The following is a 144,179-nucleotide window of genomic DNA, read 5'->3' as shown; positions in this document are numbered from 1 at the left end:
CAGTTGGATAAACACACAGGGAATAACTTTGATCTTGTCAACTAGAAACCACTTGCGACTTTTCATTAACAAATTAAAAAGAATGCTATTAAATAAATTTGTATATTATATAACAAGATCAGAAGGGCAGGGAAAAAGATTGGAAATTCAAGCGAGTTCGAACTAAGGATTGTCCTGCAAGAGCCATCTCATCTCCGAGTGCTTAATGGTGACGAACTATTATGCTATTCTGATCCTCCAACAGAGAATATGCAAAGTAAGTCAAACAAAATATAAAACGTGCAGCTCGAGACCATCCGGAACTTCTACCAACAAAAATATTGCGTAAATGAACTGAAAGCTTCTTCCAGTGTCATAAATTTCCTGCCCGAATTGAATTTTCTTAAAGAAACCAGATGGAAAAGGGAGGAGACGTAACTAATCTCCAAATTTAGTATCACACGAAGATCTGTTTGAAATTTGCGGAGGGTATGCTCTTCTGGGTGAGAGATTGCTATTATCTAGCTCATATCTGAAGAATGTAGTAGGCCTAATGCTTTTTTACTGGAAAAAAAGTAATAGTTGCTTTTGTTTTCATAGTGTCTGATAACATTGTGTTCTTTTTTGTTTTGATTTTGTACCAGTGTTTGCTTAAAAATAACACAGTGACAACACAGTAGTACATTGTTTTTGTTTTGATTGGACGCGGTGGTCCAGTGCCTTGGCCACCCAGATCACCCGACCTCACCCATTAGATTTTTACCTTTGGGGTCACTTGAAGGCTGTCGTCTTTGCAACATGTGAATGATACAGAAGAGCTATTGCAACGTGTTGAAAATGAATGCCAATTGATCCGTGATGACAACATGGTGTTTGAGTGAACTCGCCAGTTGTATGTACGTCGTGCTCAGGCATGTGTAAACAACGGAGGGGAACACATTGAGCACCTTTTGTAAACGTTAAATGACAAGTTTCCAAACATATACTTGTGACATAACAAAAAAACAAAAACAAAAATAAGTATTATCATTTCTCCAATAAATGAGCATTTTCCGTCAAATTTTCATATAACGAATTGTTCTTATTTTTTATCCAGGAGCACGCTCACGCGTTTTCCGAACATACTTATAACTCACCCTATACAATAGTACCTGCTCCAACGATAAAGGAGAAAGCCAATGTCTACCTACTCAGATTTAACACGCGGAGCGAGTCCCTTGCATTAGGCAAGCACCAATGGTTTGATATAGTAGGTTCGAATTCCACGTTAACCACCGACAAATAATTGAATGATTTAGCGACAATTGAAATTTAATACGTGAAAATCCAGGAGTATTATGGACAGTAAAAATAGATCATAAGAGAATGGATATTTAAGAATTATTAATTCTAGTACTGGCCCTAGCGTGTTCAAATCGGCATCTTAGACTAGTGTTCCATCTAGCGTCTTTAAATCGGCATCTTATGTTATATCCAGTGTTGGATCTAGCGTATTCAAATCAGCATCTTGGCTATATCTAGTGTTAGATATAGCTTGTTCAAATAGCCATCATAGGATATATATGTATATTTTTGGATCTAGCTTGTTCAAATCGGAATCCTTGCTATATCTGTTGTAGGGTCTAGCTTGTTCAAATCGGTATCCTTGCTATATCTGATGTAGGGTCTAGCTTGTTCAAATCGGAATCCTTGACATATGTGTTGTAGGGTCTAGCTTGTTCAAATCGGAATCCTTGCTATATCTGATGTAAGGGTCTAGCTTGTTAAAATCGGAATCCTTGCTATATCTGATGTAGGGTCTAGCTTGTTCAAATCGGAATCCTTGCTATATCTGATGTCGGGTTTAGCTTGTTCAAATCGGAATCCTTGCTATATCTGATTTTGGATCTAGCTTGTTCAAATCGGAATCCTTGCTATATCTGAGGTAGAGTCTAGCTTGTTCAAATCGGAATCCTTGCCATATCTGATGTAAAGTCTAGCTTGTTCAAATCGGAATCCTTGCTATATCTGATGTAGGGTCTAGCTTGTTCAAATCGGAATCCTTGCTATGTCTGATGTAGGGTCTAGCTTGTTCAAATCGGAATCCTTGCTTTATCTGATGTTGGATCTAGCTTGTTCAAATCGGAATTCTTGCTATATCTGATGTAGGGTCTAGCTTATTCAAATCGGAATTCTTGCTATATCTGATGTAAGGTCTAGCTTATTCAAATCGGAATCCTTGCTATATGATGTAGGGTCTAGCTTGTTCAAATCGGAATCCTTGCCATATCTGATGTAGGGTCTAGCTTGTTCAAATCGGAATCCATGCTATATCTGATGTTGGATCTAGCTTGTTCAAATCGGCATCGTGCATCTGTAATTCTTTTCATGCGACTTAGTTCATGGAAGTCGCGGCTTTAGCCGCCCAGAAGAGGAGCCATTCACGCTTAAACAACGATGCCTAGTTTTAATGTCATGGCTCAGTCGCTGTTAGTTATGGTAAGTTAAATTGACATGCTACTAGACAAAATTTTGTAGCCATGAAAAAGATGAGACGCATGAACTGAGTCCTGTGAAAAGCATTATAGTGTTGGATATTCCTTGCTACATTATTTAAACAACAACCTAAATAAAATTTTGAACTGTGTTGCAGTTTCTATGCAGTTATTTATTATAATTATCGCAGAAGTTTTTGTTTTGTTAGTGTTAAATTTTAAAAATAATTTATTACTAAAATGTACAGTAATGGCAAAAAAAAAAAAAAAAACCGGACCGACCCATGTAGCTGAAAGCCTTGTTCGCTCAGAGCACGATAAACTGGTAACTAAGATTTTCGTGGTTCGAATCCTGCCTGGGAAGGAATTTTATTGTCCATTATTCAAATTTATTCCCAATACTTTTCTATTGCAGGAATATTTTACTACTTAATTAAATTATTATTCCCAGAACATGAATTTTACAAGCAGTCGAAAAGTATTGGCATAAATTTGAATAAGGAACAAAAAAAGTTTCCTTCGCAGGCAAGATTCGAATACGAAAGTCTTAGTTACCACTCTATCGTGCTCTGGAGTGAACAAGGCTCTGAAATCAGCTACAATGGTCGGTCTGTTTTTTTTTTTGCCACTACTGTACATTCGTTGAAAAACTGATTGAATAATTCGTTCATTATCAGCTCATATCATGTTTTGTTGATATTGTGACAGCGACGTGAGATTCGAACTCACGACCAGCGTCCCGCAAGAAAGCAGATCGCGCGGGCTTCACGGAGCACTAAGGAACGGCGCGTGGCGGAGAAAGGGGAAAGGGCCCACGCGACGAGGGGAGATCGCGCGCGCAGCTGCTTACGGAGGGAAGGGGGAACGGTCCTTCCCGACTCTTCGAGAAGTCCGCCGAAGTGGAGATATCCAGATAATTCTCTGCACAGCTGTAGAAATTTCTCGCAACTATGATTTCGCTATAAAAGAAGAAACGGCAGCGAACTCGAGTAGTTTTCAGTTTTCCAGTTGATTAATCAGCCAGTCAGTGACTAAGCCAGAGCAAGCAAGCCAGTCTTGTGTACCGGAGTTCGACTCGAGTGTGCGTCCGCAACTGTTGTCAGCATCCGAGGGACCTGAGTTCGAGTGCAGTGGACCGCAGTTGGAGGGACCTGAGTTCGAGTACAGTGAACTGTCTCTGAAGGTCTGTGGTTCGAGATTCTGTGAACTCGAGTGACTGAGCTAGAAGAACTGTGAATTGAGAACTGACAGTTCTGATTTGTAAATAGTGCTTTGTAAATATTGGTTAAGATTAACAGTTCATTGTTGTTCGTACTAGTCCAAGTAAATTGTCATTGTCGTCAGTGGAGTGCTATAACGAATACTGTGTTGAGTGAAAATCCAATTGTTGACGAGAGCGTTCAAGGCGAATTGTAGAAAGGAATTATTGCTGGAAGAATAAAATCCTATTGTTAAGTTGAAATAAATTTACAATATGTTCACCATTAACTGTCCACATTAACATTTCTTGATAAGATATGAGTACGACAAAATACTATGTAAGTAATATACACACCTTACACATTATCTAACTAATAAGTAGTCTGAACTTTTATTAATTGTCCACATTACATCGATACATGTAAAAGAAACTGACAATAGTGTACATTACATTGAATACTATATTGATTAAAATGTAATTATTTTTCGTCTGAATTGCGAGTGGACATTAGTGCACAAAGCACTGAAGTAAAGTAAGAAACATACTTCTCGATAATAAAATTATACATTTTCCCAGTACATCTTGAATTTTGTTATCTGCAAGGACTACTTTGTCGTCGCCTTATTGAAAGACAAATCACATGTTAAGCAAGATAGAATTCCTTGGTCGATATTGTTTGTTGATGTAGGTGGTTCTCATTGTTATCTTAAAATTTAAAATTAACAAAACATATTTTATCACTTACAATAATTATAGATTAAACATTATCTGAGAATGTGATACAATATCATGATATTGGTACAGTGATTTTCAGATTATATTCTATCAATATGATTAGTAAAAGTAGCTGAAGTATCCTTATAAGCTGTAATTTTAGTGGTATATCGTACAAGCTATATAAATTGAGATGATTCAATTTTCTAAGATACTGTCGTCTATCAGCAGTATGAAGACATTTGTGGCTTTGGCACTTCTGGTAACCTTCGGCCTTATGGTAAGGAATACTGAGTCATTCTGATTTCTTAAAAAAATAATTAGTGAACTGTATTTTGCATTTTAAATAGTACCAATTAGATTTATTGTATTTGTGAATTAAAGAAGTATCGCACCTTCAAATTGTGTGTCCCGGTCATAGAGCAATAAAAAAGACTGTAACTCAATACATTTTATTTCTTTATGAAACATTGTGTAAATATCGCCTACTTCGTAAATTTGCTCCAAGATAAACTCCATAAATTCGTCATTTTTAAGATCTCATATACCGATAACTTGAATCTGATCTGATGTTTCAACAGGCCGAAGCCCGACTCTACCCAGGATTACTTAAGGGAATCAAACCAGGTAAGTTGATATCGTAGCTTCAGTTTTCAGAATCGCTAACTTAATTGTAAGAATATTCTGAAGATCATTTTTACTTCTTCCTCTTTGTTTCAAATTCAGTTGGTAAAGTGCACGGACGTGACGCAAGTTCTAGAATCACTAATGGTCAGATAGCAAACCGTGGCCAGTTCCCATTTCAGGCTGGTCTCTTTGTTGACAACTCCTGGTTCTGTGGAGGATCTATCATCTCAAACAACTGGATCCTTACTGCAGGGCATTGCATGTGAGTACAGACAGCCATCAATTTTGAAATCAGTTTTGATTATTCATATTGTAACTGCATATTCAAACATGGAATAATCACTTATCACATCAAGAAAATTTTACATATTCAATTTCATATCCTAAATAATATTTATATTTATTTCTGAAATAAAATATAGTAGTTCTCAGGTAAAGTAAGGGGGAAAGAAAGGTTGGGAATATTTACGCATATAAGGTTATCCGTTATCTCGTGAAACCAAATGTATGCGTGCGCTACTGCTCATAGCAAGAATCTTATGGTGGAGTAATTGCGGATCTTTTTTGCAAATCAAATTTCCCGAAATTCATAATTTCCTATTTCCAGTCTACCGTATACGAAGGAAGTTTTTCGGAAGTGCAATAAATCCGAATTTATTTTAACTGCATTTTATTAACTGATATATTTTATAGAGTTTCTACAAATCGGCAAAAGCTGAATTACATTTCAACAGTAACTGATAAAAAAATTGCAGGTTGAAATTGTGTCCTAATTGGCGAAGGTACTACGATCGAAGTCCTTGTTCCCTATAAGCTGGATATGCAAAAGGAATTTTTTTTATCATTTTCTGAACTGTGAGCGTCTTCTTTCGCGGCGTTTCTTCGATTCTTCGTACCAGTCCGAATTTATACATCATGAGTCATGACTTCCGAATCACTCTGTTCTTCCTGTAATTCTGGCAGCGGAATAAATATCCGGATGACGTCTTTTCAATACTAATTGAAATCTATTCTGGAACCATTCTCTTATGTTATTAGTTCTATGCTTATTGCGTAAGGTTCCCTAATACTGCTTCCATAACGATGGGGGAACTACACGTCTTCTACTTCCAGCTGCTTTGAATGTATCATAATATAATTTCTGTTAAAATAGTCCATAACTGTTAACATCTCATCGGAAGCCTATTCATGTAGCTCTTCAAACGCGTCTGACACATCTCCAGATGGAACAAAGGCAAGTGCGAGCATCATATTATGTGTCTGTATCATCAGATCTCAGTTCTCATAATACTGTTATATTGTTCCTGCAAACACTCTTTCTGGATTATTCTATACACTGACTGCCCAAGTTGGAAAACATAGTAGATTCGGAAGAGTACATCCACAATAACGGTTTCGAAAAAGTGGATTCGGAAGAATGGGCTTCGGAATAAGAGTACATTCGGGAAAATGTCTCTTTGGAAAAATAGATTCAAAGAATTTGATTCGAAAAAATGGGCGGCATATGTGAGCTACAAGTAGAAGCGCAAGTAGGTTTCACGAGATAACGAATGGCCTATATATGTGACCACTGAGTGAAATATTATCTTGCGGTATCATAACACAAGATAATGCACTAAAATTATTTTAAAACTGCATGAATTATTTAATAAAATTCCATGACGGGCTAAATATCTCGATTGTGCAATTGAACATCTGAATTGACAAATATAGTAAGTCCAATATTTACCGAATTAGACTTTTTACCTGAAATATATTGTGTTTTGCATAGGCTATCATCCTGTAAAAAAGAATATCCCAGTCCGACTCTAAACCTGTGTTTTTTAATCATACAAATATTTATTTCAATACTCTCATATGACAAGCTATTTAGTTCTTATGCTCTCCTGGAAATTTACTGCAACTGACTTGGGATATTTGTTAATTCAGATCTTCAATTTTATTACGAACTAGCCGCACCCGTGCGCTCCGCTGCACACGTTAGAAATAAATATAAAGTAATTACATAATTAAAATAGGACGTTTGATGCAGGGAACATTCGTGTTTGATAGAAGGATAAATCGTTTAATATGTTACTTAATTTAAATTGCATCCAAATAATTAAAATACGATTATTTTGGTCCAGAGACACTCATTTGGTGCAATGGCAATTCCTTTAACATGTTTCTTAATTTTTATTATATGCAACCATAGTTTAATGAAGATTGACATCATTTAGATTTAATGTGTATATTTTATTTAACTTCTTACAGGTTTCCATTGAATTATGGTAATAACTTAATTTTAACCATGACAATTCCTTTAACATGTTTCTTAATTTTTATTACATGCAACCATAGTTTATTGAAGATTGACATCATTTAGATTTAATGTGCATATTTTATTTTACTTGTTATAGGTTTCCATTGAATTATGGTAATAACTTAATTTTAACCCTTGTTTTCTACGTATTCAGTAAATGGCGCTTGGCCCACTATGGTTCTGAACCCTTCAAATAACTTAAATTATATTATATAATATTACATATTATATTATGTTATATTATGTTATATTATATTATATTGCATTGTATTATATTATATTATATTATATTATATTATATTATATTATATTATATTATATTATATTATATTATATTATATTATATTATATTATATTATATTATATTATATTATATTATATTACATTATATTATATCAGAAGTTACTGTAATAACATTATAGCATTATGTCCATCTAGAGAAACTACACTTTCCAATGGTGAAATAATAATTAATTATACAAATGAATTAATTTAGCTTCCGATATTACTTCATACAAACACAGAAACATTCTCTGTAGGCTATCTTTTATAGCTTTCGATTGTTGTTGTCCAAGTCCCCTTATAGACGAAGTCATTTGTTTTTTAATTCATTACACGGCCTTAGATGGCAGTTATTTTAATTTTAAAAACTCATTTATCTCATTAAATATCAGTCCTATCAAAGTTTTTCATGGAATAAAAATTATCGCAAATTCGTTTTAAAGAAACTTTGTTTATGTAACATTTTTCACAAAAATCAATAATAAGCGCGATATTTCGATTTATTTAATTCAGGCCCCCTTATAACCCCCCTTTTAAATAATGTATTTTGAATGCCATATAGCCTAAAATCTAAGTTACAACGAACTTAATTTATATTCCAATTTTCATCGAAATCCGTTCATCCATTATCGCGTGAAAAGGTAACAAACATACATACAGACAGACAGACAGACACAGACAGACATACAAAAAAAAATTCAAAAAAGCGATTTTCGGTTTCAGGGTGGTTAATTATATATGTTAGGACCAATTATTTTTTTAGAAAATCGAAAATTACCAGAAAAATTTCGGCTACAGATTTATTATTACTATAGATATATATTCAGAGAGCAGACAGAAATTTTTCTCTCCCACATAAGAAAGATCCTCCTGACGAAGAAATTTTAAGTTCACCGGTACATCTAGCTTCATTAAAATGATATTCATGAAAAAGTAAAACAGTTGTAACAGAAGTACGCCTGGAAAGAGGTTTTGCTTAGTACGGCACGGGCAATTAACAGTCCACTTATCGGTGATTCAGTCACACCTTCTGCAAATAAAATCTCGTTCCTTTTACATTACACTACAGACGTAATTTATTGGATTACCTTATAAATGCTGGAACTGTCGAGTAAACTCTCTAATGCACATTTTTAAATATTGCCGAGACACGCTGGATTTCGCCTCTCTCGATAGAATAGAATCTTAGGCACATTGTCCGTTTCATTCAATTTATAAACTGCCGTTGTCTTGGTAAGGTTTTAAATTTAACAATTTTGTTGCTTTCCAAGCCTGTTAAACTAACTTTCTTAACGATTTCGTGGTAGACTGTCCTAGCATATAGCCTATGTCATAAAACTTTTCTTAATTTAGAACACTAATTTATGGGTCATCTTTATTATTTGAAAATTATACAGTTTGTGTCACTTTTTTTCATTATATTCTAGATCACTGAATCGCAATATAGTTGTTGAACGTCAGGATATTTCCGCAAAATACAGTATATAATGTACGATTTTTTCGTAATGTATGTAGGGCCATCATACATGAAAATTCGTTGTTCTAATATATACTGCATTGCCAGAAACTAAACTGAACTGCAATAGGTGGAAGTTAGCTGTATGCTAATTATTTGACGTTGCGTTCTTTGAGCTTGTGGTATCTGTCCACACTACGCAAAACATAACTTTCCCACTTCCGATCTACACTAATAAATAGTACATGACAGTCTCGTTCGATATGTAACGGTAAAAGGTCGATGGCGTTTACGTAACCAAACTTTGCTTCCTGGCAAATGCTCTCTGTACCTTACAAATTTTTTCTTCGTTACGTAACGTACAAAAATATAACAATGCAATTTAAATTACAACCTATAGGAAACACAGAGCAATTGAAACTTCACTCTTTGAAAAGTGCTTTTGGAAATGACTTTTAGCAATTAAGCTATGTTACACCAAGTACGGTATTTCAAGTTATAATATTTAGACACAAATTTTTATTTTGGGTTATATTATCAATATGTGGAAATTCAATATTTTAAATAGGCTGCAGCACTAACACAACGATCTAACGAAATAATTTTATTACAGTGTTCCACATAGAAGGAAATAAACCATAAACAGTAACTTTCTTCATAAAACTTGTTGAATCCGTAATTACTATTTCAATGTGTTATTTAGCATAACTTTTCATACACGTAAAAATAGTCTTGTGAATATTTGTGTCCTCTTCTGCACAATAAAATTAATCTAAAACTTGGACTAGCCCCCCACCCACTCGATTGGCGTTCGTCTCCTCCCCCATGGGCGAATTTGTGTGGAGATACACAGTATAATATTATGTAAGGTTCTTTACTCTGAATAAAATCAATGAGAAGAATAAAAAGTGTTATCTCCGAACCATGTTTAACACTGAACCGTCTATTGCAATGGGGGCTTTCCCCTGTTATAGACATAAATAAAAATAAATAAATAAAAATAAATAAACAAAAAATAAAAAATATAAATAAATAAATATAAAAAAATAAAAAATAAAATAAATAAATAGATAAATAAAATAAAATAAATTTAAATAAATGAAATAAATTTAAGTAAATAAAATAAATTTAAATAAATAAAATAAATTTAAATACATAATATAAATTTAAATAAATAACATAAATTTAAGTAAATAATATAAATTTAAATAAATAAAATAAAATTTAAATGAATTAAATTAAATTAAATAAATAAAATGAAATGAAATGAATTTAAATGAAATAAAATTAAATGAAATAAAAGTAAATGAAATAAATTAAATGAAATAAAAAATAAAAAAATAAATGAAAAATAAATATATAAACAATTTAAAAATAAATAAAAAATAAATAAAATAAATAAAAACGAAATAAATAAGTTAAATAAATAAGAGAAATGAATTATATAAAATAAATTAAATATATAAAATAAAATAAATTAAATTTGAATTAATAAATAAAATAAAATAAATAAAATAAATTAAATTAAATTAAGTAAACAAAATAAAATAAATAAAATGAAATAAATTAAATAAAGTGAATCAATAAAATAAAATAAATGAATAAATAAAGACATAAATAAATAAACAAACAAACAAAAGGCGAATAAACAAATAAATGAATAATTAATTAAATACGTAAATACGTATATACATAAATAAATAAATAAATAAATAAATAAATAAATAAATAAATAAATAAATAAATAAATAAATAAACACATGTGCAGTATATTCTCGCCTTGTTTTTAATACAGCTGCAATCGAAATTAACTATACACATTTCTTCCTTGTGAAATATAATATTCTTCAAGAAATTCGGCCATGAAACTAAACTACCACGATTCTCCTGCTTAAAAGTATTCGGAACACAGATATCGTTATCTTCTCTGATAAATTTATTGTAATAAAGAAACTAAACATTGTCCGCTATTGTTTCAGTGGTTCTTCATATCAAGTGACTGTGGGAGCTAATAATGTCTATAACCCTGAAACTGGTACAGTAGTTATCACTACTAGAAGCAGTATCAGACATGAGAATTACAACAGCGACACTCTTGCTAATGACATCGGTCTAGTGAGAATTCCTTCTGTGAGCTACAGCAGTAAGTATTTTAATTCTTACCTTATAACACACAAAGAACGCAAACAAATTTAAATAAATAAGTTGTGAAATGAAGATCATGGCTAAAAAATCAACGAGAATAAAACAGGTAATGAATATAGCCTATCAGAAGAAAACATTTCAGGGAGGAAGTAGTTTAATTGGACAGTCTAAAAGCATAAATATATTTGGAAATGCTAACATTACAATTAATTAAAACAAACATGAAATTAATACAAGATTAAAACCAGTATCAAATTTGTTCAAGCAACTAAGATTGTATTACTGATTAGAATTCCAGATTGTTTTCATACTATGATTATCGAATTTGTTTATTACGTTCGACAAAATCACATTATCGGTATTCTTGAATTACACAGTGTAGCTTCGGGTGAAATAGGGTTTTTCATGCTAGATATACAATAAATAGTAATGAACAGAGAGGAGAAGTGGAATTAATATGAAGCCACTTTTCCTCTTTCCTGAAATGAAATTTAAAGAGCATATTATGTAGCCTTCAGAATGTCCTAAATAATATCTTTATAATCTTTCCAGCTTACATCAGCCCTGTAAGTCTGTCCTCACGCTCCGATCAAGGCAACTCTTATGCTGGTGAAACTGTTATAGTCACTGGATGGGGACAAAATTCTGACAGTGAGTATAATAGCTTATGGTGTTACTATTTCAATTTAAAATACTATATAACGCTCATATATATAGCCGAACAACGGAATATTGCACCAATAAAAATAACATTTACCCTTCCCAGTAAAACATTCATTTTATGTTCAAGAAATTAAGGACAATCCCTTTTGAAAAAAAAAGTACTAACACTGCACCTAGGACGACCTCTACAGCAACTTCCAATAGGTTTCAACTACCTATATAGTAGTCTGAAGGTATTAAATCCAACTATAATTCTAATCTTACATTTGGGCTACAAAATCTTGATTTAATGCGCAGTATACCATATATTCTCTCGTTATTCCAACAAGAATTGAAGTTTAACATGTGTACTAGTATTCTGTTTCTATCATTCATCTGCTATTTGATATTTGCTTTCGAAATCCATTTCTTAATATAGAACAACTTGTAACATAAACGTACGGTAAATCTTTAATATCCAAAACTGTACTTTCCATTTTTTAACCTTTTTTCTTTATTCCTAGATTACAATTGACAGATTCAAGATACAGCATGTTATTGTAGATTGTAAATATTTATTTATTTTTTATGTATTTGTGTATTGATTTATTGATTAATTTATCGATTTATCTATTTATCGATTTATTGATTAATTATTTATCGATTTATCGATTTATCTATTTATCTATTTATCTATTTACCTATTTACCACCTCGTTTTAATCGTGACAACGTTTTTTAGTTCTTTTAAGCATTCTGATTATTGTATTATGTCTGTTCTGTAAAGAATTTTAGATAAGGGCGCAATTAGCCATAGATGCTGACGCTCCCTTTTTAAACCCCACTAACTAACCTACTTACTTACTTACTGACTGACTGACTGACTGACTTACTTACTTATTTATTTATTTATTTATCCTAGTAGAGATAAGGCCATCAAGTTTCTCTTCCACTCTGCCAGGAGATCACAACTACAATATTAAGAAAACAATTACAATTATAATTACAATTAATATTAAATTTACAAATACAATAAAAAGTACCAAGTACTAAAAGATTAACTTATTAATAAAAGCTAGACAGTTTTTTGTAGAAGCTAAGAAGTACGATTTTTTTTTTTGATTAAGTAAAAATTAAACCTACTCTACGCAGTAAGAAAATGCTTAATAAATTTGTTTTTGAACACTGCTATATTCTGACAGTTTGTCACGTCACTGGGTAGGATATTTCACAAGCACGATAGCGAGATTGTGTATGATGATGAATACGATGATGTCTTATGTGTTGGTATGGCTAGTATGCGGCTATTTTGCGTGTGTGTGTGAAGAGACTATGATATGATGACAGGTAACTGAAGCGGGAGGCAAGGTAGGTAGGTAGGTATAGAGGTGTGAAGGACTTGGAAAAGGAGAACAAGGGAATGAAAATTTCTACGTTCGTTAAGCCGTAGCCTGTTTAGAGTTTGGAAGGATGGGGTAATGTGGTAAGAGCGACGGACATCGGAGACGAAGCGATCATAAGAATTATGAAGACGTTGTAATCTTTGCGACTATATGTATATATATGTATGTATATATATATATATATATATATATATATATAGTGTTAGCGGGAGAAATTTTCTAAGGGATGTAGTATCAGTATTAAAAATAAGACACGACGTCCAAAAAATAATATTGGTTGCAACAGCAACGTTATTAATTAATTTATAGCTCTTATAAGCTCCCAAAAGCATGATGAGTAATTGCATTGATCTGTGAAATACTACCACTGAGGAGCATCAGTTGACTATAGCTAACCTGTATTTTGCAAACTTAAATAGAAATTCAACAGCATATTACAGTATGTTCAATAGTGGTAATAGCCTACCCAAAAAGAGATTGTTCTTCATTTACGAATAAAATATCTTAATATGATATATATTTCAAGCTTCATCTAACATATGAAATACGTACTTAGCTAACCCCTCTACACCTTTATACAAGCTTAACCCTAGTATTATAAGCCATTTCTCTGTATAAAATAGAAGTAAAGCTCGAGTCTTTTAATCAATATCAATATCCAAGTTATTTGGGCCCATACTACATTTTCTCTAATATGAAATATGGACAATTCCATAAGTGGGTCCACATCTGTGGAGTAACGGTCAGCGCGTCTGGCCGCGAAACCAGGTGGCCCGGGTTCGAATCCCGGTCGGGGCAAGTTACCTGGTTGAGGTTTTTTCTGGGGGTTTCCCTCAACCCAATGCGAGCAAATGCTGGGTAACTTTCGGTGCTGGACCCCGGACTCATTTCACCGGCATTATCACCTTCATTTCATTCAGACGCTAAATAACCTAGATGTTGGTACAGCGTCGTAAAATAACCCAATAAAATAAAATAAATCTTACTTACTTACAAATGGCTTTTAAGGAACCCGAAGGTTCATTGTCGCCCTCACATAAGCCCGCCATCGGTCCCTATCCTGTGCAAGATTAATCCAGTCTCTATCATCATATCCCACCTCCCTCAAATCCATTTTAATATTATAATCCCATCTACGTCTCGGCCTCCCCAAAGGTCGTTTTCCCTCCGGTCTCCCAACTAACACTCTATATGCATTTCTGGAATAGCCCATACGTGCTACATGCCCTGCCCATCTCAAACGTCTGGAATTAATGTTCCTAATTATGTCAGGTGAACAATAAAATGCGTGCAGTTCTGTGTTGTGTAACTTTCTCCATTCTACTGTAACTTCATCCCGCTTAGCCCCAAATATTTTCCTAAGCACCTTATTCTCAAACACCCTTAACCTATGTTCCTCTCTCAGAGTGAGAGTCCAAGTTTCACAACCATACAGAAGAACCGGTAATATAACTGTTTTATAAATTCTAACTTTCAGATTTTTTGACAGCAGACTAGATGATAAAAGCTTCTCAACCGAATAATAACACGCATTTCCCATATTTATTCTGCGTTTAATTTCCTCCCGAGTGTCATTTATATTTGTTACTGTTGCTCCAAGATATTTGAATTTTTCCACCCCTTCAAAGGATAAATCTACAATTTTTATATTTCCATTTCGTACAATATTCTGGTCACGAGACATAATCATATACTTTGTCTTTTCGGGATTTACTTCCTAACCGATCGCTTTACTTGCTTCCAGTAAAATTCCCGTGTTTTCCCTAATCGTGTCTGGATTTTCTCCTAACATAAATGAATCTACAATTGGATAATATTTCAACAATTAACTGTTATTAAATACAGTTGTTTCAGACATTAAAATGCACTGACGGTGATATAATTTGTTGCATATTTCAGGCGGAACAGGTATCATTGATCTGCTTCGGTATTGGAATCTCACGGTCATTACAAACCAAGAATGCAGTTCAATTTATGGCATGATGATATCTTCTGGCATGCTCTGTGCCTCGTCTCCTGATGGCAAGAGTGCTTGCATTGTAAGTAAATAGGCCTATATTCAAGCTTTAGTTCAGATTTACATTAGCAGCTAGCAATTAGTTAAAATATTATATTAGGAGCTATACATTAGCATCTAGTAAGCTTATTTGGATAAAAATAGTGATTTAGTGTTCTGCCCGAGGCATGTCTTTCGCTGCAAACCCTGCTTTCTCCAATCTTTCCTATTTATCAGGTAACATTTATGTTAGAAATATTAGGAGCTATACATTAGCTGTTAGTATTTGCACAAAATAATATTATCGGGTAGCATTTGGATAGAAATATTACATTATCAGCATTTGGATAGAAATATTACATTAGCAACCAGCATTTGAATGTAAATATTACATTATCAGGTAGAATTTAGTTAGAAATATTAGGAGCTATACATCAGCATCTAGTATTATGTTGGTGCATAATTCCGTAGCGATTTTTCGTAAGTTTATTAAACACATCAGATACACATAAGAGAGAGTTAATCATCAGCAATATAATATTTTCCTTCATTATTTGCAACACCGCTGGAGTATATATATATTTTTTTTGATCCCACGCCTGTAGAAATCGATGGTTTTGAGTTAAAGAAATCGTCAAGCCATTTTCGGAGCGCATTTTCATCCGGAAAAGAAGTTCCTTGAAGGTTGTTCGATAGAGAGCGGAAAAGGTGAAAATCTGAAAGCGCAAGCTCAGGTGAATAAGGTGGATGCGGAATGACTTCCCAACCCAACTGCTGGATAGTGTTTTGTGTGAGGTTAGCATAGTGCGGACGAGCGTTATCGTGAAGTAGCATCACTTCACGCAGTCTTGTTGGTCGTTTTTCTTGTATTGCGTGTGAAAGACGTCTCGGTTGGTGGCAATGCTGGCCTTTGTACGGAGAGTTGCTTTTTGTGTTCGGCCGCAACCATTCCTTTCTTCTCCTTATGTTAGCATAAAGATACCATTTCTGGTCACCAGTAACGATATTGGATAAGAATGTTCGATGTTGTTCACGAGCCAATCGATGACGACCAAGCAAAGATGTAGCCTACACACGGCCACTCGCTGGTTTTTTTTTTTCGTAGTTTTGGCTTACAGCATGCGGTATCGGGGACACCTGATTTTTTAAACTTGCCCATTGAATGCAAATGCCGCACGATGGTGGAATGGTCACAGTTCATCACATTTGTCAGTTCTCGGGTACACTAACATGGATCATTGTGGATTAATGTGTTTAAACGGTCTTCATCAATCCCCGAAGGTCTTCCTGAACGTGAAGTGTCACTAATATCAAAACGACCCTCCTTAAAACGAGAAAGTTATTTTCTTGCCGTGTTCTTTCCGATAACATTGTCCCATACACTGCGCAAATGTTTCTGGCCGCCTTTCTACTTTCGCCCCTCTATTGAACTCAAAAAGAAGAATATGTCGGAAATGTTCCACTATCTCTACCTGACACTCCATTTTCTAGCGTCCAAGGCTCTACTATCTCCAAAAATGAAAACTTCAATATCTAAAACCAAGCACAACAATTGAAATCCAAATAAAAAACAACAATCGATAAATAAACCCATAGCAACCGCAGTACCAACCCGCCAAACAAAAACGCTACGAACTTGTGCACCAACCCAATATTTTGATAGAAATACAGAATTATTTGTATATGTGCATTGAATAGAAAGATGTCTACATTTGAAATAACGCGTATTTTTGTAATTAACCTGTATTTCTCTGAACTAGAAATTTTCATCTGCACATAAGTGTAGATATAGATAAATATTAATGCTTATTTTGAAACCATTTACAGTAAATATCTTCTCTGTTGCAGGGTGACAGCGGCGGCCCTCTTATCCATTCCGAAAATGGTGGTTACGTTCAAATTGGTATTGTGACATTTGGTGCTGCTGTTGGATGTGAAGCAGGCTACCCTGCTCTTTTTACCAGAGTCACCAGCTATTTGGACTGGCTTGAATCCAACACTGGCATTATCATTAACTAAATGACAGTACACTGACAACTACAATCCAAATACAGGGTATAACTACATTCAATACCCAAACTTCTAGTGATGATAGATGACACCAAAACAAACTTTTTTTGTTACATGACAATGGGTCTGAAACTAATTATTGAATGACAAAGCCAGAAACTCTACTATATTGTAAGGAATAAGGACTACAGTTTTAACGTTACTTATGACACTCATGCTTCAAAACCATCAATATTTACATTAATCAGTAAACACGCCATGACGTCAGAGTGCAATATTTTGCTGTGACCACGCAGTACGTTATTGTTCATTGAGAGTAGAGAAATGGAACAGTTCACTTGGGCTGAGTTTATGGTGCATTTGAACCACAGATTCGGTGAGCAGTGGATTGGTCGCGGTGAGCCCGTTGGATGGCCTGCTCGTTATCCTGACGTCACCGCACTTGACTAAATTTATGTCGGTATATTTAATGTTAAAAATTAAACATATGATAATACAAAAATTCGGTGAAATTTATATCGGCATAAAACGCAAGGCGTAAAATTATTATTTTTTTTTTTTACAAAATAACATTTTTTTAACCTAAGTACATCACAATTTTTAATCCTTTTTATATGTATTTCAATCCATGTAATTTTAACAGAAACTTTTGTAACTATGTATACCAATATGCATATTCACTTATGTAACCTTTTGTACACACTATGTATATGTCACTTAGCATATTTATGCAATTTGTTCATATCACATTTATATTCTTTTTATTTGTCTCAAATGACATCTTGGCTATATCTAGTGTTGGATCTAGCTTATTTAAATCTGCATGTTAGGGTATATCTAGTGTTGGATCTAACGTGTTCAAATCGGAATCCTCGCTATATCTGATGTTGGATCTTGCTTATTGAAATCTGCATGTTAGGGTATATCTAGTGTTGGATATAACGTGTTCGTTCGGAATGCTTGCTATATTTGATGTTGGATCTTGCTTATTGAAATCGGTATACTCTTATTCATACGACTTAAGGCCAGTTTTTCCAAGTAATGTTTAATTTGGCTTAACAAGTTTTAAATTAACAGCTGGTTTATTTTTAACGTTTTGTTAAGATGATTTCCATTTTTCCAACACAATTTTGTTTAAAATAACCAACACTTAACTTTAACTGTCGTTAATACTATTCTAACTACTCAACAGCAGTTGGTAATGATTTTGCATATGTAAGACAACTTCTTATTGGCTGATATTATTATTATTATTTAAATTGTGTACTGTATAAAATCGTAACCTGTTACAGTAGCCATGATTCATACAGTACAGAGAGTTGATAAATGAAAGTTGCATTGACTACTATTGAATAATAATAATAATTATTATTATAAGTATGCTTATATTTTATAATTCTAAATATGAATTTCTGTTTAGAAAAATCTCAGCATTATGACCACTAGGTGACAATAATTACACGAATGTGTATGTAGTCAACTGTACACAAAACCCCGAAGAGAATTCCGTATCATATAAAATTCTATAATTCAGGTCCATGTGTAAATTATATGTAATTTCGTCCTAAAGAAGCAATTGCTGCTGAAACATTTTATTATTTACTCACTGCGTATTTTGAAGCACTATTGACATCGGCTATAGTTGAAGAGCCAGTAACATAGAATCTAGAGTTAATAGTAGCTGGTGAATTGGAACAAGTGGCCTATTTCTGTTTGTAGGATATTCAAATCTGACTTAAATTTCTTGCCAAGTTGAGATCGCACATTTCCTCAATATTAAATGGGTAATAGCTCAGCATCGAAATAAGCGTCAGTATGATAATCAGTTGACTTATAAAGATTATCTTCCCTACATTAATATTCCAAAATATCTTTTAAATTATATATTACCAGTCTTATGGCCGGTTTCACAAAGCTTCATTAAGGTTTTAATGATTCATTGATGTATTTACTGGTTCATTAAATCATTTTTATATCTTACCAAGCATCTTTAGCCTCACGAACCAGTAAAACTATCATTAAATTTAGTGATAGAAATTTCCTTCTTTAAATTTTTAATTATTCATTAGTTGTAATATAAAATGGCGGAACGTTTCGACACAGAATTGTTATATCTGGAACTGCTAAAAAATTAAGAGTCAAATGGAGATAATTTTAACCATTTAAAAACCGATCATTTTGAAAATTTGAATAACACAAAAATTCACAAAAAATACCGCGTCACGAAGATCGTGGTACCGGTACTCAAAATTTTAGAAGAAACTGATCATAGGTTAGAATATCATAAAAACGGCTGAGACAAAGCTGAAACTAGTCAACTAGGTAACATACAACTGAGTTTTATTTTAAGACATGAAAGTGATTATTATAACTACATACCGGTACCTAAGAAATATTAGTAAATTAATACATAATGTGCATTTGAAACATAACAAAACTTAATTGGTATATTAACTTTCATTTATTAGAATTATATTATAGCTAGCGATAAGATATGTTTGCACTGGCTTTAAAACAGAAGCGAAAGAGCTGGATTCTTGGAATTTATAATCGTTTTCTTTCCAATGGAAATTTAATTTTCCAGCAGGATAATCACCCCGCGCACACCGCCATAAACGTTCAAAGACGGTTCACGGAAAAGCATGAAAAAAAAAGAGGAGGATTGACAAATATCGAGACATCCCACCTCAAAATCCAGATCAGGTCTGGGATCAAGTTCTGGCTACCTGGGAAGATTTCGCTAAGGACCAGAACTGTTTCCGCGATCTGGTGGACTCAATGCCCCGAAAATGCAAGGCAGTGATAGACGCCGGTGGCATGTGGACAATGTATTAGATCCATATGTGTATTTCTTTTATTTTTCTTTAATTTGTTTGTTTATCTTAGTTTTATTTCGGGAAGAAAATTGATCTCCCAAGAGCTTTTTAAATTCTCCTAATGGAGCCAGAGTTGCGAAATAATTCGTTCCACTACACAAAATTAAAAAAATGAAGAAAGGTAACATGTATAAAAATTAGTTACGTTAATAAAAAAAAATTGTTCCCGCCGAGAATCGAACACGGGCCCCTGGATTTGCGAGCCAACTCGCTACTGACTGCTCCACCGGAGAGTCATGACATAACTAGCGCGACGAGGGACATATAGCTGTTGGGCTTGAAGTCTACGGAGACGGCGCACATAATATAAATGTATTCGTGTAAATATTTTAATGTTCAGTACTAGTTAATGTTTCATTTGGACTGATTTACTGAAGCTTCGTGAAACCGGCCCTTACTCTAAACATTCCTCAAAGAGAAACATAACAAGTTATTTTCACAACTTTTGTCTGAACAGCTGTGGTGTTATCCGCCATATTTAACTGTGTGTTAAATGAGTTAACGGCCTGAAATCCTACATTTAAAGTTAACAAACGGTTAAGAACCTGTTAAGCCAAACTGGTGTTGAACAAATGGAAAAACTGTATTTAACAAACTGTTGAAGGTTTAACAGTCGTTAAGTGTCCTAACAATACTTGGACAAACCGGCCATTAGTTTATGATAGTCGCGGCTTTTAGCCTCCTAGAAAAGGAGCCATTCACGCTTAAACAACGTTGCCTAGTTTTAATGTCATGACATTGTCGCTGTTAGTTACGGGAAGTTAAATACCACATACTATTAGACAAAATATTGTAACCACGATGAAGCTGAGATGTATCAACAAAGTCCTGTGAAAAGCATTATACAATATTGTTGGACATTGTTTGATGCATTAGTAAAACAACAACCTAAATAAAAATTTGAACTGTGTTGCAGTTTCTATGCTGTTATTATTTATTAGAATTATCGTAATAGTTCTTGTTCTGTTAGTGTTACATTTTAACACGAATTTAGTACTGAAATGTACATTCGTTGCAAAACTGATTGGATATTTCGGGTAATTGACAGTTCACATCATAATTTATTTATATTTTTACCGTTAACTATCCACATTAATAGTTCACAAGAAGATATCAGTACGTCAAAATACTATGCAACTAATATACGAACCTTACATATTATCTAACTAATAAATAGTCTGAACCTCTATTACTTGTCCACACTATATCGATATATATTGTAAATTTTTAATACTGAACAACAATGTAATTTTATTATCTCAACAATAACTGTCCACTTTCTACAATTTAATTTCACTCCCGTCAACAATGGGATTTGCTCTCCGCACAGCAACACAGAGTTCGTTATTGCACTCCACAAACGACAATGACAATTTACTTGGAATATTGAGAACAACAATGAACTGAATTTTAACTAATGTTCACAAAGCACTATTTACAAATCAGAACTGTCAGTTCTCAGTTCACAGTTCTTCTAGCTCAGTCACTCGAGTTCACAGTATCTCGAACCACAGACCTTCAGAGACAGTACACTGTACTCGAACTCAGGTCCCTCCAACTGCGGTCCACTGCACTCGAACTCAGGCCTTCTAATGCTCACACAGTTGCGGACGCACACTCAAGTCGAACTCCGGTACACAAGACTGGCTGGCTTACTCTGTTCACTGGCTTACTGACTAAACTAATCATGAATGAATCTGTCGTTCATTCGCGTTTCTTCTTTTATAACCACAGCGACGTAACCGAGAAAGTTCGAGTTCGCGATTTTTCCACTTCGACGGACTTCTCGGCCTCTCTCGGCAAGCAGAAGATGCGCGCGCAACCTCCCCTCGCCGCGTCGCCCTTTCCCCTCTCTTCTCTCCGCCATAGTACATGTCCCAGGAAGCAGATGCCTCTCCTCCGTCGGTCGTGAGATCGAATCTCACGTGGCCGTCACAATATAAAAGAAACTGACAATAGTGTATATTTACATTGAATACTATATTAATTATGACGTATTTGTTTTTCGTCTGAATTGTAACTGGACATTAGTGCACAAAGCACTGAAATAAGGTAAGAAACGTACTTCTCGATAATAAAATTATACATTTCCCAAGTACGTCTTGAATTTTGTTATCTGCAATGACTACTTTGTCGTCGTGTTATTGAAAGTTAAATCACATGTATAAGAAGATACAATTCCTTGGTCGATCTTGTTCGTTGATTTAGGTGCTTGTCATTGCTATCTTAAAATTTAAAATGTACTAAATATATTTGTCACATATAATTACAGATTAAGCAATATCTGAGAATGTGATAGAATATCAAAATATTGATACAGTGATTTTCAGATTATTTTCTATCAAGTTGACCTAGTAAAAGTAGCTGAAGTGCTCTGATAAGGTGTGTTTTTAAGTGTTACATTGCATTGAATTAATGACTACAAGCTATATAAATTGAGATGATTCAATTATCTAAGACACTGTCATTTATAAGCAGCATGAAGACATTTGTGGCTTTGACACTTCTGGTAACCTTCGGCCTTATGGTAAGGAGTAGCCTACTAAGTCATTTTGATTTCTTAAAAAATAATTAGTGAACTATATTTTGGATTTTAACTTGTAGCAATTACACTTAACTTATTTAATTTGTGAATTAAAGAAGTATCGCATCTTCAGATTTTGTGTCCCAGCCTTGAAGCAATAAAAAGAATATAATCTGCAATTCATTTATTTCCTTACGAAACTTTACATATTCCTAAACAAATCACACATAAGGGTATTAGATCACAAACTTTAGGCATTTTTCTTATTTATGTGTTTACACATTAATATTTTTACAATCTAACGTTTATTAACAAGCAGCTATAGATAGGCTATGTGATAATTATCGTGTTATATCGGATAGATAATTCGCACTCCCAGTAAAGATATTTATTTTATGAATTGCCTAGATTTTAGCCTTCATGCTGTATCAATAATGTTAATTAATTTCGTGTTATAATTTCCATGACCTCGTGAAAGTCGATGTTGAATACAACAGACAATAACAAAAAAAAAGCAGTTAACTATAGAAGATTGCACTTTAGTATTAAACATGAATGTTTGACCGTAATTATTTTAATTTTTTTATTATTTAACTAATTTAACGTCCATTTGCAGAATTTTAATGTAACCTATGTTTTTCTCCTGGTTATGAAGGTTAAATGTGCAAACTTTGGCACATATCGGTCAAAGCGTGTAGATTTGTATAGAGAACATACATGCATACATACATACATACATACATACATACATACATACATACATACATACATACCCACATTCACACATACATTCACTTTTATATATTAGATTATGATGCAGCCCTCTCTGCAGTTTTTAAACCCACCCCTTTTCCCAACCCTCTCTTTGTTGAACTTTGTAGTAGTACCGTATGGTTAACACAACAGCGTATGGGTGTTGTGATTAAATTAATACGTCTTGAAATAAAAAAGAAATAAACAATTTATAGTAGCAATGGAAAATTTCTATTTTTAGATATGCATTGGTCATACATTTTTTTTTTCCATTCTTTTGTAGTAAAGACATAGAAAAATGATGCATGATGTTTTTCTAAATATACCACTGGTCTTGCAAAAAAAAAAATCAAACTTTTACTAAAAAATTGAGAGACACATTTCATTTTGAAGTAAGCAAATTTTTTAGAATATTTTTGTTAATAACTCAGAAACTGACTCAGAGAAATGAAACTTCATCACATCATTATCTATTGCACTGTGATTATATTACAAAAATCAAGGATGTAGCTTAAAAAGATGTAGAAAATAGAAACTTAATCCATCACCCACCTTAATCCTACAATTACACATTAAAGCATAAAATAATCTGACAAGCTGAGAACTTACTCAGAAAATATTTTACGTCATTTATTATTTTTGCTTCTGAAATAAAACAAAACTGTTCTCATTCTCATAGGAAAAGTAACGCAGAAGGAGGTCGGGTTATTTACACGATCAATCAATGAAGTTTCATCTTCGGTATTTTAACACAAGATACCAAAATTACTTTAAAACTGTATCAATTATTTCAACAAATTTTTTTGGGCTAAAAATTTTGATTGTGTAGTTTTATTTTACAGGTCTTGCGATAACACACACAGTGTCTACACCTGTGGAGTAACGGTTAGTGCGTCTAGACGTGAAACCAGGTGGACAGGGTTCAATCCCGGTTAGGGAAAGTTACTTGGTTGAAGTTTTTTTTCGGGATTTTCCCCTCAACCTAATATGAGCAAATGCTGAGTAACTATCGGTACTGGACCCCGAACTCATTTCACAGGCATTATCACCTTCATCTCATTCAAACGCTAAATAACCTAATATGTTGACAAAGCGTCGTAAAATAACCTACTTAAAAATGACAGAAATTTCCTTTCTTCCCCAGGAAGAAAATCTAAATTTAGCGGTACATGCAATTTTATTAGGCGGCCGGATAGCTCATTTGGTAGAGCAGCTGGTTACGGACTGGAAGGTCAGGGGTTCGATCCCAGGTGGTGACAGGATTTTTTCTCGTTGCCAAACTTTCAGAACGGCCCCGAGGTTCACTCAGCCTCCTATAAAATTGAATACCGGGTCTTTCCCGGGGGTAAAAGGCGGTCAGAGCGTGGTGCCGACCACACCACCTCATTCTAGTGCCGAGGTCATGGAAAGCATGGGGCTCTACCTCCATGCCCCCCAAGTGCCGTCATGGCATGTTACGGGGATACCTTTACCTTTTACATGCAATTTTATTACCACGACATTACTGAAAAAGTAAAAACGTTGTAACGGATGTACGCTTTGAAACAGGTTTTGCTTAGAACGATGCTGTTTAAAAAGTGACATGGAGAAGTAACAGGCGGCTTAGAGATGAATCAGCGAGTCAGCATTCGTGAATAAATTCTCGTTGTTTATACAGTACATTACAGATATAACTTATTGGAGTAACTTATAATATGTGTTGGAACTATCGCCTAACAACTGTAATGCACATTTCACATCTTCTTAAAATATTTCTACACACACGCTAGATCCTCTGATTGAGGTTCTGGCTGATACGTACATTATTATCAGGCAGTACATCTCACTTGACCATGTGTGACAGAGGAAGAACAATTGTTTGTATGCATCTGAAGTCTGATTAGTGTACTGACAAACACCAATGCTGTTATTGTTTCAGTGGTAATTCATATCAAGTGCTTTTGGGAGCTAATTCTGTGAATAACCCTGAATCTGGTGCAGTAGTCGTCACTTCATCAACCAGTATCCAACATGAGGATTACGCTAACGACCATGACATTGGTCTAGTGAAAGTCAGTGTGTCTTACAGCAGTAAGTATTTTAATTCTTAGATTATAATACACGTAGAACGCAAACTAATCGAAATAAATAAATTCTGATTTAAAACGCAACGAGGGTAAAAGTGATACTGAATGTATCAGAAGAAATGCATTTCAGAGGCGAAAGTAATTTCACTGAAGGAACTAGAAACATGAATTTGGAAAAACCAGCATTGCAATATTAATGAAAACAAACTTAAAATTAATAGATACATGAATTAAGACCAGTACTAACGCTATTTAAGCAACGAAGAGTGTATTGTTGATCACAATTAGAATAGAAAGATGTAGAAAGGGCACATCGAACAAAAAAATTACGGTTTCTTTCCCCAATTACATAATAGATATTTAGCTCTATCAAATTGTGTAAAATGTATACAGATAACTCCACCAGAATCTGTTTAAAACTTATGTGAAATTTCTTACAAAATGCAGAATGGTCACATCTACTGTAAAGGGTTGTTTCCGATCTCTGATAACGTTTTTTGAATGGCGTCATATGCGTCAGCAGTCACACGACAACTGAATTGTGGTCAGAGGTGACAGACCAATAGTGATTTCATAGTCAGAGTAGACGGCGTCTCACAGCACCAATACCCAAGAAAATCGAGCCTTTTCGGGAGGAGTACATTAAAAACCTTTGCGATGCCAAGTATCGTTAAATGAAAACCATAGGAGCCTGCAAGAAACGTGGTTTTTCTATTTCCAAGAAAGACATCTTCTGTGCACTTAATACGACTGGCAAGCTCGAATGAGATTAATTCCAGAGGGGGGAAAAGCAAGAAAATGCACCCCTTGTCGTAAGCCGCACAGCCCCAGAAGATGATACAAATTAATCTCATCCGAGCTTTACCAGTCTTATTAAGTACAAGAAGATGTCTTTCTTGGAAATAACGAAACCACTTTTTTTTTTTGCAGGCTTCTATTAGGCCTATTTTCAATTAACTATACTTGGCATCGAATATGTTCCCAAAAAGGCTCGATTTTCTTGGGCATTGGTACTGTGAGAAACCGTGCACTCTGACTACGAAATCACTAACTACTGGTCTGTCACCTCTGACCACAGTTCAGTTGTCGTGTGACTGCTGACGCACATGACGTCACTCAAAAATCGTTATCAGAGATCGGAAACAACCCTGTAGATATACTCTTTATGTAAAGTAGGGATACTTCATAATGAAGTTGTTCATGTGTGCATCTTTCTATTCAATTATATTCTAGATTTATTTCTTAGTGTTCTTATGGAATTTGTTTATTGCACTCACTTAAAGCACCTATCTTTATCTTTTAGTGCAGAAATTGATTGGATATGTACAGTAGAAAGAATGGATAAATAAAGAAATTGATAAAAGGTTTATGGAAGGAAAATTATTAGCTGGTAGGAAGAGAAGGAGCCTAAGCTTAGATGGAATGATGATTAGACAATTGGGAGTGAAAAAATGGTGGAATAAGACTTTGGACTGGTGAGAATGGGCATCTGTCATCAGGGAAGCTGAAGCAAGATTCACAAGTCCATGGAGCTGCAGAAGGAGGAGGAGGATGATAATGATGATGATGATGATGATGATGATGATGATGATGATGATAGAATTTGACCCAACTGCAAGAAGAGCAAGAAACTGTTCAATTTAGGTATACCGCAATTACACTGTTAATAAGGTACACATTTCAAAATCAGCCATTATGAAAATTGGTATTGATATGCTGATTACCAAGTTAAGTCATGTACTTAACATTTCCTGTAGGAGTTAGTATGAAAGTTTTGCGTTTCTTAGTTAGTACACCATATAATAAATCCACCTCATCGTTGTCAGGAAGGACCCCAGGATTTTTTTTACCACATCGACTACACTTAACAGTTCCATAAATACACGGGGACTAACTTTGATTTTGTCAACTAGAAACCACATGTGACTTTTCATTAAAAACTAAAAAAATATATATATTAAATTAATTTCTATACTATAAAACGAGATCAGGAGGGCATGGGAAAATGATTGGAAAGCGAGTTCGAACTAAGGATTGTCCTGCAAGAGCCATCACATCTCCGAGTGCTTAATTGTGACGAACTATTATGCTATTCTCATCCTCCAACAGAGAATATGCAAAGTAAGTAAAACAAAATATAAAACGTGCAGCTCGAGACCATCCGGAACTTCTACCAACAAAAATATTGCGTAAATGGACTGAAAGCTTCTTCCAGTGTCATAAATTTTCTGCCCGAATTGGTTTTTCTTTAAGAAACCAGATGGAAAAGGGAGGAGACGTGACTAATCTCCAAATTTAGTACCACACGAAGATCTGTTTGAAATTTGCGAAGGGTATGCTCTTCAGGGTGAGAGATTGCTATTATCTAGCTCATATCTAGAGGATTGTACTAATGCTTTTTTACTGAAAGAAAGTAATAGTTGCTTTTGTTTTCATATTATCTGATAATTTTGTGTTCTTTTTTTTTTGTTTTGATTTTGTACCAGTGTTTGCTTACAAATAACACAGTGACAAGACAGTAGTACATTGTTTTTGTTTTGATTGGACGCGGTGGTCCAGTGCCTTGGCCACCCTGATCATCCGACCTCACCCCATTAGATTTTTACCTTTGGGATCAGTTGAAGGCTCTCGTCTTTGCAACACGTGAATGATACAGAAGTGCTATTGCATCGTGTTGAATATGCATGCCAATTGATACGTGATGAAAACATGGTGTTTGAGCGAACTGGCCAGTCGTGTGTACGTCGTGCTCAGGCATGTGTAAACAAAGGAGGGGGACACATTGAGCACCTTTTGTAAAAGTTAAATGAAAAGTTTCGAAACATATACTCGTGACACAACAAAAAAGAACAAAAATAAAGTATGACCATAAATAAGCATTTTCCGTCAAATTTCATATAATAAATTGTTCTTACTTTTAACCAGGAGCACGTTCATACGTTTTCCAAACACACTTACGTCTCACCCTGTATGATAGTACCTGCTCCATCGACAAAGGAGAAAGCCAATGTCTACCTACTTAGATATAACACGCGGAGCGAGTCCCTTGCATTAGGCAAGCATCAATGGTTAGATATAGTAGGTTCGAATTCCACGTTAACTACAGGAAAATAATTGATTTAGCGACAATTGAAATTTAATATAACGTGAAAATGCAGGAGTAGCTATTATGGACAGTAATAATAGATAATAAGGGAATGGATATTTAAGAATTATTAATTCTAGTATTGGCTCTAGCATGTTCAAATTAGCATCTTAGACTAGTGCTCGATCTAGCGTCTTTAAATTGGCATCATATGCTATATCTAGTGTTGGATTTAGCGTATTAAAATCGGAATCTTGGCTATATCTAGTGTTGGATATAGCTTGTTCAAATCGCCATTTTATGTTAAGTTATGTATGTATATTTTTGGATCTAGCTTGTACAAATCGGAATCCTTGCTATATCTTATGTAGGGTGTAGCTTGTTCAAATTGGAATCCTTGCTAATCTGATGTAGGGTGTAGCTTGTTCAAATCGGAATCCTTGCTATATCTAATGCAGGGACCAGCTTGTTCAAATCGGAACCCTTGCTATATCTAATGTAGGGTGTAGCTTGCTCAAATTGGAATCCTTGCTATATCTGATGTAGGGTGTAGCTTGTTCAAATCGGAATCCTTGCTATATCTAGTGTAGGGTGTAGCTTGTTCAAATCGGAATCCTTGCTATATCTGGTGTAGGTTCTAGCTTGTTCAAATCGGAATCCTTGCTATATCTAACGTAGGGTCTAGCTTGTTCAAATCGGAATCCTTGCTATATCTGATGTAGGGTGTAGCTTGTTCAAATCGGAATCCTTGCTATATTTGGTGTAGGGTGTAGCTTGTTCAAATTGGAATCCTTGCTAATCTGATGTAGGGTCTAGCTTGTTCAAATCGGAATCCTTGCTATATCTAATGTAGGGACTAGCTTGTTCAAATCGGAACCCTTGCTATATCTAATGTAGGGTATAGCTTGCTCAAATCGGAATCCTTGCTATATCTGATGTAGGGTCTAGCTTGTTCAAATCGGAATTCTTGCTATATCTAATGTAGAGTCTAGCTTGTTCAAATCGGAATCTTTGCTATATCTAATGTAGGGTATAGCTTGTTCAAATCGGAATCCTTGCTATATCTAATGTAGGGTCTAGCTTGTTCAAATCGGAATCCTTGCTATATCTGGTGCTGGATCTAGCTTGTTCAAATCGACATCGTGCATCTGTACTTCTTTTCATGCGACTTAGTTCATGGAAGTCGCGGCTTTAGCCGCCCAGAAGAGGAGTCATTCACGCTTAAACAACGTTGCCTAGTTTTAATGTCACAGCTCAGTCGCTGTTAGTTATGGTAAGTTAAACATCACATACCACTAGACAAAATATTGCAGGCACAATGAATTTGACACGTATAAACTGAGACCTGTGAAAAGCATTATAGTGTTGGATATTGCTTGCTACATTATTTAAACAACAACCTAAATGAAATTTTGAACTGTGTTGCAGTTTCTATGCAGTTATTTATTATAATTAGCGTAATAGATTTTGTTCTGTTAGTGTTAAATTTAAAAGTAATTTTTTATTAAAATGTACAGTAGTGGCAAAAGAAACCGGACCGACCCTTGTAGCTGATTTCAGAGTCTTGTTCACTCAGAGCACGATAGACTGGTAACTAAGACTTTCGTGGTTCGAATCCTGCCTGAGAAGGATTTTTTTTGTCCCTTATTCAAATTTATTCCCTATACTTTTCGATTGCAGGGATATTTGACTACTTAATTAAATTATTATTCCCAGAACATGAAGTTTACCAGCAATCGGAAAGTATTGGGAATAAATTTGAATAAGGAACAAAAAAGTTTCCTTCGCAGGCAGGATTCGAACCACGAAAGTCTTAGTTACCAGTCTATCGTGCTTTGGAGTAAACAAGGCTCTGAAATCAGCTACAAGGGTCGGTCTGATTTTTTTTTTGCCACTACTGTACATTCGTTGAAAAACTGATTGAATAATTCGTTTATTATCAGCTCATATCATGTTTTGTTTATTTTTCACCATTAACTTCCAGATTAACAGTTCATGATAAAATATTAGTACGTAAAAATACAATGCAACTAATATACGCAGCTTACACATTATCTAACTAATAAGTAGTCTAAATCTCTATTAATTGTTCTCATTATATAAATTTATGTAAAAGAAACTGACAACAGTGTACATTTACATTGAATACTATATTAATTAAAATGTAATTGTTTTCCGCCTTAATTATTGTGACTGGACATTAGTGCACGAACACTGAAGTAAGGTAAGAAACGTACTTCTCGATAATAAAGTTATACACTTCCCAAGTACATCTTGAATTCTGTTATCTGCAAGGACTACTTTGTCTTCCCCTTATTGAGAGATAAATCACATGTTAAGCAAGATAGAATTCCTTGGTCGATATTGTTTGTTGATTTAGGTGGTTCTCGTTGTTATCTTAAAATTTAAAATTAACAAAACATATTTCGTCACTTACAATAATTATAGATTAAGCATTATCTGAGAAAGTGACACAATATCATGATATTAGTACAGTGATTTTCAGATTGTATTCCATCAGTATGATTTAGTAAAAGTAGCTGAAGTGCCCTGATAAGCTGTAATTTTAGTGTTATTTCGTACAAGCTATATAAATTGAGAAGATTAAATTTTTTAAGACACTGTCGTCTATCAGCAGCATGAAGACATTTGTGGCTTTGGCACTTCTGGTAACCTTCGGCCTTATGGTAAGGAATAGCCTACTAAGTCATTCTGATTTCTTAAAAAAAAATAATAATTAGTGAACTGTATTTTGCATTTTAAATTGTAGCAATTAGATTTATTTAATTTATGAATTAAATAAGTATCGCACCTTCAAATTCTGTGTCCCGTCCGTAGAGCAATAAAAAAAGACTGTAACTCAATACATTTATTTCCTTATGAAACATTGTGTAAATATCGCCTACTTGGTAAATTTGCTCCAAGATAAAATCCATAAAATCGTTATTTTTAAGATTTCATACACCGATAATATGAATCTGATGTGATGTTTCAACAGGCCGAAGCTCGACTCTATCCAGGATTACTGAAGGGAATTAAACCAGGTAAGTTGATATCATGGCTTCAGTTTTCAGAATCATTAACTTAATTGTAAGAATATTCTGAAGATTATTAAGTATAGCATTCCAGTCATTAATTTTTACTTCTCCTCCTCGTTTCAAATTCAGTTGGCAAAGTGCACGTACGCGACGCAAGTTCTAGAATCACTCATGGTCAGACAGCAAGCCGTGGACAGTTCCCCTATCAGGCAGGTCTCATTGTTGACAACTCCTGGTTCTGCGGAGGATCTCTCATCTCAAACAACTGGATACTTACTGCAGCCCATTGCATGTGAGCACAGACAGCCATCAAATTTTGAAATCATTGTTTTGATTATTCATCTTGTATAGTAGCGTGCAAATTAATGCGAACAACGTAATTACTTATGCAAAACCACTCAAACGGGATAAAAAAAGGATCTAAGACATACCTCAGTAATCTATGTGGCCTCCCTTGTTCCTAATAACAGCTCTGAGACGATTTGGCATGGATTCCACTAATTTCCCACAAATATTCTTCATTTCTTCATCGCGAAACCATACACCAACGAGGGAAGAAATCATCTTCTCCTTTGTAGAACAATCCATTTTTTGCATTCTTCTTTTGCAAATTGACCACAAGTTCTCAATGGGGTTGATGTCGGGTGAGTTGGCTGCACAGGGGAGTACCTGAATATTCTTCTTGTTGAAGAATTCTGTAGTTTTTCGAGACGTATGACATGGTGCCAGGTCTTGTTGGAACACACCTCTGCCATCCGGAAATGATTTTTGCAGCTGGGGTACGATTGTGGTTTCCAATAAGTGAATATATTTGTCAGAATTCATCATTCCCTTGATAGGTATTAATGCTCCAGGCCCTTCATGTGTAAAACAACCCCAAAACATTACTTTAGGGGGGTATTTGGGTGCTTGTTGGAGATGAGCTGCTGTTACTTTTTCGGATCCTTTCCGCACCTAAGAAACACGGTGGCCGTGGACCTCAAAATGAGACTCATCGGAAAAAAGTACATACTTCCAGTCATTCACTGTCCAGTGTTGATGTAATTTTGCCCACATTAAGCGTTTTTTGCACATAACAGGGGTTAGCAGTTGCTTCTTAATAGGCTTACGAGCCCTTCGTCCAGCTTCCAAAAGCCTACGCCGCACTGTTGTGACGTGAATATTCGCCCCAGTGGTAGCCATTAACTCGCGGGTTAAGTCGACAGCAGTTAGTCTAGGATTTAATTTACTTTTCCTGACAATTAAACGATCATCTGCAGGTGAAGTCTTCCTTTTCCGGCCACAGTTTCCTTTTTTCTGGGGTGTGATGGATCCAGTCTCCATGTATCGTTTTATGATCGAATTAACAGTAGCCAAACCGATGTGACATTCTGCAGCAATTTGCCTATGTCATAGAAGAATGCTCTGCTAATATTATAATTTTAGACCGTTTTCGTGGAGTTGTATCCATTTGTGAAGACGACAGAATGTACACAGGATTGCAGTATCAAGTCTTCAACACAACTGAAATTGTTATAAGTACAAAACGACAGGCAAAATGTCACATATTATAAACAAATAATGACAGACCTTCAACAATGGAATTACACGTACTACAGATGTCAATTAAAGCGGTATGAGCAGCTGTGAGGCCAACAATAACAGAAAATGTAAAAATATATCGTGTTCGGATTAATTTGCATGCTACTGTAATTGCATATTCAAACATGGAATAGTCACTTATCACATAAAGAAAGCTTTACATATTATTCAATTTCATATCCTAAATAATATTTATATCTATTTCTGAAATAAAATATAGCAGTTCTCAGGTAAAGTAAGGGGGAAAGAAAGGTTGGGAATATTTACGCATATAAGGTTATCCGTTATCTCGTGAAACCAAATGTATGCGTGCGCTAATGTACATAGCAAGAATCTTACAGTGGAGTAATTGTGGGTCTTTTTTGAAAATATAATTTCCCGAAATTCATAATTTCCTATTTCTATTTTGCCGTATACGAAGGAAGTTTTTCCGAAGTGCAATAAATCCGAATTTATTTTAACTGGATTTTATTCACTGATATATTTTGTAGAGCAAAAGCTGAATTACATGTCAATAGTCAGTGATAAAAAGCATTACAGCGGCGTTGCTTCGATTCTTCGTACCAATCGGAATTTATATATCATGACTGCCGAATCACACTGCTCTTCCTGTAATTCTGGCAGCGGAATAAATGTCCGTATGACGTCTTTTCAATATTAATTGAAATCTATTATGGAACCATTCTCTTATGTTCTTAGTTCTTATTGCGTAAGGTTCCCTAATACTGCTTCCATAACGATGGGGGAACTGCACGTCTTCTAATCCCAGCTGCTTTGAATGTAATATAATTTCTGTTAAAATAGTCCATAACGGTTAACATCTATGAAATCAGCATCGGCATGGGGAACTATTAATAATGGAATTCCTCAAGGATCAATATTAGGTCCCCTACTTTTTCTAGTGTTTATAAATGATCTTTCCCCCCTAATAAAAGATGTAGATCATCCCATATTATTTGCAGATGACACAAGTATAGTAATTACAGCCAATATCTCCAGCACATTCCAATCTTCAACTGAGGAAATTCTCTTCAAAATGTGTGACTGTTTCTCAGTCAATAAATTGGTATTAAATTGTAACAAAACTAACATAATTCAATTTAAATCCTGTGCAAATTCAACGTCGCAAATTTCTAGCGCAATAATTAACAATAGATCCCTATTAGAAACAAAACGACAACCAAATTTCTTGGCTTAAAAATCGATAATGTGTTAAATTGGAAAAATCATATTAAAGAAATTACCCCCAAACTAAATTCAGCTTGTTTTGCTATTAGATTTATGCAAAAGATAGTAAATATAAATACCTTAAAAACAATATACTTTGCATACTTCCACTCGATAATGAGATTTGGAATAATATTCTGGGGGAATTCCACTGATAGTAGCAGTATATTTCTATTACAAAAAAGAGTAATTAGAATAATGGTAGGTGCCAAATCTAGGGAATAGTGTAGGACTATTTTCAAAAAACTACAAATAATGCCCATGGCTTGTCAGTATATCTTTTCATTAATAATCTTCCTCGTATGTAATTGTGAAAACTTTGTAACTAATTCAACAATTCATAGCATAAATACACGCCAAAAATGACTTTCATACTCCATCTGTAAGTCTATCATGCTATAAAAATGGAGTGCGTTATATGGCAGTAAAAATGTTTAATAGCCTCCCTATCGATATAAAAAATGAAACTCAAAACATAAGATTATTTAGGGCCAAATTAAAGAAGTACCTAATTTCTCACGCCTTCTATTCTGTAGGTGAATTCATGACATTCAATAACACTTCATGAATTGATACTAAAACTTTGTGTTGCACTAGTAGACTATATTGTAAATCTCATCTGTATATATTTCATCTAGACTGTGACTATAAATTAAGACTTTATAATAGTATTAAGTTTTTTGACTTGTTCCATATTCTAGCTGTAAAGCAATGTATGAATACCATGGAATGTTAATAAATACAAAACAATACAATACAATCTCATTGGAAGCCAGTTCAAATAGCTCTTCAAATGCGTCTGACACATCTTCATATGGGACAAAGGCAAGTGGAATGTGTCTGTATCTTAAGATCTCAGATCTCATAATTGCTATATTGTTCCTGAAAACACTCTGTCTGGAATCTTCTATACACTGATTGCCCAAGGTGGAGAAAACAGAAGATTCTGTAAAAGAATACACTCAGAATAACTACTTCGGAAAAGTGGATTCGGTAGAATGGGCTTCGGAATAAGGGTACATTAGGAAAAATAGATTCAAAAAATTTGATTGGAAAAAAATCCGCAATGGGTGGGCTACAAGTGGATGCGCAAGTAGGTTTCACGAGATAACGAATGCCTATATACGACTATTGAGTGAAGTAGGCTATTACCTTGCCGTATCTTAACACAAGATACTAAGATTACTTTAAATGCTGCATGTTGACTAAATATTTCGGTTGTGCAATTTGGAGATCTGAATTGACAAACGTCCCAAGTCCAATATTTACAGAATTTGATATTTTACCTGAAATATGCTGTGTTTTGCATAGGCTAGCATCTTGTGAATAGGTATGTCCCAAGCTCAACTCTAAGCCTGTGTTTTTTAATCATACAAATATTTATTTCATTACTCTCATGCGACAACCCTATTCAATTTTTATGCTCTCCTGAAAATTTACTTCAATTGACTTTGGATGTTTGTCAATTCAGGTCTTCGATTTTATTATGCATATTTTCAGATAACTGACACAAATTTCTCTCCCCCAAATAAGAAAGACCTTTCTCAGGAACAAATTTTAGATTTTCGGTACATCTAGCTTTATTAAGATGGTATTTATGAAAAAGTAAAATAACTTAGTTATAAGAGATGTACGCCTGGGAACAGGTTTTGCTTAGCATGGCGCTGTGACATGGCAAATAACAGCCCGCTTAGCTGTGACTCAGAGTCGCACCTTCCGCAAATAAAATTTGGTTCCTTATATAGCCTATTACATTACAGACATAATTTATCATCTTACCTTATAAATGCTTGAACAGTCAAATCTCCCGAATGCACATTTTTGATATTTTATAAATATTTCTGAGACACGCTGGATTACACCTCTGTTGATATAACACAATCTTAGACACATTGTCCGTTTCATTCAATTTATGAACGATCGTTGCCGTGGTAAGGTTTTATATTTAATGATTTTGTTGTTTTGCAAGCTTGTTGAAATAAAATCCATAACGATTTCGTGGGAGACTGTTTTAATACGTAACCTATGTTATCGAGATTTTCTTAATTTAGAACACGATTTATGTGCCATCATCATTATTATTGAAAATTACACAGTTTCTGTCACTTTTTTCATTACATTCTTGATTACTGAATCACATGGTTGTTGAACGTCAGGATATTTCCATAGAAATACAGTATAATATACTGTATTTATTATACTGCATTTGTACGGAAATCATGATATTATCATGGTCCTTTTTATAAGATTTTTTCGTAATGTATGTAAACCATCATAAATAAAAACTCGTTGTTCTAATATATACTGCATTGTCACAAACTAAACTGAACTGCAATTGATGGAAGTCATCTGTATGCTAATTATCTAACGTTGCGTCTTTTGAGGCTGTAGTATCTGTCCTTACTACGCAAGATATAAGTTAACCTTCCTACATCCGATCCAGGGGAAATGTACACACTAATTGCAGTCGCGTTCGATCTGTAACAGTAGTAGGACATTGGCGTTTATGTATCCAAAACCTGTTTCCTAGCAAATGCTCTGTGTACGTCACAATTTTTTTTCCCTTACGTGACGTATACATATATTACAAGCAATTTCAATCACAATCTATGTTCTTTCAGGATGAAACTCAAAGCAGTTGAAATTTCACTACTTGAAATGTGCTTTTGGAAGTGACTTTAGCAATTAGGGTATGTCACACTAAGTACGGTATTTCATGTTACGATATTTAGACACACATTTTTATTTTGGATATATTATCAATATGTGGAAATTCAATATTTCAAATAGGCTACAGCACTAACAAAACAATCTAACGAAATTTTATTACAGTGGCCCAACATAGAAGGAAATAACCCATAAATAGTAACTTTCTTCATAAAACTTGTTGAATCCGTAATTACTTTTTCAATGCGTTATTTAGCATAACTTTTCATACACGTAAAAATAGTCTTGTGAATAGTTTGTGTCTTCTTCTGAATAATAAAATAATCTAAAAATTGGCCTAGCCCCCTCCCACTCGATTGGCGTTCGTCCCCTCCCCCATGGGAGAAATTTGTGTGGAGATACACAGTATAATATTATGTAAGGTTCTTTACTCTAAATAAAATCGTAATGAGAAGAATAAAAAGTGTAATCTCCGAATCATGTTTAACACTGTACTGTCTATTGTAATTGGGGCGCTCCCCTGTTATAGACATAAATAAAAAAAATAAATAAATAAATAAAAATAAATAAGTAAAATAAATAAATAAATAATAAAAAATAAATAAATAAAATAAAATAAATGATAAATAAAAAATAAAATAAAAGTAAATAAATAAAATAAAATAAATAAAATAAATTTAAATAAAATAAATAGATAAATAAAATAAATAAAATGAATAAAATAAATTTAAGTAAATAAAATAAATATAAGTAAATAAAATAAATTTAAATAAATAAAATAAATTTAAATAAATTAAATAAAATTAAATAAATACAATTAAATGAAATAAACTTAAATGGAATAAAATTAAATGAACTAAATTAAAATGAAATAAATTGAAATAAAAAAATTAATAAAAAAATAAAAATAAATAAACAAATAAAATAGATAAAAATAAAATAAATAAATTAAGTAAATTAATTAAATAAATAAAGTAAATGAATTCAATAAAATGAATTAAATAAAATGAATAAAATACAATAAATTAAATAAATTAAATTAAAAAAGTAAAATATAATAAATTAAATGAAATAAATTAAATTAAATTACAATAAAATAAAATAAATAAATAAATAATAAATTCAGACATAAATAAATAAAGACACAAACAATCAAAGAAAGCGAATAAACAAATAAACGTATAAACAATTAAATAATTAAATAATTAAATACGTAAATAAATAAATACGTAAATATATAAATAAATAAATAAATAAATAAATAAATAAATAAATAAATAAATAAATAAATAAATAAATAAATAAATAAATAAACACCTTTGCAGTATAATCTCGCTTGTTTTTAATATGGCTACAATCGAAATTAACAATACATATTTCTTCCTGTGAAATATAATATTCTTCAAGAAATTCGGCCATGAAACTAAACTACCACGATTTTCCTGCTTAAAAGTATTCGGAACACAAACATCGTTATCTTCTCTAATAAATTTATTGTAATAAAGAAATTAAACACCATTGCTGCTATTGTTTCAGTGGTTCTACATATCAAGTGATTCTGGGAGCTAATAATGTCAATAACCCTGAATCTGGTACAGTAGTAATCAGTTCATCAAGCAGCATCATACATTCGGGTTACAACAGTAACACTCTTGCTAATGACATCGGTCTGGTGAGAATTCCTTCTGTGAGCTACAGCAGTAAGTATTTTAATTCTTACCCTGTAACACACGCAGAACGCAAATAAATTTAAATAAATAAGTTCTGAAATGAAGATCATGGTTTAAAAATCAACGAGAATAAAACTGGTAATGGATATAGCAGAAGAAATACATTTCAGGGATGAAGTAGTTTAATTGGGCAGTCTAAAAGCATAAATATATTTGGAAATACTAACATTACATTTAATTAAAACAAACATAAAATTAATACACGAATTAAAACTAGTATCAACTTTGTTCAAATAACGAAGGTTGTATTATTGATTAGAATCCCAGATTGATTTCTTACTATGATTATCGAATTTGTTTATTACGGTCGATAAAAATCACATTATCGATATTCTTGAACTATACCAGGACTGGGCATCGGGAGCGGAACCAGTCTCTGAATGGGGATGCTTAATATTCATCCGTCACTAAATCAACGCTGCGCGGTGTCCGGCGGGGAAGAAAGGGGATGAAGAGAAATCATAAGGCTCCCCGTGAGAGAGTAGTATCCGCTCTTGCTGCCCAGCCCTGAACTATACAGTGTACCTTCGGGTGAAATAGAGTTCTCCATGCTGGATATACAATAAATAATAATGAACAGAAAGGAGAAGTGGAATTAATCATTTTGTTGATCATGATGTCACTTTTCTTCTTTCCTGAAATGTAATTTAAAGTGTATATTATGTACAGAATGTCCTAAATAATATCTTTATAATCTTTCCAGCTTACATCAGCCCTATTAGTCTGCCCTCACGGTCCGATCAAGGCAACTCTTATGTTGGTGAAAGTGTTATAGTCACTGGATGGGGATTAAATTCTGGTAGTGAGTATAATATCTTATGGTGCTACAATTTTAATTTAAAATATTATATCACGCTGATATAGGGTGCGGCAATGGGATATGACGGTTTTCATATCCCTGTTGTGGGACACTGAAGACGAATTAAAATAAAACACATGTACTCGAAGTAATGTAGTACAATGCAATTTATTAATGTCTGATTATTTTCTACATTTCGTAAGTAGCCTCCAAAGCAACGATTATATTCCTGCAATTTGCTATGAAAGTTCTGTATAGCTTGTCCCAACAAAACAGGTTCGATGGCACTAGGTTCGTTCCAACAACAGTCAGGAACCGTCCGTAACCATCGTGAGCATGCGCAGTACAGAAAAAGCCTTACAACACAATCCGAACCAGTCCTGAACCGGAAACATGTTCCAACAAACTTTTGACACGAGTCCGGAACGGTCAGACATAGTCCGCGGATTGAGGCATGTACGGAAGAGTACGCAAGACACGCATGCGCATAAGCTCACAAAGACTCCTGGATACTGAAGAAAGACATGATCGACTGTTCACATCATTGAGGTTAAAGATGAAAAGTGACAGTGCAGACGAATAATAAAACTAGAGATTTAATTTAAATTTTCGCCAAAAAGAAAGGGAATGGAAATTATTTGGGTATTGGAATAGTTAATTACAATTTCAACATGCAGCTTTGATTAAAGTTATAATAAATAACGTACATACATTAATACTTAAAGAAAAAGAACTATTTTTAGATGAGAGTCCCCCAGTACACGACATTGAATTAGCGGAATTCTTGCCTTCCATATTTTTTGTCATCTTTTTATAGAAAATGATCGAAATTCTATTTTCTGCAATTAGAATTAGCTTCGAAACGATAATAATTCAGCATCCCGTTCTTAGCAAAGATGATGACAGTTATAGCATCTCTGGATTTAGTACAAAACGATCCGCGAAAGCGTTCCAACAGCGTCCAGTCCAGTTTCAATCCCATAGCAGATGCTCAACTAGCGCATGCGCATAAGATGGTACAGGAACCGTACATGAACTGATCCATGAATCGCTTGTTGGAACGAACCTACTAATTTCGTTCCTTATGTTTTGTTTCAGCTGGATGATGGTACGGGGCTTGTTGCGATACATCCTACTTTTAAAATAACCCCATAGGAAGTAATCAGTGCACACTGCTCATGGTTCAATGAACTGTCTGCGAAACATGTTTCCAAGACGAAAAATTTCACGATTTGGAGATAGTGCCTGGCCACCAAGATCTCCTGACCTGAATGCAGCTGATTACTTCCTATAGGATTATCTCAAAAGTAGGGTGTATCGCAACAAGCCTCGCACCATCATCCAGCTGAAACAAAACATAAGGAACGAAATTAGTGCCATCGAACCTGTTTTGTTGGGGTGAGTTATTCAGAACTCTCATAGCAGATTGCAGGAATACAGCGTGAGTATAAATGACTTCCTTGATTACGAAATGTATTTGTGGACAAAGAATGAAACTTCAACGTGCTCATAATTTGTGTGTACGTTTTGTAAGCAATGTTCGTAAATATGATCATATTACCCCATCCCTGGAAGCAATAGGTTGGCTTAAAGTAGATAAGAAAAGAAACTTACATTCACTTCTCTTTCTCTTCGAAATCTTGAACTCTTCTATTTCTTCGTACCTGTCGTCTCGCTTCACTTACCTTTCTTCCCACCACAATCTAAACACACGCTCTCGCCATGAAACAATACTAACAATACAATCCCATCGCACCTCCTCATACACATCTTCTTTCACAATTGCCCTGCCAAGACTCTGGAATTCGCTACCTGCTAGCATTAGGGACTGTCGAAATAAAATGGAATTCAAACGCAAACTTACTAGGCACTTGGTCAGTAATTGATTTCTTGTAAATAATTTCCTTAATCTATCACAAAATATTTCAATATCCAGTAATTTAATCGCTATACAATTTTGTTATTTTAGATTTTATTTGTAATTCAGTAAATATAAAATATTCTTTGTTTCTCTATGATAAATTATCTTACTTACTTACAAATGGCTTTTAAGGAACACGAAGGTTCATTGCCGCCCTCACATAAGCCCGTCATCGGTCCCTATCCTGTGCAAGATTAATCCAGTCTCTATCATCATATCCCACCTCCCTCAAATCCATTTTAATATTATCCTCCCATCTACGTATGATAAATTATCTAGCTTTAATTAGTCAGGTAATCTTTTCGTACTTTGATTTCATTGTAATTGTAATTGTAAATTTAATACTAATTGTAATGTTATTTGTAATTGTAATTATAAATTTAATAGTAATTGTAATTTTATTGTTCATATTATAGTTGGAATCTCCTGGTAGAGGGGCAGAGAAGGCCTGACGGCCTTATATCTACCAGGTTAAATAAATAAATACTACTACTAATACTACTAATTGAACGCAGAAATTGTTTAAATATAGGCCTACGAGTGTATGGAGAAACTCTTAAAGTTTTTAACATATCTTATAGCAGCTCGATATGGGCTCCCCTTGTGACCCTGCAGACATCAAGCCAGTAGTCCAATTCGTCCCACACACGGCTAAGTGTATCCATATCGAATGCAACGATGGCGTTGATGATGCGGGCGCGTAGCTCAGGCAGATTTTCCGGTAATGGAGATACAAAAACAGAGTCTTTAACATACCCCCACAGGTAGAAGTCACACGTGTTAAGTCAGGGGAACGTGGAGGCCAGGACAAGAGCTGTATGTCGTCTCTCCCCGCGCTACTAATACATTTGTTTGGCAATCGGTCGTTTAGGAATGTCCGGACATCGTTGTGAAAGTGAGGTGGAGCGCGGCGAGTTTATTTCTGTGGACTACACTGGAAGCTTGTCCGTACTCGATCAACTGTTTCTTGTGGGACGCGTGGCCGACCTGGAGATTTTCCTTTACACAGGCATCCTGTGGTCACTAATTGATTGTACCATCGTCTGGTGGATCATTATTGAATCTCGCTCGAAAATTTCGCTGCACAGTTATGTCGGATTTTGTGGAATGAAATTTCTATGCTAGAAATGCACGCTCAGCACCAGTCGCCATTTCTGTAAACTCAAGTCCTCTACCGGTAGGAGGTGGAACTACGCAGTGCAGATAATTTAAAATAAAACTTTGAGAGATATTCTATTTGGTAACATCAGCACCATTGTTGTATTATTCACGGTTTGTCTACAAAAAAGTCGCCTAACTAGGGAAATCATTTACACTCGCGCTGTATATTCGTTGCCGTGGATTACAAAATGTAGTTTTTAGAAAGTAATCGGACATTAATAAATTGCATTGTACTAGATTACTTGCAGTATATGTGTTTTCTTTTAATTCGTCCTGAGTATCTCACAACAGGGCTATAAAAACCGTCATATTCCACTGCTGCACTCTATATATGAACCGTTCAGAGCAGAAGTGGTGTAAGTCGATTTTGACTTACACCACTTTTGCTCTGAACGGCTCAAATAAATAATATACAAAATACAATTCCTACTTTCTCTTTGTTTTTTTTTCTCTCTCTCAATCTCTCTGTTCTTCGTATATACATTTACAGGCAAAATATATATTCATGTCATTTAAATTTGTATAATAACGACCGAATCATTAGCCTAGTTTATATGAGCCGTTCAGAGCAAAAGTGGTGTAAGTCACTTTTGACTTACACCACTTCTGCTCAGAACGGCACATATATAGCCGAACAACTGAATATTGCACCAATAAAAATAACATTTACCCTTTCCAGTTAAACATTCATTTTATGTTCACAAAATTAAGCACAATCCCTTAAAAAAGGAGTACTAATACTGCACCTAGAACGATCTCTACAGCGCCTTCCAATAGGTTTCAACTATCTATATAGTAATCTAAGTATTATTTCCAACTACAATCCTAATGTTACATTTGGGATACCAAATCTTGATTTTATGCTCAGTATACCATATATTCTCTAGTGATTCCAACGAGAGCTGAGGTTTAACATAGTACTAGTATTCTGTTTCTATCATTCAACATTCATCTGCTATTTGACTATATCTGTTTCGAAATCCATTCCTCTTTAATACAGAACAACTTGTAACGTAAACGTACGGCAAATCTTTAATATCTAAAACTGTGCTTCACACTTTTTAATCTATTTTCTTTATTCCTAGATTACAATAGTTGTCAGATTCAAGATACAGCACGTTATTGTAGATTGCAGATATCAGCATTAAGAATAAGAGACAACGTCCAAAAAATTATAACGGTTGCAATAGCAACGTAATTAATTACTTTATAGCTCTTGTAGCTAAGTTAACGAAAGTATGATGAGTAACTTGCATTGATCTGTGAAATACTACATCATTAAGAAGCATCCGTAGACTATAGCAACCTGTATTTTGCAAACTTAAATAGAAATTCAACAACATATTATGTTCAATCGTGGCAATAGCCTACCTAAAAAAAGACTGTTCTTCGTTTACGAATAAAATATCATAACAGGATATATATTTTAAGCATTATCTAACATTTGAAATACGTACTTACAGGAATTCCAAATATTAGCTAACCTATTTACAATCTTATACAAGCTTAATCTCTAGTATTATAATCCATTTCTATGTATAAGTATAGAACTAAAGCTCGAGTCTTGTAATCAATATCAACACCCACGTTATTTGGGTCCATACTACATTTTCTCTAATATGAATTATGGAAAAAATCTATAATTGGATAATATTACAACAATTAAAATTTTATTAAATACAGTTGTTTTAGATATTAAAATGGTGATATAATTTGTTGCATATTTCAGGCGGAACAGGTATCACTGGTCAGCTTCAGTATTGGAATCTCACAGTCATTACAAACCAAGAATGCAATTTAGTTTATGGCATCATCCTTTCTAGCATAATCTGTGCTTTGACTCCTGATGGTGAGAGTACTTGCATTGTAAGTAAATATATTCAAGCTTTACTTCAGATTTACATTAGCAGCTAGCATTTAGTTAGATATATTATATAAGAAGCTATACATTAGCAGCTAGTATTTAGTTAGATATATTATATTAGAAGCTATACATTAACAGCTAGTATTTAGTTAGATATATTATATTAGAAGCTATACATTAACAGCTAGTATTTAGTTAGATATATTATATTAGAAGCTATACATTAGCAGCTAGCATTTAGTTAGATATATTATATTAGAAGCTATACATTAGGAGCTAGTATTTAGATATAAATATTACATGATCAGGTATCAGAAGCTATACTTTAGCAGCTAGCATTTAGTTAGATATATTATATTAGAAGCTATACATTAGCAGCTAGTATTTGGATATAAATATTACATGATCAGGTATCAGGAGCTATACATTAGCAGCTAGTATTTGGACAGAAATATTACACGATGTGGGTTTAGTGTGAAATATCAGTGCCTGAAAGTTCCACGACGGTCGACTATTGAAAGGTTTGTGAATAAAATTTAAGGAGCAGATTCCCGCCTTTGATAACAAAAACAGTTCAAAGTCCATTAGAACATCTGAAAAAGATAGCATTTGCAAAGTAAGCGCTTATTTGGAGCGTTGGGAAATCTGTTATATCTGTCGCAACAACTCGGTTTAGTGGGGTTTGAAAAGAGCGCGTCAGCTACTATGGCTATTTCCGCCTTTATCTAAAAATTGTTCAAAAATAAAGAAAAGGAAAAATGCAATAAGCGGATTGCTAAAAAGAACTAAGAAACGTTGTCACAGTGAAAACGAGATATACAAATGCAGTATCAACAAGATGATTCACAAAATTCAACTCGGTGTAAAACAATCATCTACTTTCAAAGATATTGGAGAATAAGTGCAAGTTTTTCCTACATTTCAATTGGGGCAAGCAATAACTAGAAATAACAAACAAATTCACCGTCTTTTGTGAACCGTATACTCAGTTTGTGTAGGAAAATCCTTCAGCAATCCATTAAACTTGGTTTTCTGATAAGGCTAATAAATTTTCATCTGAACAGTTACGTTAATGAATAGGATATGCTTCAATGTCTGGGGCTCTGAGAATCCATATTCATTCATTACATCCTCAAAAATGTGTAGAGTGTTGTGCTGCTAATTTATCAGCTGGGGTTGGTGAATAATTATTCTTAAACGACACAATTCCTGCACCGCGATATATTGATGAATTCATTCCAACACTTCGTCCTTGATTACCTGAATGAACATTTCCATGAGAGAGTACTCTTCAATAGTTACCCTTAACGATTTGATGGACGTGGCACAAACCTAGTCACCATACTGTCTGGATTTAAATAATTGCCTTTATTGCCTCTAAAGTTTCCCGAAGAAAACGCGTACAGAAATAAGTCACATCCGATTGAAGACCTAAAACAATTTTTTATTTTATTTTATGGAGGATATCTCTGAACAAACACTAGCTCCAGTAATAAACATATTTGGCAAACGTTTGTAAAGGCTGTTGGATTCTGAAGTATCACATATTGAAAATACTGTGATTTAATCTCCCCTCAAATCTATATTAACGTTGCATATTATCAGAATTATTTGTATATGTGCATTGGATAGAAAGATATCTACATTTGAAATATCGCGGATTTTTGTAATGAACCTCTATTTATCTTAACTAGAAGTTTTCATCTGCACACAAGTGTAGATACAGATAAATATTAATGCTTATTTTGAAATCATTCACAGTAAATATCTTCTATGTTACAGGGTGACAGCGGCGGCCCTCTTATCCATTCCGAAAATGGTGGTTACGTTCAAATTGGTATTATGTCATTTATTTCTCCTTCCGCTTGTGAATCGGGCTTGCCTGTTGGTTTTACCAGAGTGACCAGCTATTTGGAATGGATGCAATCCAACACTGGCATTGTCATTAACTAAATGACAGTACACTGTCAACTACGATGCAAATACAGGATGTAACTACATTCAATACCCAAACTTCTGGTGATGATGGATGAGACCAAAACAAACTTTTTTTGTTAAATGACCATGGTTCTGAAACTAATTATTGAATGAAAGAACCAGAAAGTCTACTATACTGTAAGGAATAAGGACTACAGTTTTAACGTTACTCATGACACCATGCTTCAAAATCATCAATATTTACATTAATCAGTAAACACGCCATGACGTCAGAGTTCAATGTTTTGCTGTGACCACGCAGTACGTTATTGTTCATTGAGAGTAGAGAAATGGAACAGTTCACTTGGGCCGAGTTTATTGTGCATTTGAACCGCAGATACGGTGAACAGTGGATTGGTCGCGGTGGGCCCATTGGATGGCCTGCTCGTTCTCCTGACGTCACCGCACTTGACCAAATTTATGTCGGTATATTCAATGTTAAAAATTAAACATAAGGTAATACAAAAAATTCGGTGAAATTTATATCAGCATAAAACGCAAGGCGTAAAATATTTTTTTTTTACAAAATAACATTGTTTTAACCTAAGTACATCATAATTTTTAATCTCTTTTATATGTATTTCAATTCATGTAATTTTAACAGTAACTTTTGTAACTATGTACACTAATATGTATATTCACTTATGTAACCTTTTGTACACACTATGTAAATATCACTTAGTATATTTATGCAATTTGTTCATATGATATTTGTATTATTTTCATTTCTCTCAAATCGGCATCTTGGCTATATGTAGTATGTGAATCTGCATGTTAGGCTATATCTAATGTTGGTTCTAGCGTGTTCAAATCGGAATCCTTCCTATATCTAGTATTGGATCTAGCGTGTTCAAGTCGGAATCTTTCTTATATCTAGTGTTGGATCTAACGTGTTGAAATCGGAATCCTTACTATATCTGATGTTGGATCTAGCGTGTTCAAATCGGAATCCTTGCTATATCTAGTGTTGGATCTAGCGTGTTCAAATCGGAATCCTTGCTATATCTGATGTTGGATCTAGCGTGTTCAAATCGAAATCCTTGCTATATCTAGTGTTGGATCTAGCTTATTAAAATCAGTATACTCCTATTCATACGACTAAGTTTATGATAGTCGCGGCTTTTAGCCTCCCAGAAAAGGAACCATCCACGCTTAAACAACATTGCCTAGTTTTAATGTAATGGCTCTGTCGTTGTTAGTTACGGGAAGTTAAATATCACATACTATTAGACAAAATATTGTAGCCACGATAAAGCTGAGATGTATAAACAAAGTTATGTGAAAAGCATTATACAACAGTGTTGGACATTGCTTGCTGCATTAGTAAAACAGCAACCTAAATAAAAATTTCAACTGTGTTGCAGTTTCTATGCTGTTATTATTCATTAGAATTATCGTAATAGTTTTTGTTCTGTTAGTGTTAAATTTTGAAACGAATTTAGTAATGAAATGTACATTCGTTGAGAAACTGATTGGATATTTCGTTCATTGTCAGTTCATATTATAATTTATTTATATTTACCGTTAACTGTCCAAATTAACAGTTCACAAGATATCAGTACGCCAAAATACTATGCAACTTATATACGCAACTTACACATTATCTAACTAATAAATAGTCTGAACCTCCATTACTTGTTCACATTATATCGATGTATGCAAAAGAAACTGACAATAGTGTAGGGTAAACATTGGTAATTTCGTGTGATAATTTCATGAAAATTAATTTAAAATGCAAATGTCTAAATATATCCTTATTCCGATTTTTTCATCTAAAAGATGATAATTTGCTGTACAAATCTGGAGACGTAAAAGATTGGACACGTTCTTCAACAAGTGCCAAAAACCACTTTTACAACTTAAGCTAAAAGGTTGGTTATTTCGTGATAACCTTGGTAATTTCGTGATATTACATTGATAATTTCGTGAGAGGTAGAAGAATTGTGGAAAAATTCATTAAAGTGAAATGAAATTCTCATTTATTGTTTCAAGACTTCAAACATAGGAATTCCGTCTAATATTCATAGCAAGAGAACATAGAAATACATATCAACACATAATAAGAATTAAATCAAAGTAAAAATTGAAATTGAAAAGGGATCTTCTTTGCCCTGAAAGGGTGAACACTTTTATTACGGATTTTACTATAGCCTATATTACTAGGGTAACTCCAAAAGTAATGCATAACATTTGTTTAAAAATTATATTTTTATCCTACAGCTTTGCTATTTTCACAGAATGTAGATGCATCCTTTAGTAACAAAATGTCAATCTTCCACATAATCCCCGTCCTTTTCAACTGCCTTATATAACCTAGGAACGAGGGCCTGTTGACCAGCACGGTAAAAGTCTGGACCAACACGTCTGAGCCACTTTTTAGCAGCATGCACAAGGGAGTCATTTTCTAACCTCGTTCCGCGAAGGGATCCTTCAGTGTACGAAAGAGATGGTAACTGCATGGTGCCAGTTCAGGACTGTAAGGCGGGTGTTTCAGTGTTGTCTATCCGAATTTTCTCATCTGGTCTGTGGTCTTGTGACTGACATATGGCTGTGCGTTGTCGTGCAATAGCAGAACATCCTGCTTTTTCCGATGTCGTCGAACACGACTCAATCGAGCATGAAGTTCCTTGAGAGTTGCAACATAGGCTACGCGTCAGAATTAATGGTGGTTCCGTGTGGCATGATGTCCACAAGCAAGAGTCCTTCTGAATCGAAAAACACAATTTTCATAACTTTTCCCGCCGAAGGTGTATTTTGAATGTCTATTTCTTTGGTGAATTTGCATGATGCCACTCCATTGTCTGCCTCTGTCTCCGGTCCAAAATGGTGGAGCCATGTTTCATCTTCTGTCACAATTCTTGCAAGTAAGTCATCTAGCACTTTTCATTGACAATGAGCACGATAAGAAATCAAACAGAAGCTACACTGAACCCATTGCGCCCCCTTTTCTTTTTTATCATCACATCTTATCTTCAGATTTCTAAAATTCGTATTGTAATACAATTTTAAAATAGTATAAAATGTAATGCTTAATGCTCAACAAAATTTCACCTCAAACAGCTAAGATTTCTATCAGTAAAGCTAAGCCTATATGGCGACTACAGCTATATCTAAAATTCCAAAAACATTTCTTAAAATTTCATGACGATACAATAAATCTTCGTACCAAATATCATATGCTTACCTTTAGTAATAAGCCTGTAATGTAATTACAAACATCTACAAAATTTGTTCGCCTGAGAAGTCGACGCTAACTTGCTCTCTCCAAACATAAAAGCTCACTGAAGCAGCTACAATAGTCACACAAAGCGTAGCCATATGTTTTTGGAAACCGAACAACATATGCAATCCCTTGGCGGAAATTTGAATCTCGTAACACCATTGGTTAATTCACGAAAGAGCAAAGAAAAAGTATCACGAAATAACCACTGCGACGAAATTACCAATGTTTACCCTATATTTACATTGAATACTATATTAATTATAATGTACTCGTTTTTCGTCTGAATTGTGACTGGACATTAGTGCACAAAGCACTGAAATAAGGTAAGAAACGTACTTCTCGATAATAAAATTATACATTTCCCAAGTACGTCTTGAATTTTGTTATCTGCAATGACTACTTTGTCGTCGTGTTATTGAAAGTTAAATCAGATGTATAAAAAGACACAATTCCTTGGTCGATCTTGTTTGTTGATTTAGGTGCTTGTCATTGCTATCTTAAAATTTAAAATGGACAAAACATATTTGTCACATATAACTACAGATTAAGCATATCTGAGAATGTGATAGAATATCATAATATTGATACAGTGATTTTCAGATTATTTTCTATCAAGTTGACCTAGTAAAAGTAGCTGAAGTGTTCTGATAAGGTGTGTTTTTAATTGTTACAATGTATTGAATTAATGACTACAAGCTATATAAATTGAGATGATTCAATTATCTAAGACACTGTCATTTATAAGCAGCATGAAGACATTTGTGGCTTTGACACTTCTGATAATCTTCGGCCTTATGGTAAGGAATACTAAGTCATTTTGATTTCTTAAAAAAATTAATTAGTGAACTGTATTTTTCATTTTAACTTGTAGTAATTACACTTATTTCATTTGTGAATTAAAGAAGAATTGCACCTTCAAATTATGTGTCCCAGCCTTAAAGCAATAAAAAGAATATAATCTACAATTCATTTATTTCTTACGAAACTTTACATATTCCTAAACAAATCACACATAAGGGTATTAGATCACAAACTTTAGGCATTTTTCTTATTGATGTATTTACACATTTATGTTTTTACAATCTAACGTTTATTAACAAGCAGCTATAGATAGGCAATGTGATAATTATCGTGTTATATCGGATAGACAATTCGCACTCCCAGTAAAACAGTGTCGTAACTCAAAATTGTTATAATTATGTAAAGGTATGCTATTTCCTAGCAAAATGCTGCTGTAAGAATGTATGAATAAATAGGTGCCAGAACCTTTCATAATCTAATATTTTATTATAATTTCATACCTCTAATTAGTAAAACATCGTTGTAAATAATTTACGAAAGTAACATGTGATTTTCGACATACGACAGTATTTTTCCTGGGGGTGAGAATTTCACTTCTGACCAGAAAGCAGCAACTTAGGCTTTCAGAAAGCACGCTGTCACACGCTGATTAAGAGAGAGTTCAGTATTATTTATTTGACCCACCATGAAGTACTTATGCAAATATTATTAGATATAAGCATAAAAATTCCTAGGGACTGTAATGTATAATGAAAGATTAATTAAGATTCTAGGGCAATTCATTTGAAACCACATAAAGTTTTGTTTTAGTAAATATATAGGGATAATAACAGGTGTGCATAAAAAGACTTCATGTATGAGCACAAAAGATTTTTCAAAATGTATAAATATTGACCTTAGTTTGCAAGTACATTCTTACCCTGATGATGTTTTATATTAAGGCACTTATAATACTATTAAAAACATTCATAAACGACATAAATAAAATCTCGATCTACACTCTGTTAGTCTTAGCTGTTATAAAGATTTTTCTTCATTGGTACGTTTCTGGCAGAAGTATATTTTCTGAAAATGCGCAAGACAAATGAGCCGTTCAGAGAAATAATTGTGTAAGGCAAAATTGAGTAATGAGGTTTAAAGTAAAAATTCTGTAAATACAGCGCAAAGTAGCAATTAATATGTCCTTCTTGCTATCCACTGACTACAAATAGTTTAAATAAATTGAGTATTAACTGCTACTTTGCGCTGTATTTTACAGAATATTTACTTTAACCCTCATTACCCATTTTTGACTTACACCACTTCTGCTCTGAACGGCTCAAGTTTTGAAAGTTTGCTCATTTGTGAATATTCATACCTTCTTCTCAACTGATGAATTATTGTTTATGCTTGTAAATTGAATTACTCTACTTGCTATGTATTGTATATTTTTGTAAAGCCACTAGCGTAGCTCAGTCGGCAGACTCGCTTGTTTGCTTGCTTGTTGATCCGGAGCTGCACTCGGGTATGATTCAATTCCCGCTTGGGGTCATTATCTGGTTGAGTTTTCGCAAGGTTTCTCCCAACCATAACACAAATATCAGACAATCCATTGTGAATTTTAGGCTTCAACTCATCTCGCCAAAAACTTAAAACTTCAATGCTAAAGTGGATCTATGAGTGCAATAAATTAAATACAATGAAAACATTCATGACGGTGTAGGCTTATTGACCATAATCTAGTTCTGTTATCGACAGAGGCTTGGTTTTATTTCCGTGAGTATGGAAACACCGAAACAACATTTACCGGTACTGCAGCTCCGAAAACTCAACCCTCTGCGATGAGAAAATAGTATGCTACATTATGAGCAGTAAGAGGGTAATACCCCAATTTTTTAACTCTTACAACATCCTAAGGTATTTGGAAATGATTTTGCGCCATTTTTTGTGAGTTAAAGGGAGAGGATTATACTTTAATGGTTTTCAACAATATCTTGCAGCAGCATAGAGGAGTATTCAATGGATGGAATTATAGAATTATCTACAGGAATGTGTGGCCTCCTGAATCCTCCGCGCTAAACCTCTCCACCCCAGAGACTTTTCGGAGTTCCCGATTCCCTCCTAAATGTAGCCCGATTCTGTCTTATCTGAAATCAAATTCACGGATACCATGCACCAGTTCTCTTCGGATTTAAATTGTAAACACTGGTAATTGGTAACCCTGTTCCTTTCGTCCAATGGAAATATAATTCTCTGTCCTACTTGCAGATTGCGGATTGACTTCAATTAAAATTTCATACCTACATAACATACGAAACATAGCTACATATTATACATACTGTTCTGCCCAAGGACAGGTCTTTCACTTCAAACCCGCTTTTCTTCTATTTTTCCTATTTTCTGCATTCCTTTTAGTCTCCGCATATGATACATAGAATATATCTTAATGTCGTGTATCATCAGATATTTTCTGCCCCGAACTATTCACCCGTTCACCATTCCTTCCAGTGCATCCTTCAGTAGACAGTTTCTTCTCAGTCACTGACCCAACCAATGTCTCTTTCTCTTCCTGATCAGTTTCAGCATCATTCTCTTTCCAAAACAGTTTCATTTCTTATTCTGTCTGTCCATCTTACACGTTCCATTCTTCTGCATATCCACATTTCATATGCTTCTAGTCGCTTCTCTTCACTTCCTCGTAACGTCCATGTTTCTTCCACATACAATGTCACACTCCTCACAAATCACTTCACTAGTCTTTTCCTTAGTTCTTTCTCCAGAGGTCAGCAGAAGATGAACCTTTTTCTACTAAAAGCTTCCTTTGCCATTGCTATCCTCCTTTTGACTTCCTAGGATCAGCTCATGTTACTGCTTACTGTACACCTCTACTGCTGTCTCCTTTAGCATTCGAAATTTATCTTGTTTATGAATTAATGTTACGAATTTTTCTAGTATAGGAGAGAGTCGGGCAGTATCGGACATCGGGTAATATCGGACAGTGAGTTTCTTTCATCTACCACACGATGATAGTACCTGATTGACATGGTTACATTTCTGTGATGTCGCATAGAAAAACGTAACCATGTCATGCAGGTACTACCATATGGTGGTAGATGAAAGAAATGCACTGTCCGATATTACCCGTTGTCCGATACTACCCGACTCTCCCCTATGTCCATCTTCGTATATCACTCTGTAACGTCCTTTTTTTTTTTTTTTTTTTGGAAACTATGTTAAAAACCGTCATTTATATTCAATCATCATTACTTACCTGAATTAGAGTTTTCACTACTTCAACTATGACAGAGACTGCTCCAATGTTGTGAATGATTTGTTGCCCAATTTCGACTTCAAGGTATAAGTTGTACAAGATCGATGACACTGCAACCTTGTGGAAGTTTATTACTATTGAGACGGTGTAGTTTACATCATCTTACATTTTTCCAACCTCGGATCGGAGGACAAAGAAGAAAGAAGTCATTATATTAAGAAACAAAGGAGTACAAGTAACATTTCTAAGAATTTCTAAGAAGATGAATTAAGTGCACCCAGGGCAAGCTAAAACATCTAAAATTTCATTGGCAATGGGATAGCCAATATTTTTAACCACATCACACATACTAAATTTTAAATAAAAAATGTAATGGAATTTACGAAAGCTTAAGTATTTTCAACCACATTTTCTAAAAAATAACTCAAGTGCAATTAAACCCATTGGCTTCTGACTTCCTCAATTAAAGTATAATACCGGTACTTTATGCCAATGTAGATATCACAGACTTCTTGGTGAATATGCTTATGCTTATTCCAAGATAAACTCCATAAAATCGTTACTTTTCATACACCGATAACTTGAATCAGATCTGATGTTCCAACAGGCCGAAGCCCGACTCTACCCAGGATTACTGAAGGGAATCAAACCAGGTAAGTTGATATCATGGCTTCAGTTTTCAGTATTGCTAACTTAATTGTAAGAGTATTGTGAGGACTATAAAGAAGAGCTCTCCATTAATTCATTTCTGTTTCTTTCTCTTTGTTTCAAATCCAGTTGGTAAAGTGCACGTGCGCGACGCAAGTTCTAGAATCACCAATGATCAGACAGTAAGCCCTGGCCAGTTCCCCTGGCAGGCCGCTATCTTTATTGACAACTCCTGGTTCTGTGGAGGAGCGATCATTTCAAACGACTGGGTATTTACTGCAGCGCATTGCATGTGAGTACAGACAGCCATCAATTTTGAAAGCACTGTTTTGATTATGTAATTGCATATTAAATTATGAAATAATTACTTATCACATAAACTAAGTTTTTTACATGTTCAATGACATATCTTTAATAATAATTTTTTTGTTTCTGAAATAAAACAGAACAGTTCTCATTGTTACAGGCAAAATAAGGGAGAAAGAAGGGGGTGAGAATATTTATAAGGCCATTCGTTATCTTGTAAAATCAAATGTATGCGTGCGCTACTGCACATAGCAAGAACCTTATGGTGGGGGTGATTGCGGTTCTTTTTCCGAATCAAATTTTCCGAAAGTTATTTTTTCCAACTTTCAGTTTACCGTTACGAAGGAAGTTTTTCCGAAGTACAGTAAATCCGAATTTATTATAACTGCATTCTATTCACTTAGGCCCAAGCAGTAACATGAGCTGCTGCCAAGAAGTCAAAAGGAGGATATCAATGGCAAAGGAAGTTTTTAATAGAAAAAGGAGCATCTTTTGCGGACCTCTGGAGAAAGAACTAAGGAAGAGACTATTGAAGTGCTTTGTGTGGAGAGTAACATTTTATGGGGTAGAAACATGGGCATTACGACGAAGTGAAGAGAAGCGAATAGATGCATTTGAAATGTAGATATGGAGAAGGATGGAGCGTGTGAAGTGGACGGACAGAGTAAGAAACGAAGCTGTGTTGGAAAGAGTGGATGAAGAAAGAATGATGCTGAAACTGATCAGAAAGAGGAAAAGGAATTAGCTGGGTCACTGTCTACTGAAGGATGCACTGGAAGGAATGGTGAACGGGAGAAGAGTTCGGGACAGAAGAAGATATCAGATGATAGACGACATTAAGATATATGGATCATATGAGAAGACAAAGAGGAAAGCAGAAAATAGGAAAGACTGGAGAATGCTGGTTTGCAGTGAAAGACCTGCCTCTGGGCAGAACATTGTGAATGAATAGTGCACAAAACAAAGAAGTGTAATGAGAAACGTATTTCACATTGTTATATAGGCCATCAGTACTTCTCAAGTACATATTTAAACCTCGAGTTTTCTTATCTGCTAAGACAAATTTGTCATCCCCTTATTCAAAAATATGCCGGTTGTTTTGCAAGATAGAGTTCTTACCCAGATTTTGTTAGCCCAAGTAAGTGGTACTCAAATCATCTTATAATTTAAAATTATCAAAACATATTTATCACATATAATTACAGATTAGGTATTATTTATACAATTAGAGATTAGACCAGATTTTAAAATATTTAGAACTTGAAGCAGTATCACGAATTGGTACAGTGACTTTCAGATTATTCTACGAAGATTACGTGGGAGAAGAAGCTGAAGTGCTCTGATATGGTGGATTTTTTTAGTGTTGAAATGCACTGATGGATAGGCCTACTAGCTATAAATTGGGCCGATTCGGTTTTCTAAGACATTCTGTCGTCTATCAGCAGTATGAAGACATTTGTGGCTTTGGCTCTTCTGGTAACCTTTGGCCTTATGGTAAGGAATGCTAAGTCATTTTGATTTGTAATCTAACAATTATGCGAACAATATTTTACGTTTTCACTATAACAATCACTTTTCCTTTTAATATGTATTAAAGCAGTGACAAATCTTTAAGGGTGCTATGCACAGACATCTCGCTAGCCCGCGCTACGAGCGTGCTAAACTAGCCCCGGCTATCGACTGAGTAGTTGTACAGGATTCATATCATATCATATCGCTAACACTGGTTTATGAATGCGAAAAACGTTAGTTCGCTGATCATCCACCGGAAGCCCGCGCTGAGAATGTCTATGAATATGGCCCTAAATGTTTGGTCCCCGCAAAGAAATAATTTATTAATATCAACTTCTTCTTTAGGGTTTAGAATACAGGCCCTACTCATTTTTATGAAAAATTACTCTGCAAATATCCACCAAGGAACTTAGTGTCAGAGCGCTCTGGGCTTATAAGCCACGGGGCCCGGGTTCAAATCCTGCTCTACCTTGAATTTATAACTTGTGCTGGTCCAAGCAACACGAGTTTTCTCCAGGTGCTCAGTTTACCTGTGACATCCCAACAATTGCACATCGTTGATTACGAGTGTACTGTATTGTATTTATTTACATTCCACGGTATTCGTACATCGCTTCACAGCTAGAATATGGAACGTGTCAAAAACAAAAATCTTAATATTGTTATATAGTCTTAATTATAGTACAGTCTAGTTGAAATATATATAGAAGAGTTTTACAATACAGTCTACTAGTACAACACAAAGTTTTAGTATCAATACTTACGAGCAATACAAGACACAAATATTCATGAAGCGTTGTTGAATGTCAAATTCACCTACAGAATAGAAGGCGTGAGAAATTAGGCGCTTCTTTAATTTGGCCCTAAATAATCTTATGTTTTGAGTTTGATGTTTTATACCGATTAAAATTTTTACTGCTATATAACGCACTCAGTTTTGATAGTACGGTACAGTTACCCATGAAGTATGAAAGTCATTTTTTGACGCGTATTTATGTTATGAACTGTTGAATTAGTTACAAAGTTTACAATTATATACGAGCAAGTTTATTAATGAAAAAATTTACTGACAAGCCATGGGCATTTTTTTTTAAATAGTCCTACACGATTCCCTAGATTTGGCACGTACTATTATTCTAATTACTCTTTTCTGTAGTAGGAATATACTGTAACTATCAGTAGAATTTCCCCAGAATATTATTCCAAAACTCATTACCAAATGGAAGTAGGCAAAGTATATTGTTTTTAAGGCATTGATATTTACTATCTCTTGCATAGATCTAATAGTAAAAAAATGCTGAATTTAGGTTGGGGATAATTTCTTTAAAATGATTTTTCAAATTTAACACATTATCGATTTGTAAGCCAAGAAATTTGATTGTTGTTCCTATTAGAGATATATTGCTAATTATTGCGCTTGAAATTTGCAAGGTTCAATTTGGGCAGGATTAAAATTTATTTATTTTAGTATTGTTACAATTATTTAATACTAATCCATTGGCTTTAATACTAATTTATTGACTTAATACTAATTTATTGGTGTAATGTGGACTCGTCGACTGTGGTGAAGGCTGGACAGTCTCTGATGAACTAAGTGGTCCAAGCTTCTCGGCGCTAGCGACATCTAGGAACCATTCGTATAGTCGGGGAGAATAATGACAAGTTAAGAGTTCTGTCATTGGCCAAAAAAGAACATTATTCTATAAATAAATCACTTTTAGAGGGTTCAGAGAACAAGCTTTTGCTACTTTGTTATTTATAGGCCCTACATTTATATTTTCAAGACCGAACTTTTTAACAAAACGTTATACACATGCTATACTGTGTTATATCGGGTGAGTAATTTATCTCCCGACTGAAAAACGGCAACTTTGGCTATCACCAAGAACGCTTTCAGACGTTGTTTATCTGATAGTTCAGTACTCCTGATTCAACAAACAACAAACTATTAATCTAAAATATTAACTATTAAGTAATATACTGTATAAGCAGTTAAAATGCTATTTAAAATAGAAGGTAAATTATCCACGTTACAGCGCTTATAGGTCAAGAAAGTAACGAAAGGTTAAGGTTATTATTCTAATTGTAAATAATCCAGGACACTGAATGGATCGACAAATAAATACGGGAACAATGATTTTATCAACAGTAATCTCACCAAAATGTTTCGATTTATCTAGAGAAAATCAAAACTTGTGTGGGATTTAATTGACTGTTACACGATTAGAAGAAAGTATATAAAGATTAGAAGAAATAAAGTACTCTAATACATTAAAATATTAATTGACCTACTCAAATTCGACAGGGTGATCCGTTTGAGTATGGATAAAATAAAAACACCGTAAAACGTTTACTACTGAACTTTATTTTTTAAAACTTTGTGCATACAACACTGAAAGATGGGAGATTCCTCAGAGCTCAACATGACCCCCATTGCGCATCCTGCACAACTCATAACGGTGATGCAATTCAGCCCATATTCGTTGTAATATAAGAGAGGTGATTTGTTGTAAAGCTTGAGTAATTTTTACTCTTAGATCACCAATGTTCCTGGGTTTCTGTGAATAGACAATGTCTTTAACAAAACCCTACACGAAGAAGTCAGGAGGGGTTAGATCTGGGGAGTTTGGGGGCCAACCCAAGCGATAGCTGCTTCTCGGGAGTTTGGGGGCCAACCCAAGAGATAGCTGCTTCTCGTACTGGGTTTCGCCTGCGACCTCCTGCATTTTTTAAACACAGAACCTGTTTCTACAAATGTTCGATACCACAACATCATGGAATCGCATTTCCCTTTGAACTCTTTTAACACTCTCAAATTTAGCATACCAAAGAACACATTGTGGCCGCTGTTGATTTGTAGTAGCCATTTTAATCATCTACGATTTTCATTTGTCCTTTCATATTATGTATTGTTGATTGTCATATATGGAAACTCCCATCTTTTAATCAAAATATAACCAGCAAGAAATTTTTCTTACTATCATAGTAGTTTTATAATAATACATTAATATTACCCATACCCAAACGGATCAGACTGTATTTCACCAATGTTAGCTTCACCAAAACGTTTGAACGGAGCCACCATTTTCAGTTGATTGTCGATGCAGCAAACAAATGTCGATCGCAAAGCATGTTTTGTAGTACCTTAAAGAATTAAAAGTACCTTAAAGTTTGAAATGTTGGCATACGAAGAAACAAATGCTAGGGAAGTGATAAAACAAAGACATACTAGGGAAGTGATAAAGTTGTGCGATAAGCAGCCATGTTTTGTTGAGAGACTTCCTTTCGTACCTCTTATTGGTCAAAAGTAGTATGACGTAGTAGAAGTGTAATAGTCAATGTAAAGAAAGGGACACTGACAAAATAAGGAATTGAATATGATTGCAGAAATTTGTTTCCTAGATGAATTGTAATGTTACCAATAATTTTATTCTCGACGGAATATAGATATTATAAACGTTGATCTTAAGAATATAAAAAATTTATACAAGAACTAATGACATTTATTTAAAGAATAATACTAAGTTTATATATGAATTTAAATATCTTCCTTACGTTCATAAATTTGCTTACATCTATTTTAAGATGTTTTTATTATTATAACTAAAGTGGTTATTTTTAAGATTTGATGTAACATAAATCTTATCTATCTGATGTTTCAACAGGCCGAAGCCCGACTCTACCCAGGACTACTCAAGGGAATTCAAGCTCCTAAAGGTAAATTGTTATCGTGACTTCAGTTTTCAATATCGTTGAATTAATTGTGCGAATATTGTGAAGACTATAAAGTAGGGTATTCCATTAACTAACCTGTACTTTTTGTCTTTGTTTCAAATCCAGTTCCTAGAGCGCACATAAAGGACATAAGCTCTAGAATCACTCATGGTGAGACTGCAAGTCGCGGCCAGTTCCCGTATCAGGTTGCTCTCTCAGTTGACAACTCCTGGTTCTGTGGAGGATCTCTCATCTCAAATGATTGGGTCCTGACTGCAGGACATTGCATGTGAGTACAGATCACAATCAATTCAAAACAATTTATTACTAATTAAGGGGGGATGACGGGTGAAATTTGGTTAATTTTCAGTCAAAAATTGCATTTTCGTTTTGTTGTAAAAATGAATCAGCAATCTCTTATTAATATTTTATTTATTTTGCTTTGTTACTTAACGACACTGTATCAACTACGAGGTTATTTAGCGTCGATGGGATTGGTGATAGCGAGATGGTATTTTGGCGATATGAGGCCGAGGATTCGCTGTAGATTACCTGACATTTGCCTTGCGACTGGGGAAAACCTCGGAAAATCCCCAACCAGGTAATCAGCTGAAGCAGGAATCGAACCCGCGCCCGTACGCAACTTCGGATCGGCAGACAAGCGCCTTAGCTGACAGAGCTACCCCGGTGTACTTTTACTAATATATTAAGTAAGTCTGAATGCTGTGCGGCGCTAGAAAACATAAACATTATGCAAAATATAAATCTGCACCCTTGAACTTCAATTTCATGTAAATTTTACAAGCTGTTTGTCACAATTTTTTTTCAACACATTTCGTCAGTTTCCAAGTGTAAAAACTCTTACAATTTTGATGCTAGGAACATGAAACTTTTACTGCGTATTCTATACCCTGTGATTTTAAATTTGACAGATTTGTTGAGTAATATTATACATACAGATTTTATATTATCATATTTTCTCTAAAATCCATGCACGGGTCTTCTGACCGTACGTGCTTTGTACCCAAAACAAGCCCTCCTTTGTAGGTTCCCCCCCACCTATGATTATATCCAACTACTCTCTAAAAGAACACACATATTAAAATGAAAATGGTACAATAAAACACATTATATATAATATATCCTAACCTAAAATACATAAAATTGTACAGTTGGGTAGATACTATTATCCCTTCCTCAGTTCGCGTCGCAAACTTCAACAGCTGAAGTTCTAATCTTTCTCGCCTTCAAGAGGAACAATCCAGTCTTTTGTTTCCATTCTCAATTCCCCATGAGGTCAAGATATGCAAGCGAACTCTTATTCTGACTTAGCATCGAGGGTGGTAAATATTTTCTCCGTACATGTTCCAATTCGACATACTGTAATAAAATATGATTATAGGAGTCCTTTTCTTTGGAAAGCGGACAAAGACGCTCCCCTTCTTCGTTGACAATTTTATTACCCTTCCATGCCCCCAATCTTAGCCACTATAAACCTACTCTGCTGTCTTTGTTACAAGAATTTATGTAGTCACACCTCCCCCAGTTAAGCATGAGATCTGATTGTAAATGTAGTGAGGACTTTTCAGAACATTGGAGCTCAATCTCTTGCCTCTCGATATCAATTAAACGCATCTTCACATTACGCCATACATTCCTCCTGTTATTCTCTCCTTTCTCCCACACCCATCCCATTCCTATAATATACTCGTAGGATATTATACCATATTATGATGCAATCCTCTCTGCAGTTTATAAACCCACCCCTTTTCCTAAACCCTCTCTTTGTTGAAATTTGTAGCAATACCCTGTGGTTAACATAACAGCGTATGGGTGTTGTGGTTAAATTAATACGTCTTGAAATAAAAAAGAAATAAACAATTTATGTTGACAATGGAAAATTTCTATTTTTATATATGCATTGGTCATACATTTTTTTCCCATTCTTTTGTGGTAAAGACATAGAAAAATGATGCGTGTTTTTTTTCTGAATATGCCACTGGTCTTGCAAAAAGAATCAAACTTTTACTAAACAATTGAGAGACACATTTCATTTTGAAATAAGCAAATTTTTTAGAATATTTTTGTTAATAACTCAGAAACTGATTCAGAGAAATGAAACTTCATCTCATCATTATCTATTACACTGTGATTATAAGTACAAAAATCAAGGATGTAGCTTAAAAAAATGTAGAAAATAGAAATTTAATTCATCACCCACCTTAATCCTATAATTGTACATTGAAGCATAAAATATTCTGACAAGCTAAGAACTTACTCAGAAAATATTTTACGTCATTTATTATTTTTGCTTCTGAAATAAAACAAAACTGTCCTCATTCTCATAGGGAAAGTAACGCAGAAGGAGGGCGGGATATTTACACGATCAATGAATGAAGTTTCATCTTCGGTATTTTAACAAAAGATACCAAAATTACTTTAAAACTGTCTCAATTATTTGAACAAATTTTTTTTGGGCTAAAAATTTTGATTGTGTAGTTTTATTTTACAGGTCTTGCCATAACACACACAGTGTCTACACCTGTGGAGTAACGGTTAGTGCGTCTAGACGCGAAACCAGGTGGACTGGTTCCATTTCCGGTTGGGGAAAGTTACCTGGTTGAAGTTTTTTTTGGGCTTTTCCCCTCAACCTAATATGAGCAAATGCTGAGTAACTATCGGTACTGGACCCCGGACTCATTTCACCAGCATTATCACCTTCATCTCATTCAGACGCTAAATAACCTAGGATGTTGATAAAGCGTCGTAAAATAACCTACTTAAAAACAGACGAAAATATCTTTATCTTCCCCAGGAAGAAAATCTAAATTTAGCGGTACATGGAATTTTATTACGATGACATTACTGAAAAAGTAAAAACGTTGTAACGGATGTACGCTTGGAAACAGGTTTTGCTTAGTACGGTGATGTTTAAAAAGTGACATGGGCAAGTAACAGACGGTTTAGAGATGAATTAGCGAGTCAGCATTCGTGAATAAATTCTCGTTATTTATACAGTACATTACAGACATAACTCACTTGACTATCTTATAATATGTGTTGGAACTATCGCCTAACAACTGTAATGCACATTTCACATCTTCTTAAAATATTTCTATACACACGCTAGATCCTCTGATTGAAGTTCTGGCTGATATGTAGATTATTATCAGGCAGTACATCTCACTTGACGATGTGTGTCAGAGGAAGAACAATTGTTTGTATGCATCTGATGTCTGATTAGTGTACTGACAAACACCAATGCTGTTATTGTTTCAGTGGTAATTCATATCAAGTGCTTTTGGGAGCGAATTCTGTGAATAACCCTGAATCTGGTGCAGTAGTCGTCACTTCATCAACCAGTATCCAACATGAGGATTACGCTAACGACCATGACATTGGTCTAGTGAGAGTCAGTGTGTCTTACAGCAGTAAGTATTTTAATTCTTAGATTATAATTGGGCTTCGTATTCCAGCTACCTAAAGACTGAAGTTAAAGACACATTGGGTATATAGTACGCCGAACACAGGTAATGCAACGGATAAAGATATAAACAAACAGGTCGTCGCTGCGTATTCGTGGAGTACAGTCAACTCCCGACAGTCTGAAGCTATACTAGTAAACATATGCTTGAGCCGTGATGGTCAATGTCGTCGTGATTTTTGCAGTGAATGATTTTATATTGCAAGAAATTCTTTCAATAATGTATTACGTTATTGGTGCATGATGTAGTACAAGATATTCCTATTGTCTGACATTTTTTCGTGTTTCATTAGGGTATTGCTTATGGCGCCCATCACGGAAAATCACTAATTTTCGATGTAGGCCTATTTTTCTAGAAATTCCCTGAAATGTAGATTATTTAATTGATTAATTATTGGGATGTTGGCAATGAACATCATGGTAAGCTACACAAATCGATGTCAAACGTCGAGTTAATATCTTCATAATTTTCAGATTTTGATGGTACTGGTTCTTTTGAATTGCGTCCAACACACTTTCTGTGCCTTTTGGTATTTCAGTGTCTTTCAGTGCACTCTTTTTGTCACTTTTACGTTTATTTTACACAATTCATATTTAATGTTGTCTATATTGACAGTGAAAACATACGTTCAAATATCCTCAACTATACCCTGTAATATTGCACGCTTGAGCGTCTTACCTAAGGCATTTCATCTCTGCAATGAACCTTCAATCAGCCCCAAAGCTGTAGTTATTTAAATACTACGATTAGTAAGAGCAGTGATCGATAAGACTACCCACTATGACTGCGTCCCGGTTTTGACTTTCTAGAGGAAGAGAGCAGAGGATGCGTAACTATTTTGTATACGAACGTACCTGTACCTGCGCTGTGACGTCACATATACTTCGAATCAGGCAACTTCATTCCAGCTTATAAGTAGCTGGAATACGAAGCCTAATATTATAATACACGCAGAACGCAAAGTAATCGAAATAAATAAATTCTGATTTAAAACGCAACGAGGCTAAAAGTGATAATGAATGTATCAGAAGAAATACATTTCAGAGACGAAAGTAATTCAACTGGAGAAACAAAAAACATGAATTTGGAAAAACTAGCATTACAATATTAATGAAAACAAATATAAAATTAACACATGAATTAAAACCATTACGCAACGAAGAGAGTATCATTGATCACAATTAGAATAGAAATATGCAGACAGGACACATCGAACAAAAAATTACCGGTACAGTTTCTTTCCCCCCTCCATTACTTAATAGATTTTTAGCTCTATTAAATTGTGTAAAAAGTATACAGATAACTGCACTAGAATCTGTTGAAAACGTATGTGAAAATTCTTGTAAAATGCAAAATGGTCACATCTACTGTAGAAATACTCTTTATGTAATGTAGGGACATTTCATAATGAAGTTGTTCATGTGTACATCATTCTATTCAATTATATTTCAGATTTATTTCTTAGTGTTCTTGTAGAATTTCTTTATTGCACTCATTTAAAGCACCTACCCTTATATTTTAGTGGAGAAATTGTACTTATAATCTTGTTAATCACGAAACACACTTTTTCTGATTGCTGAAATTTTAATTTAAAAATCAGACTAAAAATATATATGTGTAATCTTTCCAGCTTACATCAGCCCTATTGCTCTTCCGTCAAGGTCTGACCAAGGTAATACCTTTGTTGGTCAGACTGCCCGAGCTAGTGGATGGGGATTAACTTCTGATGGTAAGTACTATACCATTTTATGGTACTATTATTTTAATTTAAATACAGTAGAACCACAGTCTAGTGTATACAGTCACGAAGCTCAATACGTAGTAAATATGCATCCATAGATAGTTGCTAACCACTAGGATCGCTACTATCGCCTCATTACAGAAAATGCGAAAAAGTACCTGCACAGTCTATTGTTCCTAGTACCCTCATAAACTCAAGCTTCGTGACTGTATATATTAGACTGTAGTAGAACTCCGATTATCAAGATCAAGTTTCAAAACAGTTTGAAATTGTTTATTCAAAGAAAGTTGCATATGTTTAGGTTTTCTTTATTTCGTGTATTGTCAGAGCTATCTTCAGTTACAAGCCGGAGCATTGGTAGGTTTGGCAACGCTGAGTGGAGGCGGACGGAGGCGAAATAAAGGCATGGCGTTTGACGTTTTAGTGCTTTGATTTCGTTGTCACATTTGCATTTTCGACATTAATTGATACAAAACTAAGTGCATATGATCAAGATTCAGTGTGTTGATGCACGTAATTTATTACGTAATCCGAAATGGTATTTTATTTGAGTTTCAGAATACCGCGTAAGTAATTGCATACAGCCACTTATAACTTAATAAAAATTATAACCATACATGTTTTTTATTGATGATACAAAGAAAAATAAATAAATACTTACAGAAATGTTACTTGTGCAAAAAATAATGTAAATAAAATAACGACGTTCTTTCGCAATACCCTATTCCAATCAATTAACCATTATGTGGCTAGTAAATTGACAATGTTTTTCCGCTTTATGTTGTTTCACTTCTGATGTGAAAGGTCTAGGATATATACATTTTAATTTCATGTGATTATCTGTCGTGCTTTTATATAAATATTTCAGATGCCCAAGAAGCCAGTTTTAGTTTGAACCTCGCCAATCACCATAACAATACTGTTATCCTAAATTATTTGTTATACATTTTTTTAAATATAATTTTAAATAGGTCAAGTATAAAGACCTATGAAAAACTGAAGAAACATACCTTCAACATAATACCACAGTCTAGTATATACAGTCACGAAGCTCAATACGTAGTAAATATGCATCCATAGATAGTTGCTAACCACTAGGATCGCTAATATCGCCTCATTACAGACAATGCGAAATAGCACCTGCACAGTCTATTGTTCCTAGCACCCTCACAACTCAAGCTTCGTGACTATATATACTATACTGTGGTAATACGTAACAAAACACATCATTATCTATTAAGTATGTGCCAATTAGCGTAAACTCAGTGAACTTTAAATCCTGTAAATACGAAGTGAAAAGAAACATGTTTATAATTAATTTGTTGCAAAAGAAATAATGCCAATCACTTTGTCATTAATAATAACCGTAAAAATTGCTAAAGACTGCAGCCATATTTTCATTTAGTGTCTTGTTTTTATCGCTAACACGCAGTTTATAATACATCAACAATTAACGTTTGGTACGACCGCGAACATAATTCCATCGACACACACTTATATTGTAACAGTAATTTACATTGAAAATCGACATTAGCACCAACACATGTTCTGGATAGTAGGCCTCCGTTTGACAGTTAATTACAGTGTTGCCGACGTATGGTTCCGGCTTGTAACTGAAGAAGGCTGTAGTACTGTACTACTATGCATAAGTAAGAGTTCTTATAATTTTAGTCCATTTAAAATTCTATTTTCTTTGAATATGTGTAACTTTGTTCATTATAAGCTGTAGGCCTGCAGTCATTTTGCACTTTTAATACAGGCAGTAGCTTACTATTGATGTTTCTAGACTATTTTCATTTCCGACCCATTATCCGGATTCCTGCATATCCGGATCATACTACCCCCTATTAGTCCGGATAATTGGAGTTCTACTGTACTATATTATGTTCGTTTCTATAGTCGAACTGCACTAATTAAAATAATATTTACTGTTCTCCTATAAAAATACAAGCCTTTAGCATAAATGCGACATGCTCATGTCAGTAGATTTACTGGCATGCGGGACAAAATTCCGGCACACTGGCGACGCTGATATAACCTCGGCAGTTGCGAGCGTCGTTAAATAAACCATATTTATTTTTAGCACAAACTCTTTTAGGAAAATATTTATCCTAATACTATACCGAAAACGATCTCAACAACACTTTTCAATAAAATTCAACTACTAACGTAAACCTAATCGTTTATTAATGATACGCACACCACTCTCTTCTTCGCATCTTGGAAGATCCCAGGAGGTCCCAGCGTGGAGGTTTTTTTAGTGGGTTATTTTAGGACGTATCAACATCTCAGGTTATGAATGAAATGAAGGTGATAATTACGGTGAAATGAGTCCGGGATCCAGCACCGATAGTTACCCAGCATTTGCTCACATTGGGTTGAGGGAAAACCCCGGAAAAAACTCAACCAGATAAAATGCCCGACCTAAATTCGAACTCGGGCCACCTGGTTTCGCACGCTAACCGTTACTCCACAGATATGAACACGTGGAGAAGAAGAGAGTGGATTTGACAAATTAGGCACTCCGGACTTTACCGAAATTCACCTCAAGGTTTAAATAGCAGTTCTATCAGAGTTTCTGACCCGATCAGAGACCGGGAAATTGCAATTGGTCTTTGACTCTTAGGAAGAAAATAAATGTGCATTCAAAATACAGCAAGCAATATAATTAATTTACACGTCTAATAAGTTCCTAGAAATATGAATAATATTTACAGTACATTAATGTTTGAAATAGTAGGCCTATGTCCTGAAATGTTACATCATTAAGTAGCACCAGTTCGAAAGAGCAAACCTATATGTAGAACAATTGAATAGAAAATCAATAACATAATGTACAATTGTGGAAATATACGGAAAAATTATGTCACTAATGTATTATGAATAACACTGCATATCATGATACGAATTTCATGCATTATCTAACATACGACATGTATACTTACAGATGTTCCAAATATTATGTTAGCTTTTATGTGCAGGTTTATACAAGATTAAACTTTTGTATTATAAGCCAGTTCTATATATAAGATAGAAGTAAATCTTCAGTCGCTGAACTGATATCAATACCCATAAGTTATTTACACATTTTCTCTAGTACAAACATGGACAATTCTATTTCTGGATAACGTTCTATGAATAAAGATTTTATTTAAAAGTATTGTTTTAATATTGACTTGCACTGATCTTGGTATTGTGATTTATTACACTTTTCAGGGGCATCAAATATTGCTGACTTGCTTCAGTATGCGGATCTCACCGTCATTACAAACGACGAATGTAATGCAGTATATGGCGGCATCCATTCTGGCATACTCTGTGTGTCAACTCCTGGTGGCAAGGGCACTTGCAGCGTAAGTAATAAGAAATATTTCAGTTTTAGTTGAGATTTACATAAAGAGTTTGCATTTGGATGGAAATATTACATTAGTAGCTAGCGTTAGGATAGAAATACTAGCTAGTACTTGAATAGGAATGTTATATCAGCAGCAGGCATTTGGGTAGATATTAGATATTATATTACATTGACAGCTAGTATTTAGATAGAACAGTTTAATGGCAGCTAGTAAATGGATATAAATATTATAATTATTTGCAGCTAATATTTAGATGTATGTAGTACATTCGCAGCTAGAATTTGGATAGAAATATTACATTTTCAGCTAGCTTTGGACAGAAAAATTACATTTCCATCTTTAATTTAGATGGAAGTAGTATAATAGCAGCTAGCATTTTGACAGAAATATTACACTTGCAGCTAGCATTTGGATAGAAATATTACAATTGCAGTTAGCATTTGGACAGAAATATTACACTTGCAGCTAGCATTCGGTTAAATATATTACACTTGCAGCTAGAATTGGACAGAAATATTACAATTGCAGTTAGCATTTGGACAGAAATATTACACTTGCAGCTAGCATTTGGACAGAAATCCTGCACTTGCAGCTAGCATTTGGTTAAATATATTACACTTGCAGCTAGAATTTGGACAGAAATATTACACTTGCAGCTAGCATTTGGACAGAAATATTACACTTGCAGCTAGCATTTGGACAGAAATATTACACTTGCCGCTAGAATTTGGACAGAAATATTACACTTGCAGCTAGTATTTGGTTAGAAATATTATACTTGCAGGTGGCGATTGGGCAGAAATATTTCACTTGGATTATGGTGGTTTTCTAGTTTGCAGGTTGAATTTCCTTTTGCCAACTTCGTTTCGAATTTCGGTACTGAGAAATACTACAACTGGTAGTGATTTTATAACTGTTATGTTGGTAGCAGTGACACAAGCTGTCAGTAGTTTAAATTCTGAAAATTCAAATTGTTCTAGATTTCTGAGCCCATTACTAGAAGCTAGTGAAATTTGAACATACTAATTAATAGCAGTATTAATATTGTAAATTTTATTAGTAACAACAATGTAATTTATTCGTCACAACAATAATTCCTTTCTACAATTCACCTTAAACGCTCTCGTCAACAATTGGATCTTCACTCAACACAGTATTCGTTATAGCACTCCACCGACGACAATGACAATTTACTTGGACTATTACGCACAACAATGAACTGTTAATCTTAACTAATATTTACAAAGCACTATTTACAAATCAGAACTACCAGTTCTCAGTTCACAGTTCTTCTATCTCAGTCACTCGAGTTCACGGTATCTCGAACCACAGACCTTCAGAGACAGTTCACGGTACTCGAACTCGGGTCCCTCCAACTGCGGTCCACTGCACTCGAACTCAGGTCCCTCCAACTGCGGTCCACTGCACTCGAACTCAGGCCTTCGGATGCTGACGCAGATGCGGACGCACACTCGAGTCGAACTCCGGCTGGCTTGCTTGCTCTGGCTTTCTCACTGACTGAATAACTGAAAACTCTGCTCGAGTTCGCTGGCGCTTCTTCTTTTATAGCAAAATCATAGTTGCGAGAATTTTCTACAGGTGTGTAGAGAATTATCTCGATATCTCCACATCGACAGACTTCTGGAATCGTCGGGAAGGTCGTTCCACATTCACTGCGTTAAGTAGCAGCTGCGCGCGCAGCCTTCCCTCGCGTGTAGGCTCCTTTCCCCTTTCCCCGTGAAGCCCAAGCGATATGCTCTCTCGCGGGACGCTGGTCGTGAGTTCGAATCTCACGTCGCTGTCACAATATGCATACATAATAGCTATTGTATGTGTTGCTTTGTGTTGTGGTTACAATTTCAAGATTAGAGTCAGGTAAGCTATGTGTAAGTAAATATCACATATTTCGTGTGATACATGCCCTTGAGTAATCGATAGAAATATCATTTCACATTTTAATTAATTTCTCTCGTGTTTAGACTTTTATTACAATAACGGAGTAAATATTCTAAAGCATACATTTCAAAGTGGCATTCGTTTTCGGAATTCATACTAAACATTTCACGTGATTAAACAAAATAGATTTTTTAGATTAGGTCTCGTGATTCGTAAACTGTTTAATCAAAGGAAAAAATTTCATGTTGTCAGACAAAATACATTTTAATATTATATAATACACTAATCTACTAACTACTAACATAATGTGCGAAAGGTCCAGAAGAAGAATATACTGTTTCACAAATTACTGAACCTTTTAGAAAACACCTCCTCAACATAAAGTTTAGATGTGGTAAATAAGCAAGACATCGTTATTGTTAATACTATATTATTATTATTATTATTATTATTATTATTATTATTATTATTATTATTATTATTATACATGGCATTGTGTGATTTTATCCTCTTTTGGTGATATCTAGTAAGTTGGCAACACTGAAGAGACGGTCAAATTAGTGTTTTAGGAATTACGCTTACGTGATCCTCACTATAGAAGGTACGAATACAAACACATTTTATTAAACAATGTGTGTCCTGTCTCGCACCTTTATGGCGCTACATTATTTATTCAGTTGTGACTTTGGCAACAGAGAGCGATGAGGGCCAATAGATAGCGGCACCATACGGTGGAATACATTATATTAGCTATCAGGTGCTTTCTGTTTACATCTATTTATAACAGCGGTACAAGAATGGAAGTTGTCATCGGTAAACAGCTGTACACCTTAAACGGCAGATATAGAGACCTCTTAACGATTAATTTAAAGCAATTCCAAAATAAATATCTCCTCTGTTACAGGGTGACAGCGGCGGTCCTCTTGTTCTTGGTGGCATCCAAATTGGTATTGTGTCATTTGGTGCTTCTGCAGGATGTGAAGCGGGACTCCCTGATGGTTTTGCCAGAGTGACCAGCTATTTGGACTGGATTCAGAGTCACACAGGCATTATCATTAATTAAATGACATTACTGACGACTATGACGCAAAAATAACAACTTGTATTTGTACTAAGTGCGTAGGCGCAATGTGAAAATGTACAAAACCCAAGTACTGTGATGTATTAAAATGTTTGACTTAGTAAACTAGTTTCATTTTTTCTCAATGTCATACAATTAAATATGTGCTGTTATTTCTTATTTAGGATCTCTAGAATAACTGCATAGGTAAGACTAAACCTCCAGTCATTCCTAACTAAGTTATTATTCAATTTCAAATTAAAAAAATATATGAGTCGATAGATTTTGTTGAAGGTACATAGATCCGTCAGTAAGCTACAAATTGTTGTTGCCCCTGAAGCTATGACTGCTAGATGGCAATGTTATTCAAGTGTCAAGGTGATCGACGTGAGCATAAATGGAACAAAGAAGCAGCAGTTGCAAAATGGAGGCACTTCTGCATAAATGTACTATTCTGGAGCAGCTCCCCACTGTTTGATTTTTCTGAGTAAAACGTCTGCCAGTATATGCCAAGCATTGTCTGTTATGTCAAGTTGTCCAAAGTTGGGTCCAGATGTTGTCTGAATGTTGGACAAGTATCGAAAACAGAGTCGGTTTGCCTGTAGTCGGAGATTGTCACGGAGGCTTGTGTAACAGGCTAATAACGTAGGTGATTATCCTTGCGTGTTTCATTATCATTCGGAAACGAAGCTTGCATCAATGCTCTGATAAAAACGACCCAATAATACAGTCGTACAGTGATGCCGCTGTCTTGCAACTACTGCTTCTTTGTTTCGTTTCTGCTCATATAGAGACGTTAATGATAATACGTAATAAAGGTTTTTTTAACATAAACAAAAAAAAACAATTTCGAATCTGACTCGCCACTATAATAAAATAACAAACATGAATCTGTAGCCAAGATTACAACAAAGGCAGCCGCATTACTTCCTCCCAAGCGGAAATAGTTCGGTGAAAATTTTGTTTAACTCATAAGTTCTTAGAGTAGGTATCCTGTAAAACCTGGACCCTGATACATCTGATCTAAATGCAAGATCCAGAAGAAGGTTGTTGCAGAGTTTGTTACTTCCAGTTTGCTTGGTAAGCTGCTTAATCTTTCGACTGATACATTCAATTTTTCCTTCAATAAAGGTTGCGAATACTCTGTCGCTGGGTCTGACAGTAACTTTGAGGAGTCCTTCATAGGACGTTTAATCCTTAGTTTTTCTGAACCGACGCATACGAGGTGCGAGATCGGACTATGAGAGAGATAGTGAGTGGTTTCTATAGTTGTGATGTGCGAGGTCAGCGCACCTCGCAGCCATAGAAACCACTCACTATCTCTCGTGCGGTTCGGATTTCTGCGAGGCGGGTCTCGCACCTCACATACGTCGGTTGAGAAAAACCAAGGCTTTACGGTGGTTTCCGCTTCGCTTCGCTCCGCAGGAATAAGTATAATGTACCAGATATTGTAGCATTACAGTACAAGATTGGGAAGGCTGAAATTGATTGGATATGTACAGTAGAAAAAATGGATAAACAAGGAATTGATAAAAGGTTTATGGAAGGAAAATTAGTAGCTGGTAGGAGGAGAAGGAGACCCAAAGTTAGATGGATTGATGACGAGGAGACAACTGGGAGTGAAAAAATGGTGGAATAAGGCTTTGGACTGGTGGGAATGATCATCTGTCATCAGGGAAGCTGAGGCAAGACACAAAGGTCCATAGAGCTATAGGATGATGATGATGATGATGATGATAATGATGTTGATGATAATGATACTGATTTCAAAATCACCTATTATGCAAGTTAGTATTGATATGCTGATTAACCAGTTAAGTAATGCACTTAACATTTCCTGTAATAGTTAGTATCAAAGTTTTGCTTTTGTTAGCTAGTACAGTGTATAATAAATGTTTGGTCTTTTTCACCTCATCGTTCACAGGAAGGACCCTAGGTTTTTTTTTTACCACATCGACTACACTTAACAGTTCCATAAACACACGGGGACTAACCTTGATCTTGTCATCTAGAACCCACTTGTGACTTTTCATTAACAAATTAAGAAGAATGCTATTAAATAAATTTGTATATTATATAACGAGATCAGAAGGGCAGTGAAAAAGATTGGAAAATCAATCGAGTTCGAACTAAGGACTGTCCTACAAGACCCATGACATCTCCGAGTGCTTAACAGTGACGAACTATTATGCTATTCTGATACTCCAACAGAGAATATGCAAAGGAAGTAAAACAAAATATAAAACGTGCAGTTCAAACCATCAGGAACTTCTACCAACAAAAATATTGCGTAAATGAACTGCAAGCTTCTTCCAGTGTCACAAATTCCGTGCCCGAATTCGATTTTTTTTAAGAAACCAGATGGAAAGGGGAGAAGACGTGATTAACCCCCAAATCTAATATGACACGAAGATCTGTTTGAAATTTGCAGAGGCTATGTTCTTCAGGGTGAGAGATTGCTATTATCTAGCTCATATCTAGAGGAATGTAATAATGCTTTTTTACTGGAAAAAAAGTAATAGTTGCTTTTGTTTTCATAGTGTCTGATAATATTAATGTGTTCTTTTTTGTTTTGATTTTTACCAGTGTTTGCTTACAAATAACACAGTGACAAGACAGTAGTAATTACATTGTTTTTGTTTTGATTGGACGCGGTGGTCCAGTGCCTTGGCCACCCAGATCATCCGACCTCACTCCATTAGATTTTTACCTTTGGGATCACTTGAAGGCTGTCGTCTTTGCAACACGTGAATGATACAGAAGAGCTATTGCAACGTGTTTAAAATATATGCCAATTGATACGCGATGACAACATCGTGTTTGAGCGAACTCGCCAGTCGTGTGTACGTCGTGCTCAGGCATGTGTAAACAAAGGAGAGGGACACATTAAGCATCATTTGTAAACATTAAGTAACAAGTTTCCCAACATGTACCTGTGACACAGCAAAAAAAGAACAAAAACAAAGTATGAACATTTCTCCAATAAATAAGCATTTTTCGTCAAATTTTCATGCAATGAATTGTTCTTATTTTTGATCCAGGAGCACGCTCACGCGTTTCATGACTCACTCTGTATAATAGTACCTGCTCCATCGATAAAGGAGAAACCCAATGTCTACTTACTTATATATAACACGCGGAGCGAGTCCCTTGCATTTGGCATGCATCAATTGTTAGATATACTGTAGTAGGTTTGAATTCCACGTTAACTACAGGCAAATAATTGATTTAGCGACAATGAATATTTAATACAACGTGAAAATCCAGGAGTACTATGGACAGTAAACATAGATCATAAGGGAATGAATATTTAAGAATTATTAATTCTAGTATTGGCTCTAGCGTGTTCATATCAGCATCTTAGACTAGTGTTCGATCTAGCGTCTTTACTGTAAATCGGCATGATATGCTATATCCAGTGTTGGATCTAGTGTGTTCAAATCAGCATCTTTGTTATATCTAATGCAGGGTCTAGTTTGTTCAAATCGGAATCCTTGCTATATCTGATGTTGGATCTAGCTTGTTCAAATCGGCATCGTGCATCTATACTTCTTTTCATGCGACTTAGTTCATGGAAGTCGCGGCTTTAGCCGCCCGGAAGAGGAGCCATTCACGCTTAAACAACGTTGCCTAGTTTTAATGTCATGGCTCAGTCGCTGTTAGTTATGGTAAGTTAAATATCACATACTACTAAAAAAAATGTTTCAGCCACAATGAACCTGAGACGTATGAACTGAAAAGCATTATAGTGTTGGATATTGCTTGCTACATTATTTAAACAACAACCTAAATAAAATTTTGAACTGTGATGCAGTTTCTATGCAGTTATTTAGTATAATTATCGTAGAATTTTTTTTTCTGATAGTGTTAAATTTTAAAAATAATTTATTACTCATATGTACAGTAGTGGCAAAACAACCGGACCGACCCTTGTAGCTGATTTCAGAGCCTTGTTCACTCAGAGCACGATAGACTGGTAACTAAGGCTTTCGTGGTTCGAATCCTGCCTGAGAAGTATTTTTTTTGTTCCTTATTCAAATTTATTCCCAATACATTTCGATTGCAGGGATATTTTACTACTTAATTGAATTATTATTCCCAGAACATGAGTTTTACCAGCAATCGGAAAGTATTGGGAATAAATTTGAATAAGGAACAGAAAAAGTTTCCTTCGCAGGCAGGATTCGAACCACGAAAGTCTTAGTTACGAGTCTATCGTGCTCTAGAGTGAACAAGGCTCTGAAATCAGCTACAAGGGTCGGTCCGGTTTTTTTTTGCCACTACTGTACATTAGTTGAATAACTGATTGAACAATTCGTTCATTATCAGCTCATATCATGTTTTGTTTATATTTTCACCATTAACTGTCCAGATTAACATTTCATGATAAAATATCAGTAAGTCAAAATACTATGTAAGTAATATACACACCTTACACATTATCTAACTAATAAGTAGTCTAAACCTCTATTAATTGTCCACATTACATCGATATATGTAAAAGAAACTGATAATAGTGTACATTTACATTGAATACTATATTAATTATAATGTAATTGTTTTTCGCCTGAATTGTGACTGGACATTAGTGCACAAAGCACTGAATTAAGGTGAAAACGTACTTCTCGATAATAAAGTTATACACTTTCCCAGTACATCTTGAATTTTGTTATCTGCAAGGACTACTTTGTCGTCGCCTTATTGAGAGATAAATCACATGTTTAACAAGATAGAATTCCTTGGTCGATATTGTTTGTTGATTTAGGTGGTTCTCATTGTTATCTTAAAATTTAAAATTAACAAAACATATTTTGTCACTTACAATAATTATAGATTAATCATTATCAGAGAATGTGATGCAATTTCATTATATTGGCAGTGATTTTCAGATTACATTCCATCGATATGATTTATTAAAAGTAGCTGAAGTGCCCTGATAAGCTGTAATGTTAGTGTTATTTCATACAAGCTATATAAATTGAGATGATTCAATTTTCTAAGACACTGTCATCTATCAGCAGCATGAGGACATTTGTGGCTTTGGCACTTCTGGTAACCTTCGGCCTTATGGTAAGGAATAGCCTACTAAGTCATTCTGATTTCTTAAAAAAATAATAATTACTGAACTGTATTTTGCATTTTAAATTGTAGCAACTACACTTATTAAATTTGTGAATTAAAGAAGTATCGCACCTTCAAATTCTGTGTCCCGGCCGTAGAGCAGTAAAAAAAGACTGTAACTCAATACATTTATTTCCTTATGAAACATTGTGTAAATATTGCCTACTTAGTAAATTTGCTCCAAGATAAACTCCATAAAATCGTTATTTTTAAGATTTCATAGACCGATAATATGAATCTGATCTGATGTTTCAACAGGCCGAAGCTCGACTTTACCCAGGATTACTGAAGGGAATCAAACCAGGTAAGTTGATATTGTGGCTTCAGTTTTCAGAATCGCTAACTTAATTGTAAGAATATTCTGAAGATTACAAAGTAGAGCATTCCAGTCATTAAATTTTACTACTTCCTCTTTGTTTCAAATTCAGTTGGTAAAGTGCACGTACGCAACGCAAGTTCTAGAATCACTAATGGTCAGACTGCAAGCCGTGGCCAGTTCCCATTTCAGGCTGGTCTCCTTGTTGACAACTCCTGGTTCTGTGGAGGATCTCTCATCTCAAACACCTGGGTACTTACTGCAGGGCATTGCATGTGAGTACAGACAGCCATCAATTTTGAAATCATTGTTTTGATTATTCATCTTGTAATTGCAAATTCAAACATGGAATAATCCCTTATCACATAAAGAAAGTTTTACATTTTCAATTTCATATCCTAAATAATATTTATATTTCTGCAGTACCTGGGAAAGGTGACACAAATCAGTTTCCACAAACCTTTTTTGATAATTTATTGACAACTTACACTGGTTTATGTCGATTTGATTTTTTTCTGTATGAATTATTGTAATGGGAGAAATACCTATGTCTCTTTTTCCAAGCGAGCAGATGTTCAGTAAGTTGTCAATAAATTATCAAAAAAGGTTTGTGGAAACTGACTTATGTCACTTTTCCCTGGCACTGCAGATTTATTTCTGAAATAGCAGTTCTCAGGTAAAGTAAAGGGGAAAGAAAGTTCGGGAATATTTACGCATATAAGATTATCCGTTATCTCGTGAAACCAAATGTATGCGTGCGCTACTGCACATAGCAAGAATCTTGTGGTGGAGTAATTGCGGGTCTTTTTTGCAAATCAAATTTCCCGAAATTCGTAATTTCCTATTTATATAATTTCGAGGGAAAAATTGTTCCGGAGCCGGGTATCGAACCCGAGACCTTTGGTTTAAAGTACCAACGCTCTACCACCGAGCTACTCGGGAACTCTAACCGACACCGATCCAATCTTTCCCTCTACATCCACAGACCTCAAAGTGGGCTGACAACCGTCAAGCAACCAACTTCGAGTGCACACTAACTCCGTGTGACTTAAATTGTGGTTTTCTGTTAACGAACAGTGACGTGTATTATGCAAATCAAGATTTCAGGTATAACTCCCTGTAAAGTTGATTTGAATAATTTCGAGGGAAAAATTGTTCCGGAGCCGGGTATCGAACCCGGGACCTTTGGTTTAACGTACCAACGCTCTACCACCGAGCTACTCGGGAACCCGAGTAGCTCGGTGGTAGAGCGTTGGTACGTTAAACCAAAGGTCCCGGGTTCGATACCCGGCTCCGGAACAATTTTTCCTTCCTATTTATAGTTTACCGTATACGAAGGCAGTTTCTCCGAAGTGCAATAAATCCGAATTCATTTTAACTGCATTTTATTCACTGATATAATTATTTTGTAGAGTTTCTACATATCTGCAAAAGCTGAGTTACACTTCAACAGTCACTGATAAAAAGCATTACAGCTTGAAATTGTGTCCTAATTGGCGAAGGTACTACGATCGACGCCCTTCTTCTTTATAAGTTGGATATGCAAAAGCAATTTTTTTTAATAATTTTCTGAACTGTTAGCGTTCGCGGCGTTGTTACGATTCTTTCCTACCAATCCGAATTTATACATCATGAGTCATGACTTCCGAATCACTCTGTTCTTCCTGTAATTCTGGCAGCGGAATAAATATCCGGATGACGTCTTTTCAATACTAATTGAAATCTATTATGGAACCATTCTCTTATGTTGTTAGTTCTATGCTTATTGCGTAAGGTTCCTTGATATTGCTTCCATAACGATGGGGCAACTGCACGTCTTCTAATCCCAGCTTCTTTGAACGCAATATAATTTGAAATAGTCCATAACTGTTAACATCTCATCGGAAGCCTATTCACGTAGCTCTTCAAACGCGTCCGACACATCTTCAGATGGCCGCAATGGGTGGGGGTATGTGAGCTACAAGTGGAAGCGCAAGTAGGTTTCACGAGATAAAAAATAGCCTCTATACGACCATTGAATGAAGTATTATCTTGCGGTGTCTCAACACAAGAAAATGTACTAAGATCACTTTAAAAACTGCATTAATTATTATTTCAGAAAATTCCATGACGGGCTAAATATCTCGATTGTGCAATTGAAGATTTGAACTGACTAATATTCCAAGTCCAATATTTACCGAATTAGACTTTTTACCTGAAATATGTTGTGTTTTGCATAGGTTATCATCCTCAATATCTCAAGTCCGACTCTAAGCCTGTGTTTTTAATCATAGAAATATTTCTTTCAATACTCTCATATGACAAGCTATATAGTTTTTTTGCTCTTCTGGAAATTTACTTCAATTGACTTGGGATGTTTGTCAATTCAGATCTTTAATTTTATTATGTATATTTTTAGACAGCAGACACAAATTTCTTTCTCCCACATAAGAAAGGTCTTCGTCACGAAGAGATTTTAAATTTACCGGTACATCTTACTTACTTACTGGCTTTTAAGGAACCCGGAGGTTCATTCCCGCCCTCACATAAGCCCGCCATTGATTAATCCAGTCTCTATCATCATATATCACCTCCCTTAAATCCATTTTAATATTATCCTTCCATCTACGTCTCGGCCTCCCTAAAGGTCTCTTTCCCTCCGGCCTCCCAACTAACACTCTATATGCATTTCTGGATTCGCCCATACGTGCTACATGCCCTGCTCATCTCAAACGTCTGGATGTAATGTTCCTAATCATGTCAGGTGAAGAATACAATGCGTGCAGTTCTGCGTTGTGTAACTTTCTCCATTCTCCCGTAAGTTCATCCCTCTTAGCCCCAAATATTTTCCTAAGCACCTTATTCTCAAACGCCCTTAACCTATGTTCCTCTCTCAGAGTGAGAGTCCAAGTTTCACAACCATACAGAAGAACCGGTAATATAACTGTTTTATAAATTCTAACTTTCAGATTTTTTGACAGCAGACTGGATGATAAAAGCTTCTCAACCGAATAATAACAGACATTTCCCATATTTATTCTGTGGTTAATTTCTTCCCGAGTATCATTTATATTTGTTACTGTTGCTCCCAGATATTTGAATTTCTCCACTTCTACAAGAGATAAATTTCCAATTTTTATATTTCCATTTCGTACAATATTCTCGTCACGAGACATAATCATATACTTTGTCTTTTCGGGATTTACTTCCAAACGTATCGCTTTGCTTGCTTCAAGTAAAATTTCCGTGTTTTCCCTAATCGTTTGTGGATTTTCTCCTAACATATTCACGTCATCCGCATAGACAAGCAGCTGATGTAACCCGTTCAATTCCAAACCCTCTCTGTTATCTTGGACTTTCCTAATGGCATACTCTAGAGCAAAGTTAAAAAGTAAAGGAGACAGTGCATCTCCTTGCTTCAGCCCACAGTGAATTGGAAACGCATCTGACAGAAACTGACCTATACGAACTCTGCTGTACATTTCACTGAGACACATTTTAATTAATCGAACTAGTTTCTTGGGAATACCAAATTCCATAAGAATATCATATAAAACTTCTCTCTTGATCTGGTACAATTTCCTTTTCCCAAATAGCAAGTACAAGCTTATAAATTTCGTTAGATAATGCGCTTCCACCCCCTTGTATTAATTCTGCTGGAATTTGATCGATACCTGGAGACATATAATTTTTCAGATTTTCTATCGCAGTTTCGACTTCAGAAAGTGTGGGTCCGGGTATATATGGCTCAGCAGTTTGTATTTCAATTTCGTCCCGATCATTTCTATTTGGCCTATGTATATTTAGTAGTTGTCCAAAATAGTTTTTCCATTTGTTCAGGATTGAATTAGCGTCTGCAAGCAAGTCACCATTCTCATCTTTGATCACGTTTACCCTTGCCTGATATCCATTCTTGAATTCCTTTATGCCCTTATATAAATCTCTAATATTTTTATTTTTACTATTTGTTTCTACCTCATTCAGTTTTTCCTTAAAGTAATGTCTCTTTTTATTCCTAAGCGTACGATTTGCTTCCCGTCTTTTATTGAAATAATTATCTCTATTCGCCTCAACTGGATCCTGCTAGAACTTCAATTTTGCCTGTTTCCTTCTTTCTACTGCCATGCAACAATCTTCATCAAACCACGGTTTCTTTTTCTTAGTTTCATAATAACCTATGCTCTGCTCAGCTGCAATTTTGATATTATCTCTGATATTTTCCCACATGCTATTAACATCTAACTCTTCCTCAACTTCGTCGGAACTTGCTAATACGGCAAAACTATTTGAAATTTCGACCTGATAATGTTGCTTAGCTTCCTCGTCCTTTAATTTCAAAATATTGAATTTAGTAATATTAACTTGTTGCTCTACTCGCTTCGCTACTGATAGTCTTTCTCTTAGTTCACCAATTACCAAATAATGGTCAGAATTACAGTCTGCCCCCCTGAAGGTTCGAATGTCTACTATACTAGTGTGTCTTCTTATATCTATCAAGATGTGTCTAGCTTCATTAAAATGATATTCATTAAAAAGTAAAACAGTTATAATAGTAAAACAGGTTTTGCTTAGTAGGGCCGGCGCTGTAACACGGGCAATTAACAGTCCACTTAGCGGTGATTGAGTCACACCTCCTGCAAATAAAATCTCGTTCCTTATAGTGCATTACATTACAGACGTACTTATTATTTACCTTATAAATGCTGGAACTGTCGAGTAAACTCTCTAATGCACATTTTTAAATATTTCTGACACACGCTGGATTTCGCCTTTCTCGATAGAATAGAATCTTAGGCACATTGTCCGTTTCATTCAATTATTGAACTGCCGTTGTCTTGGTAAGGTTTTCAATTTAACAATTCTTTTGCTTTCCAAGCTGTTAAAGTAACTTTCTTAACAAATTCATGGTAGACTGTCCTAGCACATAGCCTATGTCATCGAAGTTTTCTTAATTCAGAACACGATTTATGGGCCATCTTTATTATTTGAAAATTATACAGTTTCTGTCATTTTTTTTTTCATTATATTCTAGATCACTGAATCACAATATAGTTGTTGAACGTCAGGATATTTCCGTAAAATACAGTATATAATGTACGATTTTTTCGTAATGTATGTAGGCCCATCATAAATGAAAATTCGTTGTTCTAATATATACTGCATTGCCAGTAACTAAACTGAACTGCAATGGATGGAAGTTAGCTGTATGCTAATTATCTGACGTTCTTTGAGCTTGTATCTATCCGCACTACTTAAGATATAATTCTCCCCCTTTCGATCCAGGGGAAATGTACACACTAATAAATAGTACAGTAGTGGCAAAAAAAAAAATAAAAACCGGACCGACCCTTGTAGCTGATTTCAGAGCCTTGTTCACAGTGACAGCACGATAGACTGGTAACTAAGACTTTCGTGGTCCGAATCCTGCCTGGGAAGGAAACTTATTTTGTTCTTTACTCAAATTTATTCCCAATACTTTTCGATTGCAGCGATATTTTACAACTTAATTAACTTATTATTCCCAGAACATGAATTTTACCAGCTTATTTTCTAATGGCTTTCGAAATGGGCTACGTCAGCAGTCGAAACTACAACAATTTCAATAGATTACTCGCTATCGTGCGAATGCGGGCGTGGCGTGCGCAGTGGCTCATTTCGGGGACTTTGATTATTTCGTCGGTCCGGTTTTTTTTGCCACTACTGTACATGGCAGTCGCGTTCAATCTGTAACAGTAAAATGTCGATGGCGTTCACGTAACCGAAACCTACTTCCCGGCAAATACTCTATGTACCTCACAAATTTTTTCTTCGTTACGTAACGTACAAAAATATAACAATGCATTTTCAATCACAACCTTTATTCTTCCTGGCTGAAAAAAAGAGCAATTGAAATTTCACTCTTTGAAAAGTGCTTTTCGAAATGACCTTTAGCAATTAGGCGATGTTACACCAAGAACGGTATTTCAAGTTACGATATTTAGACACAAATTTTTATTTTGGGTATATTATCAATATGTGGAAATTCAATATTTTAAATAGGCTACAGCACTAACACAACGATCTAAGGAAATAATTTTATTACAGCGTTCCACATAGAAGGAAATAAACCATAAACAGTAACTTTCTTCATAAAACTTGTTGAATCCGTAATTACTATTTCAATGTGTTATTTAGCATAACTTTTCATACACGTAAAAATAGTCTTGTGAATATTTGTGCCCTCTTCTGCACAATAAAATTAATCTAAAACTTGGACTAGCCCCCCACCCACTCGATTGGCGTTCGCCTCCTCCCCCATGGGCGAATTTGTGTGGAGATACACTGTGTAATATTATGTAAGGTTCTTTACTCTAAATAAAATCGTAATGAGAAGAATAAAAAGTGTTATCTCCGAATCATGTTTAACACTGTACTATCTATTGTAATGGGGGCTTTCCCCTGTTATAGACATAAATAAAAAAAAAATAAAAAAATAAATAAAAATAAATAAACAAAAAATAAAAAATAAAAAATAAATAAATAACTAAATATAAAAAATATAAAATAAATAAATAGATAAATAAATAAAATAAAATAAAATAAAAAATGAATTTAAATAAATAAAATAAATTTAAGTAAATAAAATAAATTTAAATAAATAAAATAAATTTAAATAAATAATATAAATTTAAATAAATATAATAAATTTAAGTAAATAAAATAAATTTAAATAAATAAAATAAATTTAAATAAATTAAATACAATTAAATATATAAAATTAAATGAAATAAATTTAAATGAAATAAAATTAAATGAAATAAAATTAAATGAAATAAAAAATAAATAAAAAATAAACAAATACCGGTAAATAAAAAACTTAAAAATAAATAAAATAAATAAAAACAAAATAAATAAGTTAAATAAATAAAACAAATGAATAAAATATAATAAATTAAATATATAAAATAAAATAAATTAAATTAAATTAAATTAATAAATAAAATAAAATAAATAAAGAAAATAAAATAAATTAAATAAATTAAATAAAGTGAATAAATTAAATAAAATAAATAAATAAAGACATAAATAAACAAACAAAAAAGCGAATAAACAAATAAATAAGTAAATAAATAATTAATTAAATAATTAAATACTTAAATAAATAAATAAATACGTAATTACGTATATACATAAATAAATAAATAAATAAATAAATAAATAAACTCCTCTGCAGTATATTCTCGCCTTGTTTTTAATATAGCTACAATCGAAATTAACAATACATATTTCTTCCTTGTGAAATATAATATTCTTCAAGAAATTCGGCCATGGAACTAAACTACCAGGAGTTTCCTGCTTAAAAGTATTCGGAACACAGACATCGTTATCTTCTCTAAGGTAATAAAGAAACTAAACACAATTGCTCCTCTTGTTTCAGTGGTTCTTCATATCAAGTGATTCTCGGCGCTAATAATGTCAATAACCCTGAATCTGGTACAGTAGTTATCAGTACATCAAGCAGTATCAGACATGAGAATTACAACAGCGACACTCTTGCTAATGACATCGGCCTGGTGAGAATTCCTTCTGTGAGCTACAGCAGTAAGTATTTTAATTCTTACCCTGTAACACACGCAGAACGCAAATAAATTTAAATAAATAAGTTCTGAAATAAAGATCATGGTTAAAAAATCAACGAGAATAAAACAGGTAATGAATATAGCCTATCAGAAGAAAACATTTCAGGGAGGAAGTAGTTCAATTGGACAGTCTAAAGCATAAATATATTTGGAAATACTAACATTACAATTAATTAAAACAAACATGAAATTAATACAAGATTAAAACCAGTACCAACTTTGTTCAAATAACGAAGATTGTATTATTGATTAGAATTCCAGATTGTTTTCATTCTATGATTATCGAATTTGTTTATTACGTTCGACAAAATCACATTATCGGTATTCTTGAATTACACAGTGTACCTTAGGGTGAAATAGGGTTTTTCATGCTAGATATACAATAAATAGTAATGAACAGAGAGGAGAAGTGGAATTAATAATTTTGTTGATCATGAAGCCACTTTTCCTCTTTCCTGAAATATAATTTAAAGAGCATATTATGTACAGAATGTTCTAAATAATATCTTTATAATCTTTCCAGTTTACATCAGCCCTATAAGTCTGCCCTCACGCTCCGATCAAGGCAACTCTTATGCTGGTGAAACTGTTATAGTCACTGGATGGGGATTAAATTCTGGTAGTGAGTATAATATTTTATGGTGCTATTATTTTAATTTTAAATACTGTATCACGCTCATATATATAGCCGAACAACGGAATATTGCACCAATAAATATAACATTTACCCTTCCCAGTAAAACATCCATTTTATGGTCACGAAATTAAGCACAATTCCTTAAAAAAAGTACTAACACTGCACCTAGGACAGGCCTGCAGAACTCGCAAGTAGGGGAACTATGACGTCAGCCTCACTCTACTTCTATTGGGGGATGATCGACTTCCGCCCCGAGAATGAATGTTGATGCACCCGAGCGTAACTAGAACGCCGTGACCGCACAGGTAGAAAAGGGAGGAAAGCAGTCGCTCTCAAGAGCTACAGTTCTGCAGGCCTGACCTAGGACGACCTCTACAGCACCTTCCAATAGGTTTCAACTACATGTATAGTAGTCTCAAGGTATTATATCCAACTACAATTCTAATCTTACATTTGGGCTGCCATATCTTGATTTAATGCTCAGTATACCATATATTCTCTCGTCATTCCAACAAGAAGTTTAACATGTGTACTAGTATTCTGTTTCTATCATTCATCTGCTATTTGATATTTGCTTTCGAAATCCATTCCTTAATATACCCAGAACAACGTGTAACATAAACGTACGGTAAATCTTTAATTTCTAAAACTGTACTTTCCATTTTTAACCTTTTTTTCTTTATTCATAGATTACAATAGTTGACAGATTGAAGATACAGCATGTTATTGTATATTGTAAATATTTAATTAATTAATTAATTTATTTATTTATTTATTTATTTAACCTGGTAGAGATAAGGTCATCACGCCTTCTCTTCCCCTTTACCAGGGGATTACAACTACAATATTAAGAATACAATTATACTTATAATTACAATTAATATTACATTTACAAATACAATAAAAAATACTGAGTACTAAAAGATTAACTGATTAATAAAAGCTAGACAGTTTTCTGTAGAAGTTAAGAAGAAAGATTTTTTTTTAAATAAAAATTAAACCTACTCTACGCAGTAAGAAAATGCTTAAAAAACTTGTTTTTGAACACTGGTACATCCTGACAGTCTCTGATGTCATTGGGAAGGATATTTCACAAGCGCGATAGCGAGATTGAGTATGATGATGAATACGATGATGTCTTATGTGTTGGTATGGCTAGTATGCGGCTATTTTGCGTATGTGTGAAGAGATTATGATATGACAGGCAACTGAAACGGGAGGGAAGGTAGGTAGATATAGAGGTGTGAAGGTCTTGGAAAAGGAGAACAAGGGTATGAAAATCTCTACGTTCGTTAAGCCGTAGCCAGTTTAGAGTTTGGAAGGATGGGATAATGTGGTCAGCGCAGCGGACATCGCAGACGAAGCGAATACAAGAATTATGAACACGTTGTAATCTTTGCGACTGGTTGACATTGAGGACAGTCAGTAGAAAATCACAATAATCACTAGTGTTTCCACTAATATTTTTTTTACTGATAGCGGGAGAAATTTTCTAATGCTGTTTATGGGATGTAGTATCAGCATTAAAAATAAGAGACGACGTCCAAAAAATAACATTGGTTGGAATAGCGACGTTATTAATTACTTTATAGCATGTATAAATTCCCAAAAGTATGATGAGTAATTGCATTGATCTCTGAAATACTACACTATTGAGGAGCATCAGTTGACTGTACCAAACCTGTATTTCGCAAACTTAAATAGAAATTCAACAATATATTATGTTCAGTCGTGGCAATAGACTACCCAAATTAGAGACTGTTCTTCATTTACGAATAAAATATCATAATATTATATATATTTCGAGCTTCATCTAACATATGAAATACGTACTTAGCTAACCTCTCTACACCTTTATACAAGCTTAATCCCTAGTATTATAAGCCTTTTCTCTGTATAAAATAGAAGTAAAGCTCGAGTCTTTTAATCAATATCAATATCCAAGTTATTTGGGCCCATACTACATTTTCTCTAATATGAAATATGGACAATTCTATAATTAGGTCCACACCTGTGGAGTAACGGTCAGCGCGTCTGGCCGCGAAACCAGGTGGCCCGGGTTCGAATCCCGGTCGGGACAAGTTACCTGGTTGAGGCTTTTTCCGGGGTTTTCCCTCAACCCAATGCGAGCAAATGCTGGGTAACTTTCGGTGCTGGACCCCGGACTCATTTAACCGGCATTATCACCTTCACTTCATTCAGACGCTAAATAACCTAGATGTTGATACAGCGTCGTAAAATAACCCAATAAAATAAAATAAATCTATAATTGGATAATATTTCAACTATTAAATTTTATTAAATACAGTTGTTTTAGATATTAAAATGCACTGACGGTGATATAATTTGTTGCATATTTCAGGCGGAACAGGTATCATTGATCTGCTTCAGTATTGGAATCTCACGGTCATTACAAACCAAGAATGCAGTTCAATTTATGGCATGATCTTTCCTGGCATGATCTGTGCCTTGTGTCCTGATGGCAAGAGTGCTTGCATTGTAAGTAAATAGGCCTATATTCAAGCTTTAGTTCAGATTTACATTAGCAGCTAGCATTTAGTTAGAATATTATATCAGGAGCTATACATTAGCACCTAGTAGCCCTATTTGGATAAAAATATTACATTCATTCATTCATTCTTTCATTCATTTAGTAATTTAGAGTTCTTCCCGAGGCAGGCCTTTCACTGCAAAGCCAACTTTCTCCAATCTTTCCTATTTATCAAATAGCATTTATGTTAGAAATATTAGGAGCTATACATTAGCGGCTAGTATTTGGATAAAATATTATATTATCGGGTAGCATTTGGATAGAAATATTACATTAGTAGCCAGTATTTGGATAGAAATATTACATTATCAGTTAGCATTTGGATAGAAATATCACATTAGCATCCAGCATTTGGATGTAAATATTACATTATCAGGTAGAATTTAGTTAGAAATATTAGGAGCTATACATTAGCGTTTAATATTAGGTTGGTGCATAATTCCGTAGCGATTTTTCGTAAGTTTATTAAACACATCAGATACACATAAGAGAGAAGTTAATCATCAACAATATAATATTCTCCTTCATTATTTACAACAGCGCTGGATTATTTTTTTTTTATTCCACGCCTGTAGAAATCGCTGGTTTTTAGTTAAAGAAATCGGCAAGCAGTGTTCGGAGCGCTTTTCCATCCGGAAAAGAAGTTCCTTGAAGGTTGTTCGATAGAGAGCGGAAAATGTGAAAATCTGAAAGCGCAAGTTCAGGTGAACAAGATGGATACGCAATGACTTCCCAACCCAACTGCTGGATAGTGTTTTGTGTCAGGTTAGCAGAGTGCGGACGGGCGTTATCGTGGAGTAGCATCACTTCTCGCAGTCGTGTTGGTCATTTTTCTTGTATTGTGTGTGAAAGACGTCTCGGTTGGTGGCAATACTGGCCTTTGTACGGAGAGTTGCTTTTGTGTTCGGCCGCAAACATTCCTTTCTTCTCCTTATGTTAGCATAAAGATACCATTTCTTGTCACCAGTAACGATATTGGATAAGAATGTTCGATGTTGTTCACGAGCCAATCGATGACGAGCAAGCAAAGATATAGCCTACATATGGCCACCCGCTGATTTTTGTGGTTTTGGCTTAGAGCATGCGGTATCCGGGACACCTGATTCTTGAACCTTGCCCACTGAATGCAAATATTGCACAATGGTGGAATGGTCACAGTTCATCACATTTGTCAGTTCTCGGATACACTGACGTGGATCATTGTGTATTAATGTGTTTAAACGGTCTTCATCAATCCCCGAAGGTCTTCCTGTACGTGAAATGTCACTAATGTAAAAACGACCCTCCTTAAAACGAGAAAATTATTTTCTTGCCGTGTTCTTTCCGATAACATTGTCCCCATACACGGCGCAAATGTTTCTGGCCGCCTCAGCTGCTTTCGCCCCTCTATAGAACTCAAAAAGAACAATATGTCGGAAATGTTCCACTATCTCTACTTGACACTCCAATTTCTAGCGTCCACGGCTCCACTATCTCCAAAAATGAAAACTTCAATATCTAAACTCAAGCACAACAATTGAAATCCAAATAAAAAACAACATTCGATAAATAAACCCACAGCAACCGGAGTACCAACACGCCAAACAAAAACGCTAGGAAATTGTGCACCAACCCAACATTTTGATAGAAATATAGAATTATTTGTATATGTGCATTGAATCGAAAGATGTCTACATTTGAAATAACGCGTATTTTTGTAATTAACCTGTATTTCTCTGAACTAGAAATTTTCATCTGCACGTAAGTGTAGATATAGATAAATATTAATGCTTATTTTGAAACCATTTACAGTAAATATCTTCTCTTTTATAGGGTGACAGCGGCAGCCCTCTTATCCATTCCGAAAATGGTGGTTACGTTCAAATTGGTATTGTGACATATTATGCTGCTTTTGGATGTGAAGCTGGTTTGCCTGCTCTTTTTACCAGAGTGACCAGCTATTTGGACTGGATTCAGAGCCATACTGGCATTATCATTGACTAAATGACAGTACACTGACAACTACGATACAAATACAGAGTGTAACTACATTCAATACCAAAATTCTAGTGATGATAGATGACACCAAAACAAACTTTTTTTTGTTAAATGACCATGGGTCTGAAACTAATTATTGAATGACAAAGCCAGGATCTCTATTATATTGTAAGGAATAAGGACTACAGTTTTATCGTTACTTATGACACCCATGTTTCAAAACCATCAATATTTACATTAATCAGTAAACGCGCCATGACGTCAGAGTGCAATGTTTTGCTGTGACCACGCAGTACGTTGTTGTTCATTGAGAGTAGAGAGTTGGAACAGTTCACTTGGACTGAATTAACAGATGCGCACTTAGTTTATGGTGCATTTGAACCGCAGATTCGGTGAGCAGTGGATTGGTCGCGGTGAGCCCATTGGATGGCCTGCTCGTTATCCTGACGTCACCGCACTTGACTAAATTTATGACGGTATATTCAATGTTAAAAATTACACATATAATAATACAAAAAAATTCGGTGAAATTTATATCAGCATAAAATGCAAGGTGTAAAATTGTACTTTTTTAAAATAACATTGTTTTAACCTAAGTACATCATTATTTTTAATCTTTTTTATATGTATTTCAATCAATGTAATTTTAACAGTAACTTTTGTAACTATGTACACCAATATGTATATTCACTTATGTAACCTTTTGCACACACTATGTATATGTCACTTAGTATATTTATGCAATTTGTTCAAATGATATATAAGTTATATTCTTCTCATTTGTCTTAAATCGGAATCTTGGCTATACCTAGTGTTGGATCTAGCTTATTGAAATCTGCATGTTAGGGTATATCTAGTGTTGGATATAACGTGTTCAAATCGGAATCCTTGCTATATCTGATATTGGATCTTGCTTATTGAAATCTGCATGTTAGGGTATATCTAGTGTTGGATCTAACGTATTCAAATCGGAATCCTTGCTATATCTGATGTTGGATCTTGCTTATTGAAATCTGCATGTTAGGGTATATCTAGTGTTGGATATAACGTGTTCAAATCGGAATCCTTGCTATATCTGATATTGGATCTTGCTTATTGAAATCTGCATGTTAGGGTATATCTAGTGTTGGATCTAACGTATTCAAATCGGAATCCTTGCTATATCTGATGTTGGATCTTGCTTATTGAAATCAGTACACTCCGATTCATACGACTTAGTTTATGATAGTCGCGGCTTTCAGCCTCCTAGAAAAGGAACCATCCACGCTTAAACAACATTGCCTAGTTTTAATGTAATGGCTCTGTCGCTGTTAGTTACGGGAAGTTAAATATCACATACTACTAGACAAAATATTGTAGCCAAGATGAAGCTGAGCTGTATAAACTAAGTCGTGTGAAAAGCATTGCACAGTAATGTTGGACATTGCTTGCTGCATTAGTAAAACAGCAATCTAAATAAAAATTTGAACTGTGTTGCAGTTTCTATGCTGTTATTATTTATTAGAATTATCGTAATACTTTTTGTTCTGTTAGTGTTAAATTTTAAAACGAATTTAGTACTGAAATGTAGGGGAGACCCGGGCAAAACGAATAACCTGGGCAAAGAGAATAATGTCTCTTTCTTAGAAACGCCAATACGTAGCGCTTTCTGCTATGTTGGGGAAGAATCCCAACCTGATTTTGCTGCTGGAACTGACTTATCGTCATTCTAGCTAGTGAGAAAAGATGTCAGCGTGTATTTGAAGAAAATTGACTGTTTTCTTAAAATATTTCAAGGTAAGAGAAATATATGTACAACAAACAGTACTGCAGAAACACTTTGTTATGTGATAGTAATATATCGGCGATACTATTACTTCTATACTGCCGTACTTATGAAGAAGATTATTCACGTTCATATTTGTATAACCTTAAATGAAAAGCGAAGTGGCGTCTGCGGGCAAAGTGAATAGGGCAAAGTGGATAACTTATCCGCTTTGCCCTGCCACCTTTTTTGTCTACGTATATAAGTGTCAGCTGTATTTTTGGTTGTGTTTGTCTATTGTAATAAAGCGTGTTAGGTCATTTTACATAGTGGAGGTATTAAGTCATACTAATTAAATTATAAATCAGCAACACTGATCTAATTTTTTACTTGAAAAGGTCGTAATGTGTTTTCAGATGGTTTAATTTTTCAAGAGGAAAATGGAGCAAGCCAAATGGTCTGAAGAAGCCATGAAGAAAGCACTTGAAGAAATAAAATCTTCCAATCAGTGGTTCTACTATCTGGCCATACAACCATAACGTATTTGTTGATGAAGATTTTGCTCCAGATCAACTTACAGATCGTACACTTGAGATAGAAATCAGCGAAACGACAGCTGGCTCAGATTTAACAAATTCTGCGGTGTCAGCTTCTTCAGCGGCTGAAGAAACAGTTAATGCTCACTCAGAATCAACCACCTCTATGATGTCGTTTTCTTCAGAGATTGAAGAAATATTCAATACGTCAATTACACTCAGATTTTCAGTTCCTATTACACCAAAACCCTCAACATCGTCAGTAGGAGAACCCAAGTCAGTTCTTTTGATTTAGACCAGTGCCAAAAGTGGATCTCGAAAGATGCTATTTAAATGAAGAAAATGTCAGCGCTCTGAAGCTCTTACATCTATACCGGTTAAAAACGTTGAAAGAGAAGTAACTTATGGGCAGGAGGAAAAGCAGAAGAAATCCAAGTCTTCAGTGCTAGTGAAACGTCGACTTGTTCAAATTTGTATTTAGTACTAATCTAACGTGCTGTAATGGGCTGTAATAACATTTCTTATCATCTCATATGACTCATTAAAATCGTGTTTATGTGTTAATTTAATTTTATTATAAGTCAATAGAAATTAAATAGAAAGGTGAAAATGTTATAGGGATATTCACTTTGCCCGGGTTAATTATTCGCTTTGCCCGTGTACCCGGGTAAAGCGAATAGTTAACTATATTTTCTTTCTCAAATAATATCACTGCCTGTAGGTACGAGAAACGAATTGCTGTTTTGTAGATATATGGACAACATGTGTCACAACCAAAGTCATGAAGTTTTTTTTTTTTTTTTCGGGATCACCAAAATATAGCCTGTGGCATTGTTTATTCTTAGCTTATCCGCTTTGTCCGGGTTTCCCCTACATTCGTTGAAAAACTAATTGGATATTTCGTTCATTGCCAGTTCATATCATAATTTATTTATATTTTTACCGTTAACTGTCCACATTAACAGTTCACAACAAGATATCAGTACTTCAAAATACTATGCAACTAATATACGCACCTTACACATTATCTAACTAATAAATAGTCTGAACGTCCATTACTTGTCCACACTATATCGATATATGTAAAAGAAACTGACAATAGTGTATATCTACATTGAATACTATATTAATTATGACGTAATTGTTTTTCGTCTGAATTCTGACTGGACATTAGTGCACAAAGCACTGAAATAAGGTGAGAAACGTACTTCTCGATAATAAAATTATACATTTCCCAAGTACGTCTTGAATTTTGTTATCTGCAATGACTACTTTGTCGTCGTGTTATTGAAAGTTAAATCACAACTATAAGAAGTTACAATTCCTTGGTCGATCTTGTTTGTTGATTTAGGTGCTTGTCATTGTTATCTTAAAATTTAAAATGGACAAAACATATTTGTCACATATAATTACAGATTAAGCTTTATCTGAGAATGTGATATAATATCATAATATTGATACAGTGATTTTCAGATTATTTTCTATCAAGTTGACCTAGTAAAAGTAGCTGAAGTGCTCTGATAAGGTGTGTTTTTAATTGTTGCAATGTATTGAATTAATGACTACAAGCTATATAAATTGAGATGATTCAATTATCAAAGACACTGTCATTTATAAGCAGCATGAAGACATTTGTGGCTTTGACACTTCTGGTAACCTTCGGCCTTATGGTAAGGAGTAGCCTACTAAGTCATTTTGATTTCTTAAAAAAAATAATTAGTGAACTGTATTTTGGATTTTAACTTGTAGCAATTAGATTTATTTAATTTGTGAATTAAAGAAGTATCGCACCTTCAAATTTTGTGTCCCAGCCTTGAAGCAATAAAAAGAATATAATCTGCAATTCATTTATTTCCTTACGAAACATTATATATTCCTAAATAAATCACACATAAGGGTATTAGGTCACAAACTTTAGGTATTTTTCTTATTTATGTATTTAAACATTTATATTTTTACAATCTAACGTTTATTAACAAGCAGCTATAGATAGGCTATGTGATAATTATCGTGTTATATCGGATAAATAATTCGCACTCCCAGTAAAACAGTGTCGTAACTCAAAATTGTTATAATTATGTAAAGATTTGCCATTTCCTAGCAAAATGCTGCTGTAAGAATGTTATGAATAAATTGGTACCAAAACCTTTCATAATCTACTAAAGTAAGAGCCAAAATGTGTAAAAAATTTCTAGGAATACCAGAGAATGCTTCTAACCTGGCAGCGTTACTAGAGATGGGAACCGATTCGAGTCTGGGAATTATTCTAGAAAGAAAAATCAAATATTTAGGTAATATTCTGTGTAGGAATGGTTCGGCAGTTATGAAAACATGTATCTTTTGTATGAAAGCCGCTAATTGGAAATCGAATTGGCTGAAAGAGCTGGAAAGTGAAATAAACAGATTAGGTCTAAATTGGCTATGGAGGGAACTAGGGGCCTATAAACACGAAAACTATTGGAAGCATAGTAAAAGAGAGGGCAAACGAAATTTCTAGACAAGATATTTTTAGTAATATGAAAGACCTAGGATCAACCAAATACTATAGGGAGGTTAAGCAGTTTTGGGAACAGGAAGAATATGTTAGACTAAATTCAAGGGAAGAGAGAACGGGAATGGCTTGGTGGATTTTAGATATCTGGAGACTCAAGAATAGGAGAGGGAACGTAGAGAAGGATAAATGTCCCTTGTGTGGACTAGCTGAAGACGCAATGCATATTGCGTTAAAGTGTCAGGCAACGAATGATTTGAGAAACAGTTGGGTGGATAAGAAATTTCTACAAATAAACGCTATAGTAGCTTATAAAAAATGAATGGACACATAAACACAAGCAATCTGCATAAATTAGAAACATTTCTGTTTAGAGTTAAAATTAGATGGAAAGAGAAAGTCAAAGCTCTAACGGAGATGGAATTATAAATGTTGAGTTACACGATAAGAAACTACTTTGTAAATTTGTAGTGTTTCTATAACGCAGTTTTTACTCTTGATTGAGTGTTAGAGAAGGCCGTATGGCCTTAACTCTGACAGGTTAAATAAATCATTATTATTATTATTATTATTATTATTATTAAGAGTAGTCAATGAAGTAATAGAATAATTCTTAAAGGAGTAGGAGTTTTAAATAAAAGAGGTATACTTATTAGTTGATTATTTTTATTACTTTTATCATTATTATTATTAGTAGTATTATTGTAAATAGAGGATACTTATAAGTTGAAATGTATTAATTTTCTGTTACATTTGTATAGAGAGTGATGGCGGATTAAGAACTGGAATACATCTAATCCGCCATGACGTGAACAATGAGTGATGAAATAAATAAATAAATAAATAAATAAATAAATAAATAAATAAATAAATAAATAAATAAATAAATAAATCTAACGTTTATTAACAAGCAGCAACAGATAGACTATGTGATAATTATCGTGTTATATCGGATAGACAATTCGCACTCCCAGTAAAACAGTGTCGCAACTCAAAATAATTGTTATAATTATGTAAAGATTTGCTATTTCCTAGCAAAATGCTGCTGTAAGAATGTATGAATAAATAGATACCAAAACCTTTCATAATCTACTATTTTATTATAATTTCATACCTCCAATTAGTAAGACATCGCTGTAAATAATTTACGAAAGTAACATGTGATTTTCGACATACGACAGAATTTTCCTGGGGGTGCGAATTTAACTTCTGACAAGAAAGCAGCAACTTAGGCTTTCAGCAAGCTCGCTCTCACACGCTGATTAAGAGAGAGCTGAGTATTGTTTATTCGACACGCCATGTAAAAAATAATTAAATATAAGCATAACAATTCCTAGGGACGGTAATATATAATGAAACATGGATTAATATTCTAGAGCAATTCATCTGAAACCAAACATATTTTTGTTTTAGTAAATATATAGGGATAATAACAGGTGTGCATAAAAGGACATCATGTACGAGTAAAATAGTACATTATGCAACAAGCTTATAATGGTAGTAATTAAGACGCGAGTACGTTTATGAAACGAGCGCAAGCGAGTTTCATAATTTTCATACGAGCTTCTTAATTACCATTATAGTCAAGTTTCATACGACTTTTTATGCTCGACCATATTTCTAACTTAAAATTATTCATAAGTATTCATTTTATTCTTATCTGACTGAGAAGCGGAATTGACCTTGTGCAATAGCTCGTAAATTGTGAGATGTGCGCAGACGCGAAAGTATTAATTTTTTCCGAGAAGCCAATGTCCAGATTGACCTTGATATAAACTAGAGAGTAAAATAAACATTAATCTTGATATAACATTGAAATTAAATTAGACATTGAAAAAGGAGATGATAAATTGAATTTATTTGAATATTATTTACAATTTATGCTAATTATTATAGTAACAGAACTGACTTTATTTCAAATGTAGATGATTTATTGTGCAATTAGTGAAATGAATTTGCGGGAATGTGCTTTGTGAAAGGCTGGAAGATGACGGTGAATTTATGTTAATTTGTGTGTTGTTTTTTTCTACTGAGTTTAATATTGTATTTGAGATTTCAATTTTATTTTGGATCGATTCTTCAACATAACGTTCTGCGACAGTATTGGATTTCCAGCCTCCGTGACGTTTCGCTAGTTGTCTTTCGATTGCATATCCGAGAATAATCGATACCTGCACTTTCATATTGCTACAATGGTATTTTCTGATTGCTGGAACACCTGAACTTTAATGAAGAGGTGTACTTTAATGAGGTCCATTAAAGGGCTGCTACCAGGTGTATAATTACTACATTTCGGCATGGTCGAGCATAAAAAGATTTTTCAAAATTTATAAATATTGACCTTAGCTTGCGAGTGCATTCTTACCCTGATGATGTATTATATTAGGGCACATTTAATACTATACAAAACATTCATAATTTAGTACACGACATAAATACAATCTCGATCTACACTCTGTTAATCTTAGATGTTATAAAGATTTTTCTTCATTGGTACCTTCTTGGCATCTGAAGTAAATGTTAAATGTTATGTTTTATTTAACGATTCTCGCAACTGCAGAGGTGACATCAGCGTCGCCGGATGTGCCGGAATTTTGTCCCGCAGGAGTTCTTTTACATGCCAGTAAATCTACTGACATGAGCCTGTCGCATTTAAGCACACTTAAATGCCATCGACCTGGCCCGGGATCGAACCCGCAACCTTGGGCATAGAAGGCCAGCGCTATACCAACCTTTCCAACCAGGTGGACTCATCTGAAGTATATTTTCTGAAAATGGGAATGTCAAGTTTTGAAAGTTCGCGCATTTGTGAATATTCATACCTTCTTCTCAACTGATGAATTGTTAATTGAATTACTCTACTTGCTATGTATTGCATATTTTTGTAAAGCCACTAGCGTAGCTCAGTTGGCGGACTTGCTTGCTTGCTGATCCGGAGCTGCGCTCGGGCATGATTCGATTCCCGCTTGGGGTCATTATCTGGTTGAGTTTTCACGAGGTTTCTCCCAACCATAACACAAATATCAGACAATCCATTGTGAATTTTAGGCTTCAACTCATCTCGCCAAAAACTTAAAACTTCAATGCTAAAGCGGATCTATGAGTGCAATAAATTAAATACAATGAAAACAGTCATAACGGTGTAGGCTTATTGACCATACTCTAGTTCTGTTATCGAAAGAAGCTTGGTTTTATCTCCATGAGTATGGAAATACCAAAACAACATTTACCGGTACTGGAGCTACGAAAACTCAACCCTCTGTGATGAGAAAATGATAATAATAATAATAATAATAATAATAATAATAATAATAATAATAATAATAATGATTTATTTAACCTGGCAGAGTTAAGGCCATACGGCCTTCTCTAACACTCAACCAGGAGTAAAAACTGCGTTATAGAAACACTACAAATTTACAAAGTACACACAAAACTGAATAAGATAATAATAATAAAATGTAAACAACAAGTAAGAAGAAATGAGACATAATATATAACATACAGAAAGAAAGAAAAAAGCATAATAAAATGTGAACAGCAGGTCAAAAATAAATGAGGCCTACAAAGCATAAAAAATAAGACAATTATTGATAATAATAATAATAATAATAATAATAATAATAATAATAATAATAATAATAATAATAACAAATAACAATAGTAATGATAATAATAATGATAATAATAATAATAATAATAATAATAATAAATAAAATAATAATAACATGCCTAATAGTAATAATAATACTAATAGTAGTAACACAATAGTGCAGTACAAAGCATACAATGAATACAATATTTTTAAGTACACACAGTAAGCAAAATTATGTTTATATATAGCTCAACTTGTCACATTAGAGATATACCATTATCGGAAAATATGAAAACAAAAATATAAAATAAGTTAAATATCACTAGAACATAAAAAAATGTGAATACGTGGAAACATGCAATACAACACTTGTCATAATAGTAAGTTAGTTTGGCAACTCGTCATAAGATAATTTTCTAACTTGGATTTGAAAGATTTCAATGTTCGGCAGCCCTTGACTTCAGGCGGCAGAGAGTTCCAGTGACGAGAGGTAGCAACGGTGAAAGATGAGGAATACAGAGATGATGTGTGAAGTGGAATTTATAGCGTGTTATCGCGTTGTGATCGAGTATTAATATTATGATAGCGAGAGAGAGTATGAAAACGAGCGAATAAATAATAGGGGGATGAAGTGTGCATAATTGGATATAGGAGAGAAAGTGAGTGCAGATTTCTCCTCTCATGTAACCTAAGCCATGATAACTTCTCGAAAGAAGGTGAGATATGATCATGGTATCGAACATTACAAATGAAGCGGACGCACGCGTTATAAACACCCTGTGTTACGTTATGAGCAGTAAGAGGATAATACAGCCCATTTCTTAACAAAGTCTTAAAAGAAATCCTAAGGTATTTGGAAATGATTTTACGTCCTTATTTTTTGTGAGTTAAATGGAAGGGATTATACTTTATTGGTTTCAACAGTATCCTGCAACAGTATAGACGAGTATTCTATGGACGGAGTTATAGAATTATCTACAGGAATGTGTGGCCTCCTGAATCCCCCGGTCTAAACCTCTCCACCCCAGAGTCTTTTCAGAGTTGCCCGATTCCCTCTTAAATGTAGCCAGATTCTGCCTTATTTGAAATCAAATTCACGGATGTCAGGCACCAGTTCCCTTCGGATTTAAATTGTAAACACTGGTAATTGGTAGCCCTGTTCCTTTCGTCCAATGGAAATACAACTGTCTCTCCCACTTGCAAACTACAGACTGACTTAAATTAAAATTGCATACATATACAACATACAAAACATAGCCTACATAACGTGCATAGTGTTCTGCCCATGGGGAGGTCTTTCACTTCAAACCCAGTTTTCTCCAATCTTTCCTATTTTCTGCATTCCTCTTAAGGTAAGCGTTCACTATATCGTATCGCACGCATCGGACGAATCGCACGGATCGGAATAAGACTATCTTTGCTGTAATTGTTATGTAACCGCGTTCACTACATCGTATCGCACGCATCGGACGAATCGCACGGATCGGAATAAGATTATCTTTGCTGTAATTGTTATGTAACCGCGTTCACTACATCGTATCGGACGCATCGGACGAATCGCACGGATCGGAATAAGACTATCTTCGCTGTAATTGTTATGTAACCGCGTTCACTACATCGTATCGCACGCATCGGACGAATCGCACGGATCGGAATAAGACTATCTTTGCTGTAATTGTTATGTAACCGCGTTCACTACATCGTATCGCACGCATCGGACGAATCGCACGGATCGGAATAAGACTATCTTTGCTGTAATTGTTATGTAACCGCGTTCACTACATCGTATCGCAAGCATCGGACGAATCGCACGGATCGGAATAAGACTATCTTTGCTGTAATTGTTATGTAACCGCGTTCACTACATCGTATCGCACGCATCGGACGAATCGCACGGATCGGAATAAGACTATCTTTGCTGTAATTGTTATGTAACCGCGTTCACTATATCGTATCGCACGCATCGGACGAATCGCACGGATCGGAAAAAGACAATCTTTGCTGTAATTGTTATGTAACCGCGTTCACTACATCGTATCGGACGCATCGCCTCACGGCAAATCCGTCCACGTTTCTCGGATGGGCAACTTTTCCGATGCGTGTGATCATGGCCTTCTTTAATAAATCAATTTTAATTGGTCAACTGTTACTATTATGTTGTGCCATGTTCAGTGTCGCGCCAAAATGGCAGACGGAAAACTTATTTCGCTTGTATAAAATTGCGAAGAATTATATAATTTGAGGCGTTCCCATTACAGTAATCAAGTCATTTCTTGCAAATATATTATGTAACCAATATTTCTTTCGTTTCTTCCGCTTCAATTAAGACGCATGAAGCAATTACAAATTCTTATTCGCTAACAGACGTAATTAATAGACCTAACCTCAACTCCTTTGCTTTCAGTAATGTCAATATCGTACGACGTCATGTTTTAAACAGCTGATAGGGGAATCCGATGAGGCGATGAGGCGATGCCGTTACAGTGAACGCACTGCACTTAAAATATCCGTTGCGTGCGATTCGTACGAGCAGTGCGATACGATGTAGTGAACGCTTACCTTTAGTCTCCGCATATGATCTATATACTGTATCTTAATGTCGTGTATCATCAGATATCTTCTTCTGCTCCGAACCATTCACCCGTTCACCATTCCTTCCAGTGCATCCTTCAGTAGACAGTTTCTTCTCAGTCACTGACCCAACCAATGTCTCTTTCTCTTCCTGATCAGTTTCAGCATCATTCTCTTTCCAAAACAGTTTCATTTCTTATTCTGACTGTCCAACTCACACGCTCCATTCTTCTCCATATCCACATTTCGAATGCTTCTAGTCGCTTCTCCTCACTTCTTCGTAACGTCCATGTTTCTTCCACATACAATGACACACTCCTCACAAATCACTTCACTAGTCTCTTCCTTAGTTCTTTCTCCAGAGGTCAGCAGAAGATGAACATTTTTCTATTAAAAGCTTACTTTGCCATTGCTATCCTCCCTTTAACTTCCTGTCAGCAGCTCATGTTACTGCTTATAGTACACCCCAAGTATTTGAAGCTGTCCACTTGCTCTGCTGCTGCCTCCTTTAGTATTCGCAATTTTATCTTCTGTATGAATTAATGTTACAAATTTTTCTGGTATATGTTCATCTTTGTATATCACTTTTTAATTTTTTTTTTTTTTTTTGGAAACTGTAATTAAAACCGTTACATATATTAAATCATTATTGCTCTCCTCAATTAAAGCTTTCATGGTACAAACTGCTCCAATGCTGTGAATGATTTGTTGCCCAATTTCGACTTCAAGGCATAAGTTATACGAGATCGATGACACTGCAATCTTGTGGAAGTTTATTATTATTGAGACGGTGTAGCTTACATCATCTTACATTTTACAAAGCTCTGATCGGAGGACTAAGAACAAAGAAACCTTCATATTCTATTGAGGGGGTCAGAAAACAAAGAGATACAAGTGATACTTCTAAGAAGATGAATGAAGAGTATATGTACGTAAAGGACCACAAATATTATACAGGCTCTAAATTTCTAAAATTTTATAAGAAAATGAACTCACAATTGGACAAAAATTAGAAGGTACCACAACAAGACTTATTAGAACTTAAATATCTGATAAAAGTATAAAAAAACGTTACTAACAATATTTTTTAGAATTCACTTTTTACTTTAAGTTAAATTTTCCAAAATTTGAAAATTTCACACATATTACTTCATAACTCCACAACCATTAGAGGTAGAATTCTGAAATTTTGTACACTGATTTAAAATGCATTTATGCAAACGGTAGACTACAATAATGCACATTTCTTTGAAAATAGAAAAATTAGGTCACAAAACATAATGTAAATTTTAATATATTTTATATAGGACAAATAAAAAATTAATTTCATTAAAATAAACAACTCTACATGTCTGAGAGTAGTCTACTTTTCAGAAATAAGTGTTTATTAAATGCAGAAAAATATTAAAGATGTCAGGGAGACCACAACAATGTTATGGTTACCAAATGATGTCACTGCAGATTTTTTTTTCCATACTTTGATAAAACTGGTTTGAAAAATATTATTAGTAGTCTTTTTTATACTTTTATAAGATATTTAAGTTCTAATAAGTCTTGTTGTGGTACCTTGTAATTTTTGTCAATTATGAGTTCATTTTCTTATAAAATTTTAGACATTTAGAGCCTGCATTTTCTGACAATATTTGTGGTCGTTCACGCATACCTATACCCTGCAGTACATCCAGGGCAAGCTAAAACATATAAAATTTTATTGACAATGGGATATGTTTTAACCACAACACATACTAAGTATTAAATAAAAAATGTAACGGAATTTACTAAAGCTTAAGCATTTTCAACCATATTTTCTAAAAAATAACTCAAGTGCACTTAAACACATTGGCTTCTGACTTCCTCAATTAAAGTATAATACCGGTACTTTATGCCAATGTACATATCACAGTCTTCTTGGTGAATTTGTTTATGCCTATTCCAAGATAAACTCCATAAAATTGTTACTTTTAAGATTTCATACACCAATAACATGAATCTGATCTGATGTTTCAACAGGCCGAAGCCCGACTCTACCCAGGATTACTGAAGGGAATCAAACCAGGTAAGTTGATATCATGGCTACAGTTTTCAGGATTGCTAACTTAATTGTAAGAATATTGTGAGGACTATAAAGTAGGGCATTCCAGACAGTAATTTTTACTTCTTTCTCTTTGTTTCAAATTCAGTTGGTAAAGTGTACGTACGTGACGCAAGTTCTAGAATCACTAATGGTCAGACAGCAAGTCGTGGCCAGTTCCCCTGGCAGGCTGCTATCTTTATTGACAATACCTGGTTCTGTGGAGGAGCTATCATTTCAAACGACTGGGTCCTTACTGCAGGGCATTGCATGTGAGTACAGACAGCCATCAATTTTGAAAGCACTGTTTTGATTATGTAATTGCATATTAAAATATGAAATAATCACTTATCACACAAACTAAGTTTTTTACATGTTCAATGACATATCTTAAATAATATTTTTTTTGTTTCTGAAATAAAACAGAAAAGTTCTCACTGTTACAGTGGATGAGAATATTTATAAGGCCATTCGTTATCTTGTAAGATCAAATGTATGCGTGCGCTACTGCACATAGCAAGAACCTTATGGTGGGGGTGATTGCGATTCTTTTTCCGAATCAAATTTTCCGAAAGTTATTTTTTCCAACTTTCAGTTTAACGTTACGAAGGAAGTTTTTCCGAAGTACAGTGAATCCGAATTTATTATAACTGCATTTTATTCACTTATATATTTTACAGAATTTATGCATACCTGCAAAAACCGAATTACATTTCAACAGTAACTGATAAAACCATTACAACTTGAAATTTTCTACTAATTAGCAAAGGTACTGTGATCGACGCCCTTCTTGCCTATAAGCTGGATATGGAAAAACAATATTTCTGACCATTTTCTTTATTTTTAGCCACTTTTTTTTCGCGGCGTTGTTTCGATGCTTCATACCAATCCGAATTCACATATCATGACTTTCGAATCACCCTGTTCTTCCTGTAATTCTAGCAGCAGAATAAATGTCTGGATGATGTCTCTTCAATACTAATTGAAATCTATTAGGGGAGAGTCGGGTAGTATCGGACATCGGGGAATATCGGACAGTGAGTTTCTTTCATCTACCACACGATGATAGTACCTGATTGACATGGTTACGTTTCTGTGATGTCGCATAGAGAAACGTAACCATGTCATTCAGGTACTACCTTATGGTGGTAGATGAAAGAAACGCACTGTCCGATACTACCCGATGTCCGATACTACCCGACTCTCCCCTATGGAATCTTTCACTTATGTTGCTATTTCTATGCATATTGTGTAGGGTTGCCCAACACTGGTACCATATCGATGGGGTAACTCCACGTATTCTATCCCAAGCTGCTTTGCATGTAATATAATTTTTGTTAAAGTAGTCCAGATGTTTGAGATGGGCAGGGCATGTAGCACGTATGGGCGAATCCAGAAATGCATATAGAGTGTTAGTTGGGAGGCCAGAGGGAAAAAGACCTTTGGGGAGGCCGAGACGTAGATGGGAAGATAATATTAAAATGGATTTGAGGGAGGTAGGATATAATGGTAGAGACTGGATTAATATAGCTCAGAATAGGGACCGATGGCGGGCTTATGTGAGGGCGGCAATGAACCTCCAGGTTCCTTAAAAGCCAGTAAGTAATTCCATAACTGGAACTTAAGTCACTTTGAGAGAGGAACAGAGGTTAAGGATAAGGTGCTTAAGAAAACATTTGGGGCTAAGTGGGAAGAAGTTACAGGATAATTGAGAAAGTTACACAATGCAGAACTTGTCGCATTGCATACTTCATCTGACATAATTAGGAACATTAAATCCAGACGTTTGAGATGGACAGGGCATGTAGCACGTATGGGCGAATGAAGAAATGCATATAGAGTATTAGTTGGGAGGCCGGAGGGAAAGGGACCTTTGGGGAGGCCTAGACGAAGATGGGAGGTGGGTATGATTATAGAGACTGGATTAATCTGGCTCAGGATAGGGACCGATGGCGGGCTTATATGAGGGCGGCAATTAAATTCCGGGTTCCTTAAAATCCGCAAGTAAGTATGTCCAGAATTAGTAATATCTCATCGGAAGCCTGTTCACGTAGCTCTTCAAACACTTCTGACAGATGGGATAATGGCAATTGCGACTATCATATTATGTGTCTGTGTCTATCTTCAGATCTCAGTCCTCATAATTGTTATATTGTTCCAGCAAACACTCTGCCTGAATTCTTTTATACACTGACTGCCCAAGATGGAAAAAACAGTAGATTCGGAGAAGAATACATTCAGAAAAGGATCTGGGTGGAAAAGAAAATAACAAAACCCCATACTTCGATATAAAGTTGAAATACTGTACTGTTGTGTTTGGAAAATATGAACAACTATTAGCTCAAATATTTCAATAGCCTTCAATAGATAGTGCATAGAAACAATGATGTATGGGCGTGTATGCGAAAATAGCAGCAGCAGCAGGAGTAGCAGTAATAGGAGTAGACTTATTTTTACTGGCAGAGTTAAGATCATAAAGCCTTCTCTTCCACTCAACCAGTTTTAGAACAAAGCAATACAATAGCAGAAATAGAGGAACAATATACAATTAATAATAATAATAATAATAATAATAATAATAATAATAATAATAATAATAATAATAATAACAAAATGAAAATAATTTTAGTTACATGTAATTCTAAGAATCAAATTAGGCCTTTAGCAATGTGAATCAAAGTAATTGTTAAAATAATAAAGAAATTTAAATGTTAAATATGAAAATCATATATTTTAGGAAAGTCCACAGTCTAAGCAGTCTATTTGACAACCGGGTTTTGAAATTAGTAAATACCTGACAGGCCCCTTAAGGTACGATGTAGGGAGTTTCATTGACGAGAAATTGAAACGGTGAATGATGAAGAGTATCGGGAAGTGCTATGATGAGGTACAGTATACTCAATTTACCGGTGATCTGAGATCGAGTATTTAGGTTATGGTTAGAGCAGGCCTGCAGAAATCGTAAGTAGGGGAAATATGACGTCAGCCTCATTCCACTTCTATTGGGGATGATCGACTTCCGCGTAGAGTTATTTATATTCTCTGGCCGTCAAAGGTCCATCAGTGGCGGCATGTAATTTTCAAAAAGGATTGTAATAAATTCATTGTATTTATAATGCGTTATCTCGTTTCAAGGTTTACAATTATGCTAGAATTCCTGTCGGTAGTTTCTTTGAGATTTCTTTGCACTTAACCTGTTTTAGATTTTCGAAAACTTTCCTCCTATCATCATAGTTTTGTAAATAACTTGTGCCCTCCTCTGCATAAGAAATATGTAAAAATTGGCATAGCATCCCCCCCTCAATCGATAGAGCGCCGTGTGGAGCTACACAGCATAATATTGCATAATATTATGTAAAGTTCTTCTTACTTACTTATTTACTGGCTTTTAAGGAACCCGGAGGTTCATTGCCGCCCTCACATAAGCCCGCCATTGGTATCTATCCTGAGCAAGATTAATCCAGTCTCTACCATCATACTTCACCTCCCTCAAATCCATTTTAAAATTATCTTCCCATCTACGTCTCGGCCTCCCTAAAGGTCTTTTCCCTCCGGCCTCCCAACTAACACTCTATATGCATTTCTGGATTCGCCCACACGTGCTACATGCCCTGCCCATCTCAAACGTCTGGATTTAATGTTCCTAATCATGTCAGCTGAAGAATACAATGCGTGCAGTTCTGTGTTGTGTAACTTTCTCCATTCTCCTGTAACTTCATCCCTCTTAGCCCCAAATATTTTCCTAAGCACCTTATTCTCAAACACCCTTAATCTATGTTCCTCTCTCAAAATGAGAGTCCAAGTTTCAGAACCATATAGAACAACCGGTAATATAACTGTTTTATAAATTCTACTTTCAGATTTTTTGACAGCAGACTGGATGACAAAAGTTTCTCAACCGAATAATAACACGCATTTCCCATATATAATCTGCGTTTAATTTCTTACCGAGTTTGTTACTGTTGCTCCAAGATATTTGAACTTCTCCACCTCTTCAAAAGATAAATTTCCAATTTGTATATTTCCATTTCGTACAATATTCTCGTCACGAGACATAATCATATACTTTGTCTTTTCGGGATTTACTTCCAAACCTATATTTTTATTTGCTTCCAGTAAAATTCCCATGTTTTCCCTAATCGTTTGTGGATTTTCTCCTAACATATTCACGTTATCCGCATAGACAAGCAGCTGATGTAACCCGTTCAATTCCAAACCCTCTCTGTTATCCTGGACTTTCCCAATAGCATACTCTAGAGCAAAGTTAAAAAGTAAAGGTGATAGTGCATCTCCTTGCTTCAGCCCACAGTGAATTGGAAACGCATCTGACTGAAACTGACCTATACGAACTCTGCTGTACGTTTCACTGAAACACATTTTAATTAATCGAACTAGTTTCTTGGGAATACCAAATTCAATAAGAATATCATATAAAACTTCTCTCTTATCCGAGTCATATGCCTTTTTGAAATCTATGAATAACTGATGCACTGTACCCTTATACTCTCATTTTTTCTCCAATATCTGTCGAATGCAAAATATCTGGTCAATAGTTGATCTATTAAACCTAAAACCACACTGATGATCTCCGATAATTTCATCTACATATGGAGTTAACCTTCTCAAAAGAATATTGGACAAAATTTTGTACGAGGTCAACAAAAGTGAGTACAGTTCTTCTACTCTAAATAAAATCGTAATGAGAAGATTAAAAAGTGTAATTTCCGAATTAGCTTTAATACTTAGGCAGTATATTCTCTCCTTCATTTTTAATATAGTGACAACTGATATTAGCAATTCATATTTATTCTTTATCAAACATAATATTCAACAAATTCGGCCATGAAACTAAACTACCATGATTTTCCCGCTTAAAATAATCTTCTCTAATGATTTTTTTTGTAATAAAGCAACTAAACACCATTGCTGCTATTGTTTCAGTTCTTCTACATATGAAGTGATTCTGGGAGCTAATAGTGCCAATAACCCTGAATCTGGTGCAGTAGTTGTCAGTACAGCAACCGGTATCCAACATGAGGATTTCAGCATCGACACTCTTGCTGATGACGTTGGTCTAGTGAGAATTCCTTCTGTGACTTACAGCAGTAAGTATTTTAATTCTTAGGCTAGCCTGCAACACACGTAGAGCGCAAACTAATTTAAATAAATAAGTTCTGAAATATAAAGATCATGGTTAAAAATTCAACGAGGATTAAACTGGAAATGAATATACCAGAATAAAATACATTTCAGGGGAGAGTCTAAAAATATTGTTATATTAGAAGAAATACATTTCAGGACGAAAGTAATTTACTTAGAGTGTCCAAAACCATAAATATATTAGAAGAAATATATTTCAGGAACAAAAGTAATTTAACTGGAGAATCTAAAAGCATAGATATATTTAAAGAAATGCATTTCAGGACGAAAGTAATTTAACTGGAGAATCTAAATGCATTGATATATCAGAAGAAATACATTTTAGGAACGAAAAAATTTAACTAGAGAGTCTAAAAGCATAAATATATTAGGAAAAATACATTTCAAGACGAAAGTAATTTAACTGGAGAGACTAAAAGCATAGATATATTAGGAGAAATACATTTCAAGACGGAAATAATTTAACTGGAGAGTATAAAAGCATAAATATATTAGGAGAAATACATTTAAAGACGAAAGTAATTTAACTGGAGAGTCTAAAAGCATAGATATATTAGAAGAAATACATTTTAAGACGGAAATAATTTAACTGGAGAGTCTAAAAGCATAGATATATTAGGAGAAATACATTTCACGACGAAAATAATTTAACTGGAGAGTCTAAAAGCATAGATATATTAGCAGAAATACATTTCAGGACGAAAATAATTTAACTGGAGAGTCTAAAAGCATAGATATGTTAGGAGAAATACATATCAGGACGAAAATAATTTAACTGGAGAGTCTAAAAGCATAGATATATTAGGAGAAATACATATCAGGACGAAAGTAATTTAACTGGAGAGTCTAAAAGCATAGATATATTAGCAGAAATACATATCAGGACGAAAATAATTTAACTTGAGAGTATAAAAGCATAGATATATTAGGAGAAATACATATCAGGACGAAAATAATTTAACTGGAGAGTCTAAAAGCATAGATATATTAGGAGAAATACATTTCAAAACGAAAATAATTTAACTGGAGAGTCTAAAAGCATAGATATATTAGGAGAAATACATTTCAGGAAGAAAATAACTTAACTGGAGAGTCTAAAAGCATAGATATATTAGGATAAATACATATCAGGAAGAAAATAATTTAACTGGAGAGTCTAAAAGCATAGATATATTAGGAGAACTACATTTCAGGACGAAAATAATTTAACTGGAGAGTCTAAAAGCATAGATATGTTAGGAGAAATACATATCAGGACGAAAATAATTTAACTGGAGAGTCTAAAGGCATAGATATATTAGGAGAAATACATTTCAGACGAAAATAATTTAACTGGAGAGTCTAAAGCATAGATATATTAGGAGAAATACATTTCAGGACGAAAGTAATTTAACTGGAGAGTCTAAAGCATAGATATATTAGGAGAAATACATTTCAGGACGAAAATAATTTAATTGGAGAGTCTAAAAGTATAAATATATTAGAAGCAATACATTCCAGGGACGGAACTAATTTAACTTGAGTCTCTAAAAGCATAAATATATTACAAGAAATACGTTTCAGAACGAAAATAATTTAACGGGAGAGTGTAAAAGCATAGATATATTAGACGAAATACATTTCAAGATGAAAGTAATTTAGCTGGAGAGTCAAAACGCATAAATGTATTAGGAGAAATACATTTCAAGACGAAAATAATTTAACTGGAGAATCTGAAAGCATAAATGTATTAGAAGAAATACATTTCACGACGAAAGTAATTTAATTGGAGAGTCTAAAAACATAAATATATTAGAAGAAATACATTTCGAGACGAAAGTAATTTAATTGGAGAGTCTAAAAGCATAAATATATTAGAAGCAATACATTTCAGTGACAAAACTAATTTAACTTGAGTCTCTAAAAACATAAATATATTACAAGAAATACATTTCAGAACAAAAATAATTTAACTGGAGAGTGTAAAAGCATAGATATATTAGACGAAATACATTTCAAGACGAAAGTAATTTAGCTGGAGAGTCCAAAAGCATAAATATATTAGAAGAAATACATTTCACGACGAAAGTAATTTAATTGGAGAGTCTAAAAGTATAAATATATTAGAAGCAATACATTTCAGGGACGAAACTAATTTAACTTGAGTCTCTAAAAGCATAAATATATTACAAGAAATACGTTTCAGAACGAAAATAATTTAACGGGAGAGTGTAAAAGCATAGATATATTAGACGAAATACATTTCAAGATGAAAGTAATTTAGCTGGAGAGTCCAAAAGCATAGATATATTAGAAGAAATACATTTAATAATTTAACTGGTGAGTCTAAAATCATGTATACATTAGAAGATAAACATTTCTGGGAGGAAAGTAATTTAACTGGATTGTCTAAAAGCACAGATATATTAGAAGAAATACATTTCAGAACGAAAGTAATTTAACTGGAGAGTCTAAAAGCATACATACATTTGTAAAGATTATCATTGTAATTAATGAAAACAAACATAAAATTAATACAAGGATTAAAAGCAGTACCGGCTTTGTTCAAACAATGAAGAATGGGTAGTGTTGATTAGAATTCCAGATTGATTCTTGCAGTATCCTTATTGAATTTGTTTATTACGATCGATAAAATCACATTATCAGTAGACTATTCTTGAATTATATAAAGGGGAGTAGTGGAATTAATCATTTTGTTGATCATGAAGCTACATTTCCTCTTTCCTGAAATGTAATTTAAATAGTTTATTATGTACAGAATGTCCTAAATAATATCTTTATAATCTTTCCAGCTTACATCAGCCCTCTTAGTTTGCCTTCACGCTCCGATCAAGGCAACTCTTTTGTTGGTGAAAGTGTTCGAGTCAGTGGATGGGGAAAGGATTCTGACAGTGAGTATCATAGTCGACCTGGGTAATCGGTAGAGCGCTGGCCTTCTGTGCTCAATGTTACTGGTTCGATCCCGGCCCTGGTCGATGGCATTTCAGTGCGCTTAAATGCGCCAGGCTCATGTCAGTAGATTTACTGGCATGTAAAAGAACTCCTGCGGGACAAAATTCCGACACAGCGGCGACGCTGATAACACCTTGGCAGTTGCGAGCGTATTAAATAATAATATTAGGGCTTATTATTATTATTATTATTATTATTATTATTATTATTATTATTATTATTATTATTATTATTATTATTATATAACCGAACAGCGGAATATTGCACCAATAAAATAACATTTACCTTGAAAACATTAATTTTATTTTTACGCAATTAAGCATAAACCGTTTTGAAAAAAAATTGTACTAATAATAGTGCACCTAGGACGACTTCTACAGCATCTTCCAATAGGTTTCACTCACTTATATAGTAGTCTAAAAGGTATTATATCCAACTAAATCCTAATCTTACATTTGGGCTAACAAATCTTGATTTAATGCTCAATACCACATTGTATTCTCTCGAGATTCCAACGAGAGTTGAGATTTGACATGTGTACTAGCATTCTGTTTTTTATCACTCAACATTCATCTGCTATTTGATTATATCTGCTTTAGAAATCCATTCCTTACTACAGAAGAACTTGTGAGGTAAACGTAGGTATATCTTTAATATCTAAAACTGTACTTTACATTTTTTAACCAGTTTATTCTTAGATTACAATCAGTGGCGGTTCCTCGGGGAAGGGAAGGGAAGGGAGGAACATTCTCCTCACATTTTCTTCTTTTGAAAGTAAATACCAAATAAAATATGTGCCTTGAAATTCGAGGAAGATTCGATAATTTTTAAGTTCGCAGCTATAAGAAAAACTCGGTTGATCGAGTTTTAAACGACACCCGCTCATGTGGTGTAGGAAACTGTGAGAAAGATGCGAGATTGTTTGTGTGGAGGAAAGGCACTCCATTCCTCCTCTACTGCAGTTAACTCACGTAGACAACAGCGCACTAGCGGCCAGAGAAAGAAGCAGAGTTTTAAAGCAAGTAAATGAACGGAGAGGGAGGAGATCCTCCTCTGAATCAGCGCATGGGTGGGAAATAGAAACGGACTGGTCATGCAGCAAGCTCGCTACCGCTGCCATCTAACGATGTTGCATTCAACCGGACTATAACACATCTAGGAGGAGACACAACAAAAACAGTTAATGCAACGCTATGAAAGACACCATGTAACCTTTTTTTAAAATTATAAATCAAAAATACTATTCATTGCACTTTATATGGGCTACTATTCATGGTTTGAAACTTTCTTGGATAGTTGAAAGTTAAAGTCGGGTTTATGTAAAACAAAGAGGATATAGTTCTACGTAGTTGGCCCCAATGGCGTTATAGTTACTTACCGTTGGCCCCTGAAATTCACTTCTATTCATTGTTTACTAGACAGGGCAACAGCCAAGTTGTTAGTTTTGCACAAATATATTTGAAACTGAAAGTAGGTACTCCAAACTACATCATTTTTAACTTAAAAAATTAATCGGCCACCGGCAGCTTTAAACAATAATGATAGTATGAATTTACAAGAACTGACATTGTTCAAAAGCATGTGATACTGAACTTGTAAAATGTACATGTGGCAACACAGACCACGTGGGTGGGTGCAGTGTTCTCGTTTTCCTCAGATTATTTCCCATTCCCATTTCCATTTCCGTAAAACGGTTCCGGTTACGTGTTAGTAGCTGGTCTCTTCCAACTGGTGTAATGCTGTAGTGTGCTCGAAAAATGCTGCGAGGTTGTGAGTTTCCTTGTAATTGTTAATTTGCGCAATTATTCAATAATGAATGGAAGTGAAAACATAATATATTTTGGACAATTTAGGAAACGCAGTTTACAAGAACAGATTATTGTTATACAGAAGTGAAGGCCAACCCCAACACTACCTGGTCTTACATGTATGCATGTAGGCTAATTTGCAGCATGTTTCATTCAAGAAGGTGTCATTTTGTGCTGTTAACTTCTTTCCTCCTCTTAAGAAATATGCAGGAGCCGCTACTGATTACAATAGTTGACACATTCAAGATACAGCATGTTACTGAAGATTGTAGACAAATATCAGCATTATAAATAAGAGACGAAGTCCAAAAATTAACATTGGTTGCAATGGCAACATCATTAATTAATTTATAGGTCTCATAAGTTCTCAAAAGTATGATGAGCAGCCTACCCAAAAAAGACTGCTTTTCATTTATAATTATAATTTCATTAAATTATATAAATTTTAAACATCGTTTAACATATGAAATACTTACTTACATATATATTGCAAATATTAGCTAATATATCTACAGCTTTATATGAGCTCAATCCCTTGAATTATAAACCAATTCTATGTCTAACAGAGAAATAAAGCTCGAGTCTTTGAATTCATAACAATAGGCAAATTATTTGGGCCTATACTACATTATCTCTAATATAAAATTGGGACAATTCTGTATCTGGATAATATTTAAGGAATTCAAATTTTATTAAATACAGTTGTTTTAAATATTAAAATGCACTTGGTCATATATTTTTTTACATATTTCAGGCGGAACAGAAATCACAGAAAACCTTCAGTACGTGGATCTCACGGTCATTACAAACCAAGAATGCAATTCAGTTTATGGATTCATCACTTCTGGCATGATCTGTGTCTCGACTCCTGATAGCAAGAGTACTTGCGATGTAAGTAAATATATGAAGAGTCCACTGCAAGAATGATGGATGTCACTTTTTTGTCGAAAATGAACCAAGACTGTCAATGCATAGCTTAAAACATATAGGATGTACATAGAGAGTTATATGGCATTAACACTGATAGTCATTGTCCAGTAATGATCGGAAAATCACAGTTAAGATTTGAGAGCTAAGCATTTCAAACTTTCAATTGCTTCTCCTGCAAAATGTATTCCAAATGACATCCATCATTCTTGCAGTGGACTCTTCATATTCAAGCTTTAATTCAGATTTATATTACTTACTTACTTACTGGCTTTTAAGGAACCCGGAGGTTCATTGCCGCCCTCACATAAGCCCGCCATTGGTCCCTATCCTGAGCAAGATTAATCCAGTCTCTACCATCATATCCCACCTCCCTCAAATCCATTTTAATATAATCTTTTCACCTACGTCTCGACCTCCCCTAGTAGCTAGAAATATTATGTTAGGTGTTTTATATTAGCAGCCAGTATTTGGATAGAAATATTATACTATCATTTACTTAGAAATATTAGGAGGTATACAGTTGCAACTAGTATTTGGATAAAATACCACATTATGTGGTAGCATTTGGATAGAAATATTACACTATCTGATGACATTTACTTAGAAATATTAGGAGGTATATATTAGCAGCTGGTATTTGGATAAAAATATTACATTATGTGGTAGCATTTGGATAGAAATATTACCTACATTATCAGGTAGCATCTGCATAGGAATATTACATTAGCAGTCAGTATTTGGATAGAAATATTACATTATCAGGTACCATTTAGTTAGAAATATTAGGAGCTATAAGGTGAAGGTTGGTAATATTGTGATACTAATAATAATACGATAGTCATTTTTGAGAATTTTTCACAATTTACTGAGCAAGAGAAGTACCGATTTTGTGCAGAAACTTATCCACGATCATTCCCTTAATACGTTGACGCAAAAAACCAATCTTCCCCTCGCTCAGTAAAATTGTAAAAAATTAAAAAAAAAAACTATCATAATATTATTAATATCACAATTTTACCAACCTTTACCGTATATTAGCAGCTAGTATTTGTATACAAATATCATATAATGAGGTAACATTTGGATAGAAATATTACATCAGCAGCTAGTATTTGGATAGAAATATTACATGAGCAGCTATTAGACAGAAATAGAGTTAAACGTGTTTTAAACAGCCACTGATTGTTTCATATAAAACTGCTACTTTAGTGGGGTAGTCGCTTAATGATGTATGACTCGCTTTGTACAATTCTTTAAAATTATATTTTATTTTCATATTAATGGAATTTGAACATGGTAGTATGTAGGCTATATTCTAAATTTGGTGCCAAAATGTTCAGTTAGTAGAATGGCTGGAAATGGACCAGAACAACAGAGAAAAGGCCTTTTCTTCTTTACAACAATTGAAAGGAGCCCTTTCACTAGAATAAAGCAGTTGATATCTGATTAAATAATTCAAATCTTCGTTTCAAAATCGTGAAAGTACAAGATCTATCGCTGTGCATTTTTGCATTCGCCTATTTATACACAAATCTATGAAATACCTGTTCTACCTTCCTTATTTCAATGTTACATCAAATGAAATAACTTTAAAATGGCTTTTAGAAAATCCGGAGGTTCACTGCCGCAAAATTGATACAGTCTCTAACATCATATTCCGCCTCTCTCAACACATTTTATATTATCCCCCCATCTATGTCTCGGCCTCCCCAAAAGTCTTTTTCCCTCGGGTCTCCCAACTAACACCCTACACGCATTTCTGGATTCACCCATACGTGCTATAGTCCCTGCCCATCTCAAACATCTGGATTTAATGTTGTACTATTTTTTCTAGGTGAAGGATAAAGGGCGTGCAGTCTGCGCTGTGTAACTTTCACCATTCTCCTGTGGCTTCATTCACCTTAGCTCCAAATATTTTCTTAAGCACCTTAATCTCGAACACTCTTAACTTGTATTCCTCTCTCAAAGTGAGAGTCCAAGTTTTACAACCAAACTGAACAATCGGTAATTTTATTGTTAACGAAATAACTTATAGGAATTTATTTTCCAAAAAATTAACAATAATGAATATATCCATACATATATTACAAAAGAGAGGTATTTTAAAATGCAAAAATCTTTCTGTACATAGCTTTTATACAATGATTTTGACTTCATGTAACGTAATAGACTTGGGAGGTTTTTGAGAGGAACGTGTAACCTTAGTGATGCAGTAAAGAACTGTTGGTAAACAAAATGGCGCATATTATCGAACGAAATGGTGTTCTTGTGTAAAACGCTTTTACTAATGTGGGAGTATTGGTGTGGTGCAATGTAAGTTTAGTGTAAAATGTCAGTACACAAAATTTGCATGACGATCGACTATTGAAAGATTTGTGAAGACATTTTAAGGAATAGGTCCCGTAACGGTGTTGTTGCCAGACCAAAGATCATTGGATTATCTGAAGAAAAATAGCATTTGCAAAGTATGCGCTTATTTGGAGCGTTGGTAAATTGTTATATTCTCTCGGAACAACTCGGTTTAAAACAATTATCCACTTTAAAGCAATTCCAGAAGAATTACGTGTGCTTCCATCTACAATTCAATTGGGGTAGGCAATAACTAGAAATAACAAACAAATTCACCGTCTTTTGTGAACCATGTACTCAGTTTTTGGAGGAAAATCCTTCAGCAATCGATTAATATGGTTCTCTGATAAGGCTAATTTTGACCTAAACAGTTACGTTAGTGAATAGAATATGCTTCAATGTTTGGGCTCTGAGAAACAATATTCATTCATTACATTCTCAAAAATGTGTAATGTGTTGTGCTGCTAATTTATCTGCTGAAGTTGTTGAATCGTTATCCTTGAACGGCACAATTCTTCCACCACAATATATTGATGAGTTCATTCCAACACTTTATGTTGCAACACAACGAACGTCGTCCTTGATTACCTGAATGATCATTTTCATAAGAGAGTACTCTCCAACAGTTACTCTTAATGATTTGATGGACTTGGCACAATCCTGGTCACCATACTTTCTGGATTTAAATAATTGTGTTTATTGTGTCTAAGGTTTCCCGAAGAAAACGTGCACAGAAATAAGGCAATTCCTATTGAAAACTTAAAAGACTGTGTTTAATTTTTTGAAGGGTATCTCTAAAAACACTCGCTTCAGTAATAAACATCTTTGGCAAAAGTTTGTAAAGGGTTTTGGACTCAGAAGTATTACATATTGAAAATAATGTGATTTAAACCCCACCAAGTATATAGCCTATTAACGTTGAATTATAACAAAATGATTTGTATATGTGCAATGAATAGAAATGAAGCGTATTTTTGTAATGAACCTGTACCTCTCTAAACTGGAAGTTGTCATCTGCACACAAATGTACGTAGATGTAGGCTTATTTTGAAACCATTCACAGTAAATATCTTCTCTGTTGCAGGGTGACAGCGGCGGCCCCCTTATCCATTCCCAAAATGGTGGTTACATTCAAGTTGGCATTGTGTCATTTGTTTCTTCTTCCGGTTGTGAAGCGGGCTTGCCTGCTGGTTTTACCAGAGTGACCAGCTATTTGGACTGGATTCAAACCAACACTGGCATTATCATTAACTAAATGACAGTACACTGGAGAACTACGATGCAAATATAACATCTTGCATGTGTATGAAGGGTATAATATGAAATGCAATATGTACAAAAACCAAATTCCGTGATGTATTAAAATGTTTGATACAATAAATTGGTTTCATTTTTTCTCAACGTCCTACTATTAAATATGTGCTACTGTATCTTATTCAGTACCTTTAGAATAATTGTTAAGGAGTAAACCTCGAGTCGTTCCCAACATACAATTATTATACAGTTATTATACAATTTCAAGATAAAAATATATTAGTTGATAGATTTTGAGGCGTATCCGTCAGTAATATACAAGTAGATGTAGAGACCTACATTTTTCAATGAATACCCTGAAGCTATCATCTCTGCTTGGCAGTATTATCCCGGTGTCAACTGGCATAAGGCAAACAAAGTAGCAGTTTCAAGATGGTAGCACTTCTGCACAAGTGTGCTATTGCCGTATATCAGTAGGGGAGAGTCGGGTAGTATCGGACATCGGGTAATATCGAACAGTGAGTTTCTTTCATCTACCACACGATGATAGTACCTGATTGACATGGTTACGTTTCTGTAATGTCGCATAGAGAAACGTAACCATGTCATTCAGGTACTACCACATGGTGGTAGATGAAAGAAACACACTGTCGATACTACCCGATGTTCGATACTACCCGACTCTCCCCTACGTAAAAATACTATGTAACTAATATACGCACCTTACACATTAACTAATAAATTAATCTGAACCTCTAATAATTTTTCATATTACATCGATATATGTAAAAGAAACTGACAATAGTGTACATTTAGCCTACACTGAATACTATATTAACTATAATGTAATTGTTTTTCGCCTGAATTGGGACTGGACATTAGTGCACAAAGCACTGAAGTAAGGTGACAAACGTACATGTCGATAATAAAATTATTAATTTTCCCAGTACATCTTGAATTTTGTTATCTGCAATACACTGTTGTCGCCTTATTGAAAGATAAATCACATGTTAAGCAAGACAGAATTCCTTGATCGATATCATTTGTTGATGTAGGTGGTCCTCAGTGTTATCTTACGATTTAAAATTAACAAAACATATTTGCCATATATAATTACAGATTGAGCATTATCTGTACATTATCTAACTAATAAATTAGTCTGAACCTCCAATAATTTTTCATATTACATCGATATATGTAAAAGAAACTGACAATAGTATACATTTAGCCTACTTTGAATAATATATTAACTATAATGTAATTGTTTTTCGCCTGAATTGCGACTGGACATTAGTGCACAAAGCACTGAAGTAAGGTAAGAAACGTACTTCTCGATAATAAAATTATACATTTTCCCAGTACACCTTGAAATTTGTTATCTCCAAAGATTACTTTGTCATCGCCTTATTGAAAGATAAAACACATGTTAAGCAAGAAAGAATTCCTTGATCGATATCGTTTGTTGATGTAGGTGGTTGTCATTGTTATCTTATTATTTAAAATTAACAAAACATATTTGCCATATATAATTACAGAATGACCAATATCTGAGAATGTGATGCAATATCATGATATTGGTACAGTGATTTTCAGATTATATTCTATCAAGATGACTTAGTAAAAGTAGCTGAAGCGCCCTGATAAGCTTTGTATTTTAGTGTTATATCGTACAAGCTATATAAATTGAGATGATTCAATTTTCTAAGACATTCTGTCATCTATCAGCAGCATGAAGACATTTGTGGCTTTGGCACTTCTGGTAACCTTCGGCCTTATGGTAAGGAATAGCCTACTAATTCATTTTAATTTCTTAAAAAATAATTAGTTAACCGTAATTTACATTTTAACTTGTAACAATTACATTTATTAAATTTGTGAATTAAAGAAGTATCGCACCTTCAAATTTTGTGTCCCGGCCGTAGAGCGATAAAAAAGAATATATCTTACAATACATTTAAAAACAATGTTGGGTCCCATAAGCTGTATGAATGAACAAAGTTGTATTAATAAGGCCTTGTTAATAAAACTTTGTTACTGTAATAAAGTTATTTCCTTATGAAACAGCAACATATTCTTAAACAAATCACATTTAAGGCCATTAGATCATAAACTTGCGGTATTTTTCCTATTCATGTATTTACATATTTATATTTTAGAACCGAACGTTTATTAACTAGGAGCTATAGCTAGGGTATGTGATTATTATCGTATTATATCGGATAAACAAAATTCGCACTCCCAGTGAAATACTGTCGTAACTAAAAAATTGTGATATGTAAATACATGCTTTTTCCTAGTAAAATGCTGCTGTAAGAATAAATTAATAAATAGGTACCAAAACCTTTGATAATTTACTATTTTATTATAATTTCATACCTCCAACTAGTAAAATATCGTTGTAAATAATTTACGAAAATAGCATTTGATTTTCGACATACGACAGTATTTTCCTGGGGGTGCGAATTTATCTTCTAAGTAGAAAGCAGCAACTCAAGCTTTCAGCAAGTACGCTCTCTCACGCTGATTAAGAAAGAGCTGAGTATTGTTTATTTGACAAACCATGAGCTACTGAAGTAAAATATTATTAAATACAGAGCAAGCTCTTAAGTTCGACAGAAAACAAGTTCGACATCCTATAGTTCGACTGCTTATGTAGGGGAATTAGACACGCCCCTATATGGGCACTAAGAAATGAGTTTACCATTTGAATGGGAATTGATTCTAAGTCTTGTAGTTATACTTTTGTTAAAGGAAAACATAATATTTTATTGATATGGACATTCATATTTAATCACTGATTTTAAATTAGTGAACTCTTCTTTTTCTATTTGAGAATTTTGCTGTTTGTGAGACGGAACTGTCGAAACCCACTGTGGTACTAGAAGTCTCGGGACGGGCAGGAAATGCAAGTACAGTACTGTATTCGTTGGTAGATAACCAATAAGGATTTGTATTCATTTCATTTGTCACACCACTACCCTTATTGGACTGAACTTTCAATTACGTTCAGTCAGACTTAGGGGAGTCCACTGTATAAGCATAACACAATTCCTAAGGACGGTAATGTATAATGAAGCACGGTTTAATATTCTAGGGCAATACATATGAAATAAAACATATTTTTGTTTTAGTAAAGATATAGGAATAATAACAGATGTGCATAAAAGGACATGATGTAAAAAGATTTTTTGAAATTTAGAAATATTGACTTTAGCTTATGCGTACATTCTTACCCTGATGATGTTTTATATTAAGGCACATTTAATACTAATCAAAAAACATTCATAACTTTAACACACGACATAAATAAGATCTCCATTTATCCTCTGTTAGTCTTAGCTGTTATAAAGAATGTTTTTCATTGGAACGTTTTTGGCATCTGAAGTCACCGGCGTGGCTCAGTCGGTTAAGGCGCTTGCCTGCCGGTTTGAAGTTGCGCACGGGCGCGGGTTCGATCCCCTCTTGGGCTGATTACCTGATTGGGTTTTTTCCGAGTTTTTCCCCAACCTTAAGGTGAATAACAGGTAATCTATGGCGAATCCTCGGCCTCATCTCGCCAAATACCATCTTGCTATCACCAATCTTATCGACGCTAAATAACCTAGTAGTTAATACAGCGTAGTTAAATAACCAACTAAAAAAAATAAAAAAAACTTGGCATCTGAAGTATATTTTCTGAAAATGGGCATGTCAAGTTTTGAAAGATTGCTCATTTGTGAATATTCATACCTTCGTCTCAACTGATGAATTATTGTTTATGCTTGCAAATTTATTGAAGTACTCTACTTGCTATGTATTGTATATTTTTGTATAGGCACTAGCGTAGCTCAGTTGGCAGACTTACTTGCCTGCTGATCCGGAACTGCGCTCGGACATGGGTTCGTTTCACGCTTAGGGTGATTACCTGTTTTTTCCCGAGGTTTCTCCAAACCATAAGACAAATGTCAGACAATCCATTGCGAATTCTTGGCTTTACCTCACCTCGAAAAAAAAAGTTTAACTCTTGATTTGTTTCACATCTTAAAACTTCGACGCTGAAGTAGGTCTATGACTGCAATAAATTAGATACAATGAAAAATTCATGACTATGTAGGCTTTTTGACTATAATCTAACTCTGTTATCGAAAGAGGCTTGGCTTTATCTCCATGAGTATGGAAAGACCAAAACAACATTTACCAGTACTGGAGCTCCGAAAACTCAATCCTCCGTGATGAGAAAATTGTATGTTACGTTATGAACAGTGAGAGGATAATACAGCTCATTTCTTAACAATGTATGGCGTAATGTGAAGATGCGTTTAATTGATATCGAGAGGCAAGAGATTGAGCTCCAATGTTCGGAAAAGTCATCATTACATTTACAATCAGATCTCATGCTTAACTGGGGGAGGTGTGACTACATAAATTCTTGTAACAAAGACAGCAGAGCAGGTTTAGCGTGGCTAAGATTGGAGGCATGGAAGAGTAATAAAATTGTCAACGAAGAAGGGGAGCGTCTTTGTCCGCTTTCCAAAGAAAAGGACTCCTATAATCATATTTTATTACAGTATGTCGAATTGGAACATGTACGGAGAAAATTTCTACCACCCTCGATGCTAAGTCAGAATAGGAGTTCGCTTGCATGTCTTGACCTCATGGGGAATAGAGAATGGGAACAAAAGACTGGATTGTTCCTCTTGAAGGCGAGAAAGATTAGAACTTCAGCTGTTGAAGTTTGTGACGCGAACTGAGGAAGGGATAATACTATCCACCCAACTGTACACTTTTATGTATTTTAGGTTAGGATATATTATATAATGTGTTTTATTGTGCCATTTCCATTTTAATATGTGTGTTCTTTTAGAGAGTAAGTGGATATAATCATAGGTGAGGGGGTGAAACCTACAAAGTAGGACTTGTTTTAGGTACAAAGCATGCACGGCCAGAAGGCCCGTGCATTGGATTTTAGAGTAAGTATAATATTACTCAATAAATCCATCTATCTAACTATCTAACAAACTCTTTAACACCCTGAAGTGTTGGGAACGTGGCTTTGCATTCCCCCTTTTTTGTGAGTTAAAGGGAAGGGATTGCATTTTAATGTTTTTCAACAATATCGCAGCAGCATAGACGACTATTCTATGAACAAAGTTTATACAGTGTTCGAAGATAGAATAATTATTATCTGCAGGAATGAGTGGCCTCCTTGATCCCCAGGTCTAAACCTCTCCACCCCAGAGACTTTTCAGACTTTTCCGATACCCTCCCAAAATGTAGCCCGATTCTTTCCCATCTCCAGTTCCTTTCGGATTTAAAATGTAAGGACTGGTAATTGGTAGCCATGTTCCTTTCCTGCAATGGGTTATTTTACGACGCTGTATCAAATCTAGGTTATTTAGCGTCTGAATGAAATGAAGGTGATAATACCGGTGAAATGAGTCCGGGGTCCAGCACCGAAAGTTACCCAGCATTTGCTCATATTGGGTTGAGGGAAAACCCCGGAAAAAACCTCAACCTGGTAACTTGCCCCGACCGGGAATCGAACCCGGGCCACCTGGTTTCGCGGCCAGACGCGCTAACAGTTACTCCACAGGTGTGGACCCCTGCAATGGAAATTCAACTCTCTGTCCCACTTACAAACTGTGGACTGACTTAAAATTACATACATACATAACATACATTCAAAGTCAGGATAGCAGAAGAAATGTCTGAAAGAAGTGAAATAGAGGAGTACGACAAGGATGCCCTTTATCACCTACCCTGTTCAACATCTACTTGTAGGATTTGATGAAGATCTGTTTTCAGAACATGGAAGAGGTAAAAGTAAGAGGAAGAAGAATAAAGTGTAGCCTATAAGATTTGCTGCTGATATGGCATTGTTAACAGAAGAGACGATACTAAGGGATATGCTACTGGAGCTAAATGACAGCTGTGAATGAAGATAAATGCCAACAAGACGAAGACCATGGTCATAGGAAGAAAAATAAAGATGGTAAACGTCCGAATTCTATACGAGGCAGTAAAGCAAGTGGACAGCTTTAAATACTTGGGATGTACTGTAAGCAGTAACATGAGCTGCTGCCAGGAAGTCAAAAGGAGGATAGCAATGGCCAAGGAAGTTTTAAATAGAAAAAAAGCATCCTCTGCGGACCTCTGGAAAAGAACTAAGGAAGAGACTAGTGAAGTGCTTTGTGTTGAATGTGGCAGTGTATGGGGTACAAACATGGACATTACGACGAAGTGGAGAGAAGCGAATAGAAGCATTTAAAATGTGGATATGGGCAGAGAGAATAAGAAATGAAGCTGTGTTGGAAAGAGTGGGTGAAAAATGAATGATGCTGAAACTGATCAGAAAGAGAAAACGGAATTGATTGGGTCACTGGCTGAGGAGAAACTGCCTACTGAAGGCTGCACTGGAAGGAATGGTGAACGGGAAGAATTTCAGGGCAGAAGAAGATATCAGATGATAGACGATATTAAGATAAGTGCATCATATGCGGAGACTAAGAGAAGGGCAGAAAATAGGAAAGATTGGAGAATGCTGGGTTTGCAATGGGCAGAGCAGGTATTTATGTATAATATACATTCATTCATTCATACATACATACATACATACATGTATACATACACATACCGACTTACATACATACATATACACACCGACTTACATACATACTCTCCTGCCCAAAGGCAGGTTTTTCTCTGCAAACCCAGTTTTCTCCAATCTTTCCTATTTTCAGCCTTTCTCTTAGTCTCCGCATATGATCCATATCTTTTAATGTCATGTATCATCGGATATTTTCTTCTGTCCCGAACTCTTCTCCCTTCACCATTCCTTCCAGTGCATCCTTCAATAGACAGTTTCTTCTCAGCCAGTGACCCAACCAATGCCTTTTTCTTTTCCTGATCAGTTTCAGCATCATTTTCTTTCCAACAAAGATTCATTTTTCATTCTGTCTGTCCATTTCACGTGCTCCATTCTTCTCGATATCCACATTTCAAATGCTTCTAGTCGCTTCTCTTCACTCCGTCGTAATGTCCATGTTTTTTTCCCCATACAATATCACACTCCAGACTAATCACTTCACTAGTCTCTTCCTTAGTTCCTTCTCCAGAGATCCGCAGAAGATGAATCTTCCTCTATTATAATCTTTCTTGGCCATTGCTATCCTCCTTTTGATTTTCTGGCAGCAGCTCATGTTACTGCTTATAGTACACCCCAAGTATTTGAAGCCGTCCACTTGCTGTACTGCCTGCCTCCTTTAGTATTCGCATGTTTATCTTCTTTATGAATTAATGTTTCAAATTTTTCTGGTGCATGTCCATCTTTATATACCACCCTCTAATGTTTTCTTGAAAACAGGTACTTATATTAAATCATTACTCTCCTGAATTAAAGCTTTCACTATTCAATCACGGTAGAAACTGCTGCAATGCGGTGAATGATTTGTTGCCAAATTCCGACTTCAAGGTATATGTTATACGAGATCGATGACACTGCAATCTTGTGGAAGTTTATTACTATTGAGACGGTGTAGCTTACATCATCATGCACATTACAAAGCTGGGATCAGAGTACTAAGAACAAAGAAGGCATAATATTCAGAAACAAAGGGGTACAAGTGACATTACTAAGAACATAAATTAAGTGCATCCAGGGCAAGTCAAAACATCTAAAATTTTAGTGGCTATGAGATGTATCTTTTAACCACATCACACACAAAATTTAAAATAAAAAAATTGACGGAATTTACGTAAGTTTAAGTACTTTCAACCACATTTTCTAAAAAAACAACTTAAGTGTACTTAAACCACTTTGCTTCTGACCTCCTCAATTAAAGTATAATACCGGTACTTCATAGCCTACTAATTTAGATATCACAGTTTTGTTGCTAAATTTGCTTACGCCAATTTCAAGATAAACTCCATAAAATTGTTACTTTTAAGATTTTATACACCGATATAAATAATGTGACCTGATGTTTCAACAGGCCGAAGCCCGACTAAACCCAGGATTACTGAAGGGAATCAAACCAGGTAAGTTGATATCATGGCTTCAGTTTTCAGTATTGCTAACTTAAATGTAAGAATATTATGAAGACTATAAAGTAGAGCATTCCACATATTAATTTTCACTTCTTCCTCTTCGTTTCAAATTCAGTTGGTAAAGTGCGTGTGCGCGACGCAAGTTCTAGAATCACTAATGGCCAGACTGCAAGCCGTGGCCAGTTCCCCTGGCAAGCTGGTCTCACCATTGACTTCTCCGGGTTCTGTGGAGGATCTATCATCTCAAACGACTGGCTCCTTACTGCAGGGCATTGCATGTGAGTACAGACAGCCATAAATTTCGAAAGCATTGTTTTGATTATTCATTTATCTTGTAATTGCATATTCAAACATAACCACTCATCACATAAACAAAGTTCTTTTTTACATATTCAATGACATATCTTAAATAATATTTATTTTTGTCTGTGAAATAAAGCAGAACAGTTCTCATTGTTAGAGGCAAAATAAGGGAGAAAGAAGGGGGTGAGAATATTTATAAGGCCATTCTTTATCTTGTAAAATCAAATTGTAAGCGTGCGCTACTGCACATGGTATAACCTTATGGTGGGGGTGATTGCGGGTCTTTTTTCCGAATAAAATTCTCCGAAAGTCATTTTTTTTTTTTTCAGATTTCCAGTTTACCATTAAGAAGGAAGTTTCTCCGAAGGGCAATAAATCCGAATTTATTATAACTTGCAATTTTTCATTGATATAATTTATAGAGTGTCTGCATACCTGCGAAAAGCATTTCGACAGTAACTGATAAAAACATTATAGGTTCAAATTGTGTCCTAATTGGTAAAGGTACTGTGATCGATGCCCTTTTTCCATATAAGCTGGATATGCAAAAAAAAAAAGTTTTATCATTTTCTGAACTGTTAGCGACTTCTTTCGTGGTGTTGCTTCGATTCTTCGTACCAATCGGAATTTATATATCATGACTTCCGAATCACCCTGTTCTTTCTGTAATTCTGGCAGCGGAATAAATGTCTGGATGATGTCTCTTCAATACTAATTGAAATCTATAATGGAACCATTCACTTATGTTGTTAGTTGTATGATTATTATGTTATTGCCTGATAGTAGTACAGTCTTAGAGAATTTGAAAGAGTGGCGTGATTTGTAACAATTGTTGTGATAAGTGCGTAAGAAAATGTAATTTTGTAGTCAGAAATCAAAACATAATTCTGTACGAAGGAAGTATGAAATTCAGAACACATGTTTAGCTTCAGAATACTATCTAATTAAAGAAATAATACTCCTGAATAATTAATTCTTCATCTGTAATATTCTTCTACCCTTAAAACTAAACAATAAAGATATTTTACAAACTAATTCAAATTAGTGTAACTCTGAAAATATTGATAATAGGACCCAAGTTTATATGACAATTTTTGCTTCAAATGTTTTCGGAAATATGCTCAGTAACTGCCGGCAATTCCACGTGAATCACCCTATTTAATTTGTATGCTCTCATGGAAACTTTACTTCAATTGACTCTGGATGTTTGTCAATTCAAATCTCCTATTTTATTGCGCAGATCTTCAGATAATAGTCACAGATTTCTCTCTCCCACAGAAGAAAGATCTTCCTGACGCAGAAATTTTTACTTTACTGGTACATCTAGCTTTATTAAGATTATATCCATGAAAAAGTAAAACAGTTGTAATAGATGTACGCCTGGAAAAAGGATTTGCTTAGTACGGCGCTGTGACATGGGCAAATAACAACCCGCTTAGCGGTGATTCAGAGTCGTACCTTCCGAAAATAAAATCTGATTCCTTGTACGTCACTTTACATTACAGACGTAATTTATTGACTTATCTTGTAAATGCTGGAACTGTAAACTAATCTCTCTAATGCATATTTTTAACATTTTAAAACTATTTCTGAGACACGCTGGATTTCGCCTCTCTCGATAGAATTGAATCTTAGGCACATTGTCCGCTTCATTCAATTTATGAGCCATCGTTTTCTTGGTAAAATTTTAGATTTAACAATTTTGTTGCTTTCCGAGCCTGTTGAACTAACCTCCTGTTGACAAACCTAGCACTCAGTCTATGTCATCGAGGTTTTCTTAATTTGGAGCACGATTTATGGGTAATCTTTATTAGTTTCTGTCACCTTTTTCATTACATTCTAGGTTACTGAATTACATGGTTGCTGAACGTCAGGATATTTCCATAAAAACACAGTATATCATGATACTTTTCATACGGTTTTTCCTAATGTATGTAGGCCCATCATAAATGAAAATTCGCTGTTCTAATATGTACTGCATTGCCACAAAATAAACTGAACTCCAATAGATGGAAGTCAGCTGTATGCTAATTCAAGACCTTCCTCGAAGAAGGATGTAACCAGCGAATAGGGATTATAAAGAATGGACACTTCGCATCGGTACCTTTGATGTAGCCGGACTGATTTCAATGACCTTCAAGCCAGCTAGAGCGTCAGATTCTGCTTTCTCCCTAGAGTTGGCGCTGACATTACACCAGCTAGCAGTCGACACAGCGGAAATATAACACATATAATTAATACATCTAGGTACATTATGTACTCAAAATAAATTTGATCCATAAAATAATAAATCCTTCACTAACTGCATTGTGTAGACTCTAGAGTTCCTTTATAATGAGAGTTGAGGCGTTGACCCCAACAACAATTAAAATATGTAATGATTTGATGGCGTTGAAAATGGAAAAACAAAACTCTTACGAGAAGTAAAACCATATACCTATATTATATTATTATACAAATATTAAACGAATTCGATACTTAATTTTATAATGTATTATATTATTTTATAATATAATGTATTATATCTGAAATATAAAATATTATTATTACAACTAGTTTGTCACTGAGAAATAAGGAAAAGCTGTTAACTTTAATTTATTTGAAGCAAAGCGTTACTGGATTATGCAATAAGGTAGGCGATGTTTGGATCCTGTACCTTAACTCTATTCTCAGTTAATTATCTTAGCGTATGCTCGATTACACTACATCTAGCACTTGAAAGTGGAACTAGCCGCTGGCGCACAGAGAAACAAAACACAGGAAAATTCGCTCAGTGTCCATTCTTTATAATCCCTATTCGCTGATGTAACCATCAAACTAATGAAATACGGACTTCGGAAGAAAATTTTGAAGCATTATTTTATAACAATGCTTACAATACGTGAATAAACTTGTATCCTCGGTTAATCAAGTGGTTCTGGTAGTAAATATAGGCGTAACGAAATATGTCCCTGAAATTATTTCCTTATCTTATGAAACTCGTATTATTATTAAAGGGAGGACATCAATTATCTGACGTTGCATCCTTTGAGCCTGTGGTATCTGTCCATACTACGCAAGACATAACCTTCCCACTTCCGAACCAGGGGAAATGTACACACTAATAAATAATACATGGCAGTCGCGTTCGATCTGTAACAATGAAAGGCGAATGACGTTTACGTAACAAAAACCTGCTTCCTGGCAAATGCTCTCTGTACTTCACAATTTTTTTCTTCCTTACGTAACGTACAAAAATACAACAATGCAGTTTCAATCACAACCTATGTTATTTTTGGATGAAACACAGAGCAGTTGAAATTTCACTCAATGTTTTAGAAATGACTTTACCAATTAGGGTATGTTACACTAAACACGGTATTTCATGTTATGATATTCAGACACAAACTTTTATTTTGGGTATATTATCAACATGTGGAAATTCAATATTTTAAATAGGCTACAGCACTAAAACAACAATCTAAAGGAGCCACAGGTGTGGCTTAGTCGGTTAAGGCGCTGGCCTGCCGGTCTGAAGTTGCGCTCGGGGCGCAGGTTCGATCCCCGCTTGTGCTGATTACCCGAGGTTTTACCCAACTGTAAGGTGAATGCAGATAAACTATGGCGAATCCTCGGCCTCATCTCGCCAAATACTATCTCGCTATCACCAATATCATCGACGCTAAATAACCTAGTATAGTAGTTGATACAGGGTCGTTAAATAACCAACTTAAAAAAACAACAATCTAACAAAATTTTATTACAATGCCCCACATAGAAGAAAAATAATCCATAAATAGTAACCCACTTTTTAAAACTTGTTGACAACATAATTACTGTGAGAATAATGTGTCATTTACCATAGCTTTTCTTACATGTAAAAATAGATTTGTGAATATTTTGTGTTCTCCTCTGCATAAGAAATATCTCAAAATTGGACTAGCCCACCCTTCCTCCCCCCAAGACTGGGCGGTCCTGTGTCGAGTTATACTCGTACAGTGTAATACTGTATAATATTACGTAAGCTTTTTACTCTAAATAAAATCGTAATGAGAAGATTAAAAAAACATTATATCCGAATCATTTTTTACAGCTAGTAGTACGAGGCGCATCCAGAAAGTAAGTTTCCCGAATTTTCCCCTTGAAAGTAAACGTAATTAGCCGTGTCAATTGCGCATGCGTAACAGATCTATGACGTATCAATCATATGCCAGCCGGACAGGTCCCGCCTGGTGTCAGTAGCGTGACAGCAGTGGTCCGAAATGGAAGCTCTTATTCCTTCTCCCGCCGCCTGCGAGGTTCGGTCGGTGATAAAGTTCTTTAATGCACAAAGCACTGCGCCAATTGAAATTCATCAGCAGATCTGTCAGGTCTATGGGCCGAACATCATGAGTAAGCAGATGGTGCGTCGCTGATGTAGGCAGTTTTCCGAAGGTCGTCAAAGTGTCCATGATGAAGAGTGCAGTGGGCGACCGTCCCTCATCAATGATGATCGTGTTGAGCTGGTGCGGCAGTGCATCATGGAGAACCGTCGCTTCACGATTACGGAGCTGAGAAGCCATTTTCCGCAGGTATCGCGATCCTTGTTGCATGAGATTGTCACTAAGCACCGGCTATTCAAAAAAATGTGTGCCAGGTGGGTGGGTGCCGAAAAACCTGACACCCGAAAACAAAATGTAACGTTTAGGAGCAGCACTGACATTTCTGCAACGGTATCACGATGATGGCGACGAGTTCCTCGACAGGATCGTCACGGGCGATGAGACTTGGATTTCGCACTTTACCCCAGAAACCAAGCAGCAGTCAATGCATTGGCAGCATAGTGGATCTCCGGTCAGGACGAAATTCAAACAGACGCTGTCGGTACGGAAAGTGATGTGCACGGTGTTCTGGGACAGGAAGGGCATTCTGTTCATTGACTTCCTTCCAAGAAGTGAAACAGTGAACGCTGACCGTTACTGTGAAACACTGCGAAAATTGCGACGTGCCATTCAAAACAAGAGGCGTGGAATGCTTACTGCAGGTGTTGTGCTCCTCCATGACAATGCTCGTCCACATACGGCTCGGCGCACAGCAGCTGTTTTGACGGAATTTGGCTGGGAGTTGTTTGATCAACCACCCTACAGTCCTGACCTTGCTCCCAGCTATTTTCAAGTTTTCTTGCACCTCAAGAAATTCCTGTCCTCCGGTGAGCGTTTTGGCAACGTCGAAGAGCTGAAGACGTCTGTCACACGCTGGTTCCATTCACAGGCGGCAGAGTTCTACGACAGAGGGATACAAAAGTTGATCCCACGATACGACATGTGTCTCAATTCTGATGGTGGCTATATTGAAAAATAACTGAAACATTGCTGTACCTGTTGCCAATAAATGTTTTCCTGAAAGTGTGTGTTCTTTTTTTTAATAGGGAAACTTACTTTCTGGATGCGCCTCATATATTGTCTTCTTGATTTGTAATATAGCCACAATTGATATTAACAACACATACTTATTTAATATATTCTTGAACATATTCGGCCAAGAAAGTGAACTACCATGTTTTTCCTGCTTAAAAATATTCAGAACACACGTATTATTATCTTCCCTAATAAATTTATTCTAAAAAAAACTAACAACATTGCTCCTCTTGTTTCAGTGGTGGTACATATGAAGTCACTCTGGGAGCTAATAATATCAATAACCCTGAATCTGAAGCCGTAATTTTCAGGACATCAAGCAGTATCAGACATGAGGGTTACAACAGCGACACTCTTGCTAATGACATTGGTCTAGTGAAAATGTCTGTAACTTACAGCAGTAAGTATTTTAATTCTTAGGCTAGTCTATAACACAGCAGAACGCAAATAAATTTAAAGAAATAAGTTATGAAATAAAGATCATGGTTAAAAATTCAACAAGGATAAATCTGGTAATGACTCGGGGAGAGTTGGGTAGTATCGGACATCGGGTAATATCGGACAGAAACGTAACCATATCATTCAGGTACTACAATCTGTTGGTAGATGAAAGAAAAGCACTGTCCGATATTACCCGATGTCCGATACTACCCAAATCTCCCCTAAATCATAAGAAATACATTTCAGGGACGAAAGCAATTTAACCGGACAGTCTAAAAGTATAAATGTATTTTGAAATACTAACATTACAATTAATGAAAATAAACATAAAATTAATACGTGAATTAAAAGCAGTACCAACTTTGTTCAAACAACTAAGAGTGTATTTTTGACTGGAATTCCAGATTGATTTCGTACTGTGATTATCGGATTTGTTTATTACGTCTGATAAAATCACATGATAGGTATTACTGAACTGTACAGTGCACCTTCTGGTGAAATAATGTTCTCCATGCTGGATATACAATAAATAATAAACAGAGAGAAGTGGAATTAATCATTTTATTGATCGTGAAGCCACTTTTCTTCTTTCTTGAAATATAATTTAAAGAATATATTATTATGTAGAAAATACCTTAAATAATATCTTTATAATCTTTCCAGCTTATATCAGCCCTATTAGTCTGCCCCCACGGTCCGACCAAGGTAATACTTTTGCTGGTCAAAGTGTTCGAGTCAGCGGATGGGGAATAAATTCTGACAGTGAGTATAATATTTTATGGTGCTACCACAGTCTAGTATATACAGTCACGAAGCTCAATACGTAGTAAATATGCATCCATAGATAATTGCTAACCACTAGGATCGCTAATATCGCCTCATTTCACACAATGCGAAATATTACTGGCACAGTCTTTTGTTTCTAGCACTCTCACAACTCAAGCTTCGTGACTATATATATATATATATATATATATATATATATATATATATATATATATATATATGATTAAAAATACGGGGCATAATTTCAGGTATGTATTTCCCACATGTAGACAATCAAAATAGTTCATTACAACATGTATCCGGAAATGTTTTATTTCCGAGTTATGGCCTTCACAACATTGAAATTCACCGGAACCATACCTCATGTTTTAGAAGACACTCCACTGATCAATCGTCAACACATTCACTTCTTGCATGATGGCGCTCCTGCACACTTCATTCGTACGCCTCGCCGGTACTTGGATCGAAGGTTTCCTGATCGATGGATAGGTAGAGGTGGCTTGGCCTCCACGCTCATCCGATCTGAACCCTCTCGATTTCTACTTGTGGGGCCATTTAAAATCATTGGTTTATTCGTCTCCGGTGCCTTATTTGGAATCCCTTCGGAATCGAATTGTGGCATGTTCTGAGGACATACGCAATAATCCTGGAGTTTGGGATCGTGTTCGCAGGTCAATGAGACATCGATGTGAGGTCTGTATTCAAGCAGGAGGTGGACATTTTGAACATTTTCTGTAATGACAATGACCTGCGGAAAGAAAAACGTTCCGGTGAATTTCAATATTGTGAAGGCCATAACTCGGAAATGAAGCATTTCCGGACACATGTTGTAATGAACTATTTTGATTTTATATATGTGGGAAATACATACCTGAAATTATGCCTCGTATTTTTTAAACACCCTGTATATATATATATATATATATATATATATATATATATATATATATATATATATCCGAACAACGGAATATTCCACGAATAAAAATAAACTTTACCAGTAATACATTAATTTTATGTTCAGAATATTAGGAACAAATCCTTTTGAAAAAAAAACATTTCACTAATACTGCACCTATGACGACATCTACAGCACCTTCCAATAGGTTTCACATACTATAAATAGTATGTCTCAAGGTATTATATCCATCGACAATCCTAATCTTACATTTGAGATGCCAAATCTTGATTTAATGCTTAATATACCACATCATATTCTCTCGTGATTCCAACGAGAGCAAAGGTTTGACATGTGTACTAGCATTCTGTTTTTATCACTGAACATTCATTTGCTATTTGATTATATCTGCTTTCGAAATCCATTCCTTAATAAAGAATAACTTGTAACGTAAATTTATGGTTAATCTTTAATATCTAAAACTGTACTTTCCATTTTTAACCTGATTTCTTTATTCTTAGGTTACAATAGTTGACAGATTCAAGATACATTATGTTATTGTAGATTCATTCATTTCATTTCATTCATGTATTGATTTATTTATTTATGTATTTATTTATTTATTTACTTATTTATTTATTTCTTTTTGTATTTATTTATTTATGTATTTATTTAGTGATTGACTTATTTATTTATTTATTTATTTATAAATTATTTATTTAACCTGGTAGAGATAAGGCCATCCTGACAGTCTCTGGTGCCAGTGGGTATTATATTCCACAAGGACGATAGCGAGATTGTGTATGATGATGAATACGATGATGTCTTAAGTGTGGGTATGGCTAGTATGCGGCTATTTTGCGTGCGTGTGAAGAGATTATGATATGATGACAGGTAACTGAAACAGGCAAGGTAGGTAGGTGTAGAGTTGTGAAGGACTTGGAAAAGGAGAACAAGGGAATGAAAATTTCTACGTTCGTTAAGCCGTAGCCAGTTTAGAGTTTGGAAGGATGGGGTAATGTGGTCAGCGCGACGGACATCGCAGACGAAGCGAACACAATAATTGAATCGGTCATTGCAGAAAGGGGATAAGTCATAAAATCTTACTTTTGAGATAATCAATAAAAACTGTTTTCTTCTTCCAATACTGGAGTAATCATTATAAATATTTTTTCTTACTTTGTTTATGAATAGTGAAGTATAATACATCATGTTAGACATCTGGCATCTCAAACACTTTTATTTAAAGTTGTTTAATCGAACCATGACTTATCCCCTTTCTGCAAGGAATTGTTAAATATAAAAAAAAATGTATATATAATTTACAATTTTGGGCTAATGTAATATTTGAAAACAAACTAAATGTTTGTAATTACAATGATAACGATGTTTCTTTGTGTAATTACTACATTACTGTCACCATTTACATAATTATTTTTGCATTTTAATCATTATTCCTACTACAGGAATGAACCAATATGTGATTTTATATCACAGTTTTAAATCAAAACTCTACTTTTAAACTAATACTTAAAAACTCCATATAGGAGAGCACAATAAAAATACACTGAAGTACTACACAAAATCATTTGTTTCAATTGTTATAGAGTGTATTGTTAGACGTTGGAAGCCACGTCATTTGTAGATTCCTTGTCACAAGGTGGCCAGTTCAGGATCTCTTCGTAAAAGAAAGTGTGTTCCAATGGAATATATTGCCTCACTTTCGATACGTCTCCAAGTTTTTTTTCGTATTAATGGGAATTTTCCATTTGTATGCTTTTGTGTAGGCATTACTATGCGTCCAGAACCTGGTTTTTTCATACAGAATCTGTGTTTCCTCATTTCACTACCAATGAACAAACTGGTAGTCACACACCCTGGATTATCTTTAGAGTAAGAAAATTCACTGAATTGTGCTGAAAAAACATATTCTTATCTTTTCCTTTCTTCCTCAGTGTGTCTAATGAGCAGGTGATTTTCTTGTGATACTCTGGTCACCAGTATTTAAAATTCAAAATGTCATCAGTAGTAACTGATTCCACAGAAAATCTGTTGTTTGTGTTTCCCTGGTGGATCAAGGTATTGTATTGGTCTAGTACATATATCCTGTCTGTCTTCCTTAGTTAGCACTTCATTACACCAAAGTTGCGGTCACAGGGCCTCGTTGTGGAAAATAATGAGTGATTTTGTTGAATCTCCCCATTTGGGTCAGTGCAGGCAACAATCGAATTAAGGTATGATTCTTATTTTGCCCTCCACAGTTATCAGAGAAAAGATACAGCAATTCCTTTTCCGATGGAGGGACATTATTTTCAATGTAGTTCAGAAGGAACACACTTCATTTGAAGATTTGTGGCCTATACCTTCATGATAGGAATGGAAATGCGCCGTATGGTCTTTGAAATTGTGAATGTTGAAAATTGATGACCCAAAGTTGCGTCTGAACAAACAATGAGTAGTTTCTTACCCACATTGTTCTCCTGTCGTACGGGCTGCTACAGACTTCCCAATGGAATTGACGTTCCAATGCCTTCAGTTTATTTTTCTTATTTACATTTCTGCGGTAGTTAATTTCATTGCGTTTACGTTTACCACTAATAACACAGTTTTCTTCCCCTGGGTCACTTACTACTTCTAGCTTGTCTGTCATTTTCCTGATCAGCTGATGGGCGCGTAACTTATTAGATCCGAGGCACTCAGTTGCGTCACGTCGTCAGTCAGTGCTGAAAGAAGGTAAGTCGCTGACTTGTCCCCTTTCTGCAATGACTGCGCTGCTTATGGTACTCTGCTTTGCGTTGAGAATGAGCAAATTTGTCCCATTTCTGTATGGAAATGTGTGTCTAGGTCTGGAGAAAGCAATGGCACTCTTAACTCATTTTCGCGTTTTTCATTACTTATCCCCTTTCTGCAATGACCGATTCAATTATGAACACGTTGTAATCTTTGCGACTGGTTGACATTGAGGTCAGTCTGTAGAAAATCACAATAATCAAAATGGGGCATTATTAGTGTTTCCATTAGTATTTTTTTGAGTGATAGCGGGAGAAATTTTCTAATGGTGTTTAAGGGATGTATGAATAGTATCAACAGTATCCGTTATTGCAGATTGTAAATAAATATCAGTATTAAAAATAAGAGACGACGCGATGTCCAAAAATAATATTGGTTGCAATAGCAACATCATTAATATTAATTTATATCCCTGATAAGTTCCCAAACGCATGATGAGTAATTACATTGATCACTTAAATACTACTACTATTGAGGTTCATCAGTTGACTATAGCAATCCTATATTTCGCAAACATAAATAGAAATTCGACAAGATATTATGTTCAATCGTAGCAATACCCTACACAAAAAAGTGACTGTTTTTCATTTATGAATATAATTCCATAACATGATTTATTTTAAACATAATCTAACATATAAATTAGGTATTTACATATATTCCAAATATTGGATAATATTTCTACAGCTTTATATAACCTTATTGTCTTGTATGATAAGCCAATTCTATGTATATTTATAGAAGTAAAGCTCGAGTCTTTGAATTAATAACAATAGCCAAATTATTTTGGCGTATACTACATTATCTCTAATATAAAATTGGGACAATCCTATATCTGGATAATATTTAAGGAATTGAAATTTTATTAAATACAGTTTTTTTAAATATTAAAATGTAATGGTCATTAATTTGTTGCATATTTCAGGCGCTACACAACTCACTGAAAACCTTCAGTATGTGGATCTCACGGTCATTACAAACCAAGAATGCAATTCAGTTTATGGTGTCATCACTTCTGGCATGATCTGTGTCTCGACTCCTGGTGGCAAGAGTACTTGCAGTGTAAGAAAATATATTCAAGCTTTAGTTCAGATTTAGTATCTAGCATTTAGTTAAAATCATTATATTAGGAGCTTTATAGTAGCAGCCAGTATTTGGATAAAAGTATTACATTAACAGGTAGAATTTAGAATTTAGATAGAAATATGATATTAGCAGCCAGTGTTTGAATAGAAATATTACATTATCAGGTAGAAATTAGTTAGAATAATTAGGAGTTATACATTAGCAGCTAATATTTGGATAAAATATTACATTATAAGGTAGCATTTAGATAGAAATATTACATTAGCAGATAGCATCAGCAAAGAAATATTACATTTGCAGCTAGTATTTGGATAGAAACATTACATTATCAAGTACCATTTAGTTAGAAATATTAGGAGCTATAAAATAGCAGCTAGTATTTGAAAAGAAATATATCAGCATCTATTAGCTAGAATTACAGTGAAACGTGTTTTAAACAGCCACTGATTGTTCCATATATAACTAGGTTTTTGGTGGCCTGGTTGCTTAATGAGGTTTGACTCGCTCTGTATTCTTTAAAACTTTATTTCATTTTCATATTAATGATATTTGAACATCGGTAGTATGTAAGCTATATTTTAAAATTTGGTGCCAAATGGTTCAATTAGTAGAATGATTGGAAATAGAGAAGAAAGTCAGAAAAGGACTTTTCCTCTTCACAATAACTAAAAGGAGCTCTTTTACTGAGAAAAGCAGCTGATACATGACGCTAAATAATTCACCTCCTAGTTTCAAAATCGTGAAAGTACAACATCTATCGATGGATCTTTTTGCATTTGCCTTTTTATACACACAGAGCTATGAATTAGCTATTCTACCTTCTTTATTTCAACGTTACAGTAAATGACATAACCTACTTACAGATGGTTTTAGAGAATCCGGAGGATCACTGCAGTCCTCACATAAGTCCGCTATTATGAGGAAGATTAATTCAGTCTCTAGCGTTATATCCTGCCTCTCTCAAACACATTTTAATATTATCCTCCTATTTCTGTCTCGGTCTTCCCATAGGTCTTTTTCCCCTCGGGTCTCACAGCTAACACCCTACAAGCATTTCTGGATTCACCCATACGTGCTACAGTGCCTTCTCATCTTAAACGTCTATATTTAAAGTTACTAATTATTCTAGGTGAAGGCTAAAGGGCTTGCAGTTCTGCGTTATGTAACTTTCTCCATTCTCCTGTGACTTCATTCCTCTTAGCTTCAAAAATATTTTCCTAAGTACCTTATTCTCTAACACCCTTAACCTCTGTTCCTATCTCAAAGTGAGAGTCCGAGTTTCACAACAATATAGAACAATCGATAATATGACTGTTAATGAAATAACTTACAGCAATTTATTTTCCAAAAAAATAAATATAAATTTATACATAAATATAAATTACAAGGACACGGTATTTTAAAATGCAAAAACCTTTCTGTACATCGCTTTTATAGAATGATTTTTGTTTTATGCAGCGTCATGTACTTGGGAGTCTTTTGAGAGAAATGTGTAACTCCAGTGAATCACTATAAAACTGTTGGTAAACAAAATGACTCATATTACCGAAGGAAATGGTGTTTTTGTGTAAACGCTTTTATCAATCTGGCAGTATTGGCGTGGTGCAATGTTTATTTAGTATGAAACTTCAGTGCCTGGAAGTTGCATGACGATCGATTATTGAAAGATTTGAGAAGAAATTTTAAGGAACAGGTCCCGTCTTTAACAACAAAAAATATGTTGCTGCCAGACCAAGTTTAATTAGAACACCTTAAAAAAAAATATCACCTGCAAAGTATGTGCTTATTTGGAGCTTTGGAAAATTGTTATATCTGTCGTAGCAATTCGCGAAGAATTGCAGGTGCTTCCTGCATTTCAATTGGGGAAAGCAATAACTAGAAAAAAACAAATAAATTCACCGTCTTTTGTAAACAATGTCCTCACTTTTTGGAGGAAAATCTTTCAGCAATGCATTAAACTTGGTTCTCTGATGAACCTAATTTTTATCTAAAAAGTTACGTTAATGAATAGAATATGCTTCATTGTCTGGGATCTGAGAAACCATATTCAGTCATTATATCCTCAAAAATGTGTAGTGCGTTGTACTGCTAAGTTATCTGCTGGAATTGTTGAATAGTTATTCTTAAACGACACAATTCCTGCACCGCGATATCTTAATGAGTTCATTCCAACACTTCGTCCTTGATTACCTGAATGAACATTTCCATGAGAGAGTATTCTCCAAAAATTACTCTTAACGATTCGATGGACGTGACACAATCCTGGTCACCATAATTTCTAGATTTAAATAATTGCGTTTATTGCCTCTAAGGTTTCCCGATGAAAACGCATACAGAAATAATCCACATCCGATTGAAGACCTAAAAACATTGTTTTTAATTTAGTTTTATGAAGACTATCTCTGAACAAACACTAGCTCCAATAATAAACATCTTTGACAAACGTTTGTAAATAATAATAATAATAATAATAATAATAATAATAATAATAATAATAATAATAATAACAATAATAATAATAATAATAATGATGTATTTAACCTGGCAGAGTTAAGGCCATACGGCCTTCTCTAACACTCATCCAGGACTAAAAATGCGTTACAAAAACACTACAAATTTACAAAGTACATTAAAATTTTACACACAAAACTGAATAAGATAATAATAATAACATGTAAACAACAAGTAAGTAGAAATCAGGCATAATATATGACATAGAGAAAGAAAGAGAAAAGCATAATAAAATGTGAACAGCAGGTCAAAATAAATGAGAGATACAAAGTAAAAAAAAGACTATTATTGATAATAATAATAATAATGATAAAAATAATAACAGTAATAATAATAATAATAATAATAATAGTAATAGTAATAAAATAGTGCAGTACAAAGCATACAATGAATACAATATTTTTAAGTACACACAGTAAGGAAAATTGTGATTATATATAGCTCAACTTATCACATTATAGATATACCATTATCGGAAAATATGAAAACAAAAATAAAAAATAAGTTAAATATCACTAGAACATAAAAAAATGGTGTTGGATTCAGAAATGTCACATATTGAAAATACTGTAATTTAAAACCCCCAAGTCAATATTAGCTTTGAATGATAACAGAATGATTTGTATATGTGCAATGAATAGAAAAGTAACTACATTTGAAGTAAAGCGTATTTTTGTAATTAACCTGTATTTCTCCGAACTAGAAGTTTTCATCTGCACACAGTACGCGTAGATATAGATAATTCTTAATGCTTATTTTGAAACCTTTCAAAATAAATATCTTCTCTGTTACAGGGTGACAGCGGCGGCCCCCTTATCCATTCCCAAAATGGTGGTTACGTTCAAGTTGGTGTTGTGTCATTTAGTGCTGCTTCTGGTTGTGAAGCGGGCTTGCCTGCTGGTTTTACCAGAGTGACCAGCTATTTGGACTGGATTCAAACCAATACTGGCATTATCATTAGCTAAATAACAATACACTGACAACTACGATTCAAATATAACACCTTGCATGTGTATGAAGGGTATAATGTGAAATACAATATGTACAAAAACTAAATACCGTGATGAATTAAAATGTATGATACTGTAGCAAACTAGTTTCATTTTTTTCCAATGGGATACTACTAAATATGTGCTACCATACCTTATTCAGGACTTTTATAGAACAATTGTATAGCAGTAAAGCTCGAGTCACTCCTAACATAGTTATCATACAATTTCAAGATAAAACTGTATTAGTTGGTAGAGTTTGGTGAAAATGAGAAGCGAGTCAGACAGTAAGCTACAAATCGATCGATGTACGGACTACATTTTTCAATGAAGAGCCTGAAGCTATCACCTCTGTTTGGCAGTATTATCCCGGTGTCAACTGGCACAAAGCAAACAAAGCAGCAGTTTCAAGATGGTGGCAACTCTGCAATAGTGTGCTGTCGCCGTGTCTCGCTTGCAAATGTGCGATTTTTCTGGGTAAAAGTTCTCGCAGCAAAAGTTAATACAGGGACATCACTTTATTTTTACTTAAATTTTTATTGTGCCTGAGTTCTTGAATATACTTCACTTCCACACCCCTCTACTAGCAAACACAGAACCAAGGCCGCGTATCGCCTTACGGTCATAGTAAGCAGTACTGAGTTAGTGAGTATAGTACGTTCCAGAAATATGTTCGCGTTTTCCAGTAACGAAAGAGCTTTCAATATTGAATCATATTTTTGCATAGGTACTGTCGTTCGTTTGCCTACGTCGCATCCCGATTTCCCCCACCTGCTTCTGCTCGCTCTTCTGTAAAGTCTAGTGGCTGGGCTGTCTTACCTTTTTTCTGAAAACATTAATTTCTGTTAGGAATTGGTTGTCTATGTAATATTATACAAATATAAATAAAAGAGCCTAGTTAAGTAATTAACTGTTACGTGATTTCCCGTCCCTTTCTACGGCCCTGCGACAAAACCACTTGGACGGGCAGTAGATAGCATGTCTGACTAATTTTATCTTTTCGGATCCGGCAGAAGCGAAGATTGAATTTACAGTACGTAAGGTACTCTTTTACAGTGTAGGTACAGAATTATTTCAACATGAGTTACTAGTACGAAGGACGAAACTGGTAATTGTAATTAGGTACAATAGTCTATAGTGCGATAATATGCACGAAAGAACTGAAGCCTGTATCGAAATGGACGACCACCATGTTAAAAAAGTGTGTTTAAATATCCATAGGCCTATTATGATTATTTTTCAATTTAACTGTATTCCCTATATTGTACGCTAATGTGCTGTAGACGGTATAATATACACTGCATAACGAATACGTCCACATGGACAGCTCAGTTCGTGAGTAGAAACACTTATTGTTAATACTGTACTGTATTTTGATTAAAGAAAAACCTAATGAAAATTATTAAACTCAAAATCGCTGTATTTCCTAGTTTACGTAAATGGGTGAACTACTTTTCTCCCCTCCTATACCTAGTAAAGGGATTTGTTTGTATTTTACGCCAGTATCATTGAACTCCAGTCGCGGAAGGGAGTAGCAAACGGTGTTTCCGGTTCTCATTCCGTTAATCCAAAGGTATAGCCAGGTTAATATTAGAAATGTTGGTAAAAATAAAATGATGTCCCTGTATTTATAAACTATTGTGAGCATTTATCGTCATTTTAAGCTGTCTACAATTACGAGCAGAAGTGCTGTGAAAAAAGAAGAGGTATCGAACATCAAGTCGGTCGACCAGTGTAGATTGTTTATGATACTTTCTCTCGTGACAGACAATAAAATAATTTGATCCGAGCACATGGGATGAAAAGACAATATGCTAGTCCGGATACTCAGATGTTATGAGTCTGAGTGCATTATTTCCAGAGGGAGACATATCAATCGTTAAGAATACACTGTGCAAAGGTGTTGCCATCTTGCAACTACTGCTTCTTTGTTTCGTTTCTGGGCGCATTGATACTAACATCTAGCGTTGATAGTTTCAGGCACCACATTAAAAGTGTAGGACGATACTTCAATTTGTAACTTACTGTCTCTCCTTCGTACTTTTATCGGAATTTTCATAGTTATTTTTTTTTTATTTCTCATTATGTGAAGTATAAAATATAATTAATGTGATGCTAAAAAAAATCAAATTTGAGACTTTCGTGAATATACAAATTTTCAGTATCCCTAGTATAGAAAATATGTGTTTGGGCATGTCTTTGTGTCTGTCTGTCTGTCTGCCTGCAGCGATTTCTCCTAACCATGGGTCGTATATTTGTTCAGACTTAGTATCTCATTCATTCATTCATTTTATTCCATAGATCTTACATGAGCAATGAAGCTTTAAGATGTGGAACAAGTCAAATATTTTAAAATATTACAATTACAATTTTTACAAATTTTTATAGTATTACAATTTAGCAATTTTCTACAATTTTTACAATTTTGTGCAATTTTTTACAATATTTTGGCGGGATGTAGTGAGATGAGGTGAGGTCCGAGGATTCGCCAAAATATTACCCGGCATTTGCCTTTTTTAGGGAAAACCTCGGAAAAACCCAACCAGGTAATCAAATCAAAGGGGGGTAATCAAATCAAGGGGGTTGATGCCAAGGACTCGCCATAGACCATCTGGCTTCAGTCCCACATTCGAGGCGTAACAACCTATGAAGTGCCAATACAGATTTAACACGTCCACATGTCTCCACAGAGGTGAACGATCATGCAACCAGTATGACACTATCGTATGGTTAGCACGATGATCCCTCCAGCCATTATAACTGGCTTATGACACCGAATTTCGTTACTCACTATAGCTCCCGAAATTCATCTCGATGCTGGGTGAGTACTGGTACCATACAATGCCGAAATTTTGTGAGAAAATTTCTTCCTCCATGAAGGCTTGAACCAACTCTCATTCCGTACGCTAGTCCAAGGCATTATGCCTTACACCAGGGATGTCAAAATCAAGCGCATTTTATGACCTTGAAATAACTTGTGGGCGCCAGGCGCTAGGACACGGCCAGGAGATTGACAAGGTGAATCGTGCGGTATGGCACAGTTGCGCCCCGCGATCAATTGGGAGGCCTAGGCATGGCATATTTGCGTCCCGAATAAATCAAGTAACAGAAGGGACATGGCATAGTTGCGCCCCGAACAAATCAGGTAGCAGAATGGATGTGGCATAGTTGCGCCCCGAAGAAATCAGGTAGTAGAATGGATATGGCATAGTTGCGCCCCGATGGGCATAGTACACACGAAAGTGATTGCCATAAAATAAATATATTACTTAAAAATATTACAGTGATAGCTACATTAAAATCAGGTAGGCCTAGCATATGATCAATTTTGCTATTTCAAATAACACTTTTTTTATCGATCACACACAATAAATGAACTGCATTTTTTGTTTCTACATCGATATCTTAACCCTACGGTACAGGGTTTCGAAAATTGAAACTTAGAACCATTGTGAATTATTAACTCTTTACCCTTTTCACTGAACTTAACATTCATTTTAAATTAACCTCACTATACGGAACAGACGGTGTGAAAATTACTAATAAAATGTCAAGTAGTGATGGGTCGTTCGCGAACGAACTGACTCTTTTGAACGACTCTCCCCTTCGAGCTAGTAACGAGCTAGCTCGCTCGTTGAGAGCTGGTCGTTCGCGAGGCACTTCCAGCTCCTTCAGCTCGCAACTCTCAACCAGCTCACAGCTCGTCTCACGACTCCCGCTCTCGAATAACCAATGGCATTCAATGCATGTTCACGTGACACCTGGGGCCCGTTTCACAATCCTTACAAATTACAAATTAACAATTTACAAATAACAAGTAAAA

The 144,179-nt window shown here is 34.8% G+C and overlaps 4 protein-coding genes across 5 annotated transcripts; all 4 read left to right on the top strand.

Moving 5' to 3' along the window:
* Positions 1 to 4,490: 4,490 nt before the first annotated feature.
* Positions 4,491 to 21,324, top strand: LOC138704586 (brachyurin-like). Its single transcript, XM_069832638.1, has 7 exons — positions 4,491 to 4,648; positions 4,950 to 4,995; positions 5,095 to 5,257; positions 11,015 to 11,178; positions 11,733 to 11,831; positions 15,124 to 15,263; positions 17,069 to 21,324. The coding sequence occupies exons 1-7, from the start codon at positions 4,562 to 4,564 to the stop codon at positions 17,237 to 17,239; spliced, it is 870 nt and encodes a 289-aa protein (XP_069688739.1). The 5' UTR covers positions 4,491 to 4,561; the 3' UTR covers positions 17,240 to 21,324.
* A 9,732-nt stretch (positions 21,325 to 31,056) lies between these two features.
* Positions 31,057 to 47,204, top strand: LOC138704588 (brachyurin-like). The gene is made up of 7 exons (XM_069832641.1): positions 31,057 to 31,221; positions 31,533 to 31,578; positions 31,702 to 31,864; positions 38,584 to 38,747; positions 39,481 to 39,579; positions 44,388 to 44,524; positions 46,305 to 47,204. The coding sequence occupies exons 1-7, from the start codon at positions 31,174 to 31,176 to the stop codon at positions 46,473 to 46,475; spliced, it is 828 nt and encodes a 275-aa protein (XP_069688742.1). The 5' UTR covers positions 31,057 to 31,173; the 3' UTR covers positions 46,476 to 47,204.
* A 1,065-nt stretch (positions 47,205 to 48,269) lies between these two features.
* Positions 48,270 to 91,173, top strand: LOC138704387 (transmembrane protease serine 9-like). Its single transcript, XM_069832215.1, has 14 exons — positions 48,270 to 50,519; positions 59,905 to 59,956; positions 60,080 to 60,242; positions 63,233 to 63,384; positions 65,069 to 65,167; positions 68,396 to 68,532; positions 71,336 to 71,491; positions 76,475 to 76,561; positions 76,871 to 76,916; positions 77,041 to 77,203; positions 84,325 to 84,488; positions 85,050 to 85,148; positions 87,526 to 87,662; positions 89,527 to 91,173. Exons 1-14 carry the CDS (start codon positions 50,433 to 50,435, stop codon positions 89,695 to 89,697), a joined length of 1,713 nt encoding a protein of 570 aa, XP_069688316.1. The 5' UTR covers positions 48,270 to 50,432; the 3' UTR covers positions 89,698 to 91,173.
* A 152-nt stretch (positions 91,174 to 91,325) lies between these two features.
* On the top strand, positions 91,326 to 140,460 carry LOC138704587 (brachyurin-like). Of its 2 annotated transcripts, none has more exons than XM_069832639.1 (7): positions 91,326 to 93,641; positions 102,639 to 102,684; positions 125,293 to 125,455; positions 131,095 to 131,255; positions 131,960 to 132,058; positions 136,696 to 136,832; positions 140,162 to 140,460. In XM_069832639.1, exons 1-7 carry the CDS (start codon positions 93,555 to 93,557, stop codon positions 140,330 to 140,332), a joined length of 864 nt encoding a protein of 287 aa, XP_069688740.1. In that variant the 5' UTR covers positions 91,326 to 93,554; the 3' UTR covers positions 140,333 to 140,460. The 2 variants fall into 2 exon arrangements, with proteins under 2 accessions (XP_069688740.1, XP_069688741.1); XM_069832640.1 differs by lacking the exons at positions 125,293 to 125,455; positions 131,095 to 131,255; positions 131,960 to 132,058; positions 136,696 to 136,832; positions 140,162 to 140,460 and adding exons at positions 102,809 to 102,971; positions 107,641 to 107,804; positions 110,652 to 110,750; positions 113,374 to 113,510; positions 116,983 to 117,299.
* The last annotated feature ends 3,719 nt before the right edge of the window (positions 140,461 to 144,179 follow it).

This window comes from Periplaneta americana, chromosome 8 (assembly GCF_040183065.1).
Source record: "Periplaneta americana isolate PAMFEO1 chromosome 8, P.americana_PAMFEO1_priV1, whole genome shotgun sequence".
NCBI classification, from domain to species: domain Eukaryota; kingdom Metazoa; phylum Arthropoda; class Insecta; order Blattodea; family Blattidae; genus Periplaneta; species Periplaneta americana.
Note: the sequence above shows the minus strand (reverse complement) of the source record. Positions and strands in the feature narration are given on the sequence as shown.

What these genes read in the sequence shown, in the direction of transcription:
- LOC138704586 (XM_069832638.1), top strand. Translation starts at nt 4,562, where the DNA reads ATGATTCAATTTTCTAAGATACTGTCGTCTATCAGCAGTATGAAGACA. An exon ending in TGGTAACCTTCGGCCTTATG is followed by an intron (nt 4,649 to 4,949) that starts GTAAGGAATACT and finishes ATGTTTCAACAG; the next exon opens with GCCGAAGCCCGACTCTACCC. An exon ending in TCCTTCTGTGAGCTACAGCA is followed by an intron (nt 11,179 to 11,732) that starts GTAAGTATTTTA and finishes TAATCTTTCCAG; the next exon opens with CTTACATCAGCCCTGTAAGT.
- LOC138704588 (XM_069832641.1), top strand. Translation starts at nt 31,174, where the DNA reads ATGAAGACATTTGTGGCTTTGGCACTTCTGGTAACCTTCGGCCTTATG. An exon ending in TGGTAACCTTCGGCCTTATG is followed by an intron (nt 31,222 to 31,532) that starts GTAAGGAATAGC and finishes ATGTTTCAACAG; the next exon opens with GCCGAAGCTCGACTCTATCC. An exon ending in ATGGGGATTAAATTCTGGTA is followed by an intron (nt 39,580 to 44,387) that starts GTGAGTATAATA and finishes TGCATATTTCAG; the next exon opens with GCGGAACAGGTATCACTGGT.
- LOC138704387 (XM_069832215.1), top strand. Translation starts at nt 50,433, where the DNA reads ATGATTCAATTATCTAAGACACTGTCATTTATAAGCAGCATGAAGACA. An exon ending in CTGACTGCAGGACATTGCAT is followed by an intron (nt 60,243 to 63,232) that starts GTGAGTACAGAT and finishes TTATTGTTTCAG; the next exon opens with TGGTAATTCATATCAAGTGC. An exon ending in ATGGCAAGAGTGCTTGCATT is followed by an intron (nt 87,663 to 89,526) that starts GTAAGTAAATAG and finishes TCTCTTTTATAG; the next exon opens with GGTGACAGCGGCAGCCCTCT.
- LOC138704587 (XM_069832640.1), top strand. Translation starts at nt 93,555, where the DNA reads ATGATTCAATTATCAAAGACACTGTCATTTATAAGCAGCATGAAGACA. An exon ending in TGGTAACCTTCGGCCTTATG is followed by an intron (nt 93,642 to 102,638) that starts GTAAGGAGTAGC and finishes ATGTTTCAACAG; the next exon opens with GCCGAAGCCCGACTCTACCC. An exon ending in ATGGGGAAAGGATTCTGACA is followed by an intron (nt 110,751 to 113,373) that starts GTGAGTATCATA and finishes TACATATTTCAG; the next exon opens with GCGGAACAGAAATCACAGAA.